This window comes from Pleurodeles waltl, unplaced genomic scaffold, assembly GCF_031143425.1.
Source record: "Pleurodeles waltl isolate 20211129_DDA unplaced genomic scaffold, aPleWal1.hap1.20221129 scaffold_37, whole genome shotgun sequence".
NCBI classification, from domain to species: Eukaryota; Metazoa; Chordata; class Amphibia; order Caudata; family Salamandridae; genus Pleurodeles; species Pleurodeles waltl.
Genome location: NW_027150076.1, coordinates 9,779,729 through 9,923,907, shown reverse-complemented (window position 1 = coordinate 9,923,907; position 144,179 = coordinate 9,779,729). Strand labels below are relative to the sequence as shown.

At 47.8% G+C, this 144,179-nt stretch overlaps 1 protein-coding gene and 1 pseudogene across 1 annotated transcript; one reads left to right on the top strand and one right to left on the bottom strand.

The window, feature by feature from the left end:
• The first annotated feature begins 28,827 nt into the window (after positions 1-28,827).
• Positions 28,828-106,665, top strand: LOC138276137 (mucin-22-like). The gene is made up of 7 exons (XM_069219175.1): positions 28,828-28,998; positions 102,731-102,865; positions 102,999-103,185; positions 103,292-103,785; positions 104,372-104,683; positions 104,730-106,242; positions 106,349-106,665. The coding sequence occupies exons 1-7, from the start codon at positions 28,828-28,830 to the stop codon at positions 106,663-106,665; spliced, it is 3,129 nt and encodes a 1,042-aa protein (XP_069075276.1).
• Positions 106,666-108,736: 2,071 nt separating this feature from the next.
• LOC138276100 (zinc finger protein 271-like) lies at positions 108,737-111,485 on the bottom strand (annotated as a pseudogene).
• Between the last annotated feature and the right edge of the window lie 32,694 nt (positions 111,486-144,179).

The window sequence follows — 144,179 nt, the reverse complement described above, 5'->3', positions numbered from 1 at the left end:
CAGGAGGGACCAGGAGGTCGCAAATTGGACCAGCAGAGAGAGGGGACGTCGAGCAAGACAAGGAGCCCTCTCTGAAGCCGGTAGCACCCGGAGAAGTGCCAGAAACAGGCAATACGAGGATGCGTGAAACGGTGCTCGCCGAAGTTGCACAAAGGAGTCCCACGTCGCCGGAGACCAACTTAAAAAGTCGTGCAATGCAGGTTAGAGTGCCGTGGACCCAGGCTTGGCTGTGCACAAAGGATTTCCGCCGGAAGTGCACAGGGGCCGGAGTAGCTGCAAAAGTCGCGGTTCCCAGCAATGCAGCCCAGCGAGGTGAGGCAAGGACTTACCTCCACCAAACTTGGACTGAAGAGTCACTGGACTGTGGGGGTCACTTGGACAGAGTCGCTGGATTCGAGGGACCTCGCTCGTCGTGCTGAGAGGAGACCCAAGGGACCGGTAATGCAGCTTTTTGGTGCCTGCGGTTGCAGGGGGAAGATTCCGTCGACCCACGGGAGATTTCTTCGGAGCTTCTAGTGCAGAGAGGAGGCAGACTACCTCCACAGCATGCACAAGCAGGAAAACAGTCGAGAAGGCGGCAGGATCAGCGTTACAGAGTTGCAGTAGTCGTCTTTGCTACTATGTTGCAGGTTTGCAGGCTTCCAGCGCGGTCAGCAGTCGATTCCTTGGCAGAAGGTGAAGAGAGAGATGCAGAGGAACTCGGATGAGCTCTTGCATTCGTTATCTAAAGTTTCCCCAGAGACAGAGACCCTAAATAGCCAGAAAAGAGGGTTTGGCTACCTAGGAGAGAGGATAGGCTAGCAACACCTGAAGGAGCCTATCACAAGGAGTCTCTGACGTCACCTGGTGGCACTGGCCACTCAGAGCAGTCCAGTGTGCCAGCAGCACCTCTGTTTCCAAGATGGCAGAGGTCTGGAGCACACTGGAGGAGCTCTGGACACCTCCCAGGGGAGGTGCAGGTCAGGGGAGTGGTCACTCCCCTTTCCTTTGTCCAGTTTCGCGCCAGAGCAGGGCTAAGGGGTCCCCTGAACTGGTGTAGACTGGCTTATGCAGAATTGGGCACATCTGTGCCCAACAAAGCATTTCCAGAGGCTGGGGGAGGCTACTCCTCCCCTGCCTTCACACCATTTTCCAAAGGGAGAGGGTGTCACACCCTCTCTCAGAGGAAGTTCTTTGTTCTGCCATCCTGGGCCAGGCCTGGCTGGACCCCAGGAGGGCAGATGCCTGTCTGAGGGGTTGGCAGCAGCAGCAGCAGTGAAACCCCAGGAAGGGCAGTTTGGCAGTACCAGGGTCTGTGCTACAGACCACTGGGATCATGGGATTGTGCCAACTATGCCAGGATGGCATAGAGGGGGCAATTCCATGATCATAGACATGTTACATGGCCATATTCGGAGTTACCATTGTGAAGCTACATATAGGTAGTGACCTATATGTAGTGCACGCGTGTAATGGTGTCCCCGCACTCACAAAGTTCAGGGAATTGGCTCTGAACAATGTGGGGGCACCTTGGCTAGTGCCAGGGTGCCCTCACACTAAGTAACTTTGCACCTAACCTTTACCAGGTAAAGGTTAGACATATAGGTGACTTATAAGTTACTTAAGTGCAGTGTAAAATGGCTGTGAAATAACGTGGACGTTATTTCACTCAGGCTGCAGTGGCAGGCCTGTGTAAGAATTGTCAGAGCTCCCTATGGGTGGCAAAAGAAATGCTGCAGCCCATAGGGATCTCCTGGAACCCCAATACCCTGGGTACCTCAGTACCATATACTAGGGAATTATAAGGGTGTTCCAGTAAGCCAATGTAAATTGGTAAAAATGGTCACTAGCCTGTTAGTGACAATTTGGAAAGAAATGAGAGAGCATAACCACTGAGGTTCTGATTAGCAGAGCCTCAGTGAGACAGTTAGTCACTACACAGGTAACACATTCAGGCACACTTATGAGCACTGGGGCCCTGGGTTACCAGGGTCCCAGTGACACATACAACTAAAACAACATATATACAGTGAAAAATGGGGGTAACATGCCAGGCAAGATGGTACTTTCCTACAGACTGCACTGCACAACTTGCAGAGCTCAAGGCTCTGGTGATGGCACTGGAACATTCAGATCCTGAACAGATGACGTTGATTGTCTGTGATCCGTACTATTGTGTCCAATCCTTCAATGAATATCTGCATTACTGGCACCAAAATGGGTTCAGAGATTCAAAAGGAAATACCATTAAACAGACTTCTGTGGGGGAAAGTAGTGGATCTGAAAGAATTGCTACCTAATGTCCATGTTGTACATTCACTAGGACATCAGCGTGTTGGAATACACGTGGAAGGCAACACCTTGGCTGATGAAGCAGTCAAATCTGCAGTAGCTTTGGCTTGTGCTACAGCAGTAACTTGTTCTAAATTGAAATTGGATGATGAAACACTAGCAGCTGTGAAAGCTTCCGCTGATGGCACGCCTTTTCCTAAAGCATATCCTGCTAAATATTCCTACCGGATGGCAGGCATGATTACAGCACAAGTTACAAAACCAGGTGTGGTAGATCGAGTGATTCCCAATAAGGACCTAAGACCTGAATTAATAAAAGCAGCGCACAAGGGAGACGGGCAGCCCTTGTCCCTGTCTCTAGCCTCCCCCCTCCAACTTCCTCCACCCAGACCCAATCTCCTGTACCCCAGCCCATCCCAAGCACACCTACAGACCAGCATGCACACAAGTCAGCACACACAAGTAGCGCAAGCAAACATAGGCACCACACACACCACAGGCACTCACGCAAGCCTCACCCACATACAGATCCAGCAACATCCACTGTCTCCACTGTGTACCCCTCCTCCTCTTCTCCCTCCTCCCTCCCAGTGTCGTTTACACACATACCTGCATGCACCACATCTACAGGCACTAGGACTCGCACCAGGACACCCAGCACCACAAGCCGCTCACCTGCACTCACCACCTCCACTGCCTTTTACACGTCCCCTGTGTCCTCTCCCAGTGTGTCTGTGATGCCCCCTCCCAAAGTACACAAACGCCGGCAATCACTCACCCAACATCCATCCACCTCACGACAGCCTCCAGTACCTGCACCTGCACCCAAAACACCTAAAGTGACACCTCCTACAACCACCTCCTCTTCCTCCACTCCCACACCCCCTCCAGCTACCCATCCCAGTGTCCGTCAGAAACTGTCCCTATGTCAAATTGACCTTTTTGCCCCCACCCCCCCCCCCTCCAATTCATCAGTCTCGTCGTAGCGCCTCAGCCAAAAAGCCTCCAGTACCAGTGGTGCGTGTTCCAGGTTTTTGGAGTGCACCGGCCACCAGGGCAGGCAGTAGGACCCGGAGCCAAGGCACTGGCAGCCCACCCCCTGTAAAGGCTCTGAAATTGGAGAGTGGACGACGGGACCGTCTTAAGACTCCTGGTGGGACAACAAGTGACATGGGATCGAAGGCGATTGCTGACTCAGCTGTAACTCCAAAAAAGGGGGGGAAGGTCCAGAGGAAGTCTGCCCAGCCTGTTGTGAGTGTCACGGCGGAGAAGTGCGCCATTATTTCTGGCGGTCGAGACACAACCGCCAGCACCGTCGTCACTGGTCCAGAGACCCCCGCCAGAGTCACATTCCAGGAGGGCACAAGTATTGTCACTGGTCCAGAGACCACAGGCCAGGAGGGCACAAGTATCGTCACTGGTCCAGAGACCACCGCCGGAGTCACAGCCCAGGAGGGCACAAGTATCGTCACTGGTCCAGAGACCACAGCCAGAGTCACAGCCCAGGAGGGCCCAAGTATCGTCACTGGTCCAGAGACCACCGCCAGAGTCACAGCCCAGGAGGGCACAAGTATCGTCACTGGTCCAGAGACCACCGCCAGAGTCACAGTCCAGGAGGGCACAAGTATCGCCACTGGTCCAGAAACCACCGCCGGAGTCACAGCCCATGAGGGGCCAGGATGCCACAGCCCCGCTGGGCAATGATGGAACGTCATGCCACACACCAATGCCCATTGTAGGGATCGTCATGCCACACACCAATGCCCAGTGTAGAGATCGTCATGCCACACACCAATGCCCAGTGTAGAGATCGTCATGCCACACACCAATGTCCGTATCAGAACCGCCATGGCAAAGCACCGCTGAACAGTCCAGAACCGCCATGTCAAAGCACCGCTGAACAGGGCAAAGACCGCCATGGCAAAGCACCGCTGAACAGGGCAAAGACCGCCATGTCAAAGCACCGCTGAACAGGGCAAAGACCGCCATGTCAATGCACCGCTGAAAAGGGCAAAGACTGCCATGGCAAAGCACTGCAGAACAGGGCAAAGACCGCCATGGCAAAGCACCGCTGAACAGTCCAGAACCGCCATGTCAAAGCACCGCTGAACAGGGCAAAGACCGCCATGTCAAAGCACCGCAGAACAGTCCAGAACCGCCATGTCAAAGCACCGCTGAACAGGGCAAAGACCGCCATGTCAAAGCACTGCTGAACAGGGCAAAGACCGCCATAGCAAAGCACCGCTGAACAGTCCAGAACCGCCATGTCAAAGCACCGCTGAACAGGGCAAAGACCGCCATGTCAAAGCACCGCTGAACAGGGCAAAGACCGCCATGGCAAAGCACCGCTGAACAGGGCATGCACCGTGTAGGAATGAATGGACCGCCACATCAGGCATCCTTATCCCATGTGCAGCTGGGACAGTCACAGGACAGGTACTTTCACGGGGAGTCTCATCCAGTCTGGGCACCAGTCCCCCTCCAGAACCAGTGAAGACCTGCATCTACTTGAGAGACTGTGGCTTTGCACTCCCCAGGATGGCACAGTGGGCAAACCATCCACTGTAGAGACTTGAGAGACTGTGGCTTTGCACTCCCCAGGATGGCACAGTGGGCAAACCACCCACTGTAGAGACTTGAGAGACTGTGGCTTTGCACTCCCCAGGATGGTACAGTGGGCAATCCACCCACTGTAGAGACTTGAGAGACTGTGGCTTTGCACTCCCCAGGATGGCACAGTGGGCAAACCACCCACTGTAGAGACTTGAGAGACTGTGACTTTGCACTCCCCTGGATGGCAAAGAGGGCAAACCACCCACTGTAGAGACTTGAGAGACTGTGGCTTTGCACTCCCCAGGATGGTACAGTCGGCAATCCACCCACTGTAGAGACTTGAGAGACTGTGGCTTTGCACTACCCAGGATGGCACAGTGGGCAAACCACCCACTGTAGAGACTTGAGAGACTGTGGCTTTGCACTCCCCAGGATGGTACAGTGGGCAATCCACCCACTGTAGAGACTTGAGAGACTGTGGCTTTGCACTCCCCAGGATGGCACAGTGGGCAAACAACCCACTGTAGAGACTTGAGAGACTGTGGCTTTGCACTCCCCAGGATACATCAATGGGCATGGAGCCCCGTCGTGGATCTGGCTTCGCATTCATCTGGCTGAGGTGCCCCCCCCTTCCCTTCCCCCTGAGGTGCCTGTAGTGTTTCTATCTGATGCCCCGGCAGTGTTCTCTCCGATTTTGGTCAGGTATCTATTGTGGGCCTCGCCCATGCATTTTTGGACTGTTGGTGCACGGACATTGTTGTGTACATATCTGCACTACTTCTCGGATTGGATGTGTAAATAAGAGTGATTTTGAGATATATGTCTGTATATTTTTGTATGACATGTATATTGGCACATTACAATGTTTGCCCGAATTTCGCATTGTCTTTGCATTCTTCCGGGGGGATTGTGGGTTGTTAGTGTGATTTTTGTGACTGCATTGGTGTGTATGTTGTATAATGCGAGGGTGGGGGTGGGGGTGTTTGGTGGGTGTCCCCCTGACTTTTGCCTCCCCCCTCCCCCGTGTCGTAGATGCAGTACTCACCGGTATCTTCTGCGCCTACGTAGCTATTGGTCGTAAAGGTGAAGAAAAACAAGGGCAGGTATGATTTGTAATTCCGGCTCCATGGTGTCCTCCTTCCTCGTGGGATGTGCTAAGGTGAGCGTTTTCCCTTTGCAGAAACTGTTTCCGCCGTGTTTTTATTAACGGTGAATCCACCCCGGAAAAGGTTGCGGATTGGCGGGTTGTAATAGTGTGGGCGGTACATTGTCTTCCGCCTGTCTGTTGGCGGTAACCGCTGCGCTGCTTGTCTGTACCGCCGTGGCGGGCGGTGTGTTAAAGTGGCTGTCTTTGTTGGCGGTTTCCGCCAGGGTCATAATTCCCTTTTTTTGTCCGCCGGCCTGTTTGCGGTATTACTGCACCTTTAACACCATCCGCCAGGGTTGTAATGACCACCTCTGTGCTTTCTCCAAGGCTACAGTCAGATAGGGTTGCTGACAAATGTGGTATGCTGTGTCTCCAACATCCACAGAAAACACGCACTCATACATCGGGGCCATTTCTTAGAATGTCAGCTGTTTTATTATAAAAACACTCCTTTGTCCTAAATACATTAGGGGAGATTCCAGCCAGATGACCACGACTGTATGCTGATTGCTTCACTACAGCTGCTTGCTTAGACTGCCAAACCCCTGATCCTCATGGGGACGGTGTCTCTCTAGACTACAGGCTTCTTTCTCCAGGTATGAGGGATGATGTCTTCCCAGGGGGGAAACCTGAAGGACGGATTAGGCTTATTATGCTGTTCTCACACATAGCGTAGGTAACTATTCTATTCACTATATTCTGACTGTTGCCTTTGCCCATGTGTGACTTTGGTAACTGAGAGAAAGGGATGAGATCTGATTTACCACAATTCCCCTGAGGAGTCTTTCTTGTCATGCGCCCCGTTGCCAGATTCATCTAGGCCAGACATGGGGCGCTGCTAGTTAGCCGGAAAACCTGGATTAGGCCGACAGGTGTCACCTGGTGTGAAATCGTACTCAGTACCCATAACCCATGTGATTCTGCCACCCGAATCCAGTAGCTTTCTTTTTATAATGAGAACCTACGCAACACTGGAAGGCATCAGTCGGAGCGGCAGAGAATATCATGCAATGCATAATATCACAGCGTGGGTGCTAGTACACATCCTTGCTTTATTCCATTGACGATTGGGAAGGCCACAATTGTTTCACCGTCATCCAGGGCACAGCCAAACATACTGCATGAAGCTGCTGTACCATTAGTATAAATCTGTCAGGAAAGCCGAATTTCGACATGATCCGCCACAGTCCCTGGCGACTGACAGAGTCAGATGCTTTTGTGAGGTCTAAAAAAGTTTTCTTTCTCTCTTCCTCAGCCCTCATAGCTTCTAACAAGATTCTCTGTCTTATTCCTTCTCTGTCCTTTGTTTTTTTTTTTTACATCTTTTAACAGATTTTACATTCCCGGATAGAATGAGAGGCAAGCAAACAAACTACGCTCACTTTAAGTGCATCAGTTACAGCCTTCTGCCTTCCACATGAGGCCACTTTAAGAAAAGAGAAGGCATTAAGACTGGAAAACCAGACAGAATCTCAGAAAAAATGAGTTCACTAAGCATTAGTTGATAATAGACGTTGATTGAAGATTGAAAATTCAATTTCTAACCAGAAAATATCTGGTTTTAAAGGCAAAATAGCCCCAGCGATGTGCTGAGATCCTACTCTCAAAGTAGGAAAAATGAACTTGGTCAGAAAGACAACTGCCAGTAGAGTGTGTTGTGAAGGTGAGTTTCTCAGCGTCTTAGAAGGACACACTTTTTTTTTCAGCTTTTCTCTCTGTGGTTAATGTAAGCAAAGAGGCTGCATTTTACCTTCATGTTTCCTTTTTAAGTAACATGTTTTTTTCTCTGCTAATGTATTCAGCAAAGCGGGTCTATGAATATGGATTAAAACGTTTTATCAGAACCTTCAGGACTAATGAACCCTTTAATGGCCGCTATCCTACAGATACCTGTGTAAGACTTATGGTCAAAGACTTTATTCCTGGAAAGAACCATATTAAATGGTATTCCAGGATTCACACATGCTGCTGGGAATTATTTGAGTGTTTATGAACATCAATGAAAATCCTACCATGCAGAAGCGTATTTTTCCGCTAATTTTGGGATAGTGATAAAGCCCATAAACTCAACGCACTCTGACTGAAGCAGGAAGCTTGTTATGGTCGTCCACACAAATACAGCTAACTTTGAGACAGTAACCTTGCAAGAAAAGCTAGTTTAACAATTACACACTGGAGAATATTCACAGCTGATTGTGGTGTTTCATCATTTTATAACACATTGATAATTCAGTGACAGCGGCCATAGAACAGATTCCAAAAGCACGAGAAGTGACAGTAGGAAACTGTGACCTGTGACTCTGTGTTAATGCTTGCAGTGCACAAAAGTTACCCCTCCAAGCACTGATGCGGGAAGTGATGCTCCTTTACATCATCACATGTATCTGTAGATGAACTCACCATAGAGGCACTTCCTCTGAAGCGCCCAACATCAAGCTGGATCCTTGGGAGATTTGCTGGCTCACCAATGACTATGTAAATGATTCTTGGTTAGATTAAATGTATGTAAACGTATCTTTGAATTTTATTTTTGTAGAACATCATTCAACCAAGTCCTTATCTGTGGCAGGTCTAAGTTGGTGCATGATGGAGAAATTATTGATTGAAGAAACAGCTATTGAAAAGGTTAGGTTTTAATAGATTTCTGAAGGCTTGATGATTAGGTATAGACTGAGGGGCTCATGATGACTTCGGCAGGCGGCAGAGACTGCCCGCCAAACTCCTGCATCGGGATGACTGCCTATGCGGCCGTCCCTCCGAGGGCGAAACAGTTTTCCACCTGCTGGCCTAGCGGGAAACTCACAACATCATTGACAGCGGCTCATAATCGAGCCGGTGGCAATGTTGCAGTGCATCGAGTGCAATAGCACCGGTCGTGTTTTTCACTGCCCGTAATTTGGGTAGCGAAATGCACAACTGGGCTGTCTACGGGGACCCCTGCACAGTCCATGCCAAGTGCATGGGCAGTGCAGGGGCCCTCATGGGGCCTCCAGCACCCTATTTCCGCCAGACTTTGCAGTGCTGCCCTGGCGGATTACGAGGACAGATACCGCCAGGCTGTCGACTGGCAGCAACCTGGCAGTGCTGGCAGTTGGACCGTGCCGTCTCCTCCACGGTCATAATATGGAGGCTGGACCGCTGCTTTCGCGGCAGTCTGACTGCCATTGCGATTCTGATGGTCCCAGAACCACCAGATTCGTAATGAAGCCCTGAGTTTTGAGCAGTAAACAATTCCAGTTCTTAGGAGCTAGACTTGAACATCGATGACCTGTTTTATGTTTTTGGAACATTAGCACTGAAAAAACAGATCTGGATTCAAAAGAGAAGGGACACAAATTAAACTGGGGCTTGTCTATGCCAAAAAAAGGAAACCACATTTCAGGACGTGAATGCATAGATAGAAAAAGAATACACTGTTTAGTGAGCACAGAGTTCACATTTAAGATGGAGTTCAGACTTCTTTAAAAATGTCTCATGTGTTAATACAATCACAAAACCAAGGGCATTCTCAAAGGCCAGTGTTACGCATAAAGCAGTCCAAAAATGTTTTTGCATTGATGGTATTTGGCTGGTGATTACATAGAAAGAGATGTTAAATGAGATTGCTTCATTAAACTATAATTTGGGCTGTCAGCAAGGAGCCTCGCATACCTGGCATCAGAGGGCCCCACTCTTGATGGTGTGGCTGACCTCTCTCCGGAAACCTTGGAATAGGTGGATTTAGAGTGGTCCAGTATCCACGGCAAGACCGTTCTCACTTGGGAACCTGATTCTAGTTTCCTTAGAAGGGTTCCAGTCTCAATAGCATGACTGCTCTCTGCAGGGTTTCTGGAACAGGTGGGTTTAGAAGCATCTTGGATGTTTGTTTCTGTACACCCGAATCTGTATTTTGATCTGGATGGGGCCTGGCACAGGTGGTATTAAGGAGGGTTTCAGTCTCAATAGTGTGACTGTTCTCACCGGGAAGAAGCATTGTCCTCATCTAGTCTGACAACTGAAATAATTAATTTCATCCATGTCTCCCCGTAGAGTTAATGGGGAACATAGATATATCTGTCACAATATGTAGTGGTTAAATTCCTACAAAACAGGTTCAGGCATATTTTGAATCTTGTTTTCAAAGTTCCATTTCTTTGTGTCAACCTACAATGCACCTTTCATAGTCCTTGTAGAGGCTGGATAGAAAAATGCCGACTTCACTAGGGACATAGCTGTCAAGAGCCCGCCATAACTGTCAAGAGCAAGCATGATATGTATTAAACCTTAAGTCAGTTATAGTGAACAACATGCATGGTGGGATCTTTAAGTCTAAACATATAATAGTAAAAAGTGAAACTACAACTCCCAGAATGCAAGCTGCTTCTGCATATACATCTAAGACTGGCAGACAAAGGGCCTGATTTAGATCTTAGGGGCGGGGTTACTTCATCAGAAACATGACAGATAACTCACCTGCCATTTTATTACGATTCCATTTTATCTTAAGGAATTCGTAATACGCAGACTCAAAGTCACATGACATGACACCTCATGTGTCTTGTGCAACTCACGCACTGAAATGATTAACTCAAGACTAATTTATAAAAATACTTCTGGTTTTTATAGAAATGTTAATACCAAGATAATCAAAATTGGTTAAGTACTTTTTGAGATATGATTGAGAAATATCCTAGCTATCGAGAAGGAAATTTTGAATTCTATTAAGGTTACGGAGATGAGAATTATGCATTTCTTTCTTCACTCTTTTTTAATAGCCACTTCAAAGTTTAACAAGAAAAAAAACATACACACTACATATCCCATTAGTCCAGTGCATCTCTGTAAGGAAATGCCTCCTTGGCATGGTTATCCCCTGACTTTTTGCCTTTGCTGATGCCAAGTTATGATTTGAAAGTGTGCTGAGGCCTGCTAACCAGGCCCCAGGACCAGTGTTCTTTCCCTAACCTGTACTGTTGTTTCCACAATTGGCACACGCTGGCATCCAGGTAAGTCCCTTGTTACTGGTACACCTGGTACCAAGGGCCCTGATGCCAGGGAAGGTCTCTAAGGGCTGCAGCATGTCTTATGCCACTGTGGAGACCCCTCACTCAGCACAGACACACTGCTTCCCATCTTGTGTGTGCTGGTGGGGATAAAATGACTAAGTCGACATGGCACTCCCCTCAGGGTGCCATGCCAACCTCACACTTCCTATAGGCATAGATAAGTCACCCCTCTAGCAGGCCTTACAGCCCTAAGGCAGGGTGCACTATACCATAGGTGAGGGCATAAGTGCATGAGCACTATGCCCCTACAGTGTCTAAGCAAAACCTTAGACATTGTAAGTGCAGGGTAGCCATAAGAGTATATGGTCTGGGAGTCTGTCATGCACGAACTCCACAGCACCATAATGGCTACACTGAAAACTGGGAAGTTTGGTATCAAACTTCTCAGCACAATAAATGCACACTGATGCCAGTGTACATGTTATTGTAAAATACACCCCAGAGGGCATCTTAGAGATGCCCCCTGAAACCATACCCGACTACCAGTGTGGGCTGACTAGTTTTAGCAGCCTGCCACACACCAGACATGTTGCTGGCCTCATGGGGAGAGTGCATTTGTCACTCTGTGGCTAGTAACAAAGCCTGTACTGGGTGGAGGTGCCTCTCACCTCCCCCTGCAGGAACTGTAACACCTGGCGGTGAGCCTCAAAGGCTCACCCCCTTTGTTACAGCACCCCAGGGCACTCCAGCTAGTGGAGTTGCCCGCCCCCTCCGGCCACGGCCCCACTTTTGGCGGCAAGGCCGGAGGAGATAATGAGAAAAACAAGGAGGAGTCACTGGCCAGTCAGGACAGCCCCTAAGGTGTCCTGAGCTGAGGAGACTGACTTTTAGAAATCCTCCATCTTGCAGATGGAGGATTCCCCCAATAGGATTAGGGATGTGCCCCCCTCCCCTCAGGGAGGAGGCACAAAGAGGGTGTAGCCTCCCTCAGGGCTAGTAGCCATTGAATACTAACCCCCCAGACCTAAACACACCCCTAAAGACAAAGAAGGACTGCTGAGCTGAAAATCCTGCAGAGGAGACGGAGCCACCAACTGCTTTCGCCCCAGCTCTACCGGCCTGTCTCCCCACTTCAAGAAAAACTGCAACAGTGACGCGTTCCACAGGGTCCAGCGACCTCTGAAGCCTCAGAGGACTACCCTGCATCTAAACGGACCAAGAACTCCAGAGGACAGCGGCTCTGCTCCAAAGAAGAAACATCTCTTACAACAAAGAAGCAACTTTGAAAGAATACACGTTTCCCACCGGAAGCGTGAGACTTTGCACTCTGCACCCGACACCCCCGGCTCGACTTGTGGAGAACCAACACTACAGGGAGGACTCCCCGGCGACTGCGAGCCCGTGAGTAGCCAGTGTTGACCCCCCTGAGCCCCCACAGCGACGCCTGAAGAGGGAATCCAGAGGATGCCCCTGACCGCGACTGCCTGCTTCTAAGAACCCGACGCCTGGTAAGGACACTGCACCCGCAGCCCCCAGGACCTGAAGGATCCGACCTCCAGTGCAGGAGCGACACCCAGGTGGCCCTCTCCCTTGCCCAGGTCGTGGCTACCCAGAGGAGCCCCCCCCTTGCCTGCCTGCTTCGCTGAAGAGACCCCTGGGTCCCCCATTGAGCTACATTGCAAACCCGACACCTGTTTGCACTCTGCACTCGGCCGCCAACCATGCCGCTGAGGGTGCACTTTTTGTGCTGACTTATGTCCCCCCCGGTGCCCTACAAAACCCCCCTGGTCTGCCCTCCAAAGATGCGGGTACTTACCTGCTGGCAGACTGGAACCGGGGCACCCCCCTTCTCCATTGAAGCCTATGTGTTTTGGGCACCACTTTGACCTCTGCACCTGACCGGCCCTGAGCTGCTGGTGTGGTAACTTTGGGGTTGCTCTGAACCCCCAACGGTGGGCTACCTTGGACCCAACTTTGAACCCTGTAGGTGGTTTACTTACCTGCAAATCTAACAAACACTTACCTCCCCTAGGAACTGTTGAAAATTGCACTGTGTCCAGTTTTAAAATAGCTTATTGCCATTTGTGTGAAAACTGTATATGCTATTTTGCTGATTCAAGGTTCCTAAAGTTCCTAAGTGAAATACCTTTCGTTTAAAGTATTGTTTGTAAATCTTGAACCTGTGGTTCTTAAAATAAACTAAGAAAATATATTTTTCTATATAAAAACCTATTGGCCTGGAATTGTCTTTGAGTGTGTATTCCCCATTTATTGCCTGTGTGTGTACAACAAATGCTTAACACTACCCTCTGATAAGCCTACTGCTCGACCACACTACCACAAAATAGAGCATTAGAATGATCTCTTTTTGCCACTATCTTACCTCTAAGGGGAACCCTTGGACTCTGTGCATGCTATTTCCTACTTTGAAATAGTACATACAGAGCCAACTTCCTACATTGGTGGATCAGCGGTGGGGTACAAGACTTTGCATTTGCTGGACTACTCAGCCAATACCAGATCACACAACTAAATTCCAAAAATTGTCATTAGAAACAGATTTTTGAAATTTGAGCTATTTTTCTAAATTTTTAAGAGTCCTGCTAGGGCCTTGTGTTAGTCCCTGTTAGCATTTCTTTTAGAGTTTAAAAGTTTTGTAAAAGTTTGAATTAAGTTCTAGAGATAGTTTTAGATTCTTAAAAAGTATTCCAACTTATAGAAACATAATGTCTGCTGCAGAAGAGATTGTGATGGAACTCAACCTCACCCCTTACCTGCATCTTAGGATGAAGATGACCTCCAGTTAGCCAGGATGGTCAAAAGATTGGCTTTGGAAAGACAGATCCTAGCCATAGAAAGGGAAAGACAAGAGATGGGCCTAGGTCCCATCAATGGTGGCAGCAACATAAATAGGGTCAGAGATTCTCCTGACATGTTGAAAATCCCAAAAGGGATTGTAACTAAATATCAAGATGGTGATGACATCACCAAATGGTTCACAGCTTTTGAGAGGGCTTGTGCAACCAGAAAAGTAAACAGATCTCACTGGGGTGCTCTCCTTTGGGTAATATTCACTGGAAAGTGTAGGGATAGACTCCTCACACTCTCTGGCAAAGATTCAGAATCCTATGACCTCATGAAGGCTACCCTGATTGAAGGCTTTGGATTCTCCACTGAGGAGTATAGAATTAGGTTCAGGGGGGCTCAAAAATCCTCGAGCTAGACCTGGGTTGATTTTGTAGACTACTCAGTAAAAACACTGGATGGTTGGGTTCAAGGCAGTGGTGTAAATGATTATGATGGGCTGTACAATTTATTTTTGAAAGAACACCTGTTAAGTAATTGTTTCAATGATAAACTGCATCAGCATCTGGTAGACCTAGGACCAATTTCTCCCCAAGAACTGGGAAAGAAGGCGGACCATTGGGTCAAGACTAAGGTGACCAAGACTTCCACAGGGGGTGACCAAAAGAAAGGGGTCACAAAGACTCCCCAGGGGAAGAGTGTTGAAACATCCAAGGGAAAAAGTAAAGAGTCTTCTATAGGGCCCCAAAAACCTGCTCAGAAGGGAGGGTCCAGAACCTCTTCACAAACCAATTTTGGGCACAAGGGTAAAAACTTTGATCCCAAAAAAGGCCTGGTGTCGTAGCTGTAATCAGCAAGGACACCAAACTGGAGACAAGGCCTGTCCCAAGAAAGGTTCCACTTCTAACTCTACTCCAGCTAACACTGGAATGGCCAGTCTCCAAGTTGGATAAACAGTGTGCCCAGAGCAAATCAGGGTCCACACTGAAGCTACATTAGTCTCTGAGGATGGGGTGGATTTAGCCACACTGGCTGCCTGGCCCCCTAATATGCAAAAATACAGGCAGCAACTCTTAATTAATGGGACAAGTGTAGAAGGCCTGAGGGATACAGGTGCCAGTGTCACCATGGTGACAGAGAAACTGGTTTCCCCTGGTCAATACCTGGCTGGACAAACTTATCCAGTCACCAACTCTGACAATCAGACTAAAGTAAATCCCATGGCTATGGTAACTTTAGAGTGGGGAGGGGTCAATGGCCTGAAACAGGTGGTGGTCTCCACAAATATCCCTGTAGACTGTTTGCTTGGAAATGACCTGGAGTCCTCAGCATGGGCTGAGGTAGAACTCAAAACCCATGTGTGAGAAAGTAAAAGGTGGTGCTGGAGCCTGAAAAAAGGGCCCAACCCTCCAAGAGAAAAGGAAAGAAGACTGGGGAACCAGCTTCAACACAACAAGAGAAAGAGAACCTCTCTTCCCAGGAAGAAGTTCTGCCCGCTGAGGGAACTGGGCCCATGGAGTTAGAACCTTATCAGGTTGAGCTCCTAAGCCCAGGGGGACCCTCAAGGGAACAGTTGTGTAAGGGGCAAGAAACATGTCCCTCTCTTGAAGGCCTTAGGCAGCAAGCTGCTAAAGAGTCCAAAGGAAAAATAACAGGAACACATAGAGTCTGTTGGGAAGATGGACTCCTCTACACTGAGGCAAGAGATCCCAAACCTGGTGCCACTAGGAGAGTGGTAGTGCCTCAGGTGTTTAGGGAGTTCATTCTAACCTTAGCTCATGATATTCCTCTTGCTGGGCATTTGGGACAGACCAAGACGTGGGAGAGATTAGTCAACCACTTCTATTGGCCCAACATGTCCCAGAAGGTCAAGGAGTTTTGCGTCTCCTGTACCACCGGTCAAGCCAGTGGTAAGACAGGTGGACACCCAAAGGCCCCCCTCATTCCACTTCCAGTGGTGGGGGTCCACTTTGAAAGAGTGGGTGTGGACATAGTGGGTCCACTTGAACATCCCACAGCTTCAGGGAACCAATACATACTAGTAGTAGTGGATCATGCTACTAGATACCCTGAAGCAATTCCCCTTAGGTTGACTACTGCCCCTGCAGTAGCCAAAGCACTCATTGGTATTTTTACCAGAGTGGGATTTCCTAAGGAGGTGTTGTCTGACAGAGGTACCAACCTCATGTCATCATACCTGACACATATGTGGAATGAGTGTGGGGTGACTTACAAATTCACCACACCATATCATCCACAAACCAGTAGTCTTATTGAGAGATTTAACAAGACATTGAAAGGCATGATCATGGGGCTCCCTGAAAAACTCAAAAGTAGATGGGATGTCCTCTTGCCATGTCTGCTTTTCGCCTACAAAGAGGTGCCTCAGAAGGGAGTAGGGTTTTCCCCCTTTGAACTTCTGTTTGGCCATCCTGTAAGGGGACCACTAGCTCTTGTAAAAGAAGGCTGGGAGAGACCTCTTCATGAGCCTAAACAAGATATAGTGGACTATGTACTAGGCCTACGTTCAAGGATGGCAGTGTACATGGAAAAGGCAAGTAAAAACCTTGAGGCCAGCCAACAACTCCAGAAGATGTGGTATGACCAAAAGGCTGCTATGGTTGTTTCAGCCAGGGCAGAAAGTCTGGGTTCTAGAGCCTGTGGCTCCCAGGGCACTTCAGGACAGATGGAGTGACCCTTACCCAGTGCTAGAGAAGAAGAGTCAGGTCACCTACCTGGTAGACCTAGGCACTAGCAGGACCCCCAAAAGGGTGATCCATGTGAACTGCCTCAAACTCTTCCATGACAGGGCAGATGTGAATCTGTTGATGGTAACAGATGAGGACCAGGAAGCTAAGAGTGAACCTCTCCCTGATCTCCTCTCCACAGACCCTAAAGATGGTTTAGTTGATGGAGTGATCTATTCAGACACCCTCGCTGGCCAACAGTAATCTGACTGTAGGAAGGTCCTGCAACAGTTTGCTGAGCTCTTTTCCCTACCCCCGGTCAGACACACCTGTGTACCCATGATGTGGACACAGGAGACAGCATGCCTGTCAAAAACATTTTCAGACAGTCTGACCAAGTTAAGGAAAGCATCAAGGTGGAAGTCCACAAGATGCTGGAATTAGGAGTCATTGAGCAATCTGACAGCCCATGGTCTAGCCCAGTGGTCTTAGTCCCCAAACCTCACACCAAAGATGGAAAGAGAGAGATGAGGTTCTGTGTGGACTACAGAGGACTTAATTCTGTCACCAAGACAGATGCCCATCCCATTCCAAGGGCAGATGAATTGATTGATAAGCTAGGTGCTGCCAGATACTTAAGTACCTTTGACTTGACAGCAGGGTACTGGCAAATCAAAATGGCACCAGGAGCAAAAGAAAAGACAGCATTCTCCACACCTGATGGGCATTATCAGTTCACTGTGATGCCCTTTGGTTTAAAGAATGCCCCTGCCACCTTCCAAAGGTTGGTGAATCAAGTCCTTGCTGGCTTGGAGTCCTTTAGTGCAGCTTATCTTGACGATATTGCTGTCTTTAGCTCCAGCTGGCAGGACCACCTGGTCCACCTGAAGAAGGTTTTGAAGGCCCTGCAAGCAGCAGGCCTCTCTATGAAGGCATCCAAATGCCAGATAGGGCAGGGAACTGTGGTTTACTTGGGATACCTCGTAGGTGGAGGCCAAGTTCAGCCACTCCAGCCCAAGATCCAGACTATTCTGGACTGGTCAGCTCCAAAAACCCAGACTCAAGTCAGGGCATTCCTTGGCTTGACTGGGTACTACAGGAGGTTTGTGAAGGGATATGGATCCATAGTAACACCCCTCACAGAACTTACCTCCAAGAAAATGCCCAAGTAGGTAAACTGGACTGTAGAATGCCAACAGGCCTTTGAAACCCTGAAACAAGCTATGTGCACAGCACCAGTTCTCAAAGCTCCAGATTACTTCAAGCAGTTCATTGTGCAGACTGATGCCTCTGAACATGGGATAGGGGCAGTTTTGTCCCAATAAATGATGATGGCCTTGACCAGCCTGTTGCTTTCATTAGCAGGTGGTTACTCCCCAGGGAGCAGCGTTGAAGTGCCATTGAGAGGGAGGCCTTTGCTGTGGTTTGGTCCCTGAAGAAGCTGAGACCATACCTCTTTGGTACTCACTCTGTATTTAAGACTGACCACAGACCTCTCAGATGGCTAATGCAAATGAAAGGTGAAAATCCCAAACTGTTGAGGTGGTCCATCTCCCTACACGGAATGGACTTTATAGTGGAACACAGACCTGGGACTGCCCATGCCAATGCAGATGGCCTTTCCAGGTTCTTCCACTTAGAAAATAAAGACTCTCTTGGGAAAGATTAGTCTCATCCTCTTTCGTTTGGTGGGGGGGGTTGTGTAAGTAAATGCCTCCTTGGCATGGTTACCCCCTGACTTTTTGCCTTTGCTGATGCCAAGTTATGATTTGAAAGTGTGCTGAGGCCTGCTAACCAGGCCCCACCACCAGTGTTCTTTCCCTAACCTGTACTGTTGTTTCCACAATTGGCACACACTGGCATCCAGGTAAGTCCCTTGTAACTGGTACCCCTGGTAGCAAGGGCCCTGATGCCAGGGAAGGTCTCTAAGGGCTGCAGCATGTCTTATGCCACCCTGGTGACCCCTCCCTCAGCACAGACACACTGCTTGCCAGCTTGTGTGTGCTGGTGGGGATAAAATGACTAAGTCGACATGGCACTCCCCTCAGGGTGCCATGCCAACCTCACACTGCCTATAGGCATAGATAAGTCACCCCTCTAGCAGGCCTTACAGCCCTAAGGCAGGGTGCACTGTACCATAGGTGAGGGCATAAGTGCATGAGCACTATGCCCCTATAATGTCTAAGCAAAACTTTAGACATTGTAAGTGCAGGGTAGCCATAAGAGTATATGGTCTGGGAGTCTGTCATGCACGAACTCCACAGCACCATAATGGCTACACTGAAAACTGTGAAGTTTGGTATCAAAATTCTCAGCACAATAAATGCACACTGATGCCAGTGTACATGTTATTGTAAAATACACCCCAGAGGGCATCTTAGAGATGCCCCCTGAAACCATACCCGACTACCAGTGTGGGCTGACTAGTTTTAGCAGCCTGCCCCACACCAGACATGTTGCTGGCCACATGGGGAGAGTGCCTTTGTCACTCTGTGGCTTTTAACAAAGACTGTACTGGGTGGAGGTGCCTCTCACCTCCCCCTGCAGGAACTGTAACACCTGGCAGTGAGCCTCAAAGGCTCACCCCCTTTGTTACAGCACCCCAGGGCACTCCAGCTAGTGGAGTTGCCCTCCCCCTCCGGCCACGGGCCCACTTTTGGCGGCAAGGCCGGAGGAGATAATGAGAAAAACAAGGAGGAGTCACTGGCCAGTCAGGACAGCCCCTAAGGTGTCCTGAGCTGAGGTGACTCTAACTTTTAGAAATCCTCCATCTTGCAGATGGAGGATTCCCCCAATAGGATTAGGGATGTGCCCCCCTCCCCTCAGGGAGGAGGCACAAAGAGGGTGTAGCCACCCTCAGGGCTAGTAGCCATTGGATACTAACCCCCCAGACCTAAACACACCCCTAAATCGAGTATTTAGGGGCTTCCAGAACCTAGGTAACGAGATTCCTGCAACCTAAGACGAAGAAGGACTGCTGAGCTGAAAATCCTGCAGAGAAGACGGAGACACCAACTGCTTTGGCCCCAGCTCTACCAGCCTGTCTCCCCACTTCAAGAACAACTGCAACAGCGACGCGTTCCACAGGGTCCAGCGACCTCTGAAGCCTCAGAGGACGATCCTGCATCTAAAAGGATTATGAACTCCCGAGGACAGCGGCTCTGCTCCAAAGAAGAAACATCTCTTGCAACAAAGAAGCAACTTTGAAAGAATACACGTTTCCCGCCGGAAGCGTGAGACTTTGCAACGCCCCCGGCATGACTTGTGGAGAACCAACACTACAGGGAGGACTCTCCGGTGACTGCGAGCCCGTGAGTAGCCAGAGTTGACCCCCCTGAGCCCCCAAAGCAACGCCTGCAGAGGGAATCCAGAGGCTCCCCCTGACCGCGACTGCCTGCTTCTAAGAACCCGACGCCTGGTAAGGACACTGCACCCGCAGCCCCCAGGACCTGAAGGATCCGACCTCCAGTGCAGGAGCGACCCCCAGGTGGCCCTCTCCCCTGCCCAGGTGGTGGCTACCCCGAGAAGCCCCCCCTCTTGCCTGCCTGCTTCGCTGAAGAGACCCCTGGGTCTCCCATTGAACTGCACTGCAAACCCAACGCCTGTTTGCACTCTGCACCCAGCCGCCCCATGCCGCTGAGGGTGTACTTTTTGTGCTGACTTGTGTCCCCCCCAGTGCCCTACAAAACCCCCCTGGTCTGCCCTTCGAAGATGTGGGTACTTACCTGCTGGCAGACTGGAATGGGGACACCCCCCTTCTCCATTGAAGCCTATGTGTTTTGGGCACCACTTTGACCTCTGCACCTGACCGGCCCTGAGCTGCTGGTGTGGTAACTCTGGGGTTGCTCTGAACCCCCAACGGTTGACTACCTTGGACCCAACTTTGATCCCTTTAGGTGGTTTACTTACCTGCAAATATATCAAACACTTACCTCCCCCAGGAACTGTTGAAAATTGCAGTGCCCAGTTTTAAAATAGCTTATTGCCATTTGTGTGAAAACTGTAGATGCTATTTTGCTAATTCAAAGTTCCTAAAGTTCCTAAGTGAAATACCTTTCATTTAAAGTATTGTTTGTAAATCTTGAATCTGTGGTTCTTAAAATAAACTAAGAAAATATATTTTTCTATATAAAAACCTATTGGCCTGGAGTAAGTCTTTGAGTGTGTGTTCCTCATTTATTGCCTGTGTGTGTACAACAAATGCTTAACACTACCCTCTTATAAGCCTACTGCTCGACCACACTACCACAAAATAGAGCATTAGAATTATCTCTTTTTGCCACTATCTTACCTCTAAGGGGAACCCTAGGACTCTGTGCATGCTATTTCTTACTTTGAAATAGTACATACAGAGCCAACTTCCTACAATCTCCATTCATGCTCTGTGTGTCCATATATATTTCCTCCGTATGCCCGGGTCCTTCCGCGACTTCACTGCGGTCAGAAGTTAAGGCATGCTCAAATCTTCATCGCCTCCAATTCTTTAAAAGCAATGCAATGTATGAGAAAAGAACCATCGCCTCTATATGAATTCTTAGTCAGAGAGAGGAAAAAACCGACTAACATCACATGTCCTAATTAGACCAAAAAAACTATTCCTGAACTGAATCAATTGAGCTTTCACAAGTAAACAATATGCACATTATCATATAACCTCTCAAAAGGTGTATTTTAAACCTGAATACTACCTCATATCAATCTTGGTTCCGATATCCAAACGGGCGGGAGACACGAGAACCGTGTTTATTGGGATAATCCTCACCTCCATGTCCTTAACGAAATTGAAACTTTCCTTCTCGTTAGCTAGGAAATTTCTCGTTCCATGTCAGGACCGGAGGCGAGGATTATGCGTGTTCAAAGCTTACTTACCACCAGCAAAGCCACCTCGTGAATTGGTTTGAAGTAGAACCTTTTGAAGGTAGACTCTGATGACCAATCGGCCACATTCATGATATCCTCCAGTCTACCACCTACCTGGATGGCCTTGCAGGTCATGGCACCTCTAGCTGAGTGTGCCCCGAAAGTTCTGACATTGATACCCGCTTCCATCATAATCCATTTTACCCAACTTGCTATAGATGGAGAAGATACTGCTTGAAAGGTTTTTTTAATCGCAATTAAAAGTTGTCTCTTCCCCGGGGAGCGATATTCTGATGTCATTTCCTCATATGTTTTTAAGCATCTGACACACAGCTTAGGGGCACTCTCAAAAGCAGGATAGGTTACTGACCTGGTATTGCACTTTGTTCCCCGGGATACTATGAAAATTTCTCCTTCAGGGGAGAAGGTCCTCACCAAGATGTCTAGGGCTCCCACATCTGATACCCTTTTACAAGATATGAGGCAAAGCAACATGGCTAAAATCGCTGACAGTTCTTTTCTTGAAAGGTACTGATTGTCTTGCCAAGATGACAGAAGGCGTAAAACTAGATTGACATCCCAAAGCTCCGAGTATCGAGGTTCTGTGGGTCTGCAAACCCTGATACCCTTAAGTAACCTGCAAACCCCAGGATGTTCCCCCACCAGAGTGTTCTTAGGCAGGGGATTCCCCGCTGAGATTGCCAATCTAAATGAATTGACCGAGCTATAGGAAAGCCTAGACTCCACCAACTCTGCGAGGATGTTTACGATATCTGTAATTTGGGCCCCCATGGGATAGATAAGCCTCTCCACACACCAATGGACCCCCCATTTCCACGCTGATCGATATTGCTTACATGTGCTGGGAGCCCAGGCCTGCCGGATGAACTTCTCAGCCTCTCTCAAATGTCTACTGTCTTCCCAACGGCTCCTGAAATTCTCTAAGCCATGAGATTGAGATGACCCTGAACTGGGTGTGGCTGGCCCCGAGGGTCTAAGAGTAACCGCGGGAAAATCGGGATGAGGATCAGGTCGTGAGAGGGTTCCAGCAGCGCTGGGAACCACACTTGTGTCCTCCACAATGGGGTTATCAACACTACTGATGTACCCTGACGACGCACCTGAGCAGAGACTCTAGGTATCAACAGGAATGGCATAAACCTCATCCATCCCCCAATCTTGCAGGAATGCATCCACTACCGACACCCCCGGGTCCGGTCACCAGCTGAAGTACCTCAGCAGTTTGGTGTTCAGTCAGGATGCAAAGAGATCTACTGAGCAAGGACCCCAGTGCTCTATGAACACCAAAAAGACTTTCCTGTCCAGTTGCCAGTCACTGGTATCCTCCAGGTACCTGGAGTTCCAGTCCGCTAGAGTATTCTGAGTGCCTGGAGGGTACTCTGCTGTCACCAAGATTTGGTGCTGGAGGCAATAATGCCAAAAATCCTTCACCAACTCCGCCAAGACCTTCGATTGAGTGACGCCCAGACGGTTTATATATCGGACCGCGGACACATTGTCCACCCTCAGGAGGATGCATCAAAAGACCTTGTCACGTGTCGGAGACTTGATCGCGAATGATCCCACCAGGAGCTCCAAGCAATTGATGTGGAGACTGAGCTCCTGCTGAGCCCATCGGCCTCCCATCTAAATCCCTCCACATCTGGCCCCTCAGCCCTGACAGCTAGCATCTTATTCTATAATCAGATCCAGCGAGGACTCGAAGATCACTCTGCCCGTTCCATGCCTCCATGTGATCCAGCCACCAGTGGGGTTCTGTCCGGGCCTCCTGAGAGAGGGAGATCGGTTTGGAGTAAGTCACACCGCACCTGAGATGTTGCGATTTCAGGCTTTGCAAAGCCCTGTAATGTAGGGGTCCTGGGAAAATGGCCTGCATTGAGGACGAGAGAAGCCCCACAATTCTGGCCAGCTGTCTGAAGGAAATCCTGTCTTGTCTCATAGCCTTCCGCAGTTCTTTTTTGATCTTGGCCACCCTCTGGGTCGGAAGACTGAGGGTTGCTGTATTGGAATCTATGAGAAAACCCAGAAAGGTCATAGTCTTTGAGGGAAGAAGTTCTGACTTCTGCCGATTTATTATGGACCCCAATTCCTGTAGCCGACCAATAGTCATGTTCGCGTGGGAATGAAGCTGAGAGCAAGACTGATCCATCAGCAGGATGTTGTCCAGATAAATTGTCAGACACACCCCTTGAGTCCTGAGGTGTTCTACCACTGGTTTGAGCAGTTTGGTGAAACACCAGGGTGCCAACGATAACCCAAATGGAAGGGAATTGAACTCGAACACCTGTTGTCTCCAAATAAACTCAAGAAACATGCAGTGGGGGGGGCGTGGCTTGGCCGTTGGGCAAGATGGCCGCCACTGTGTGAGGCTGCACCGGGCCGCAGGCCGTTTCTCCGAATATTTATTCGGACAGGCGGTGCAGACGGAGGCGGACTGTTGTGCGGGCTCATTGGACCCCCCAGCGCTGCGCTGGATTTAGCGCCGGCCCCCTGTGGGGGCTTGCTGCTGGTGCTCCCCAGTCGGGGGGGGAGGTCCGGCCGCGCTGAGCAGCCAAGTGCAACGCGCGCGCCCTAGTGGTCAGAGCACTCTGTGGCGCAGCGCTCCTGGCCGTCTGTCTGTGCCGGGGGCGGGCTGATCTGCTGGGGGGTCTGCCTCCACTGGTGGATGGGGCCCTCGGCGGTCAGATCGGACGATGGCCCTCGCGTCTCTCTCCACCCTGGGGGCGCGGGTGAGTGTTGGTGACGGCGGTGCGGAACCTGGCGATTGGGGTGCCTGTGAAGGGCTGTCTGCGGGGAGGGGCTGGGCCTGCCCTCCGGCGAGCCGGGTGATTTTGGCTGGTGCTAGTGCACGCTGCTGGTGAAAAGCTGGTGGAGGAAGAGCGTGGAGGAACGGCGCTGCACTGGGCCTCGAGGAGCGAGGCGTTGGTGAATTGCTGGGTCGGCCTGGGTGGTCTACTGATGTGTGGCGGAGCTTCCCGGGTGCGTCTGGCACTGCTCTGTGACGGGACACCAGACAGAAGGAGAAGGTGACTGCCGCGAGAGAAGACTGGGCGGGGGTGGCATTGGCCTGGCGGGAGCCTGAAGTTTGAAGGAGACGGCTCTGCGCTGCTGTGTTGGTCTTGGGCCGGGCTCCGGTGTTGGACTGCGGCTGGAGGGACTGCTGTATTGGACAGTGGAGCTGGTGCCAGGGGTGGCTGCTGTTGGTAGCTGGTGCTGCTTGGACTGACATACATGAGGCTTCGATGCTTGCCTGATGCCCCTTGTCTTGCTTGGCCGGTTGGCGAGGTGAGACCTGAGTTACTGCGGCGGGGCTCTTTGTCAGTGGAGACTCTTGGCTTGGACTTCCTCTTGCTTCGCCTCTTTGACTCGGAGTTGGCTGCAGACGGAGCTGAGATCATGGGTAAGGCTGACCAGCGTCAGGCTAAGCTCACCTTTGACGGTGGGAAAAAGAGAAGCGAAGCTCCTGTCTGGACGTCCAGTTGCGACAGAGCTGAGGAAGGGAGCTCGGAGGCGTCAGTGCGGTCCATGTTCTTAGAGCTCAAGAATAGCCTGGCCGGTATTGACGCGAAGCTGGACCATGTGACTGAACAGTTGGACCACATTAAAGCTCGGGTTGACGACCAAGATTCCAGATTTGAGGTCCTGGAGACGCAGACATCGGAGATGGAGGACGCCCGATGGGGGGACAGAGATCAGATCACGCAGATGGAGCGGATCTTGGAGGTGATCCGGAATAAGAATGAGGACTTAGAGACACGGTCGCGACGCAACAACGTTCGCATCGTTGGGCTGCCGGAGGCCACTGACATGGGTCGCATGGAGGACTTTGTGGAGGGCATGCTGTCTGACCTGTTTGCGGGCGAGCTCTTCCGGATGCTGGTGGTCGAAAGGGACCACAGGTCTTTGGGACCGCGGCCCCCGCCGGGTACTCCTCCTAAACCAATAATTGCCCGACTGCTGAACTACCAGGATCGGGACACTGTTCTACGCTTGGCACGGGAGAGAAAGCCGGTGATATATAAAAACTCTGAACTTAGCTTCTTTCCTGATTATACCCCAGGCGTGCAGGCGTTGCGACGTGCTTTCTTAACAACTAAGCGACTGTTGAATCAAGCGGGCGTCAGATGCACCCTGCTGTACCCTGCTAAGCTGAGGGTGCGGCACAAAGGAAAGGTACTGTACTTTACGGATCCAAAACAAGCTGCCAAGTTTGCTAGACTTCTGCCTCGGCGGTCGGAGGTTGCGGGCCCGGACGGTTCCGGATCTGAGAGAGCTGCCTTGAGTGACAATGATTAGTTGGCGTGTGCGACTATGCTGGTTCGCTTTTGTCCGTTGGATGGCTTTGTTGTTTAACCTGCTGTTAGGCCCTGTGTCCCTTTCCGCTAGATATTGCTGGGTGGGGAGCTGGTAGGCCGGCTATCGCTCCTAGGATGAGTCCTGTTTATTGTGCCTATGTTCTAATGGGGTGGTTTTGGGGCTCGGGAGGGTGGGTTTCTGTCATGACCCAATTGGGGGGTCTGCGTGGGAGGGGGGCAGGGTGGGCTCAGTTGTGTTGTATGTTCTCTGTCCTATATGCTATCTCTACTGTTTTTTCAGATTTTCGGCAGGTGGGGCGGCGCTTCATGGTGACGGGTTGTATGCATGCTGTGGGAGGGATTGGATTGAAAGATGTGACGACGGTTCGTTGCTTGACCTGGAATGTGCATGGGTTAAATGACAAACGGAAGGCACGTCTGGTGGCAGCGTACATTAAACGACATGACATAGATATTTGTATGCTTCAGGAGACCCACTTGGTGGCGTCCACGCTGGGTAGGTCGAAGGCTGGCTGGTTGGCGAGTCTCACTGTTTGACTTATTCGAGTTACGCTCGTGGAGTGGCGATTCTGCTGTGCAAAGGTTTACAGTGGTGCACGCGCCAGGTTGTGGCTGACCCGAATGGCAGGTATGTTTTGCTGAGTGGCACGCTGTTGGACAGGGCCTGCCGGCTCGTCGCTGTTTATGGTCCCAATGTGGACGACTCAGAGTTTTTCCGAGAGGTGTGGCGTCTGGTGGAGTCGCTGGGTGCTGGTGCAGTAATCTGGGGTGGCGACTTCAACGTGGTCCTGGATTCCAGGATGGATTGCGAAAGTGCAGCCAGGGTGCAGCATGTTGCAGCGGCGAAGGCATTGGTGGCGGTGATGCAGGGGGGGGTTTTAGCGGATTTGTGGAGGCAGAGGCACGGTTATGTACGAGAGGGTACGTGTGTGAACTACGCCCACTGTAGCTGGTCTCGTATTGATCGTTGGTTGTGTACTAGAGACGTGGAGGCTTGGATGAGCTCCGTGGATCATCTGCCTCGCACGCTGTCTGATCACTCGCCGGTTCGGTTGGTGCTGGAGATACCCTGTGAGGTGGGACGTTCGTTCATGTGGAGGCTACCTTGCCGGGCGCTTTGAGATGCGGCCTTCCGTGCGGAAGTGCGAGAGGCTATAGTGCTGTTTTTTGCTGAAAGTGGTGGTTCTGTAAGTGCGGCCAGCACCTTGTGGGAGGCATTCAAGGTGGTCATTCGGGGGATATGCCTTTCAAAATAACATGGAATGTTGCGGACCCTGTGGCGGGAACTGACTGATCTGGAGGGGAGGATTGCGGAGCTGGAGAGGCACTTGTTGGAGAGCTGGTCGGGTGAGGTACTGGCGGCGCTGCGTAGGGAGGTGACTTCATATGAGGAGGCCTCCCTTAGAGAAGTCTGCTTCATGGGTAGGAATGCTCGGGCCCATCACTATGGTGAGGGGGAGAGGGCCGAACGCACGCTTGCTGATATGTTGCGTAGGCTGTGGGCAAGCAACTACGTCACTGAGATTTTGGGCGATGAGGGTGAGCGTGTGACTGGGACGAGTGGCGTCCTGCAAGTTTTCATTCGATACTTTGCGCAGTTATATGCTGATCCGGTTGGATTGGACGCGGCGGCGCAGGCTTATTTCTCTGATATTGCGCTGGTGTGGTTCGGCGAGGCCCACCGGTCGTACTTGGATGTTCCATTCTCTGTGGAGGAGGTGACTGCGGCGATTCACAGCTTGCCTGGCGATAAAATCTCCTGGTACTGATTGTCTGACCCCTGCGTTTTATAAAGAATATGCGGATATTCTTGCTCCGCACCTCTTGGAGGTATACGCGGAGTCTTTGGAAGCTGGGATTCTCCCGGCCATGCTCCGGGAGGCACTGATAGTCACGATTCTTAAACCCGGGAAGGAGCCGGCCTGTTGTGACTCGTACCGCCCACTCTCGATGATTAATATTGACAACAAAATCTTGGCCAAAATGATAGCGCGCGTCTACAGCCGCTGCTTCCTTGACTGGTGTTGCCTGACCATTCGTGTTTTATACCTGGGAGATCCACGTGTCATAACTTACGTATGTTTTTCACAGTTGCTGGTTCGATGGAGGCAGACGAAAGCGCTGCGGCAGTGTTTCTAGATGCCACCAAGGCTTTTGATTCTTTAGCATGGGAGTACATGTTTGCGCTCCTTGCCCGAGTGGGCCTCAGCACGCGTTTTGTGAAACTGATTAGGCTGCGGGATACTAAGCCCACAGCTCGGCTGCGGTTGAACGTGTGTGTGTGTCGGCCCCGTTCTCTGTTGCTCGGGGAACGCGTCAGGGGTGGCCATTGTCCCCGTTACTTTTTGCGGTAGCAATGGAGCTGGAGCCTCTTGCGGCCGGGTTACAGCAGAGACATAACGAGGTCTGCAGTTCCGGCAGCGACCGGTTCTGGTATCCATGTATGCGGACGATATTGCGTTATATGTGCGGGATCCGCTTTGGAATTTAGATATTTTGCTGGATGAGATTGTACTCTTTGGTACTTTTTCAGGCATCGTGATCAAATGGTCCAAGTCAGTGGTTCTGCCTTTATCTCCGGGGGTGGCGATGTTCTCCTCCCGGTACCCTATAGCATGGGCGGAGGAACCGGTCCGTTATCTAGGGATCCAGCTGAGCTGCAACGTTGAAACTCTCTGGTTGGCCAATTATGGTGCAGCAATTTCGTGGTTGGAGGAGAAGGTCGAGGCTTGGCAGGCCTTACCGCTCTCGGTGATTGGGCATATTGCTATTGTGAAGATGGTGGTGCTCCCAAAATTCTTGTATCTGTTTGTCAATCTCCCGCTTCCGCTCATGAGGAGCTTCTTGTGGTGCCTTCGCTCTGTTCTGATCCAATTGGTGTGGGCGGGTAGCCAACCTAGCATTTCCTGTGAGAAGCTGACTCTGCCATTTGAGCTGGGCGGGCTTGCTGCCCCTGATTTAGAGCTATATTATAATTGTGCGCAGGTGCACTTTGCACAATATTGGTTGCGCCCGATTCGATACTTGCCGCACTTGGCGCCTGAAAGCGATGCAGTGTGGCCGGATGGTTTGGTACCTGTGCTCGGGAGCCCGTCTCGGCCTCGACCTCGGGGGTTGACACGGTGGCGTGTACGGCGAGGGCGTGGAAGGCGGTAATGCCCTTTGCTACTTCACTGCCTGTTATGGCGGTAGCTGATGCCCAGATGTTTAGTGATCGGGGACTGCATGAATTTCTTCGGGATGCCAGCCTAACGGAGCTGGGAGACTGGTTTGTGGATGGTCGTTTGATCTCCCTTGGAGAAGTGTTCGGCGATGGACGTATCACTGCATTGCAGCGAATATATGTGCTTAGGGTCTGTGCTATGCTTCGAGCTCTGTTCCCTGGCCTACCGGAGGTTCCATCGCAATGCCATGCTTTAGAGGTGTTGTGCTGCGCGCAGTCGTTACGCAAACTGGTTACCAAATTATACAATTGTATTCAGGAACAGCAGGGTGACCTTGGTGCGCTCTCTAGGGCCTGCTGGGAGAGAGATGTGGGAGAACCTATTACGGAAGAAATGTGGCAGAGTTGCTGTACGCATATGAGGGCGCTGTCCCCGAATTATAGGCTGCGGCTGAAGCACTTTAAGTTTCTGCATTGTGTATATTACACGCCTTGTGGGCTTTATTCTATGGGCCTGCGAGCGGATGCATGTTGTGAGCGCTGCCGTGCTCCGGATGACAGGTTTCTGCATCTTGCATGGGAATGTGCTGAGGTTCATGCCTTTTGGGTGGAGGTTCTGCACATAATTGCTGAACTGATTGGATCAGAGATACCCATTTCCCCCAAAGTTGCGCTGCTTGGGTATGTGAACGAGATCAGTGGGCCTTATAGAAGGTTGGTGGGTCTGCTTTTGTTGCTGGCTAAATGCAGAGTTGCTATGTGCTGGGGCAGGGGACGTGCGCCACGTGGGCCTGAATGGTTGCGGGATGCTGCCTTTTGCCAGGATCAGCTAATTATTTTTTGGGGTCTTATGTCTGAAGGCTCTCGACCAAAGGATATTTGAGCTCCTTTGCGAGCTTACCTGGTGACCTTGAATGGGCAGGAAGAATGATACGCGCTTGCTCGTGGTTTGTTGTCCATTTTCATTCCCCATGATTGGGCTCTGGTACATGCATGGCTGATGCTGATTGGTGCACCTCTGTTTGCGAGCTCTGCCTGTCTTTTGATTTTTGTTTGGCTTTTTCTCGTTTGCTATTTTCCTTCTGTTGTTATTCCTGGCCTCGACATCTGGGTAGGACATCCCTCCTGGACTTTATACGGGGACTATACTGTTTTTGGTGGCTGATGATCTGGACCGGTGCTGATAATACAGAACTTGCCATACATTGAGGCGGAACTATGTGCTTGGTTGAACAGTATCTATTTTGAGGCAGAGGAGGGCTGTATTCTTCTACAAATTGTTTCTATGAATGCGGGGCCATTCTTGTTGCTCTTTGTTCTGTATTATGCAATAATCACTAATAAAATTAAAAAAAAAGAAAAAGAAAAAGAAACCTGCAGTGCAGAGGAAAAATTGGGACTGTGATTTGCTTCATAGAGTCCCCTTGTAAAAGGAGGTCCCTGACCATGTGGATACCCTCCAACTTGAAGTGCCTATATACCACCCATTTGTTGAAGGCCTGAAGGTTGATGACTGGGCAGAAGCCTTTGTCCTTTTTCTCTACCAAGAATATATTGCTCAAGAAACCCCCGGGATGGAGGACCGTTCTGTGGATGGCCTCCTTGGTTAGAAGCTCTTGAACCTCCAGGTCTATCAGTCCAAGAAGAAAATAGATTTCTGGGGTGCCTCCTGTACTGGGGTTCCTCAAAATTCTATGTGGAAACCTTCCACTGTCTGCAAGACCCAAGCATCGGAAGTTATGTCAACCTACCTGTGAGCGAATCTCCGTAGCCTATGCCCAAGGGCACGAGAGGTAGAAGGGATAATGCATCCCGCTAGGTTCTCCTGGGAAGTTTGCTCTGCCACGGGCACTTCTGCTGGATCTGCTTTTCCCTCTTCCCCAGTTGGGGAAGAAAGTGCCTTGGCGGCCATCCCGCCAGCCATTGTTGCTCTTGGTGTAAGTGGCGTTAGGGCCTTGCTGGTTGAAGCGTCCGGAGGAGTTACCCCTGCCTCTTCCAGCCCCACCAAAAACCTTCTCTGGAAGAATCTTCTTTGTGCGCTTTGTCCATCGCAGAAAAAGTGGACACAAATTTCCCCAGCTCTTTGATGAAGGGCTCACCAAACAGGTTGCCCTAGGCGACCGCCCCTGCCTCCGAGCCGCAGAGCTCCCCCAACTTGGGGTCAATTTTAATCAACAGGGAGCGGAGCCTCTCAGCTGAGATGGCGCAGTTGGCATTCCCCAGAAAGACTGCCATCTGGGCCCAGCCTTCTACGATATCCGTAGGCAGGGGTCTGCCCGTGTGCTTTGCCTGCTCTGCCAGTCGAATGATTTGTGTCAGGGGTCCTAACACGTCCAATAGTTTGTCCTAACACGCCCTCCACCCTTCTTAGGGTCCTTGGTGTACTTTCCAAAAAAAGTACACAGTTTTGGGTCGATATCCGGATTCGCCACCACCTTGTCTGTCAGAGTAGGATGAGGAAACCCCGCCCTCAGTCTGTCCCGAACCTCTGTGTCAAGGGGTTGTCTTAGTTTACTGGCCACATAGTCAGCGACCTTCTGGTCCGGTCACCACTCTGAGGATCTGGGATGGCCTGCAAGAGGATGGCGCCCACCTCTGGTGGGAGGCAGCGCTGGGAAAAAAACGCCCTGGGAATATTGTTGGGAGCCCCCAGCACTTCTGTTACAGGTGAATAGGCTATAACCTGTGCGTGCGTTGAATGGGCTCTCCGCGCTGTTCGTGCGATATGGGGCACTGCCGGGCTGAACGCTTACGTCCAGGCGATGTTTTGTGGCGGTTTGAGGGGTGAGATATGAGCGAGAGGCTTTGCTCCCCCTAAGCACCTCTCGAAGACGGTCAAACGCCCATGGCAGCTCGTACCGCCTGATGAACGTGCTCCGGGCCTCCCTCAGGGGTGCGAAAGAGCGCCCTCTGGTGGACCCGATGTATGATCACAAGGCGAATCTGCGCTCGGGATATTTTTGCCTACTGCGCAATTGTGTCGCCAGAACAGTGCAAAATGAGTTAGGCAAATTGTATTTTGTAAGTTTGCACCGATTTTGCGTCAGAAAGTGGCACAAATGCAGCGCTAAAAAAGTATAAATATGCGCCTTCGTTTTTTCAGTGGCTTGCTCAGGATCAATACCCTGACCATAACAGAACTGCGTGTGTCAACCCTCAAAGTAAAATCGGGCTCCCCATTTGACACAGCCCCTCTAGCAATCCCGGAACACAGACTGGAGACCATTTTACCTAGTTTATCCAACCTACTTAATCAGTCACTTAATACAGGTCAACTCCCTCGGAAATGGAAACACGCAATATTAATGCTTCTGTTGAAAAAGCACAATCCGGATGCAGACAAACCAGAACATTTTAGGCCTATTTCTTTGCTCCCATTCTTCGCTAAGGTGGCGGAAAAAATATGTCAACCAACAGTTAACGTAATATATTGAGACCAAGGGCCTGCTACATGAGACTCAATCAGGGTTCTTCCCCCTGTATAGTACTGAATCCGCACTGTTGCTGGTGTCGGAATCACTGAGACTCATTGCTGACGAAAGCAAAACTGCAGCATTGATCATGCTGGATTTGAGTGCGGCCTTCGACACCATTTCCCATGGCCTTTTAGTTACAGGACCGTAGTCCTATTGCTTTGCATGCATTGCCTTAAAGTGGCTGACCTGTTTTCTTCAGAACCGCACCCATCAGGTAGTACAACAGTCATGTTCCTCGGAGGTCGTCACACTCCAACAGCGGGTCCTACAAGGCTCTAAACTGAGCCTGACTTTGTAACTCATATATGCGTCCTTTAGCTAACATGGTTGAGTGTCATGGCATAAAAATAGTGTCATACGCTGATGACACTCAATTTATTATCACCCTGACACAGGACAATAGGATCTGCGTGACCGACTTTCAAACATCTGTGGCTCACCTGGCAGAATGGATGGACCAGACCTACATAGGACTGAATTAACTGATTTGTGGAATTGTGGAGAAACAGCCATCCATCTGGTCCACAACTTGGTGGGCAGATGTTGTAGGCTCAGCGCCAACTCCAAAAACAAACAAAAAAAAAACCTGGGAATCTGGTTTGATAGCAATCTTATGTTTGACAACCAGATATCCAAACTAGCAGGGAATTATTTTGGCATACTGAAAATACTACATAAGACCTTTGATCTCCTTCCAGAAATGGCCAGGAAGATGGTAATCCAAGCCCTCCTGGTCTCCAGATTAAACTACTGTAACATACTCTATATAGGTGCTACCCAAGGTAGATTGAAAATGCTCCAGAGCAGTGGTTCCCAACCTTTTCACTTCTGTGGACCCCCACTTTATCATTACTGAAATCTGGGGACCCCCACTGAATCATTACTGGAATCTGGGGACCCTTTAGTGAGTCATACTGAAAACTGGGGACATAATCTGTTAGTATTATTCAATTTTCTAAGCAGTCGCGGTACCCCTGAAGAGGCTTTGTGGACCTCCAGGGGGTCCCCGGACCACAGGTTGGGAACCACTGCTCCAGAGAGTACAAAACGCAGCAGCCCAGCTGCTCCTGAATATCCACAGACACTCTTTTCTGGGACCAGTACTTCTGAAATTACACTGGCACCTGAAAAGAGTATCATTCAAAGCCCTTCGTTTCTGCCATAAAATCCACAACACCAAAGGCCCCAGCTACCTTCATTCTCTGATTAAGCCCTACAGGGCTGATAGGTGCCTCAGATCTTCCAGAGCCAGGCTAGTGGCGGGGCCAAGGGTGGATAGATCTTGGATGGGTGGCTGCTCCTTCAGCTTTTTGGCCCCCAAATTGTGGAACTCCCTCCCTCTTGACCTAAGGCAGGATAAGTCAGACTTAACATTCCAAAAAAAGCTCCAAACCTGGCTGTTTAAAGCATTTTAATAGTCCATTCTATGTAGTTCTAGTAGCCTGAGTTCCTACTGCGGGAACGCTCCTCCCTGGAGTAACCAATCGCTTTATAAACACTAACATGTAATATAACATCAGTTTATACATCAAAGGGAAAAATGCCAAATTGTGATGATTTTTTAATACTTTTGTTGTAATGAAACACCAGTCACAAAGGTAAAATATCATTCTGGTGCAAACCTACATGTGGATATATATATAAGTTAAGGGGGTAGGGGTCAGCTTTGTGTGACCCAGAGCCATGTCCCGTGGTCTGGCTCTATTCTTCTGTCCTTACTGAACTTTTTGTCACAGGGAGTCCCTCTGCTGCACCTTAACGTGACCTCAAGGAGGCTGCATTGGAACCTCATGGAGGTCTCTCTTTTCAATGTAGGGCTGTTACCTGATTTTACATCTCCTGAATACCATATGTCAAGAATATGTGCATCAGAGCAGGTATTACAACGTGCACAGCAGTGCTGAGGAGTGGCAGAACATCAGGGAACCTGGAATTCATATTCCTGACCAACAGAAGGCACGAGGCTTGCAGGTAAAATACTGGTCAGGTGTCAAATCTAGACATAGATGTGAGTTAAGGTTGTGATTCATCCTTCAAGAACCCCTTCAAGCAAACCAGAACTGTGATGGATGTGAGAGTTTTCTTTTTATTTATTTAATTTTTATAAGAGTAGGCATTAGTCCTTGGGACCGCAGCCTGCTCTTAAAAAATGTTTGAACCTCCATTCACAGAGGGGAAGTTGTCTCTTGGGGACCTTTTTCCATTTGCGAATGTGTTACCACCAACTTGAATTTGGTGGTAACTGCAATTGTTTTGCAACCGCATTCACAGTCACAAAACAATCATACATTTCACTGCGACTCACAATTAGGAAAGGACGCCCTTTGGCACTCCCCTTCCTAAATGTGACTCTCAAACCTGGTTTGCAATTCGGTAAATAGATTACCAAATCACAAAATAGCATTTTTACATTCCAAAATGCTTTTTCCTGTGCGCAAACAGCCTGATTCTGCGAATCGGGGTGTTTACACACTGAAAATAACTTTGTACATTTACCCGCCCATCTGTGGCCCATCCAATTAAATAAAAGTTAATTGGATTTACAGCAGACCTGGTGCGTTCCTTCTGAAGATTTCATCATCTCCAGGCAGGCAAAAGGTCTGGTTGAAAGCCAGGCAACATGAGGACTTCCCAAGGAAACAGATGCAGAATTATTTGTGCAGGTAAATCTGATTTCCAAGAATCCCTCCTGTAATTGATGGGTAACTCTGCCTCCAGATTTACCTATATTCACAATAGAATTAAATCCAGGGGGCCCATGGAGTGGTCACGGGGTCCTGCATTTACTCAAGCTGTGACATATCAGACGCCCACAAAACACTTCCTCTATTAGTTGATCAAAAAAAGGAAGCCCATTTTCTAGCAAATCAGCTTCTTAGTTTCCAAAGTCCGTCTATGACCCCCTAGTGTGAGCTTTGCATCTCGTTTCCTTAACAATCCACTCAGGAAGAGTGCAGACTGGGGTTGGGCAAGCTTGCCGGGGACATTGGGAAATGATTTCAGTTTGTGAAGGTTGCACCGCCTGTTCATCTTTTCTACCCTTTCAAGGTCCCTCCTCTGTTATGAATCAATGAGTTCAACTACAGCAGGTAGCATTGGGTCCGCAGTGATGGCACAAATTATACCCTTCTCATCCTGGGCTACTGGGCATGCCGGCTGGAACGCAGGGCAGAGATGCTCTTTGGCAATAAACTTCTCCACGGTGGAGGTACACGCAGGGAAACAAACAATATAACAACACTTGTTCCAACTACCGGACTAAACAGAAGGCATTATTAATTCAAAAGTGCACCACTGTTGGAATCATACTGTGTACCATGGGAAGAATTCGCAATGTTTCAAATGTTGTACAATTTGCAATTTTCCAACAGAACTTATGAATTCATTGAGATGACTTTGCACCTTCCTTGAGAAAATCTGGAATAGTTGCAAACCTCAGGGGCGTCAATAATTTTCATTGGATATAGATCCTTATGCATAAGATGGGACCACTGTGAGGACCAATCATAAACTATTAAACATTCCTAGTTAGGCAGAGACTTTGGCAATTTTAGTTAGTTCTTTCCGGTCTTTTGTAGGAAGCTGGCCTGGTGAGTAGTGGGTACCTGAGGTACTTACACCTTATACCAGGGCCAGGTATCCCCTATTAGTGTAGAGTAGGCAGTGTCTAGAAGCCAAACTCCCTGGAGGTAGCTATGGATGAGCAGCCAAGGCTTATCTAGGACACATGGAAAGCTCATGCAATACCACTGTAGACACACATCACTTACACACATGAAAGAAAATACTCAGGCCCATATTTATACTCGGTTTGCGCTGAATTAGCGTCATTTTTTTAACGATAATTCAGTGCAGACCAAACTCCATATTTATACTTTGGCATTAGACATGTCTAGTGCCAAAGTTATGGAGTTTACGTCGTTTTCTGGAGGGGAGAACCTACCTTGTGTCAAGAGAAGCAAGGTAGGCGTTCCTGTCCAGAGAGGATGATAGGGCCTTTGCTCCATATTTATCCCCCGTGCAGCACAGGAGGATGTGGGCCTTAAATAATGGCGCTAAGTTTACTTATCGCCATTATTTAACGCCTGGGTATGGGCAGGCGTAAATGGACCTGTAGGCAGATTTCCATGGTCAGAGACTATGGATATTGCCAAAGGTGCCCTTCCCTGTTCACAGGGACACCCCCACCCTCCCCTACCCACACCAAGAGGTCACCTACGGATGGGGGACCCATCCAAGGTGAGTCCGGGTGAGTATATATATTTTTTTGTCCAACACTGCTCGGGGGCCCTGACTTGGGGCCCCCTGTATGGCGCTGGCCCCAATGGCCATGGCTCCTGTCTTTACTAAGACAGGAGCCATCTCCATGGGGTTTGTGCGCCAGGAAATGGCGCTACACTGCCTAAGGGCAATTTGTTTGCCTCGTAACAGCATAGTGTCATCATTTGGTGCACAAGCCCCAGTTCCCCCACGGCTCCCCGGCCCTGTTAGCATCCTTTCCAAGAACGCTAACAGGGCCTTAGCGCCGGCTAGCGCGGTTCCATAAATATGGCACCTGGCTGGCGTCTAGGAATGGCGCTAGCCGGCACTATACTTTTTGGCGCAAACCTGCGTTAGCGCAGGTTTGCGCCAAAAAGTAATAATATGGGCCTCAGTGTTACAAAAATGAAGGTACTTCATCTTAGTGACACAATACCCAAAAAGTACAAGAGAGGCAGCCCTCCAATAGGAGGTAAGTAACACACTAGATATGTACACTAGTTATCAGCAATAGGCATACAAAGAGATAGAAAACAGTGCAAATGCAAATAGACAATCGTGATCCTAGGGGGAGCCCAAACAATATACTAAAAAAATGGAATGTGAACACAGGACCCCCATCTGGGTAAGTGGAATGTGTAGAGGGGAGCTGGGGGTACTAGGAAACCCCAAAGGTAAGTACCACAGTGCCTCCCTAGCAACCAGGAAGAAAGGTGTATGTTACAGCATTACATGCTGGAAGTGATGATAAGTGATCACCAGACTGATTTATTAGAGAGAAACTAATTTAAACTTTTTAGTTAAAACTTAGGTAACCCATAGGGTAGGGTGCTATGTAGGTAAAAGGCAGGACATGCACAAATGTGTTTTATATGTCCTGGTAGTGAAAAAGTCCTAAAGATCGTTTTCCATTACTGTGAGTCCTGCTCCTTTTATAGACTAGCAATAGGACTGCCCTCATATGCTTTCTGAGTGGTAGGTTCTGATCTGAAAGGGATAAACAGGTCATATTTAGTATGGCCAGGATGGTAATAGAAACCTCTGCTTACTGGTGAGGTTACATTTTATATTACTATTTTAGAAATGGCATTTTTAGTAAGTGAGCATTCCTCTGCACGTAAAACCATCTGTGTCTTACAGCCTCTCTCCAATCAACATCTTGTCTGTGCTGGTTGACAGCCCCCTTGTGCATTTCACCCAGACAACCACAAACACAAGAGACTCACTCATACCTGCCTTCCTCTGCATATTGAATGGGTCTTCCTGGGCTGGAAGAGTGGAGGGCCTGACACTTACATTATAATGGCCAGCAGCCTGCCCAATGGACTGCCAAACCCCCTACTGGGACCCTGGACTGAACTGAAAGGGGAACTTGTGCACTTCAAAACCACTCTTTGAAGTCTCCCCCCCTTTAAAGGCATTTTTGGGTATATAAATTGGGTCTCTGACCCCACCAACTCAGACACTTCTGGACCTGCACCTGAACTTTGTCAGAAGACTTGCCTGGATGCCCATAGGACTCACTGGACTTCTTTTCTGAGAAGGACTGCTGCCCTGCTGTTGCCCTGCTGCTGTGCTTGCCTCTGACTGTGGTGGAAGGACTCTGCCTTCTCCAAAAGTGCTCTCCAAGGGCTTGGATTGCGCTTCCCTCCTGTTCTGAAGTCTCAGGGACAGCAAAGATTTCACCTGCTAGCTTTTTGCTAGTACCCGACTTCAGCAATGCTAGAATGACTTCAGCGATGCCGCAGCCTGCTCCCGCTCCTTGGACCTCGCTGCACGTAACAACCGCAAGTCCGACATTGCCATACCTCCACTGAAGCCGCTCAGGGTGATCTTGACACTGCGAAGTTGACACACATGTCCTGACGGGCCAGAACCAGAAACCCCGCCCGGTCACAAGCTATCAATGCATTGCAGACGACAACACATCATTTCTCCCTGCCTATGGACAGAGCCAACACCTCTCTCTCCCCTCAGACGGCATAAGGGACTGACACCACACTATTCCAGCAATGTCTCTCTCCCACTCCGTGCGATGTGCTTGTTCTTCGTTTTCCAAAGGTACTGTGCTTTGGGGTCCGTGTGTCATCGTGACCGGCACTGGTGGTGTCGAAGTATTGGGAACGACGCTGTCAAAGATGCTGTGATAGCCCCAGTTGGAGCTATTGTGTTTTCTAGGCAGTTTAGTTGGATTTAATCTTTATAAAATCGTAACTTGACTTGTGTACATTGGATTTGCATCATTTTAATAGTACTTTATTCAGATAAATATTATCTATTTTTCTAAATGTGTGTGGTGTATTTTTGTGGTGTTTTCACTGTGTTATTGTATGACTTATTGCACAAATACTGTACACATTGGCTTCTAAGTTAAGCCTGACTGCTCAGTGCCAAGCTACCTGAGCGTGGGCACAGGATAGTTAGGATTGTGTTGTGTCTTACCTTGACTAGGATTGTGGTCCATACTTGGACAAGGGTGTATAACTCTACCAACTAGAGACCCCATTTCTAACACAAGGCAAATGTGTGTCCTTTTTTTCCAACATCCTGGGGATTCTAACGATATCCAGGGTTTGTTGATTCCTCTGGAGGGGACCGGGAAAATAGGGAAAGTATGACAACATTTTGAGTTTTTAAAAAAAAAGAATAGGGAAAAAGTGCTCCAGGTGGAAGTGCCTGATTTTTTTTCATGAAAATGGCATCTACAATGCAGTTTTCTGTACTAAAGTAAACTTAGCTTCATATTTATATTTTTACACTAGAGCCGTCAAGCGTCAAAATATTGGAGTTAAAGTAATTTTTGGGATGCGTGAAAGCACCTTGCGTCAATGAGATGCAAGGTAGGAGTTCACGTCCCAAAAATGACTCTAAGCCCCTATTGCCTCATTTATCCTCCAGGGCAAAAAAAGGTGCACGTGGGTGGGGCGGGCCTAAATATTGGCACTAAGCCTGGTTAGCGCCATTATTTCACGCCTGGGTCAGGGCAGGCGGTAGGGGACCTGCGGACCCATTTCTATGGTCAAACACCATGGAAAGTGCCCACAGGTGACCGCCCCAAGCCCCAGTAACACTCCCACCCACACCAGAGGGACACCAGAGGATTGGGGGACCCCATCCCAGTAAAGTAGGGTAAGTAGAAGTAAGTATTTTAAACATTTCCTCAAAGTGCCATTAGGGGCCCTGAAATGCCTCCCCTTCCATGGCACTGGATACAATGGCCATGCCAAGGGGACCCTTGTCCCCTGTGCTGGCCATTGAGATGGTGGGCATGACAGGAGTCATGTGGTATGGATGGTTTTGCCTCAGGAAATGACGCTAGGCTGGATAAAGGCATTGTTTTTGCCTCTAACCAGCCTAATGTCATTTTTTGGTGCAAAATCCCCTTCCCCCATATTGCCACCCTACCCGGCTAACATAATTTTCCGAGATGCTAGCCCACCCTTTGCGCAGGCTTGTAGGATTCCATAAATTTGCCACCTGGCTGGCACTCTGAAATGACACAAGCCGGCGCTATACTTTTTTAAGCAGAACTGCATTATCGCACAGTTTTGCGTCAAAAAGTATAAATATGGGCCCTAATTTTGTACCACAGTTTTGGCATTTTTCTAAGAGGTACTTTCAACCTACTTCTAGTTTGTGCTCAAAACCAGTGTGAAACCCGTGAGTGATTCAGAAAAGCTACACATTTCTGAAAAGTAGGCTCAATTCTGAATTCAGCAAGGGGTCATATGTGTCGATCTCTCAACATTCTTTCAAGGAAAATAACTGTTGAAATAAAGAAATATTGTAAATTAGTAGAAAAAAAACATGCATGTGTGACAACATTTTCATCTATTCATGTATTCCTTAATCTCTGTATCCAGCATCGTATTTATAAGACCCTATGTAAATACTCCAGTATTGACAGCACTTGGCTCGCATTTTGTAGTGCTTTTGTGGGCCGCTTTGGGAGGCGTAGATCAGTTTCTCCACACCCATACTTTGGTCAAGTCCCCTTTCCCATTCCTCTACAGGGGGCTGGGGAAGGACTGGTCACACTGCTGTCATCTCCGTGCAATGCTTCTTTGCCATGATGTACTCATGACATCACCATGGTGTACTCATGACATCACCATGGTGTACTCATGACATCGCAGTGATGTACTCATGACATCGCAGTGATGTACTCATGACATTGCAGTGATGTACTCATAACATCACCATGGTGTACTCATAACATCACCATGGTGTACTCATGACATCGCAGTGATGTACTCATGACATCGCAGTGATGTACTCATGACATCGCAGTGATGTACTCATAACATCACCATGGTGTACTCATGACATCGCAGTGATGTACTCATGACATTGCAGTGATGTACTCATGACATCACAATCGCTGTGCTGTACTCTTGACATCGCTGAGATGTATTCATGACATCTGCACAGCTTGGGTGTCTGTGGATTCAGCTTGAACCACATGGTGAATGGCACACCTGCGCCACTTGGGTGTCTGTGGATTCTGCCAGACGCACACAGTGACTTGCACACCTGCAACACTTGGGTGTCTGTGGATTCTGCCAGACGCACACAGTGACTTGCACACCTGCAACACTTGGGTGTCTGTGGATTCAGCTTGAACCACATGGTGAATGGCACACCTGCCCCTCTTTGGTGTCTGTGGATTCTGCCAGATCCACACAGTGACTTGCACACCTGCAACACTTGTGTGTCTGAGGATGCAGTCTGAACCACATGGTGACTGGCACGTCTACACCACCTGGGTATCTGTGGATTCAGCCTGCACCACATGGTGACTGGCACACCCGCTCCACTTGGGTGGATGTGGATTCCATCTGAACAACACAGTGACTAACACACCTGCACCACTTGGGTGTCGAGGATTAAGCCTGCGCCACACAGAGACTGTCACACTTACACCAGCCTTCAAATGTGTTCAAGTGCGGACTGGTGCCTCATTGGCCATTAGTATTTGCCAGTACTACAAAAGGTTAATAAAAATTGTTGAAAAAAATGACTGGACAGTGGTGGAGTCTGTTCAAGTTCAGTCATTCGTCACTGCATAGCAATCAGCACTTGTACACTTGTGCAGCTCCACTTTGTGCATACTTTCCAGCCAGCCATCCAACAGGGAGGGCTAGGTGTGACAGGGTTACAGCGGCATTAATCTACATACTGATGGTCTTCCTGGGCTAGGAGAGGCAGAGGGCGTTCACACTTTACACTTGAATAAGCTGTGTCTTGCCCTCACACAAAGGGCTCATTTACCCCCTACTGATGTCTAGAACCAGAGGAGTGGAGAAGGTACATTCTTGGAACTGATCTGATCTGGCTGGAACCTTCTCCCACCTTTTAGAAGCTGGACACCTGGAGTATAAGTACATGGGCTCTCGTCCCATGATTTTTAGAGCACTTTTGAAACTGGGATGGAACCTCTGTCAGAAGGACTGTCCTTCTGTGGTTGCCCTGCTACCTGCTGATGCTGAGTGCTTTTCTGAGTGTTGCCCTGCTGCCAGCCTGCTCCCTGACTCCAGACTGCAAAGGCACTGTTGGACTGCAGGAGAGATCACCATTGGAGATGCTGGCTTACTGCGCTGGTCTGCCTCACCACTTCTGCCTACTTTGTGCCCGTCTAAAAGTGTTCTCCCAGGGGCCCCAGCACATTGAGGGTAATGTGCACTGCCCCTCCTGGTGAGCAATGCATCTCCCCTGCCGTAACAAAGCTAGCGCATTGGCAGCACCCAACCAGCCTCATAGAAAAGGGGAGGTTGGCCACCTTCCCCCTAGTAAAGTGAGGACGTGTGGAGTGCCTCCCTACTGCCCGAAAGAGCCTGCACAGCTGTGCCCGTGTTCTCTAAATGGTCCCCCCTAGCTGAAGGGGTACCGCGACGGACCACCTGGCATGGAACAGCACTGGTGAGACGCACTTGCTCGCCCGCCTCCCAACCCACCGACCGTCGGGAGTCTCCCCAAGGGGGTCCCCCCACCACCAAGGATCCATAGCGTGGAGGAGACCCCTCCCATTTGCCACCTGCCTTCACCCCAGGACACGTGCTCTAGGCTCAAATAACTCCTGTGAAGAGGACCCGACCCACCAGGAGCAGAGAGGGTGAGTTGGGCCCTGAGAAACACTCTTCCATTCTACCGCGCTCCCCAGCGGGTGACGTGGCCATTACAGGGAGAGCTGGCATGGCCCCAGAGGAGATGCTCTGCAGCCTGGTTCCAGCTTAGTGGGAGGCCCTGTGTAGGTGAGCATGGGCTCTGGTGTTGCAGGGTAGAACCTCGGCGGAGGTCCCTGGTGGCCCCGGGGGTCGGGGACCTTCTGCCTATGTTTATTTTGAAATGTGTTGGCTGCATTTCCAATGCCATAATCTTAGCGTGTGCAACGTATCCAGCCTGAAAAACAAAGCTTGGTGACAATACATTGGATAGTAATACCTCGTGGCCCCAGGGTTTTATTGAGATTTTTAATCTTGTTTTGACCAGGATAACAAGCACGATTGTCAGGCATGGTTATGAGGCACAATACTCACTGCTCACATGCTGTACTGCTGCATTGCGTCACCTTATGTAAATACAGCGCAGTGCACAGTGCCAGCTGAGCATCACAAAAAGTGGACCTCCACTGGTGCTAGGGGCTTGTAAATATGCCCCATAACCTTTTAAGTACTCTGGAGGTCTATCTGTTATATTTCTGTCTTTCCTGTGGAAGGCAAAACATCTACATGTCTCACTAGACTTACAGTTTGAGAACTTTTTACATTTCTTTCTCCTCCAAAATCAACATCCTTCATCAACATGTAACCACGACATTTTTCAAGTTCTCTCACCAGACAATCTCCTCCTTGCTGACCCAATGCAAATCTGTGGCACTTTCACCATTCTCCATTCTCTAAAAGAACTTAGAATTGATACACACAATTGTCTTTGAACAGATCTCTAAACTGAGACAAGCCCCTCATCACTCTACCCTCCTTGACCTTCACCCAATCACCAGCCTTCCCCGCACCATTAGATATTCTTGCATCTCCCCATTCATCCTCATTACTTTTTCCACCACAACACTCACTTTTTTATCCATGAAAGCACCAACTTGGTACCCTCTCATCACTTCAAAGGGAGCATTCTGAGTGGCTCCTTTTTCAGTGGTGCGGTTCTCCCATAAAATGTTTTCCACTGATCTCTCCTCATCTTATCCACACACATTTGCCATCTGGATGAGAACTTTCACCAACTGATTTGCCCTCTCAACTATGCCATTTCCTTGCACATTATAAAGAGAGCTGCGATGTTGCGTGATACTACAAACTGATTAAAAACTCCTTCATCTCAGGCCAAATGAGTACCGTTGTCAGTTCTGAGTACCGATGGAACTCCCTCTTCCAAGAATATTTTACTAAGACTGTGAATGGCGGCTCCTGTGGTAATTTCCTTCAAAAAGTTCAGAAATAATCACTTCAAAAACATCAATGGCCACTAACGCAAACCTGCATTCATTGTGCAGTTCAGACATTGGGCCAATAAAATCCACGCACTATGCCAATCCTTACAATTTGTTCCATGTTGGACTGCACACCCACCTTGAGTATTTTCTTCTCTTCTTTACAAACAGAACAGCTTTCAACAAGAACTGAGCTTTGAGTCAGTGGCGAGTCAAACTCTGTCCCGAATGACCTCCATGAGCCAGTGCAGTGAGTTTGGTTCCCAAATTCAAAGGAGGAATAAATCTGTCACCCCTCATCAACAATTTATCCCTACACATGGACATTTAATCCACAGAATTAACGTATGGCTGCACCAATACCAACACACAACTATCCTTTCTACTTCCAGAAATCCAGATGCATTTAACATCCTTGAGAACTTCATCGACATCCATCCCGCGATACCATTCATCGACTGCAAATGCACCTTCACCCGCTCCCACTGCATCTTGAACCGAAGCCACCACATCATCACTTTCACTAGCTGAAACTGAGGGACAATCCACCATTTTCTAGTCCACATACATTCTCGACAAGCAATCAGCCCGAGTATTTCTCCAACCCTGAATGTGTTCTATTATGTTGTGAGATTCCTGGAGTTTAGCCGCTAGGCTTGCCAATCTCACCGAGCCTTTCCTAGCTCCTCCAGGAAGAAGCACTTTAACCAGTGGTTTATGATCTGACCTCAAGATAAATTGTGTACCCCACACATAAGTGTAGGAGGCTGGCCTGGTTTGTAGTGGGTACCTGTAGGAAAGTACCATCTTGCCTGGCATGTTACCCCCATTTTTCACTGTATATATGTTGTTTTAGTTGTATGTGTCACTGGGACCCTGGTAACCCAGGGCCCCAGTGCTCATAAGTGTGCCTGTATGTGTTACCTGTGTAGTGACTAACTGTCTCACTGAGGCTCTGCTAATCAGAACCTCAGTGGTTATGCTCTCTCATTTCTTTCCAAATTGTCACTGACAGGCTAGTGACCATTTTTACCAATTTACATTGGCTTACTGGAACACCCTTATAATCCCCTAGTATATGGTACTGAGGTACCCAGGGTATTGGGGTTCCAGGAGATCCCTATGGGCTGCAGCATTTCTTTTGCCACCCATAGGGAGCTCTGACAATTCTTACACAGGCCTGCCACTGCAGCCTGAGTGAAATAACGTCCACGTTATTTCACAGCCATTTTACACTGCACTTAAGTAACTTATAAGTCACCTATATGTCTAACCTTTACCTGGTAAAGGTTAGGTGCAAAGTTACTTAGTGTGAGGGCACCCTGGCACTAGCCAAGGTGCACCCACATTGTTCAGAGCCAATTCACTGAACTTTGTGAGTGCGGGGACACCATTACACGCGTGCACTACATATAGGTCACTACCTATATGTAGCTTCACCATGGTAACTCCGAATATGGCCATGTAACATGTCTATGATCATGGAATTGCCCCCTCTATGCCATCCTGGCATTGTTGGTACAATTCCATGATCCCAGTGGTCTGTAGCACAGACCCTGGTACTGCCAGACTGCCCTTCCTGGGGTTTCTCTGCAGCTGCTGCTGCTGCCAACCCCTCAGACAGGCATCTGCCCTCCTGGGGTCCAGCCAGGCCTGGCCCAGGATGGCAGAACAAAGAACTTCCTCTGAGAGAGGGTGTGACACCCTCTCCCTTTGGAAAATGGTGTGAAGGCAGGGGAGGAGTAGCCTCCCCCAGCCTCTGGAAATGCTTTGTTGGGCACAGAGGTGCCCAATTCTGCATAAGCCAGTCTACACCGGTTCAGGGACCCCTTAGCCCCTGCTCTGGCGCGAAACTGGACAAAGGAAAGGGGAGTGACCACTCCCCTGACCTGCACCTCCCCTGGGAGGTGTCCAGAGCTCCTCCAGTGTGCTCCAGACCTCTGCCATCTTGGAAACAGAGGTGCTGCTGGCACACTGGACTGCTCTGAGTGGCCAGTGCCACCAGGTGACGTCAGAGACTCCTTGTGATAGGCTCCTTCAGGTGTTAGTAGCCTTTCCTCTCTCCTAGGTAGCCAAACCCTCTTTTCTGGCTATTTAGGGTCTCTGTCTCTGGGGAAACTTTAGATAACGAATGCATGAGCTCAGCCGAGTTCCTCTGCATCTCCCTCTTCACCTTCTGATAAGGAATCGACCGCTGACCGCGCTGGAAGCCTGCAAACCTGCAACATAGTAGCAAAGACGACTACTGCAACTCTGTAACGCTGATCCTGCCGCCTTCTCGACTGTTTTCCTGCTTGTGCATGCTGTGGGGGTAGTCTGCCTCCTCTCTGCACCAGAAGCTCCGAAGAAATCTCCCGTGGGTCGACGGAATCTTCCCCCTGCAACCGCAGGCACCAAAAAGCTGCATCTCCGGTCCCTTGGGTCTCCTCTCAGCACGACGAGCGAGGTCCCTCGAATCCAGCGACACCGTCCAAGTGACCCCCACAGTCCAGTGACTCTTCAGCCCAAGTTTGGTGGAGGTAAGTCCTTGCCTCACCTCGCTGGGCTGCATTGCTGGGAACCGCGACTTTGCAAGCTTCTCCGGCCCCTGTGCACTTCCGGCGGAAATCCTGTGTGCACAGCCAAGCCTGGGTCCACGGCACTCTAACCTGCATTGCACGACTTTCTAAGTTGGTCTCCGGCGACGTGGGACTCCTTTGTGCAACTTCGGCGAGCACCGTTTCACGCATCCTCGTAGTGCCTGTTTCTGGCACTTCTCCGGGTGCTACCTGCTTCAGTGAGGGCTCTTTGTCTTGCTCGACGTCCCCTCTCTCTGCAGGTCCAATTTGCGACCTCCTGGTCCCTCCTGGGCCCCAGCAGCGTCCAAAAACGCCAAACGCACGATTTGCGTGTAGCAAGGCTTGTTGGCGTCCATCCGGCGGGAAAACACTTCTGCACGACTCTCCAAGGCGTGGGGGATCCATCCTCCAAAGGGGAAGCCTCTAGCCCTTGTCGTTCCTGCAGTATTCACAGTTCTTCAGCCTAGTAAGAGCTTCTTTGCACCAACCGCTGGCATTTCTTGGGCATCTGCCCATCTCCGAGCTGCTTGTGACTTTTGGACTTGGTCCCCTTGTTCCACAGGTACCCTCAGTCAGGAATCCATCGTTGTTGCATTGCTGATTTGTGTTTTCTTTGCATTTTCCCTCTAACACGACTATTTTGTCCTTAGGGGAACTTTGGTGCACTTTGCACTCACTTTTCAGGGTCTTGGGGAGGGTTATTTTGCTAACTCTCACTATTTTCTAATAGTCCCAGCGACCCTCTACAAGGTCACATAGGTTTGGGGTCCATTCGTGGTTCGCATTCCACTTCTGGAGTATATGGTTTGTGTTGCCCCTATCCCTATGTTTCCCCATTGCATCCTATTGTAACTATACATTGTTTGCACTGTTTTCTAAGACTATACTGCATATTTTTGCTATTGTGTATATATATCTTGTGTATATTTCCTATCCTCTCACTGAGGGTACACTCTAAGATACTTTGGCATATTGTCATAAAAATAAAGTACCTTTATTTTTAGTATAACTGTGTATTGTGTTTTCTTATGATATTGTGCATATGACACCAAGTGGTACTGTAGTAGCTTCACACGTCTCCTAGTTCAGCCTGAGCTGCTTTGCTAAGCTACCATTATCTATCAGCCTAAGCTGCTAGACACCCTATACACTAATAAGGGATAACTGGGCCTGGTGCAAGGTGCAAGTACCCCTTGGTACTCACTACAAGCCAGTCCAGCCTCCTACATTGGTTGTGCAGTGGTGGGATAAGTGCTTTGAGACTACTTACCACTCTTGTCATTGTACTTTTCATAAGAGAAAAATATACAAAACAAGGTCAGTGTATATACACATAGCCAAAAAGTTTTGCATTTCCTCTTTTCACTCTTTTCTAAGTGCTGAAAAGTACTTCAAAACTTTCAAAAAGTTCTTAAAAGTTTAAAAAGTTTTTTTCTGTCTTTCCAAAAAGTTCTGAAAACTTTTTCTCTTTGTCTATCACTTTAACTCTCTCTAAAAATGTCTGGCACAGGCCAAAAAGTTGAACTGTCCAAACTTGCATATGATCACCTTAGCTGGAAAGGAGCAAGGAGTCTCTGCATAGAGAGAGGTTTGAGTGTAGGGAAGAATCCTTCCTTAGAACTGTTAATTAATATGCTTAGAGTACAGGATAAGGCCATAAGTGCCCAATCTGTAGAAAAAGTAGCTAATGGTTCTCAATCTGATCCAGGGACTCCCCCAGGAAAAGGTTCAGGAAAGAAACTTCTCAGCCTGCCCATTACTAGACAGTCTAGCATAGTTGGTACAGAGGTTGAATCACATCATACTGATGATGTGCTCTCACATTATACTGGTAGCCAAGCTGTTAGGGTGCCCTCTGTAAGGGACAGGTCTCCTTCTGTTCATTCCCATCATACCTCTGTATCTAGAAATGTCCCTCCCACCCACCCTGATGACAGATTGTTAGAAAGGGAGCTCAATAGATTGAGAGTGGAGCAAACCAGACTGAAGCTCAAGAAGCAACAGCTGGATTTGGATAGACAGTCTTTAGAAATAGAGAGGGAAAGACAGAAAATGGGTTTAGATACCCATGGTGGCAGCAGCAGTATTCCCCATAGTCATCCTGCAAAAGAGCATGATTCCAGGAATCTGCATAAGATAGTTCCCCCTTACAAGGAGGGGGATGACATTAACAAGTGGTTTGCTGCACTTGAGAGGGCCTGTGCTGTACAGGATGTCCCTCAAAAGCAGTGGGCTGCTATCCTATGGCTATCATTTACTGGAAAAGGTAGGGATAGGCTCCTTACTGTAAAAGAAAATGATGCTAACAATTTCCAAGTTCTTAAGAATGCACTCCTGGATGGTTATGGCTTAACCACTGAACAGTACAGGATAAAGTTCAGAGATACCAAAAAGGAGTCTTCACAAGACTGGGTTGATTTCATTGACCAGGCAGTGAAGGCCTTGGAGGGGTGGTTACATGGCAGTAAAGTTACTGATTATGACAGCCTGTATAACTTGATCCTGAGAGAGCATATTCTTAATAATTGTGTGTCTGATTTGTTGCACCAGTACTTGGTGGACTCTGATCTGACCTCTCCCCAAGAATTGGGAAAGAAGGCAGACAAATGGGTCAGAACAAGAGTGAACAGAAAAGTTCATACAGGGGGTGACAAAGATGGCAACAAAAAGAAGGATGGTAAGTCTTCAGACAAGGGTGGGGACAAATCTAAAAATGAGTCTTCATCAGGCCCACAAAAACACTCTGGTGGGGGTGGTGGGCCCAAATCCTCCTTTAATCAGAACAAGGAAAAGAAACCATGGTGCTATTTATGTAAAATAAAAGGCCATTGGACAACAGATCCCAGTTGTCCAAAGAAAGGCACCACAGCTCCTACCACTACAACCCCTACTGCTACACCTAGTGTCCCTACTAATAGCAGTGGTGGTGGGAGCAAACCTACTAATAGCCAATCCAAGGGAGTAGCTGGGCTCACTTTTGGTAATTTAGTTGGGGTAGGTCTGATTAGGGAGACCACAGAGGCTACTTTAGTCTCTGAAGGGGCTATTGACTTAGCCACTTTGGTTGCTTGCCCCCATAACTTGGAGAAGTATAAGCAACTAACCCTAATAAATGGTGTTGAGGTCCAGGCCTACAGGGACACAGGTGCCAGTGTCACAATGGTGATTGAGAAACTGGTGCACCCTGAACAACACATACTTGGACACCAGTACCAAGTAACCGATGCTCACAACATAACACAAAGCCACCCCATGGCTGTTGTAAATCTCAACTGGGGGGGGGTATCTGGTCCAAAGAAAGTTGTGGTAGCTTCAGATTTACCTGTAGACTGTCTATTAGGGAACGATTTGGAGACATCAGCTTGGTCAGATGTGGAGTTGGAGGCCCATGCAGCAATGCTGGGCATCCCAGGGCATATTTTTGCTTTGACAAGGGCTCAGGCCAAAAAGCAAAAAGGACAGGGAAGCTTGGATCCTGGAACAATGGACCAAGTGCTCCCTAAAGCTAGGGCTAGTAGAAGCAAACCACTTCCTACTATCCCTCCCTCTACAGTGGATTCTACTTCTGAGGAAGAAGAATTCCCTCCCTGTGCAGAACCTACACCAGAGGAGCTGGAAGCAGACACTGCTGAGCTTTTGGGTGAAGGGGGGCCTGCCAGAGAGGAGCTGAGTGTGGCACAGCAAACCTGTCCCACATTAGAGGGTCTCAGACAGCAAGCTGTCAAACAGGCTAATGGGGATGTCAGTGACTCACACAGAGTTTACTGGGAGGACAACCTCTTGTACACTGAGAATAGGGATCCTAAACCTGGAGCTGCCAGGAGATTAGTGATTCCTCAGGAGTACAGAAAGTTCCTCCTAACACTGGCACATGACATTCCCTTAGCTGGGCACCTGGGTCAAATGAAAACTTGGGACAGATTGGTACCACTGTTTCATTGGCCTAGGATGTCTGAGGACACAAAAGAATTTTGTAAGTCCTGTGAAACCTGTCAAGCCAGTGGCAAGACAGGTGGCACTCCAAAGGCACCCCTTATCCCACTGCCTGTGGTTGGGGTTCCCTTTGAAAGGGTAGGGGTTGACATAGTTGGCCCCCTTGACCCTCCTACTGCTTCAGGCAATAGATTTATCTTGGTGGTAGTGGACCATGCCACAAGATATCCTGAAGCTATTCCTTTAAGGACCACTACAGCTCCTGCAGTGGCAAAGGCCCTCCTGGGAATATTTTCCAGGGTGGGCTTCCCAAAGGAAGTAGTATCAGACAGAGGAAGCAATTTCATGTCTGCATACTTAAAGGCCATGTGGAAGGAGTGTGGTGTAACTTACAAGTTCACAACACCCTATCATCCACAAACAAATGGACTGGGGGAGAGATTTAATAAAACTCTCAAAGGCATGATTATGGGACTCCCTGAAAAACTCCGCAGGAGATGGGATATCCTTCTACCATGCCTCCTTTTTGCCTACAGGGAGGTACCCCAGAAAGGAGTGGGCTTCAGCCCCTTTGAACTTCTTTTTGGACACCCTGTTAGGGGTCCACTCACACTTGTAAAGGAGGGTTGGGAACAACCTTTAAAAGCTCCTAAGCAGGATATTGTGGACTATGTACTTGGCCTCAGATCAAGGATGGCTGAGTACATGAAAAAGGCCAGTAAAAACCTTCAGGCCAGCCAAGAGCTCCAGAAGCAATGGCATGATCAGAAGGCTGTTTTGGTTCAGTACCAACCAGGGCAGAAAGTGTGGGTCTTGGAGCCTGTGGCCCCAAGAGCACTCCAAGATAAATGGAGTGGTCCACACACAATTGTTGAAAAGAAGGGTGAAGTCACCTACTTGGTTGACTTAGGCACTGCCAGGAGTCCCCTTAGGGTGCTCCATGTCAACCGCCTGAAACCCTACTATGACAGGGCTGATCTCACCCTGCTCATGGCAACAGATGAGGGACAGGAAGAAGACAGTGATCCTCTACCTGATCTCTTCTCTTCCACAGAACAAGATGCTCTTGTGGAAGGTGTAGTTTTGGCTGATTGTCTTACTGCTGAGCAGAAAGATAATTGCATAAATCTCCTAGGACAATTTTCAGAACTCTTCTCCATTGTGCCAGGCACCACTTCTTGGTGTGAGCACACTATAGATACTGGAGACAGTTTACCTGTCAAAAGTAAGATCTATAGGCAGCCTGACCATGTCAGGGACTGCATAAAGCAAGAAGTTCAGAAGATGTTGGAACTAGGAGTGGTTGAGCACTCTGACAGTCCATGGGCTTCTCCTGTGGTACTGGTACCAAAACCCAATTCTAAAGATGGAAAGAAGGAAATGAGGTTTTGTGTAGACTATAGAGGTCTCAACTTGGTAACCAAAACAGATGCTCACCCTATACCCAGGGCAGATGAGCTAATAGATACACTGGCATCTGCCAAGTATCTAAGCACTTTTGATTTGACTGCAGGGTATTGGCAGATCAAAATGTCAGAAGATGCTAAACCTAAGACTGCATTTTCTACCATTGGAGGACATTACCAGTTTACTGTAATGCCTTTTGGTTTGAAAAATGCACCTGCCACTTTTCAGAGGTTGGTGAACACAGTCCTGCAAGGGCTGGAAGCTTTCAGTGCAGCATATTTGGATGATATAGCTGTCTTTAGCTCCAGCTGGGATGATCACCTGGTCCACCTTTGGAAAGTTTTGGAGGCCCTGCAAAAAGCAGGCCTCACTATCAAGGCTTCAAAGTGCCAGATAGGGCAGGGTAAGGTGGTTTATCTGGGACACCTTGTTGGTGGGGAACAGATTGCACCACTTCAGGGGAAAATCCAAACTATTATTGATTGGATTCCCCCTACCACTCAGACTCAGGTGAGAGCCTTCCTAGGCCTCACTGGGTATTACAGGAGGTTCATTAAGAACTATGGCTCCATTGCAGCCCCTCTTAATGACCTCACATCCAAGAAAATGCCTAAAAAGGTATTATGGACAGCAAACTGTCAGAAAGCTTTTGAGGAGCTGAAGCAGGCCATGTGCTCTGCACCTGTCCTGAAAAGCCCTTGTTACTCTAAAAAATTCTATGTCCAAACTGATGCATCTGAATTAGGAGTAGGGGCAGTCCTATCACAACTTAATTCTGAGGGCCAGGATCAACCTGTTGCTTTTATTAGTAGAAGGTTGACCCCTAGAGAAAAGCGTTGGTCTGCCATTGAGAGGGAGGCCTTTGCTGTGGTCTGGGCTCTGAAGAAGTTGAGGCCATACCTGTTTGGCACTCACTTCATTGTTCAGACAGACCACAAACCTCTACTTTGGCTAAAACAAATGAAAGGTGAAAATCCTAAATTGTTGAGGTGGTCCATATCCCTACAGGGAATGGACTATACAGTGGAACATAGACCTGGGAGTAGCCACTCCAATGCAGATGGACTCTCCAGATATTTCCACTTAGACAATGAAGACTCATCAGGTAATGGCTAGTCTTATTGTCCTTCGTTTGGGGGGGGGTTGTGTAGGAAAGTATCATCTTGCCTGGCATGTTACCCCCATTTTTCACTGTATATATGTTGTTTTAGTTGTATGTGTCACTGGGACCCTGGTAACCCAGGGCCCCAGTGCTCATAAGTGTGCCTGTATGTGTTACCTGTGTAGTGACTAACTGTCTCACTGAGGCTCTGCTAATCAGAACCTCAGTGGTTATGCTCTCTCATTTCTTTCCAAATTGTCACTGACAGGCTAGTGACCATTTTTACCAATTTACATTGGCTTACTGGAACACCCTTATAATCCCCTAGTATATGGTACTGAGGTACCCAGGGTATTGGGGTTCCAGGAGATCCCTATGGGCTGCAGCATTTCTTTTGCCACCCATAGGGAGCTCTGACAATTCTTACACAGGCCTGCCACTGCAGCCTGAGTGAAATAACGTCCACGTTATTTCACAGCCATTTTACACTGCACTTAAGTAACTTATAAGTCACCTATATGTCTAACCTTTACCTGGTAAAGGTTAGGTGCAAAGTTACTTAGTGTGAGGGCACCCTGGCACTAGCCAAGGTGCACCCACATTGTTCAGAGCCAATTCACTGAACTTTGTGAGTGCGGGGACACCATTACACGCGTGCACTACATATAGGTCACTACCTATATGTAGCTTCACCATGGTAACTCCGAATATGGCCATGTAACATGTCTATGATCATGGAATTGCCCCCTCTATGCCATCCTGGCATTGTTGGTACAATTCCATGATCCCAGTGGTCTGTAGCACAGACCCTGGTACTGCCAGACTGCCCTTCCTGGGGTTTCTCTGCAGCTGCTGCTGCTGCCAACCCCTCAGACAGGCATCTGCCCTCCTGGGGTCCAGCCAGGCCTGGCCCAGGATGGCAGAACAAAGAACTTCCTCTGAGAGAGGGTGTGACACCCTCTCCCTTTGGAAAATGGTGTGAAGGCAGGGGAGGAGTAGCCTCCCCCAGCCTCTGGAAATGCTTTGTTGGGCACAGAGGTGCCCAATTCTGCATAAGCCAGTCTACACCGGTTCAGGGACCCCTTAGCCCCTGCTCTGGCGCGAAACTGGACAAAGGAAAGGGGAGTGACCACTCCCCTGACCTGCACCTCCCCTGGGAGGTGTCCAGAGCTCCTCCAGTGTGCTCCAGACCTCTGCCATCTTGGAAACAGAGGTGCTGCTGGCACACTGGACTGCTCTGAGTGGCCAGTGCCACCAGGTGACGTCAGAGACTCCTTGTGATAGGCTCCTTCAGGTGTTAGTAGCCTTTCCTCTCTCCTAGGTAGCCAAACCCTCTTTTCTGGCTATTTAGGGTCTCTGTCTCTGGGGAAACTTTAGATAACGAATGCATGAGCTCAGCCGAGTTCCTCTGCATCTCCCTCTTCACCTTCTGATAAGGAATCGACCGCTGACCGCGCTGGAAGCCTGCAAACCTGCAACATAGTAGCAAAGACGACTACTGCAACTCTGTAACGCTGATCCTGCCGCCTTCTCGACTGTTTTCCTGCTTGTGCATGCTGTGGGGGTAGTCTGCCTCCTCTCTGCACCAGAAGCTCCGAAGAAATCTCCCGTGGGTCGACGGAATCTTCCCCCTGCAACCGCAGGCACCAAAAAGCTGCATCTCCGGTCCCTTGGGTCTCCTCTCAGCACGACGAGCGAGGTCCCTCGAATCCAGCGACACCGTCCAAGTGACCCCCACAGTCCAGTGACTCTTCAGCCCAAGTTTGGTGGAGGTAAGTCCTTGCCTCACCTCGCTGGGCTGCATTGCTGGGAACCGCGACTTTGCAAGCTTCTCCGGCCCCTGTGCACTTCCGGCGGAAATCCTGTGTGCACAGCCAAGCCTGGGTCCACAGCACTCTAACCTGCATTGCACGACTTTCTAAGTTGGTCTCCGGCGACGTGGGACTCCTTTGTGCAACTTCGGCGAGCACCGTTTCACGCATCCTCGTAGTGCCTGTTTCTGGCACTTCTCCGGGTGCTACCTGCTTCAGTGAGGGCTCTTTGTCTTGCTCGACGTCCCCTCTCTCTGCAGGTCCAATTTGCGACCTCCTGGTCCCTCCTGGGCCCCAGCAGCGTCCAAAAACGCCAAACGCACGATTTGCGTGTAGCAAGGCTTGTTGGCATCCATCCGGCGGGAAAACACTTCTGCACGACTCTCCAAGGCGTGGGGGATCCATCCTCCAAAGGGGAAGCCTCTAGCCCTTGTCGTTCCTGCAGTATTCACAGTTCTTCAGCCTAGTAAGAGCTTCTTTGCACCAACCGCTGGCATTTCTTGGGCATCTGCCCATCTCCGAGCTGCTTGTGACTTTTGGACTTGGTCCCCTTGTTCCACAGGTACCCTCAGTCAGGAATCCATCGTTGTTGCATTGCTGATTTGTGTTTTCTTTGCATTTTCCCTCTAACACGACTATTTTGTCCTTAGGGGAACTTTGGTGCACTTTGCACTCACTTTTCAGGGTCTTGGGGAGGGTTATTTTGCTAACTCTCACTATTTTCTAATAGTCTCAGCGACCCTCTACAAGGTCACATAGGTTTGGGGTCCATTCGTGGTTCGCATTCCACTTCTGGAGTATATGGTTTGTGTTGCCCCTATCCCTATGTTTCCCCATTGCATCCTATTGTAACTATACATTGTTTGCACTGTTTTCTAAGACTATACTGCATATTTTTGCTATTGTGTATATATATCTTGTGTATATTTCCTATCCTCTCACTGAGGGTACACTCTAAGATACTTTGGCATATTGTCATAAAAATAAAGTACCTTTATTTTTAGTATAACTGTGTATTGTGTTTTCTTATGATATTGTGCATATGACACCAAGTGGTACTGTAGTAGCTTCACACGTCTCCTAGTTCAGCCTGAGCTGCTTTGCTAAGCTACCATTATCTATCAGCCTAAGCTGCTAGACACCCTATACACTAATAAGGGATAACTGGGCCTGGTGCAAGGTGCAAGTACCCCTTGGTACTCACTACAAGCCAGTCCAGCCTCCTACAGTACCTATGGTAGTTACACCTTATACCAGCTCCAGTTTATCCTTAATAGTGCAATGTAGGGGGAAACATCCTGAACAACTAGGTCTAAACCACTACTTGCCTGAACCACTACTGCTAAACAACTAAAACGTCTCTACAACTAAGTACTAAACAACTGGCTAAACAACAATTGTGCCTGAATAACAATTGCCTGAACAACTAATTTTAAGGTAAGATTTTCTTTTTGTTTTTTATGGTTTATTACTTGTTTAGAACATATATATATATATATTAGTTGTTCAGGCAATTGATATTCAGGCACAATTTTTGTTTAGACAGTAGTTGTTCAGTACTAGTTGTAGAGACTTTTTAGTTGTTTAGCAGTAGTGGTTTAGGCTATAGTTGTTTAGGACCTAGTTGTTATGTCACATATTCCAATGTAGGCCGTGTCTAGAAGTCAGGCTCGCTAGGGGTAGTGTGGACGAGAAACCAAAGCCTAACTAGGAGACATGCAGAGCTCATGCAATACCACTGTAGTCACACAGTACTCACACATATAAAAGAAAATACTCAGTGTTACAAAAAAAAGGGTACTTCATTTGGTGACACAAATACCAAAAATACCATAGAGTATACTTCCTTAGGAGGTAAGCAATACACAAATGATATACTAGTATGCAGAAATAGCTGTAAAAACAGTTAGAAAACAGTGCAATTAGTGAAAATCACAATAGTTAGAAATGAGCTTAGGGGGAACACAAACCATATAGTAAGAAAGTGGAATGCGAAAGTCGGTTTCCCACCTAGGCAAGTGTAGTGTGTAGAGGGGCACTGGGAGTATTAGAATATACCAAAGGTAAGTAATAGAACCCACCCCAGAGCCCAGGAAAACAGAAATAAATCAAAGTAACTTTCCTAGAACACACAAGAACACAAGAAATAAGATTATGCAAAAGCCAGAAGAGACTGCAAGAGACCAACAATGGATTCCTGGACCTGAACACCTGTGGAAGAAGGGGACCAAGTATAAGAAGCACTGAAGAGTCCAGGGAGAACTGGAGCCCCTGCTAACTCAGATGAAGGTGCAAAAGAAGAACCACCGGTAAAGAACAACAGTCAGTACTCCACCCAAGAAGATGGATGAGGGTTCCTGGTTGGTGCAAATGATGTCCCACACCGGATGGATAATTGCAGTCTGGTTTGCATCGTTGGATTCTGCCAACAAGCCTTGGCACACGCAAAGCTCGCGGGTATTGGAAAATGGTGCTGCCCGTGACCAGGAAGGACCTGGTGGACTTTACCCAGGAGGGGGAGACAGTGGGGGCTCTCAGCAACTCATAGAGCCCTCAGAAGACTACGCAGCACACACAGGAGTCCCACAGCACAGGGACAAAGAAGGTGCTAAAGGAGGCCCACACAGCACTACACAAAGGGATCCCACGCAGCCGGAGAACCGTGCAGGAGGCTGTGCATCGCGGGAAGGAGTACTGGAGGCCGGAGCTGCACGGTGCATGAAAAACTTCGTGGAAAGAAGCCAACAAGCCTTGGCAACTGCAAAACATATGGTGCATGGGGGTACGGTCTTGCATGGGGGAGCAAGCTCTTACCTCCACCAAAGTTGGACAGTTGGACATCTGGACAGTCGGGACCACTTCATTCCACCACCTGTGTTGCTGGGTCCACACCCTTCTCTCAGGAATGGGGACCCAAGCCACCAGTTGTTGCTGCAGTGGGGTGCCTGCTGAAGCAGGGAATTGACTCCTTCACTTCAAGGGAGATTCCTTTGTTCTTCTGGTGCAGGCTGAAGACTGGCTGTCCTCTGAGGATGCACGACCAGTAAACAGTTGCAATTGCTGACAGGAGCTGAAGATACATTGTTGCAAAAGTCATCTTTGCTTCATTGTTGCAGTTTGTAGAGTTCCTGGAGGTTCCAGATGCAGTTTCTTCGGTAAGAAGATGAAGTAAAGGATGCAGAGGATTCCTGCTGGAAGCTTTCAATCCGAATCTGAAGAGCCACCCAAGAGAGAGACCCTAAATAGCCCTGAAAGGGGGATTGGTCAGCTACACAGGTAAGCACCTACCAGGGGAGGGCTCTGACATCACCTGCTAGCACTGGCTACTCAGATGCTCCCAGAGTTCCGTGCAACCTTGGAATCCAAGATGGCAAAACCCAGGGACCATCTGGAGGAGCTCTGAGCACCACCCCTGGGGTGGTGATGGACAGGGGAGTGGTCACTCCCCTTTCCTTTGTCCAGTTTCAAGCCAGAGCAGGCAGTCCCTGAACTGGTGTAGACTGGATTATGCAAGGAGGGCACCATTGGTGCCCTTCAAAGCATTTCCAGAGGCTCTGGGGGGCTACCCCTCCCATGCCTGTAACACCTATTTCCAAGGGGAGAGGGTGTAACATCCCTCTCCCAAAGGAAATCCTTTGTCCTGCCTTTTTGGGCTTCACCTGCTCAAGCAACAGGAGGGCAGAAACCTGTCTGTGAAGTAGCAGCAGCTGGGGCTGCCTGGGGAACCTCAGAAGGCTGTAATGGCAGTACTGAGGGTCCTCCAAGGAGTGAATGGAATCAGACAACCAATGCTTGCAAAAGCCTTGGGGAATGATTCCAACATGTTTGATACCAAACATGCCTATGTTCGGAGTTACCATTATGCAGCTGGGCATAGGTAATGACCTATGTCCAGTACACATGTAAAATGAAATGGCGTCCCCGCACTCACAAAGTCCAGGAAAATGGTCCTGGAGGTCGTGGGGCACCTCTGCTAGTGCAGGGGTGCCCTCACTTATAGGTACTTTGCACCCAGTCTTCAGGGTTGGAAGGCCTGACATATAGGTGACTTATAAGTGACCTGGTGCAGTGTACATGGCAGTAAAAGGGTACATGCACAATGTCACACAGGCTGCAATGGCAGTCCTGTAGAAGCCTCTGCATGGGTTCCCTATGGGCGACACAAAAAATGATGCAGCCCATAGGGATCCCCTGGAACCCCAATGCTCTGGGTACCTAGGTACCATATACTAGCGACTTATAAGGGGGGACCATTATGCTAATTTCAGGTGAAATACTGGGTTAGCAGTATGCAGTGACAAAATATAGAGTAGCGAGAGCATAATCACAGGGGTCCTGGTTAGCAGGATCCCAGTGAACACAGTCAAACACACTGACAACAGGCAAAAATTGAGGGTAACATGCCAAAAAGAAGTTACTTTCCTACAATAAGACTTTTCTAGCACCGCATTTGCGTCATTTTGTGACGCAAGAATAGCACAAACTTGCAATATATAAATATACCCCATCCTTAGGTGTCCTCCAGGTGTGGGAACGGGTGGGTGGGGTGTCCCTGGGGGCAGGGAAGGGCACCTGTGGGCTGTTTCCATGGTCTGTGACCATGGAAAAAGGCCTACAGGTCCCCTAACGCCTGCCCAGACCCAGGTGGTAAATAGTAGTGCTAAGGAGGCTTAGTGCCATTATTTAAGACCCTTCTTCTCCGTGCATGATTTTTGAACGGGAGGATACAAGGAAACAAGCATCCTGGGACCGGTTTCAGGGTTTCACCCTTCATCAGCCAGGCTAGCTTGAATCCAGTGGCACAGTGAACAAGGGACCCACGTCTGGGCATACCCTTCCCACTTGGGGCAACTTTAGCAACACAAAAGGATGATGGATGGAGTGCTGACAATGCAAACACTCACCCCCAGTCACAGGGAGGACCTGGCTTGGCAGTTCAGGCTGGACTGTTCCCATGAGGAACAGGGTCAAGACTGATTTGCATATGACTGGGTCCAAACTGGGGTGGCATGGTGAGCAAAAGAACGATGGATTAAACCCCGATCTGTGACTGGGGGTGAGTGTTTGCATTGTCAGCACTCCGTCCATCATCCTTTTGTGTTGCTAAAGTTGAGGTTCAGGCCTACAGGGACACAGGAGCCAGTGTAACTATGGTCATAGAGAAACTGGTCCACCCTCAACAACACCTACTTGGTCAGCAGTACCAAGTGAAAGACGCTCATAACAACACTCGTAGCCACCCCATGGCTGTTGTGATTCTCAACTGGGTGGGGGTTACTTGTCCAAAGAAAGTTGTGGTTGCCTCAGATTTACCTGTAGACTGTCTACTAGGGAATTATTTAGAGACATCAGCTTGGGCAGAAGTGGAGTTGGAGGCTTATGCAGCAATGCTGGGTATTCCTGGGCATATTTTTGCTTTAACCAGGGCTCAGGCCAAAAAGCAAAAAGGACAGGGTAACTTGGATCCTGGAACAATGGACCAAGTGTTCCCTAAAGCTAGGGGTAGCAAGGGTAAATCTCTACCCACTATCCCTCCCTCTAAAGATGATTCCCCTTCTGAGGAAGAGGAATTTCCTCCCTGTGCAGAACCTTCACCAGATGAGCTGGCAGCAGACACTGCTGAGCTTTTGGGTGGAGGGGGGTCTGCCAAGGAAGAGCTAAGTGTGGCACAGCAAACCTGTCCCACATTAGAGGGTCTCAGACAGCAAGCTGTCAAACAGCAAAATGGGGATGTCAGTGACAGCTATAGAGTTTACTGCGAGGATAACCTCTTGTACACAGAGGCAAGGGACCCAAAACCTGGAGCAGCCAGGAGATTAGTCATTCCCCTGCAGTACAGAGAGTTTATCGTAACTCGTGCACATGACATTCCGTTGGCTGGGCATTTGGGCCAGATAAAAACTTGGGAAAGACTTGTCCCCTTGTTTCACTGGCCTAGGATGTCACTAAAGATTTTTGCAAGTCTTGTGTGACCTGCCAAGCCAGTTGCAAGACTGGTGGCACTTCAAAGGCCCCTCTAATTCCACTTCCTGTGGTTGGGGTGCCCTTTGAAAGGGTAGGGGTTGACATAGTTGGCCCCCTTGACCCTCCTACTGCTTCAGGCAATAGGTTTATCTTGGTGGTTGTGGACCATGCCACAAGATATCCTGAAGCAATTCCTCTAAGAACCACTACAGCTCCTGCAGTGGCAAAGGCCCTCCTGGGAATCTTTTCCAGGGTGGGTTTTCCTAAAGAGGTAGTATCAGACAGAGGTAGCAACTTCATGTCTGCATACTTGAAAGCAATGTGGAAGGAGTGTGGTGTTACCTACAAGTTCACCACCCCTTACCATCCACAGACTAACGGACTGGTAGAGAGATTTAATAAAACTCTCAAAGGTAGGATAATTGGACTCCCTGAAAAACTCAGGAGGAGATGGGATGTCCTGTTACCTTGCCTCTTTTTTTCTTACAGGGAGGTACCCCAGAAAGGAGTGGGCTTCAGCCCCTTTGAACTCCTCTTTGGGCACCCTGTAGGAGGTCCACTCACTCTTGTGAAGGAGGGTTGGGAACAACCCTTAAAAGCTCCTAAACAGAACATAGTGGATTATGTACTTGGCCTAAGATCCAGAATGGCTGAGTACATGAAAAAGGCCAGTAAAAACCTTCAGGCCAGCAAGGAGCTGCAAAACCAATGGCATGACCAGAAGGCTCTTCTGATCCAGTACCAACCAGGACAGAAGGTGTGGGTATTGGAGCCTGTGGCCCCAAGAGCACTCCAAGACAAATGGAGTGGACCCCATCTAATTGTTGAGAAAAAGGGTGAGGTTACCTATTTGGTAGACCTGGGCACTGCCAGGAGTCCCTTAGGGTGATTCATGTCAACCGCCTGAAACCCTACTATGACAGGGCTGATCTCACCCTGCTCATGGCAACAGATGAGGGACAGGAAGAAGAGAGTGACCCCCTCCCTGATCGCTTCTCCACCACTGAAGCAGATGCCTTAGTGGAGGGAGTAGTTTTGGCAGATTGTCTGACTGCAGAACAGAAAGACAACTGTATCAATCTCCTAGGACAATTTTCTGACCTCTTTACAATTGTACCAGGTACAACATCCTGGTGTGAACACACAATTGACACTGGAGACAGCCTGCCTGTCAAAAGTAACATTTATAGGCAGACTGACCATGTCAATCAATCAATCAATCAATCACAGACATTTATAGAGCGCGCTACTCACCCGTTAGGGTTCCAAGGCGCTGAGGGGGGGAGGGGAGGGTGGAGACTGCTACTGCTCGAAGAGCCAGGTCTTGAGGAGTCTTCTGAAGGCGAGTAGGTCTTGAGTCTGTCGGAGGTAGGTAGGGAGCATGTTCCAGGTCTTGGCGGTGAGGTCAGAGAAGGATCTGCCGCCGGAGTTGGTTCATTGGATGCGGGGGACGGTGGCGAGGGCGAGGCTCGCGGAACGCAGTTGGCGGGTCGGTGTGTAGAAATTGAGTCTGTCGTTGAGGTAGGTGGGGCCGGCGTTGTGGAGTGCTTTGTGTGCGTGGGTGAGGAGCTTGAAGGTGACCCTTTTGTCGACGGGAAGCCAGTGGAGCTCTTTGAGGTGAGGGGTGATGTGGCTTTGGTGGGGTGCGTTGGTGATGAGTCGGGCTGAGGCGTTTTGGATGCGTTGGAGCCGTTGGAGGTGTTTTGCTGGGATTCCTGCATAGAATACGTTGCCGTAGTCCAATCTGCTGCTGACGAGGGGGTGGGTCACCGTCTTCCTGGTGTCGGTCGGGATCCACTTGTAGATCCTGTGGAGGGTATTGTAGCAGGAGGAGGTGACGGCGCTGACTTGTCTGTCCATGGAGAGTGCGGAGTCGAGGATGAATCCCAAGTTGTGGGCGTGGTCGGTGGGCGTCGGAGCCGTTCCAAGGGTGGTGGGCCACCACGAGTTGTCCCAGGCGGAGTGGGATGTCCCGAGGATGAGGATTTCTGTCTTTTCGGATTTGAGTTTCAGGCAGCTATTTCTCATCCAGTCGGTTACTGCTTTCATTCCTTCGTGGAGGTTGGCTTTGGCGGTGGCGGGGTCGTTGGTGAGGGAGAGGATGAGCTGGGTGTCGTCGGCGTAGGTGATGATGTTGAGGTGGTGACAGCGGGCCACTTGTGCGAGGGGGGCCATGTAAATGTTGAACAGCGTTGGGCTCAGGGAGGAGCCCTGGGGGACGCCGCAGATGATGTTGTTGGCTTCTGAGCGGAAGGGTGGGAGGCGGATGGTCTGTGTTCTGCCGGAGAGGAAGGATGAGGTCCAGGCTAGGGCTTTTTCCTGGATGCCGGCTTCTTGGAGGCGTGATAGTAGGGTGCGGTGGCAGACCGCGTCGAAGGCCGCTGAGAGGTCTAGGAGGATGATGGCAGAGGTCTCGCCGTGGTCGAGTTGGCGTCTGATGTCATCTGTGGCGGCGATGAGGGCGGTCTCGGTGCTGTGGTTGCATCTAAACCCAGTTTGTGAGGGGTCGAGGACGTTGTTGTCTTCGATGTGGCGTGACAGTTGAAGGTTGATGATCTTTTCTGCGACTTTTGCTGGGTAGGGGAGGAGGGAGATGGGGCGGAAGTTCTTGAGGTCCTTGGTGTCGGCTTTGGGTTTCTTGAGGAGGGGGTTGATGTTTGCGTGCTTCCAGGTTTCCGGGAAGGTGCCTGTTTCGAAGGAGGCGTTGATGATCTGAAACTGCATTAAAGAAGAGGTGCAGAAAATGTTGGATCTGGGAGTGATTGAACCTTCTGAAAGCCCATGGGCTAGCCCAGTGGTGCTTGTACCAAAACCTCATACCAAAGATGGAAAGAGGGAGATGAGGTTTTGTGTAGACTACAGAGGTCTCAATCAGGTAACAAAAACTGAAACTCACCCTATACCCAGGGCAGATGAGCTCATTGATACACTGGCTTCTGCCAAGTATCTTAGCACTTTTGATTTGACTGCAGGGTACTGGCAGAAGATTCTAAACCAAAGACTGCATTTGCTACTATAGGAGGGCACTACCAATTCACAGTAATGCCCTTTGGTTTGAAAAATGCACCTGACACTTATCAGAGGTTGGTGAACACAGTCCTGCAAGGGTTGGAGTCTTTCAGTGCAGCATATCTTGATGATATTGCTGTCAATAGCTCAACCTGGGATGAGCACCTGGTCCACCTTTGGAAAGTTTTGGAGGCCCTGCAAAAGGCAGGCCTCACTATCAAGGCCTCAAAGTGCCAGATAGGTCAGGGGAAAGTGCTTTATCTGGGCCACATGGTAGATGGAGAACAGATTGCACCACTTGAGGGGAAAATCCAGACAATCATGGATTGGGTTCCCCCTACAACCCAGACCCAGATGAGAGCCTTTTTAGGCATCACAGGGTATTACAGGAGATTCATTAAAAATTATGGCACTATAGAAGCCCCTCTTAATGATCTCACAAGTAAGAAAATGCCTAAGAAAGTGTTATGGACAGCTAGCTGTCAGAAAGGTTTTGAGGAGCTCAAACAGGCCATGTGCTCTGCACCTGTCCTAAAAAGCCCATGTTACGCCAAGAAATTCATTGTTCAAACTGATGCATCTGAATTAGGGGTAGGGCAGTCTTATTACAACTGAATTCTGAGGGCCAGGATTAACCAGTTGCTTTTATCAGCAGAAGTTTGACCCCTAGAGAAAAGCATTGGTCTGCCATAGAGAGGGAGGCCTTTGCTGTGGTCTGGGCACTGAAGAAGTTGAGGCCATACCTGTTTGGCACTCACTTTATTGTTCAGAGAGACCACAAACCTCTACTTTGGCTAAAACAAATGAAAGGTGAAAACCATAAATTGTTGAGGTGGTCCATATCTCTACAGGGAATGGACTATACAGTAGAACATAGACCTGGGAGTACCCACTCCAATGCAGATGGACTCTCCAGATATTTCCACTTAGACAATGAAGACTCATCAGGTCATGGCTAGTCTTATTGTCCTTCATTTGGGAGGGGGGGATTGTGTAGGAAAGTACCATCTTGCCTGACATGTTACCCCCATATTTCACTGTATGAATGTTGCACTCATAGTATGTGCCCTGTATGTATTCCCTTTGTGGTGCCTAACTGTATCTCTGAGGCTCTGCTAACCAGAACCTCAGTGTTTATGCTCTCTCTGCTTTCCAAATTTGTCACTGCAGGCTAGTGACTAAATTTACAAATTCACATTGGCATACTGGTACACCCATATAATTCCCTTGTATATGGTACTGAGGTACCCAGGGTATTGGGGTTCCAGGAGATCCCTATGGGCTGCAGCATTTCTTTTGCCACCCATAGGGAGCTCTGACAATTATTACACAGGCCTGCCACTGCAGCCTGAGTGAAATAACATCCACGTTATTTCACAGCCATTTACCACTGCACATAAGTGACTTATAAGTCACCCATATGTCTAACCTTCACTTAGTAAAGGTTGTGTGCCAAGTTACTTAGTGTGTGGGCACCCTGGCACTAGCCAAGGTGCCCCCACATAGTTCAGGGCAAATTCCCCGGACTTTGTGAGTGCGGGGACACCATTACACGCATGCACTATACATAGGTCACTACCTATGTATGGCTTCACAATGGTAACTCCGAACATGGCCATGTAACATGTCTAAGATCATGGAATTGTCCCCCCAATACCATTCTGGTATTGGGGGGACAATTCCATGATCCCCCGGGTCTCTAGCACAGAACCCGAGTACTGCCAAACTGCCTTTCCGGGGTTTCCACTGCAGCTGCGGCTGCTGCCAACCTCCCAGGCAGGTTTCTGCCCTCCTGGGGTCCAGGCAGCCCTGGCCCAGGAAGGCAGAACAAAGGATTTTGGAAATAGGTGTGAAGGGCTGGGAAGGAGTAGCCTCCCTCAGCCTCTGGAAATGCTTTGATGGGCACAGATGGTGCCCATCTCTGCATAAGCCAGTCTACACCGGTTCAGGGATCCCCCAGCCCTGCTCTGGCGCGTAACTGGACAAAGGAAAGGGGAGTGACCACTCCCCTGACCAGTACCTCCCAGGGGAGGTGCCCAGAGCTCCTCCAGTGTGTCCCAGACCTCAGCCATCTTGGAAACAGTGGTGTTGGGGGCACACTGGACTGCTCTGAGTGGCCAGTGCCAGCAGGTGACATCAGAGACTCCCTCTGATAGGCTCTTACTTCTCTTGGTAGCCGATCCTCCTTTCTTGGTAGCCAAACATCCTTTTCTGGCTATTTAGGGTCTGTGCTTTGGGGAATTCTTCAGATAACGAATGCAGGAGCTCACCATAGTTCCCCTGCATCTCCCTCTTCGACTTCTACCAAGGATCGACCGCTGACTGCTCCAGGACGTCTGCAAAACCGCAACAAAGTAGCAAGACGACTACCAGCAACATTGTAGTGCCTCATCCTGCCGGCTTTCTCGACTGTTTCCAGGTGGTGCATGCTCTGGGGGTAGCCTGCCTTCACCCTGCACCAGAAGCTCTGAAGATATCTCCAGTGGGTCGACGGAATCTTCCCCCTGCTAACGCAGGCACCAAAAGACTGCATCACCGGTCCTCTGGGTCCCCTCTCATACTGATGAGCGTGGTCCCTGGAACACAGCAACTCAGTCCAAGTGACTCCCACAGTCCAGTGACTCTTCAGTCCAAGTTTTGTGGAGGTAAGTCCTTGCCTCCCCACGCTAGACTGCAAAGCTGTGTGCTGCGTGATTTGCAGCTGCTCCGGCTCCTGTGCACTCTTCCAGGATTTCCTCCGTGCACAGCCTTGCCTGGGTCCCCAGCACTCCGTCCTGCAGTGTCCAACCTGCTGAGTTGGCCTCCGACGTCGTGGGACCCTCTTTTGTAACTTCGCGTGGACTCCATCTTCTAAATGTCTGTTGGGGTACTTCTGCGGGTGCTGCCTGCTTCTGTGAGGGCTCTCTGAGTTGCTGAGCACCCCCTCTGTCTCCTCCTCCAAAAGGCGACATCCTGGTCCTTCCTGGTCCTCAGCAGCACCCAAAAACCTCTACTGCGACCCTTGCAGCTAGCAAGACTTGTTTGCAGTATTTCTGCGTGGGAACACCCCTGCAAGCTTTATCGCGACGTGGGACATCTTCCCTCCAAAGGAGAAGTTCCTAGTCCTCTTCTTTCTTGCAGAACTCCAAGCTTCTTCCATCTGGAGGCAGCTTCCCTGTACCTTCATCCAAGGTTTCCTGGGCTCCTGCCCCCCCGGACACTGTTGCGACTATTGGACTTGGTCCCCTTACCTTGCAAGTCCTCAGGTCTGGAAATCTGTTGTCAGTGCACTGCTGGTGTTTGTTGTTCTTGCAGAATCCCCCTATCCCGACTATTGTGCTCTTTTGGGTTAGTAGGTGTACTTTACTCCTACTTTTAAGGGTCTTGGGGTGGGGTATCTTGGATACTGTAACTGTTTTCTTACAGTCCCAGTGACCCTCTACAAGCTCCCATAGGTCTGGGGTCCATTCCTGATTCGCATTCCACTTTTGGAGTCTATGGTTTGTGTTGCCCCTAGACCTATGTTCTCCTATTGCAACCTATTGTAATTCTACAGTGTTTGCATTACTTTTCTGGCTCTTACTTACCTGATTTTGGTTTGTTTACATATAACTTGTTTATATTACTTACCTTCTTACTGAGGGTACTCACTGAGATACTTGTGGCATATTGTCATAAAAATAAAGTACCTTTATTTTTAGTAACTGTGTATTGTGTTTTCTTATGATATTGTGCATATGATATAAGTGGTATAGTAGGAGCTTTGCATGTTGTTATAAAGTCGAATACAACGCACAGTTCTCAGAAGTCAGACTTTATTTTCATCTCCACCGCTTCAATTCTTCCTGCCCTCTCCACAGCTCCTTGTTCACCTTCCTCTCACAGCCTCACCAACATTCTAATGCACCCTCCTGTCCTCAACATTCCGAAGCTACCATTCCAGAAGTAGGGGAGAAGGATCTACCATTATTAATAAACTATAATTTCTAACTATTACTACATATCCTCTAAATTATAGGTTACCCATAATTTACAACTATATTACAACACATCTTCCCTTCTAACAATTGATCAATGAGAAGATATAACAAATTGCATTGTTAAACACCTATACAAAATGTTTTCCCACAAAACATGAAAACATTTTCCGAAGGTTTACCAGAAATAACATTTTTGTGATAGTGTTTTCAAGTGGCAATGTTATAATCCCTATGCCATGTAGGAGGTCTGACTTGACGGCGACTTGATCTTCTTTGGATATCCCCTCGTAATGAGTCTTGTAATTTCTTTTCCCATGAAGATTCCTCTTCACGATTTTCATTCTTCTTTTCGTCATATATTGGTTTTTTGAGAATACTATCCATGCTCCAACATTGGCCATTTTCCAACACCACCACATTGTTTTTTACCATGTGAACCCGAAGCGGACCCATGAATTTAGTGTCTTTCATACCTGCCCTCACCCCATACCATGGTTTCTTTACATACACATGATCACCCACTTTCCACTATTGCTGTTTAACGCCATGTTTGTTATTATATCTATTCTTATACTTCTTTTGGTGTGCGGAAACTCTGAGTTTACTGCCTGAACTAGCATATTCACTCCTTCCTCCCCCACCTAACCAGGAGGGAAAAAATTTAGTGCATGGTTTTCTACCCTTCAATGCTGCAAATGGGGATACTTTTTTGTCTGAATTAGGGGTAGTATGGTATTCCCATAACATATCTCTGATCGCATCCCCTATATTTAAATGGTTGATACTAGCTAACTGAATACATTCTTTGAGCATGCGATTAGCTCTTTCTGCTAAACCATTCGCCCTAGGGCAATATAGAGCTATACTAAGATGTTTTACCCCAATAGAATTCAGAAAGTTCCTCATCACCGAGGAGGTTAACTGGACTCCATTGTCCGTGATGAGAGTTTCTGGAATGCCTTCCATAGCAAATATGTTTTTAAGGAAATTAACAACTGAATCAGTAGTTATTTGATTGACTAATTTGGTGGTTATCCAATGTGAATGGTAGTCAATCAAAACTAATGCAAATCGTTTAGGTACTCCAGTGAAGTTAATAGGACCAATAATGTCTAGTGCCAATTTTATCCAAGGTTTATCAGGGACCTCAACTGGTGATATAGGGGCTTTATGAACTATTCTACTCTTGTCACTGTGCGCACAGATGGAGCATCTTTTAACTTCCTGCGCAATCATGGAGTCCATGTTAGGGAACCAATATCTTTCTCTTACTCTAGATTTTGTACGACACCTGCCTAGGTGACCTTCATGGGCCAATGTAATGATTTTGTGTATTAGACTTTGAGGTGGTATGATTTTATCATTTCTAAACACAAAATTCTCATCCTTATTGATTACATATCTTACTTCCCAGTAGTTACTAATGATTTCTACGACATCCTTTTTATATGCTGGCCAACCTTCTTTGGCCTTTGCTTTGAGTAGTGATAGTGTATCATCTAATTGGCATGCAGATATCCATTCCTCCTTGCTGATTGAGGGTAAGTTAACCATCATTATAGGATGTTCGGTAATTTCATATCTAACGGAACTCTGGACAAAAAGTCAGTTGTGGTAATTTTAATTCCAGGTAGATAATCAATTTTGAAACAAAAGTTTTCTAAACCTAAAATCCATCTAGCAATTCTAGGAATGCTGTTGAAGGAACCTTTAGTGGAAAAGACATAAACCAGAGGTTTATGATCAGTACGAAAATCAATCTGTGTACCCCACAAGAAGAATTTGAAATGTTTAATAGCCCAGAAACATGCCAACGCCTCCCTTTATATGACCGAATAATTGGTTTCTGCTTTGCTTAAAGCTTGTGACGCAAATGCCACAATTCTTTCTTTACCATCTATTACTTGTGATAATGTCGCACCCAAACCTAATTTGCTAGCACCTGTGGTAAGAATAGTTTTCCTTTTATGGTCAAAATTACATAGATAAGGTGCTGTTAATATGGCTTTTTTATTTCTTTAAATGTGCAATCATGGTGTTCTGTCCATTTGTAGGGTATGTGATTTTTTAGTAATTCCCTGAGGTCGAACGATATTGTAGAAAAGTTCCTAACATACTTTGCCATAACCTCAGCAAGACTAAGGAAAGACCTCAGTTTATCTTTATTCTTGGGGCCTTCTGCTTTCTTTATAGCATCCACTTGTGAAGTTTTGGGTTTGAACCCATCTTTGGATATTATGGGGGTCATTACAACATTGGCGGTAAAAGCCTCTTACCGCTGTGCAGAAGACCCCCAACACACCGCCTCGGCCGCTGAATTCGGCCACAGCTATTATGACCCACATCTCGAAAGCCGACAAAATTCAGACACCCACACAAGTCAGCCACACCAAAGGTCAGTGATAAACTGGCGAAAACAAAACCTCCACCGTCATGCCAACAGAAATACGCCCACGCTATCACGACCCACGAATCCACGCAGCTGTCTTTCAACCGCAGTATTCCATTGGCGGTACACACCGCCGCGCTCAAAATACACACACTTATACAAAACACCGCCACATTGGACAATTCCAAATACACACACCTGCTACACATACACACACCACACCCACACACCCAATACAATATAAAACACACACCAACATCACCCACAAACCCCTACTACCAAAAATTCCGAAAGAAGGCCAGAGAGAGACACCACCATCCACAAACTAGCAGCCACAGGCACTCAACACCATCACCCACACAACTTCCACGCACAAAACACCACACACCACTACATATCACCACACTTATCACCACACACACCACCCCACACATCACCCCCACCACCCCATGGCACAGCAAAGACACCCCAGGTTCTCGTAGGAGGAGCTCAGGGTTATGGTGGAGGAAATGGTCCCGGTAGAGCCACAGCTATTCGGATCACAGGTGCAGCACACCTCCATAGCTATGAAGATGGAGCTATGGCGAAAAATAGTCGACAGGGTCAATGCAGTGGGACAGCACCCAAGAAATCGGGACGACATCAGGAAGAGGTGGAATGACCGACGGAGGAAGGTGCGTTCCATGGTCTCAAGACACCACCTGGCGGTACAGCGGACTGGCGGCGGACCCCCACCTCCTCCCCCACAACTAACAACATGGGAGGAGCAGGTCTTGGCGATTCTGCATCCTGAGGGCCTCGCAGAAGTCGGTGGAGGAATGAACTCTGGTAAGTCAAAACTTTAACTATCATATCCCCCGCCCTACCTGCATGCTATTACAGACCCCCACCCTCGCCCCCTCCCCTATCACTCCAACTCCTCACAAATGTACTAATAACACAAACCACACATCCCAACACCAAGCCCTGCATGACACAGCAAAGCATGGACATCCATCACTAAAGCATGCCCACTGCACATACCCATAACACCCCCCTCAACCATCACCACACAAACCCCCACACAGGAATACTAGCACTGGGGTACACGGTCACCCACCCATTGCACACCATGACACACACAGATGCAATAATCATGCTTTTACACCCCTGCAGGACCACTACCCAACGTCACCAGACAGGAGGGTCCAGACATCTCCACCCCACCCACAGAAGAGGCCCACAGTGATGACAGCAGCTATGTCCAACTGGATCCAGATGACCAGCCCGGACCATCGTGGGCCTCGGGACAGTCGGTTCTCCTCACACAGGCACAGCCCACCACAGACCTTCCACCCTCTGGTAACACCAGCACAGCACCCACCCAGCGGGCCCATACCTCCGTGCCCAGGACACGTCAATCAGCTGTGTGTCCACCACTACAGGGAACCCAGGATAACCCACCACCCCAACAACAACAGGGACCTGGGGGCAGTGGCAGTGGGCACACGGTCCAGGGGATGGAGGCACAGGAACACAGGGCAACTGGGAGGGCTGCCGTGCGACAGGGGGCGGACAGGCCAAGGGAACCCACTCTCCACGAGGCCCTCTCCTCCATCATGGGAGCCTACCACCATTCCCAGGAGACGATGGCAACGGTCCTGGCCAAGTTTCAGGAGACCCAGCGCATGCAGGAGGAACAGTATTTGGGGTTCAGGGAGGAACTCAGAACCATCAGCTCCGCCCTGGGCACCATTGTTGGGGTGCTGAAGGAAATATTTAACACCAGGAGGCACTACAAGGGGCCCCTGACACTAGCATGGACGATGAACTGACCACCACCTCTGCAGGCGCTAGTGGACAGGAGGCACCGCCACAGGACCACCACACCAGCACCCCACCCCCTGCAGATGGAGAACCACCCCGCAAGCAGTCCCTTAGATCCAAGCACTAGACAGAGCACGATGCCAAGACCCCCGCCAAGAAATGAGACCACCCTGATTGTCAAACCACTGTCCCACTTTGTAACCCTGTCTATATTGGAACTGCCCCAGCTCCACTTCCTATGCCCATATGGGCAATGCACCTGTGAGACTAATAGACTGGACTCTGCCATGGACATTCCTCCACCATCCCCCCTCACCATTTTACAACCCCCTCCAATATTGAGTACTTTAATAAACACCCTTGAAGCACAAAACAATCTGGAGTCAGTCTGTGATTTCGAAATTGTGTATTAGCAATGACAGTGACAAAATGCTTTTTCTAATGTAATGTCAACATACCTATGTCACACAGCTCAAGTCCATGAGGAATCTAAGCAGATGACACACGTTGGAAACCACACCTGTGAAACCGTAAGGGAAAATGACAACTCAGTGACCATACACTAGTTGAAATCGACAGACAGGATAGAGGTAGAAGTGTTAAAGTACTTGTAGTAGGCAGGAATGTTTTCTCACCTGTGTGTCACTGGAAATATTGCTGGATGACTTAGTCCCTGTTGTCAATGTCTTCTTCCTCTTCTTCCTCCTCATCACTGTCCACAGGCTCCATAGCTGCCACAACACCGCCATCTGGACCATCCTCCTGCAGAAAAGGCACCTGTTGTCGCAAAGCCAAGTTGTGAAGCATACAGCAGGCCACGATGATCTGGCACACCTTCTTTGGTGAGTAGAATAGGGAACCACCTGTCATGGAGGCACCTGAACCTGGCGTTCAGGAGGCCTAAGGTGCGTTCGATCACCCTCAAAGTCCGCCAATGGGCCTCATTGTAGCGTTCCTCTGCCCTGGTCCTGGGATTCCTCACTGGGGTCAGCAGCCATGACAGGTTGGGGTAACCAGAGTCCCCTAATAGCCACACCCGGTGCCTCCGGAGTTGCCCCATCACATAAGGGATGCTGCTATTCCGCAGGATGTAGGCGTCATGGACAGAGCCAGGGAACATAGCATTTACCTGGGAGATGTACTGGTCTGCCAAACATACCATCTGTACATTCATGGAATGATAACTCATCCGGTTCCTGTACACCTGTTCACTCCTGGTGGGGGGGGGGCAAAGCTACATGGGTCCAATCAATGGCACCTATGATGTTGGGGATATGTCCTATGGCATAGAAGTCACCTTTCACTGTAGGCAAGTCCTCCACCTGAGGGAAAACGATATAGCTCCGCATGTGTTTCAGAAGGGCAGACAACACTCTGGACAACACGTTGGAAAACATAGGCTGGGTCATCCCTGATGCCATGGCCACTGTTGTCTGAAATGACCCACTTGCAAGGAAATGGAGCACTGATAGCACCTGCACTTGAGGGGGGATTCCTGTGGGATGGCGGATTGCTGACATCAGGTCAGGCTCCAACTGGGTACACAGTTCCTGGATTGTGGCACGGTCAAACCTGTAGGTGATGATCAAACTTCTTTCCTCCATTGTCGACAGGTCCACCAGCGGTCGGTACATCGGAGGATGCGGCCATCTCCTCACATGTCCCAGCGGACGGTGCCTATGAAGGACAACAGCGACCACAGAGTCAAACAACTCAGAGGTATGTACCCACAGTCTACAGAGAACACCATTCATACACAAAATGTGGCCTGTATTTGTGTTGTGAGACAAGGCCTAGGTATGTGTGACGCAGTTGGTAATTAGGCCATGTGGGCCCCTGAAATGGCGGCTGCCTGACCTCTAAACTGGGACAATGGGATGTGAGGTAACTGCGCTGGCGTTGTACATCGTCGTGGTAGGCGGTCGAAGACCGCAGCGCAATGGTGCATTGGTTAACATTGGACCCTATGGGTACCAGGAGACAATGACGATGTAGGCCGGCGGTGATGGTACGCACCGCCGCGGACGTGACCGCCATTTTCTATCTGTTGAATTATTCGATACTTGATCTTCGACAGGAGAGGACCTACACTGTAAGTGCTGCTGTAACCTCGGTCTGGAAGAGACAATGGCTCGTGCGTCTGGGGAAAGGGCCCCTGCCTTCACTGCAGAGGAGTTGGAGAAGCTCGTTGAAGGGGTCCTCCCCCAGTACACACTACTCTACGGTTCTCCAGACCAACAGGTAAGTACACAGGGAGCATGTTGTATGGGCTATACCTGTGTGGAGAGGGCTGGTTGTAAGAAGGAAGGGGGCACAGTTCTGCGTGCATGAAGGACTGTGAATGCATGTGCCACATGGCAAGTGTAGGGATGTGGGCCACTCACTTTGATGGTGCAGTTGGTAATGACTTCTCGTCTTCCACTGTATATGTCATGTAGGTCAGCGCCCACCAGAAGGATATTTGGCGTGCCATCGCCAAGGACGTCCGGACCCTGGGGGTCCACCACAGACGGATCATCCACTGCCGTAAAAGATGGGAGGACATTCGCCGCTGGAGCAAGAAGACGGCGGAGGCTCAGCTGGGGATGGCCTCCCAACGTGGGAGGGGTGCCCGTCGAACTATGACCCCCCTGATGTTCAGGATTCTGATGGTGGCCTACCCTGAGTTGGATGGGCGCTTGAGGGCATCACAGCAGACACAAGGGGGTGAGTACACTATCATTCAGCAGACTTTGCGCGCAGTGAAGGTGTCTGGGTGGGGGAGGAGGGCTGTGGGTTTCCCTAGGCCAGGGCGAGTTCCGTAGGCAAGGCCATGCCGTAAGGCAGGCCATGTGGCACCCCACCCCACCTCTGTAGAGGGGCAAGTACAGGTGTTCATGCCCGTGTGTCATCTATGTGTGTGGATGTCGTCCATAGCCTTGTAGGCCATTTCCCAGGAATTGCATCTGTAGAGCCCAACAGCGCGACGTAGTGCAGGGGGCTGCTGTGTCTGTATTGTCCGCCAACGGTTGCGGTAAGCCATGCACTCAACCTGTCTTTCTTCTGTCGCCCCCCACTTTTTGTGGTCTCCCTGTTGTTGTGTGCATTAGCATCATCAGGCTGAGATACAGTGGCACCAGTGCACGAGGGAGCTGCATCCCACATGGCCATGGAGGGCCACACTACGGACTCAGAATACACCAGTGGGACGGAGGGTGAAGGGAGCACCACGGCGGTCACAGGATCTGCAACCAGCGACACGGACTCATCCTCCGATGGGAGCTCCCTTGTGGTGGCGGCAACATCTGTGCCCCCCACTTCAACATGTACAGCCGCCACCCCCCTACCAGCACTGCCCTCCCAGTAGCTCCTCAGCCTCTGCCCCGTGCCCGCTCACCCAGGAGGGTGGGCATCACCTTCGCCCCAGGCACCTCAGCCCCTATCCCTGTCACCTCTGCTGCCCTCAGTGAGGAGGCCATTGACCTCCTCAGGTCCCTCACTGTTGGGCAGTCTACCATTTTGAATGCCACACACAAATGCATTCCTGGAGGGCATTCATTCTGGTCAGGCTGCCCTTCATCGAACCGTTCAGACTCTGGCCTCAGCACTGATGGCAGCCATTGTCCCTGTGTCTAGCCTCCCCCCTCCAACTTCCTCCACCCAGACCCAATCCCCTGTACCTCTGCCTATCCCAAGCACACCATCAGACCAGCCTGCACACACCTCAACACACAAGGGTAGCTCAGGCAAACATAAGCACCACACATCCCACAGGCACTCACGTAAGCATCACACACATACAGACACACCAACATTCACTGCCTTCACTGTGTCCCCCTCCTCGTCGTCTCCCTCCTCCCTCCCAGTCTCGTCTACACTCACACCTGCATGCACTACCACTACAGCCACTACATCCTGCACCAGCACACCCACCACCCCGCTCCCGTGCACTCACCACCCCACTACCATTTCCACGTTCCCTGTGTCCTCTCCCAGTGTGTCTGTGACGCCCCCTCCGAAGATACACAAACGCAGGCACACACCCACCCAACAGCCATCCACCTCACAACAGCCTCCAGCCCATGCACCTGCACCCAAATCCACAAAAGTTACACCTCTTACAACCAGCACCTCTTCCTCCACTCCCAAACCCCCTCCAGCTACCCGTCCCAGTGTCTCAAAAAACCTTCTCCTGTCCACCCTTAACCTATTTCCCACCACCCCCCATCCAACTCATAGGTCCAGTACTAGCACCTCAAGCAAAAAATCTCCGGGACCAGTGGTGCCTGTTGTGAAAAGTATGTGGAGTGCGACGGCCACCAGGCCAGCCAGTGTGGCACGGAGCCACAGCACAGCCAGTCCCCCCTTGTGAAGCAACAGAAGTTGGACAGTGCCCGGCGGGAAAGGGGGAAGACTCCAGCCAGGCAAGCCGCTCACAGGGGTCCCGGGGGGAGTTTCTACTCAGCTGTGACTCCTCCCAAGTTGGGGAAGGGGCAGAAGAAATCTCCAAAGTCTGGGAGGAGCAGCACAACGGAGAAGACCGCCATCATCCCCGCTGCCCAGGAGGCCTCCGCCAGCCCCATCCGCACTGCCCAGGAGGCCACCGCCAGACCCATCGTCACTGCCCAGGAGGCCACCGCCAGAGTCACTGCCCAGGAGGCCTCCACCAGCCCCATCGTCACTGCCCAGGAGGCCACCGCCAGCCCCATTGTCACTGCCCAGGAGGCCACCGCCAGAGTCACTGCCCTGGAGGCAACCGCCAGAGTCTCTGCCCAGGAGGCCACCGCCAGCCCCCTCGTCACTGCCCAGGAGGCCACTGCCAGAGTCACTGCCCAGGAGGCCACCACCATAGTCACTGCCCAGGAGGCGACCGCCAGCCCCATCATCACTGCCCAGGAGGCCACTGCCAGAGTCACTGCCCAGGAGGCCACCACCAGAGTCACTGCCCAGGAGGCCACCGCCAGCCCCATCGTCACTGCCCAGGAGCCCACCCCCAGAGTCACTGCACAGGAGGCCACCGCCAGCCCCATCATCACTGCCCAGGAGGCCACCGCCAGCCCCATCGTCACTGCCCAGGAGCCACCGCCAGCCACAGCCCAGCTGGCCAGGAGGGCCCCGCAAGCCACAGCCCAGCTGACCCATGAAGGACCGCCAGCCACAGCCCTGCTGGGCAATGAAGGACCGCCTTGGCAAGGACTGCTGAACAGGGCAAAGACCGCCATGGCAAGGACAGCTGAACAGGGCAAAGACCGCCATGGAAAGCACCGCTGAACAGGTCTGACACTGGCAACTCAAGCACCGCTGTACAGACCAAGGACCGCTGAACAGGGCAAAGACCGCCATGAAAAGCACAGCTGAACAGGTCTGACACTGGCAACTCAAGCACCGCTGAACAGGCCAAGGACCACTGAACAGGGCAAAGACCGCCATGGCAAGGACCGCTAAACAGGGCAAAGACCGCCATGGCAAGCACCGCTAGCCCATTTGCGGCAGGGGCAGTGACGCAACTGGGACCGTCACGGGGTGAGTGATGCACTCTGGGCACCAGTCTCCCTCCAGAACCAGTGGAGACATGCATCCACTCCGTCTGTCCTGCACAGGATGAAGCACTCTGGGCACCAGTCGCCCTCCAGAACCAGTGGAGACATGCATCCACTACCTCTGTCCTGCACAGGATGAAGCACTCAGGGCCCCAGTCCCCCTCCAGAATCAGTGGAGACCTGCATCCACTTGAGAGACTGTGGCTTTGCACTCCTCAGGATGGAACAGTGGGCAATCCACCCACTGTAGAGACTTGAGAGACTGTGGCTTTGCACTCCCCAGGATTGAACAGTGAGCAACCCACCCACCGGTCTTCGCTGCCGGCGTTAATGATCCTCGTAGAGGAGCAGGAAGACTAGCACTGGCAGAATATGAAGTTCCGGCTCCATGGTGCCCTCCTTCCTCGTGGAGTGTGTAGAGGTGAGCGTTTTCCCTTTGAAATGGCTGTTTCCGCCGTGTTTTTATCTGTGGTGAATCCGCCCCGGAAAAGGTGGCGGATTGGTAGGTTGTGATACTGTGGGCGGTACATTGTCTTCCGCCTGTCTGTTGCCGGTGACCGCTGCGCTGTTTGTTTGTACCGCCGTGGCGATCGGAGTGTTAAAGTGGCTGTCTTTGTTGGGGGTTTCCGCCACTGTCATAATTCCAATTTGTTTACCGTTGGCCTGTTGGCGGTCTTACCGCCGCTTTAACACCGTCCGCCAGGGTTGTAATGACCACCTATGTGTCCTAGATATTCCACTGAGCTTACACCAAAGCGGCATTTCTCTTTTTTCAGAGTGAGACCTGCTGTCCTCAATTTGTTTGGAACATTTCTTAGATTTTTACTGTGTTCTTCCTCTGTGGCTCCATAAATTAGGATATCGTCCTGGAAGCAGAGAGTTTTGCTAGTCTCCCCCAGAATATGCTGCATGATCTTCTGGAATACAGCAGCTGCTGACGCAAGCCCAAAAGGCATTCTATTAAACATAAACGAGCCCAGACGAGTAGTAAATGCTGTAAGCAGTTTAGACTCTGGATGCAATTCTGAAAAACAAAACTCCAATAATGGAGAGGGTCCAAAGTCACTATTCTCCTGTGTAAAGTGCCTTATTCATAAGGTGGGGGACTTGACCAGAGGACAGGGACCCAACGTCCTCTAAAAAGGGTGTGCAATGCAGAAAAAAGGTAAAGTCCCACTCAGAGAAATCTTGGGGTTATCAAGTTCGAAGTTTATTGCATTGCTATACAGACGTTCTACTTCCAAATGTTCAAAAGAGTCACTTTTTTTCCATAGCAAAGGCAACATCCAAAGTAATGACACGAGAAAAGAGAATCAGCCAACACGTGTTTCGCCCCCTCTGGCTATATAAGCCGGGGCTTCCTCAAGGCGTAGAAGTTAACAAGCATTTATAATTTGAATATTAAGTCAGTCATATTCTCAAGAATGCATAGAAGTCGGAGACGCCGACTGTCAACGGCACAGAGCCGTAAAAACGGAACAGGCTCATAAGCGTCGCGATCACAGTAACTCGGTTACACGGTTATTACTTTGGATGTTGCCTTTGCTATGGAAAAAAAGCGACTCTTTTGAACATCTGGATGCAATTCTACCTGGTGATATGCACTTGAAAGATCAAGCACTGAGAAGTATGCAGCTTCCCCCATTGTGCTTAATAATTCATGGATTCTAGGGAGAGGATGTCTCTCCACCCAAATATTTTTATTTAGGTCTCTTAAGTCTACACAGATCCTAATGTCATTGCAACCACTTTTTTTAGCAACAACAATGGGGGCCAACCACTCTGAGCATTCAATCGGCTGTATGATCCCTAACATTTCTAATCTTTCAAGTTCCTTCTTAATTGCATCCTTGAGTAGGTGCGGAATGGGTCTGGTTTTGTGTATTTCAGGTTTGAATTTGGGTTTCAATGTAATCTTATGTTGGAATTTTTTTTGCAGACCTAGTTTTTCACAAAAAACCTCAGGAAATACCTGGACCACCTGTTCGCCTAAAATAGATTTGTCTACTCTTAATACCTGTTCTGGGTTGTTTGGGTCTAGTTTTATACCTAATTTTCTTTGATGCTGCCATCCTAGTAAACTAGACCCTTCTTCTACTACATAGACCTTTCCTACTGTACTACGGCCCTTAAAAGATATGAGAGCTTTAAACATGCCTTTAAGGTGAATAGGATCCTTATTGTATCCTTTAGGGTTGTTGTCAGGACTTACCAAATTCATTTTATTATCACTCTCCACATAGCTGAAATCTGAAGCATTTATGATAGTAAATGGTGAGCAAGAATCTGCATATACTTTTGTCAATTTGTCATTAATAGAAATTGTGCATTCAGGGTATTGTGACGGATAATCTGTTTTCACCTGGAGTACAATTTTCTTAATTGATTGAGAACCGTCCTCTGACCTCTTATTGTCAGAACCTTTTTCATATCTGGGAATATCCTTGCACACCCTAGCAAAGTGGCCTCTTTTATTACACTTCCTGCAAATTGCCGATTTGGCTTGACACAACATTGATTTGGCCAAATGGTTGTTACTTCTACAATGGAAGCATGTTAAATTTGCTCTAGGATTAGTATGCTTTGAATCGACTTATCACCAGTTTTGACTTTAAGGGCTTTTTCATCCATTGTGTTATCTAGAACTTCATTTACCTGCTCATTTGCAGGTAAAGATCTGATTTCTTGTAGGCATAAAGCTGTGTGTTCAATGGATTTTGCTATCTCGAAAGCTTCCTGTAATTCAGGTTGCCTTTGAAGTAGTTTCTCCTGTATTTTGACATTATTAGTGCACCGAACCAATTGGTCTCTTATAAGGGAATCATTAAGATCCCCAAAATCACATAGAGAACTTAGACCCCTTAAAGCAGCAATATAATTAGTTACACTTTCTTGTTTCCCTTGGCTACGAGAGAAGAACTTGTGTCGTTCAAGTACTACATTAGTTCTATCGCCAAATAGTTTTTCCAGCTTTAAATAAGTGGTGACATATTCATCTTGTGCTTGACCTTCAGGCACATACGGGTCTGGTAGGGATTCATACATTTTCCTGCCATGTTTCACCAGATTGTGTAGTAAAATATGCTGTTTTCTGACAGGATTGAATTTATACCCCCCAATGGCAATTAGATATGACTCAAAAAAATGTATTCACTCCTTCCACGGGACATTAGGTTCCCCCACTTCATTTAAGAAGGGAATTGGTTGGGACATGCCTGCAGCTGCCATAGTATTTGTAAAAGCTGACAAGATATAAATTAATTGTAAACTATATGAATACAATTCCAGACAATAATGTCCTTGTATATTGGTTGCACAATATATACAGTAACACTGTTATAAAATTCCAGTTGCAATATGTGAATTAACTACTCTTACCTCCTGCTTTAGTATAAATAACAATCATGCTTACAAGAGTACATATATTCATACAGGATTACAGAACTTTAACCTTAGAACTCTCTTTCCCTCATTAGTACATAATATATGATAATTACAGTATTATTACCAGTTTTCTACCATGCCTCTTATGTAACATAAACGCCTTTTTTTCCAAATCACATGTATTTATTTTCCAGTTTCTTATAATTATTTTTAAATTGTCTGTCAGCGTACTGTCAATATTTGTATATTGCTTCTTACACTTAGCTGCACAATATGGTAAGCTGTGCCTGTCAGCGCGATCGTTGACAGGCCTCCATCCAAGTTCTCAAAGACTGAAAGTTTGGTTAGAGCTTTACCAGGTTTTCCAAATCTCTTGCTTCAAATCTCCCCAAGGTTAATTACACCGAGGGAGGTTCCCGAAACGTGGAATGAGCTGATATTTATCAGCGCGAGTGTTGACTGGAATCTCACCTCAGTAAAGCAAGCGCTTGTCTTTCCACCAGTTTTCAGAACGCTGACGTATTTTCACTGAGAGGTACACGTTGTTTTAGTCAGCACTTATTTTTATTTTGAAAATAATTCACTGTTAATATTACGGTGTGCCCATCAGCGAAGTTCACGACAGGCCAGAAGTCGGAATTATGGAATTTACAAATGCGCGCGTCTCTTTCTATACAGCAGATTTTGAAGGCTGCCAAGCCCGTCAGAGAGGTTACCGACAGGTCAGGAGTCGGATTTTATGAAGTTTACACATGCGCGCGTCTCTTTCTACACAGCTGAATTTGAAAGCTGCTACGTCAGCTAGGTTAACAGCAGGTCAGAATTTGGAATTTATGACTTGCACACGTCTCCTTCCTGATTTTGACAAGTGCTGTTTTTCACTGTGGGAGCATGCTGCAAGCTTTTTAAATAACTTAATTGAATGCGCGCTCTGCTCTCCTCTGTATAATAGGATGTATTGGAACACGTTCATATGAACAATCACATCGCGTAGCATTGAATACTGCCGCTGCTGTTTACATTTTATGTTTTGAGTCAGGTAATTCACAAACTGCGCATGCGTTTAAATCGGTAATGAAGACAAGGTAACCGCTACAGACTGGTATTAGATTTAGTTAATATCAGCAAGGAAGGTTATGCAGAGATTCTCCATATATTGTAGAGGATACTAGGACGATAATTGAAGCAATACCTTCAAAGGGGTAGAGATGAAAGTGCCCCCTTACGCACCAACTCGTCGCCAGTGTTATAAAGTCGCATACAACGCATAGTTCTCAGAAGTCAGACTTTATTTTCATCTCCACTGCTTCAATTCTTCCTGCCCTCTCCACAGCTCCTTGTTCACCTTCCTCTCACAGCCGCACCAACATTCTAATGCACCCTCCTGTCCTCAACATTCCAAAGCTACCATTCCAGAAGTAGGGGAGAAGGATCTACCTTCATTATTAATAAACTATCATTTCTAACTATTACTACATATCCTCTAAATTATAGGTTCCCCATAATTTACAACTATATTACAACACATGTCTCCTAGTTCAGACCTAAGCTGCTTTGCCATAGCTACCTTCTATCAGTCTTAGCTGCTAGAGACACCTCTATTCTACTAATAAGGGATAACTGGACCTGGCACAAGGTGTACGTACCTTTGGTACCCACTACAAGCCAGGCCAGCCTCCTACAAGCTCATCACCAAAATGTGTTGTAAAGTAGATTACAAGTATCATATATGTAATTTGAATAATACATATTTATTCTTCAGAAACACTGCAGAGCAGACACTCCCTTGCTGGCCAGGGTCAGAGTTAGCACCAAAGAATGTTTGTCCTTTCAACAAACACATGGAATCCCACAGCAGTGAAATTCCATCACACAAACTGTGCGGCCCATTGTAACAAGAACTGACAGTTGGTTCCTTGGGTCTGGATGGTTGATTCTAAGGTGCCAACATGTCGGTGGAAACTAAATTGTCACAATTGGATCATGTGATTTGACAAATGAGTCCTGGGACCAGATGGTGGGAGGGAGCTGAGGTCCAGCTGGTGGACGCTGAGGTTTACCTACAATGCACTGAGGCCCAGGGGCAGGATTTTGGTGTCCATAGGTGGGTCATGACATTTAGCTGGTTTGTCCAGCTAGTGGGCAATCAGGTCCTTTGACTCACTTTGTAGGTCCTAGGTTCTAGATATTTAGTCCTTATCTTGAAATAAGGACAGGGAGAAATCTCAGAACAGAATAAGTTGTCCCAATATGTATCAATATTAAATATACAGTTCTAGTAGGAGTCCTGGGTGATGTATTAAATACCCAGAACCAACTAGTCAATGGAAGCATAAGTTAATTGGAATACAAGCTCTCATCATCCGGCCATGCTCCTCGTTGAGCTGGTGCTGCAGTAGTCAACGGGCCCTTCTAGGGAGTGATTTGCTGGAGATATTTTTAATGTCAGCTGGGTTGCAAAACTGTAACTTGGGTGCCTCCGATGTTGAAAGGTACTTGCAACTGAATGGGAAGGTTTGTGGATAGTGGACAAAACTATAGACACCTAATAATCTCATTTAATCATTATCAGAGTCTATGTTAAGGGTAAAGACAGATCTGAGAATACACTGGAAGTAACGTCCCATGTGTTCTCCCTAAGTGATTATTGATGGTAGATTGTCTAATGAGATTTGGTCAAGAAAATGGTCAACATGTTTCACACCTTCTATGTCTCGCAGAATCAACACCAGTTCATGAGGACCTAACATCAGCTACCTAATCTTCTCTTTTGGGCGGAGTTCCTACATTAATCACCAGACAAGTGAACCCCACCTCTGTGACGAACAGCAGTGACGGTTGTCCCCAAGACTTACATCCCCTGTACATGGATTGTAGTCATATTGATAATGACCTAGTGATTATAAACAGAAAACACAGACATGAAAAACAAACCATTATAAATGAAATATATGGAGTAAGCAATATTTTGCTGAAATCTCCAAAACTATCCTTAAATCAGGCTTGTGGGTCAAGAAGTTAGGCTGGTGGGTCCTGGGGTTTGGCCGGTGGATCCTATGATTAGGTAAATCAATCGTAAGTCCCATGTGGTGGCAGCTGAGGTCCGCCCAGAGGAGAAATTGGGGGAGTGAAGGTTTGATGCGGAGGCGAAGGTCTGGCTGGTAAGTTGTGAGGCCTGGCTGGTAAATCCTGAGGTGCTGTTTGTGGTTTCTGAGTAGAGGGCCCTAGGCTCTGACTGGTGGGTGCCAAGGTCCTGCTAGAAGGTCCCAAGATCCAGATATTTCTGAGTTTAGAGGTCCTGAGGTCAGTCTAGGAGGCCATGAGGTTTGAGCTGGCGGGTCCCGACATCAGGCAATGGATCACTGTAGGAAAGTACCATCTTGCCTGGCATGTTACCCCCATTTTTCACTGTATATATGTTGTTTTAGTTGTATGTGTCACTGGGACCCTGGTAACCCAGGGCCCCAGTGCTCATAAGTGTGCCTGAATGTGTTACCTGTGTAGTGACTAACTGTCTCACTGAGGCTCTGCTAATCAGAACCTCAGTGGTTATGCTCTCTCATTTCTTTCTAAATTGTCACTAACAGGCTAGTGACCAATTTTACCAATTTACATTGGCTTACCGGAACACCCTTATAATTCCCTAGTATATGGTACTGAGGTACCCAGGGTATTGGGGTTCCAGGAGATCCCTATGGGCTGCAGCATTTCTTTTGCCACCCATAGGGAGCTCTGACAATTCTTACACAGGCCTGCCACTGCAGCCTGAGTGAAATAACGTCCACGTTATTTCACAGCCATTTTACACTGCACTTAAGTAACTTATAAGTCACCTATATGTCTAACCTTTACCTGGTAAAGGTTAGGTGCAAAGTTACTTAGTGTGAGGGCACCCTGGCACTAGCCAAGGTGCCCCCACATTGTTCAGAGCCAATTCACTGAACTTTGTGAGTGCGGGGACACCATTACACGCGTGCACTACATATAGGTCACTACCTATATGTAGCTTCACCATGGTAACTCCGAATATGGCCATGTAACATGTCTATGATCATGGAATTGCCCCCTCTATGCCATCCTGGCATTGTTGGTACAATTCCATGATCCCAGTGGTCTGTAGCACAGACCCTGGTATTGCCAGACTGCCCTTCCTGGGGTTTCACTGCAGCTGCTGCTGCTGCCAACCCCTCAGACAGGCAGCTGCCCTCCTGGGGTCCAGCCAGGCCTGGCCCAGGATGGCAGAACAAATAACTTCCTCTGAGAGAGGGTGTGACACCCTCTCCCTTTGGAAAATGGTGTGAAGGCAGGGGAGGAGTAGCCTCCCCCAGCCTCTGGAAATGCTTTGTTGGGCACAGATGTGCCCAATTCTGCATAAGCCAGTCTACACCGGTTCAGGGACCCCTTAGCCCCTGCTCGGCGCGAAACTGGACAAAGGAAAGGGGAGTGACCACTCCCCTGACCTGCACCTCCCCTGGGAGGTGTCCAGAGCTCCTCCAGTATGCTCCAGACCTCTGCCATCTTGGAAACAGAGGTGCTGCTGGCACACTGGACTGCTCTGAGTGGCCAGTGCCACCAGGTGACATCAGAGACTCCTTGTGATAGGCTCCTTCAGGTGTTAGTAGCCTTTCCTCTCTCCTAGGTAGCCAAACCCTCTTTTCTGGCTATTTAGGGTCTCTGTCTCTGGGGAAACTTTAGATAACGAATGCATGAGCTCAGCCGAGTTCCTCTGCATCTCCCTCTTCACCTTCTGATAAGGAATCGACCGCTGACCGCGCTGGAAGCCTGCAAACCTGCAACATAGTAGCAAAGACGACTACTGCAACTCTGTAACGCTGATCCTGCCGCCTTCTCGACTGTTTTCCTGCTTGTGCATGCTGTGGGGGTAGTCTGCCTCCTCTCTGCACCAGAAGCTCCGAAGAAATCTCCCGTGGGTCGACGGAATCTTCCCCCTGCAACCGCAGGCACCAAAAAGCTGCATTACCGGTCCCTTGGGTCTCCTCTCAGCACGACAAGCGAGGTCCCTCGAATCCAGCGACGCTGTCCAAGTGACCCCCACAGTCCAGTGACTCTTCAGCCCAAGTTTGGTGGAGGTAAGTCCTTGCCTCACCTCGCTGGGCTGCATTGCTGGGAACCGCGACTTTGCAGCTACTCCGGCCCCTGTGCACTTCCGGCGGAAATCCTTTGTGCACAGCCAAGCCTGGGTCCACAGCACTCTAACCTGCATTGCACGACTTTCTAAGTTGGTCTCCGGCGACGTGGGACTTCTTTGTGCAACTTCGGCAAGCACCGTTTCACGCATCCTTGTAGTGCCTGTTTCTGGCACTTCTCCGGGTGCTACCTGCTTCAGTGAGGGCTCTTTGTCTTGCTCGACGTCCCCTCTCTCTGCAGGTCCAATTTGCGACCTCCTGGTCCCTCCTGGGCCCCAGCAGCGTCCAAAAACGCCAAACGCACGATTTGCGTGTAGCAAGGCTTGTTGGCGTCCTTCCGGCGGGAAAACACTTCTGCACGACTCTCCAAGGCGAGAGGGAAACCAAAGGGGAAGTCTCTAGCCCTTTTCGTTCCTGCAGAAACCTCAGCTTCTTCCGTCCAGTCGAAGCTTCTTTGCACCCGCAGCTGGCATTTCCTGGGCATCTGCCCATCTCCGACTTGCTTGTGACTTTTGGACTTGGTCCCCTTGTTCCACAGGTACCCTAGATTGGAAATCCACAGTTGTTGCATTGCTGGTTTGTGTCTTTCCTGCATTATTCCTCTAACACGACTATTTTGTCCTTAGGGGAACTTTAGTGCACTTTGCACTCACTTTTCAGGGTCTTGGGGAGGGTTATTTTTCTAACTCTCACTATTTTCTAATAGTCCCAGCGACCCTCTACAAGGTCACATAGGTTTGGGGTCCATTCGTGGTTCGCATTCCACTTTTGGAGTATATGGTTTGTGTTGCCCCTATCCCTATGTTTCCCCATTGCATCCTATTGTAACTATACATTGTTTGCACTGTTTTCTAAGACTATACTGCATATTTTTGCTATTGTGTATATATATCTTGTGTATATTTCCTATCCTCTCACTGAGGGTACACTCTAAGATACTTTGGCATATTGTCATAAAAATAAAGTACCTTTATTTTTAGTATAACTGTGTATTGTGTTTTCTTATGATATTGTGCATATGACACTAAGTGGTACTGTGGTAGCTTCACACGTCTCCTAGTTCAGCCTAAGCTGCTCTGCTAAGCTACCATTATCTATCAGCCTAAGCTGCTAGACACCCTATACACTAATAAGGGATAACTGGGCCTGGTGCAAGGTGCAAGTACCCCTTGGTACTCACTACAAGCCAGTCCAGCCTCCTACAATCACAAGGTCCATTTGGTCAGAGCTGATGACTGCCTGGTGGGAACAAGGTCTGGAAGGTAGAAGTAAGGGTCTGGCACGTGAGTCTGTGGTCTAATTGGTGGGATGTGAAGTCAAGGTGAAGTCTGGTCCAGGGCTTGGTGCTTGGGTCCAGAGGGCAGGGTTGTGTTTCTCGACATCTGGCTGTTGGGTCCTGACATCAGGCTATGGATCATGAGGTCTACATGGTGGCAGCTATCATCCAGCTGATGCAAACAGTGGACCAGTTGGTGGGAGCACGGGTGCAGAAGGTCAGAATGAAGTTTAAATGGGGATTTATGAGCGCTGAATGGTTATTTTCAAGATTCAGCTGGTGGATCAGTAGATCCAGCTTGTGTGTCTCCAGGCCTGCTTAGGGTCTGGGCTTTAAAATTCGTTTTTTGGAAGCCAAGATCCAGATTAGGAGTTTTTGATAAGCAGGTTTTGGTCCCAAGGCCAGGCTATATTGTGCCAATACAACAGAAGTTTGTCCAAGAGTCAGACTGCTTATCACGTTTTGCTGGTAGATGCTAATGTCTGGCTGGTGTGTGTAGAGGTTTCACTCTGTTGCACTGATGTCTAGCTGGTGGATCATGAAGTCTGTCTTTTGGAATACGAGGTCTCACTGGCAGATTGTGAAGTCTGGCCACTGGAGCTCAAGGTCTGGCTGGTTGGCTATTAGGACTGGCTAGTGGGATATAAGGTCCATCTGGTGGGACATGAGGTCCACTTGGTTGGAGGTGAAGTCTGCCTTGTAAATGCTGATAGCCTGCTAGAAGGAGCTGAGATCCAGGTAGTGGTTTTGAGATCTGGCAGGTGTGTCACAGGGTCTGGTACCTGGGGCATGGCCAATGGCTGATGGAAGCCATAGTCTGGATGGTGGAAGATGAGGTCTGGCTATCAGAAGATTAAGGGGCATATTTATACTTTTTTGTGATGAATTTGTGTTATTTCTTTTTTCGGAAAGTCAGTGCAAAACAAACTCCATATTTATACTTTGGTGCTAGACCTGTCTAGTGCCAAAGTTATGGAGTTAAAGTCATTTTTTGGATATGGAAACCTACCTCAAGTCAACGAGATGCAAGGTAGGCGTTCCCGTGCACAAAATAACTCTATGGCCTTAGCTTCATATTTATCCCCCATGCTAAAATCACGCACAGGGGGGAGAAGGGGGTGAAACAATGGTGCAAAGCTTGCTTTGGGCTGGTGTTAGGGGACCTGTGGGCATATGTCAATGGCGGAACACCATGGAATAAGCCCACAGGTGCCCTCCCCAGGCCCCAGGGACACCCCATCCACACCAGCGGGACAGCAGAGGATGGGGGCCCCTATCCCAGGTAAGTATAGGTAGGTACAGGTAAGTATTAGTTTTTTAAATGCCATTGGGGGCCCTGAAATGGGCCCCCCTACATGTCACTGGGTGCAATAACCATGCCCAGGGGACCCTGGTCCCCTGTGCTGGCCATTGGGGTGGTGGGCACAACTCCTGTCTTTTTCTAAGACAGGATTCATGTGGTATGGATGGTTTTGGGTCAGAAAATGATGCAGGGCAGGTTAGAGTAATTTCTTTTTACTCTGACCTGCCTAACATCATTTTTGGGTGTAAACCCCCTTTCTCCCATTACACTAGCAAACCCTTTTCGCCGGCTTGCACCATTCCATAAATATGGTGCCCATCTGGTGCTCAAGAATGGTGCAAGCCAGTGCAAAACGTTTTGATGCAAAACTGTGTTTGCGCAGTTTTGCACCAAAAAGTATAAATATGCCCCTAAGTCTGGCCAGCATTTGCTGAGGGCTGGAAGGTAGGTCGCTAGGTTTTCCGGGTGGGCCATATTCTATCCAATGTGTTCCAATATCAGGATGTTAAATGTTGATGCCTGGTTGTTGTGTCCTGAGGCCTGGATGCTGAGGGGAAGGTCTGGGTGGGACAGAGCAATCTCTGGCTGGTGTGGCTGGTATGGAACAAGGACTGGTTGATGGAAAAAAGGTTTGGTTATGGGATGATGAGGTCTCATTGGCTGATGAGTTTGGTTAGTGGTAAAAGGGTCTGATTGGTGGGTGAGATCTAAATGATGGGGTTAGAGTGCATTGAGTAGGGGCAGTTCAACTGGAGGTGTAGAGGGTTTGAACACATTAGGTACAGGTATTTGTTTCTGATGATGTTAATCTAGTTAAAATTGACTGGGCTGAGCTACTTCTGATGGGTGTTATTTGGACTAGAATGAACCATATAGTTAGGCTAGTAATTCTCATTGGTCAAACAGTGGTAACTTCTGATATTCAGCTCTTCATATGGACTTCATTGGTTGCTTTTACTCACGAGACGTGTCACACATTAGGTATCAGAATGCATAAGCGCACTGAAACCATGCGATCTGAAAACTTGGGAGCTATGTATCACAGTGATTGGAAGAGGGGCAGGTGGCGGGCTGTATTGTTTAGTAACTAAACAACATTCCTACAAATTATGTTCAGTGGGCAAGCTACGAGGTGATAAATTAATTGGCCTGAAGCCGGGTCTATCAACAACTGTCGGAAAGGAAGGGTGGAGCCTGTGCGCTTATATTTATGGTGCACAGCGCTGATGAAATCGAAGTGGGTAGGACTCCTGCTGTGTGAGTGAGGGGGCTCGCAGAATAACTGTGTAATAAAAACGTAGCTGTACCCAGGCACTCGCCATAGCAACTCTCACGACCTGGGCCCAGCTGTGTTTTGCCTGAGGCAGGAGTGCCTAGCATGTGCTGCTGGCTGAATAATGTATTATTCCACAGAGCTGCCTGTAGCACTTCGTCATGCAGCTAGGAGATACCAATTGTGCATGGCTAAGCATTTTAGTGTGTTGATGCGGACAACAGCACTAAAATGCGTTAGTCTAACCCCTTTAGCGTGTTCCTGAACAGGGCTGCCACTTGAGAATCTCAGATGTGAGTTTGACGTTTCTGTTAGACCTGTCTCCTCTTGGCATGGTTTCCCCTGTACTATTTGCTTCTGACCTCCTGTTTCTGATCCCGTGCTGATTTTTTTTTGTTTGCTGGCCTTAGTACTCTGGGCACTTTACCAGTGCTAAAGTGAAGTGCTCACTGTCTAAATTGGACTGGTTTCTCCATGATTGGCCTATTTGATTTACTAGTAAGTCCCTAGTAAAGTGCACTAGAGGGACTGTAAATCAAATACTTCTAATGGGCCTGCAGCACTGATTGTGCCACCCACATGAGTAGCCCTATAAACATGTCTCAGACCTGCCACTGCAGTGTTTGTGTGTACAGTTTTGAATTGCCATGGCCAAACCTTCCATTTTACTACATGTAAGTCACCCCTAAAGTAGGCCCAAGGCAGCCCCATTGGCAGGAAAAGTGTACTTAAAGGGTAGGACATGTACTAGTGTGTTTTGCATGTCCTGAATTCTGCTAAATGTGTGTTTCACTATTGCAAGGCCTATCTCTACCATAGGATAACATGGGGATTGCCTTACAAGTGTAATTTCACATTGATAGTAGATAGAGATATGACGTTTGGAGTCTCTGAACTCACAATTTAAAAATACTTTTAATAAAGGTGTTTTTTGGATTGTAAGTTTGAAAATACCACTTTTAGAAAGTGGGCATTTTCCTGCTTCACCATTCTGTGCCTCCGCTTGGCTGCTGAATCCACATCTGGGTTAGAGTGACAGTTGGGTTGTTTATAAATCCACTCTATATAATCACACAAAGGGAGCCGAGGTGTTTCCTGCATATCCTGGTGGGTCTTCTGGGGCTAGAGTGATGGGAGGAGCTGACACCTGTGCTTGAATAGGGATGTACCTGTCCTCACACAAACCAGTCTCCAACACCCTAGAGTGTGTCTGGGGCTAGGACAGGGAGAGGCAGGGTCTTGTGGCCTGAGGACATTCTGCCGGGGAGAACAGCTGGATGCTGAAGAAGGACCTGCCGCTCTGCCTGCTGCTGCTGCTGCTTCTGCCCTGGGAGTCAAAGGCCTGGACTTTGCTTTCTGCATCCTGCTTTCCAAGGTTCTTCAAGGGTCTGAACTGAGCTTGCCTGCTGAAGACTCGGGTATATCAAAGACTTCATCTGCCAGTCCCTGGTCTCTTTTGCTGAGAGTCCTGACTTGCCAAGTGGTGCCAAATCCAGATCCTGGGCCCTTGGAAGTGGAAGCTGGTCACCTGAAGTAAAATGTACACACCGAGCCTGCAGTGGCAGAAGAATCGAGGCGGCGCCTGTTCTGCGGCTAAAAAAATTGAAGCAGCGCCTGTCTCGCAGCTGCAAAATCGATGCATCGCCCGCTTCAGCGCAGATTCATCGTTGTTGTGCTTCTAGATTTTCCACTCATCATCCCTGGGTGTCATTTTCTGCATCAACGCTGCACCGCCATAAGGAATTGACACATCGCCAGCCCGGCGGGAGAAGAATCCATGCATCGCCAGCCGGGTGGGAAAAGAACCAGCACATTGCCAACCAGGTGGGTAAAGAATCCACACGTTGCTTGCTTTTCCGACACATCACCTTCTTTGCGGCCGGCATCATCTTTGTTTTTGACGCATCCAAGGTACTGTGTGTTATAAGGATACAACCACTGATTCTTCAGGATTGAGACTCTTTTATATCTTTATAAAGTGCTATCTCTACTTTTAGATTTTTGTTGTTTTTGTCTTGTTTTACTCATATAAATATTGGCTATTTTTCTAAACTGGTGTTGAGTATTTTTGTGATGTTTTCACTGTGTTACTGTGTTGTGTACAAATACTTACACATGGCCTATGAGACAAGCATGACTGCTTGAACCAAGCTACAAAGTGGGTGAGCAGGGTTTTTCTTAGGTATGTGACTCCCTTGTTTTGACTACAGTGAGGCTTCCTACTTGGACAGGTTGCAAACTAGTTGCCAACTACAGACCTCATTTCTAACATCGGTGATCAGCGGTGTGGATAGGACTTCTATTTGTACTTTGTATACAGTGATTGGTGTACACTACTGTCTTGTTGCAGACTATAATGCAACCACATACAGTTTTTTTCTCGCCATCAGAAGTTGCTGCAAATGTGGTGTTTGAGGTGGAGAAGTTGGAGACATACCCAGTGGCTCTGCTCAGGAAATGTGGTAAAGAGCTCCAGTGTCTATTAAAAGGCCTCACCAAAAAGGAGGAGCTGCAGAAGGCGCTGAGGGCCTGGTTTGCAGCAAGGGAGGCTGGTGGGCCCGCAGAGGAGGTTTTCTGTAGATAAATTGAGACAGTCCTACTGCATCAACCACATACTACAAGACTGCAAGAGTTGATGCTACAACTACTGCTCCAAGGATTCATTCAACCACTCTACCTGGGCATCGCCTGGCAAATGCCAACTAGTGAATAAAGGCACTGGCTGTACCAGCACAGTGCAGAAAGCCTTTACAGAATCTCGAAGTACATTGGGCTCTTCTATCCTTTGTAACTGACAATGGTAATCCATGTCATCTTTGAACAAGGTCCTTCATTTTGCCACTAGAATCATATTCAGCCTTCCCAGTAACACACCATCAAGTCAGTGTCGCATGAAGCTGGGTGGCTGGGAGGACCTCTATAAATTGCTGACATTTGCTCACACAATTCGGACAGCCGTGTCAACACACTGACACACTACACACCCGCCAGGCATTACTAATCCATCTACTAGAACTTGCTGTTCTATTCCAGACTCCAATCTTTCAAACCATCTACCAGCATCCACAATCAAATCTTTCATCCTTCGATGTTCCCATCATCAGAACTCCTGGTCCTTGGGATTGGTGGATGCTCCACACTCAGTGAGCTCAGAGTTATCATGTAACGCCATCTCATGAGACAGGAAGACAAGTGTAGTGATCAAGACTACAAGTGTAGGTAAAGTAAATATCTTTTAATCTGTAAATAGACCGCTGCGATGTCGCAGCTACCGCCTCAACCGTCCTCTTGACTCCGAGTGTCTCGAGCTCTCTCTAACACGAGCTCGAGACGTAGAACAGGAGTCACGAGGACGCGGCAATACTACATTATCTTCTTCCCTTACAAACGAGGAAATAACAATTTAACCATTACTCAATAAGACAACAGTCTACAGAAAAACAATAACAACAAAAGAAATAAAAATAAATTTAAAGATACAAATTATAAAGAAAGATGAAATCAAAATCATAACTCAAATACATGACACAGAATTAACGGTATCTCAAAGGTTTCACTCTTTGTCTGCCACTCCTGCGTACATAATGTTCAAAAACAACTTTATCAACATCCGCAGGATTCATTTCATCAGTAACTGGTTCACTGTGAGAAGGTTTGTTGAGACATTCCATAGAAAGATCAGACTTACACATTTTGTTAGGAATTTCCTTAACTTTAACTACCCTGTCAACATTCCACCAATTCCGCAAATTAACCCTAACAGCATTACCACATACTTTGTCAATTATCAAGGGTTCTGAAAATCTCTTTTCTCCTTTCTTCCTGTGAACAGGAAGTTTGATTCTAATCTTGTCCCCTACTTCAAATTCATGGGAGTAGACCCTCTTTGATAAGTCAAAGTATTCCTTCTGCTTAGTTTGTGCCCTCCGGACATTATTTCTGACAGTATCATCAATTACACTCCAATCACTTTGTTTCACCCACTTAGACATCCAACCGGGACAGATCCTTGAAGATGGTTTCCTTCCACGCAACAGTTCAAATGGAGAAACACCTGTAGAAGAATGGGGGGTTGTGCGATAAAACCAAAGCATAGTACGTACAGAAATGTGAACATTTGACTTGTTAGCAATAGCCCATTGTACACAATTTCCCAACACTCGATTCATGCGCTCTACAAGGCCATTGGTTTGAGGATGATATAGTGAACTCCTTATGTGTTTAACATCACCTTCTAGTAAAAATTCTTTAAATTCCTGACTAACAAATTGCACACCATTGTCAGAAACAATGGCCGAAGGGAACCCCTCCCGTAGAAATACATCTCTCAAGAATTCAATCACATTTTTTGATGAAGGTTCGCCTATAAACTTGATTTCAGGCCACTTAGAATAGTAGTCAATTAAGACTACAGCAAATCTACATGGACTTGGCAAAGCATAGAAAGGACCAATAAGATCAATTCCCAGCTTTTCCCACGGCCTAGTGGGTAGTTCAATAGGTTGTAACGGTGGAGTCCTCACCTTGAGCCCCTTTTCACAACTGTTGCAAATCACACATTCATCCACACAGACATCAACACATTGGTCCATTCCAGGCCACCAAAACGTTTCACGTAATCTGCGCTTGGTAAGTGTCCTACCCAAGTGTCCCTCATGCGCAGCAGCAACTATTCTTTTCCTCAGGCTCTCCGGGGGAACAAATCTCTCACCCCTCATCAGAACGCCATCCTCAACTGACATTTCACCTGACACCTTGACAAAAGTTTGAAATTGAATAGGTACATTTCTTTCTCTGGGCCACCCTTCTTTTATAAATTTCACAATTTGAGCCAACACCAAGTCTTTCGCCAATTCCCTTTTCCACTCACATTCACTTATTGCGCACATATCTTCCAGATCAACAGCTGCTATAAAACAATTATCAACATCATCTTCATCTTCATCCTCACCAACACCCGCACCCTCAACCAGAGGAAATCCGGATAGAAAATCTGCTCTAACATTCTTGTTACCTGGAACATAACGGACTTCAAAATCATATTGCAATAATTTTGTGACCAATCTACAAATGCGAGGTGTTGATTCTCTGATTTTGTCTCCAGTCAGAATAGGAATAAGAGGACTATGATCTGTGCACAACACAAACTTGTTTCCCCAGACATACGGATGAAACTTCCTTATAGCCCACCAACATGCCAACAATTCTTTCTCAATAACAGAAAAATTAAATTCAGACCCTCTCAAAACTCTTGAGGCATATCCCAAAGTTTTTTCCGTACCTTCTTTCACCTGAGTCAACACAGCACCCACACCGAAACTGCTTGCATCAACAGTTATGATACACTGCACGTCTGGATCAAAAGGTTTCAGGATTTTAGGCCCAACTAGTTGCGACTTAATCCACTCAAACGCTTCCTGACAATCCTTACTCCAAACAAAAACAACATTTTTCTTTAACAAATTCGTTAAGGGTTTAGTTTTAGTAGCGTAATCACTCATGAACCGTGAATAAAATTCACACAAACCAATAAAAGACTTCAATCCTGTTTTGTCTGATGGTGGAGAAGCATTCATAATCGCTTTGACCAACCCTGGTTTGGGTTCAATCCCTTGTTCAGAAACAACATGTCCTAAATATTCGACTCTATTACGCAAAAATTGGCATTTATCACTTTTTAGGACCGCTCCTTTCTCCTGCATGATTCTTAACACTTTCCTTACAATGTGATCATGTTCCTCTTTGGACGCTGCATGGATCAACACATCATCTTGAAATACAGCTACCCCTTTTATGTCCTTTAATATCTGAGACATTACTCGCTGAAAAACAGCTGCTGCTGAGGCTAACCCAAAAGGCATCCTGCAATACTGAAATGTGCCTAAAGGTGAAACAAAAGCAGTAAGATGCCTTGAGGCCGGGTCTAGAACAATCTGATGATATGCTGTAGCTAGATCCAACTTCCAAAACCATCTTGATTCACCAATAGTAGCCAGCATTTCCGTAATATTAGGTAAAGGATGCGAGTCTACCCAAATATGTTTATTCAAACTGCGCAAATCCACACATACCCTCAAATCGCCATTTTTCTTCCTTGCAATAACCAAGGGAGACAACCACAAAGAGGAATCTATAGGTTCAATGATACCTTTCATACACAAGTCCTTCAACTCCTTTTCCAATTTGTCCCTCACACTGAATGGTACACTCCTAAATTTGTGTTTCACTGGAATGGCTCCCTCTTTTACTTTTATCACATGAGCAAATCCTTCAATGGTGCCCAACGTTTCAGAAAACACCAAAGGAAAATCCTTTATCAGACTGGCTGCATAATCGTCTGATTCTACAACAGATACCTGTTCCTTAGTGCCTGGCCTCAAAACCATTTGGAATAAACCTTGATGGAACCAACCTAAAATGTTTAGTCCCTTTATCGCCACATAAACCTTGCCAAAAATTCTTCTTCCCTTGAACTCAAGTACATCTTCGAAATAACCAGCCAATTCAATCTTTCTCCCTTCATAAGAGACAGGTGCTCTGTCAGGTGCACAGAGCGTTCTCTCTCCCCAAACCTCCTTGCACAGCTCTTGAGTAATCATTGTGATTCGAGCTCCAGAATCCACCAAAAGTTTGATCACTTTGTCACCAACACCAATTTCAACATAAGGATCCACACACCTAGTAGGATCTCCAGTTACTATGTGATCCTCAGTGACAATCATCACCATGTCTCTGAATTCTTCTTGGATTCTATCTACATCATTATCATCTACTTCTGTAACATACGCCACCCCTGAACTATTTGAAAACCTCCCTGAACCCTGTTGATAACCAACACTCATTGTGCCACTCTGACACACTTTGGCAAAGTGTCCAACTTTGTTGCACTTCCTGCATGTGGCATTCTTAGCAGGACATCCTCTGCCACTCTTAATATGGTTCTGATTACCACACCGAAAACAGATGTTGCTTTGCTTAAAAAATGGTTTGGAAAAAGTCTTAGTTGATTTTAAAAATTTTCCATCCTGAGAATTCACTAATCCTATATTTTCTGTCGTTCTGGATTCCAGTTCCTTCACAGACACTTTAGACGTCTCAATACTCTTTGCCAATCGTAATGTCTCATCCAGTGACGGATTGCTCAAAGAAAGAAGTTTTTGTTGGATAGTCTTGTCCGTGCATTTAGCAATAAATTGGTCTCTGACCAGCTGGTCACTAAACGCCTGAAATTGGCAATCAGCTGCAAGTTTTCTCAGTGCTGATACAAAGGTATCCACGTCTTCACCAGGATTTTGTTCTCTTTTGAAAAACTTGTGCCTAATAACGACTAAACTGGGTTGTATGTCAAACCTCAGTTCCAATTTTTTTACTGTTTCGGCATACTCATCAATCTCTTCTCCTTCTTCCAATACCAAGGCAGGAAGATATTTAAAAACAGATCTCCCTTCAAATCCCAGGGAATGGAGTAAAAGACATTTTTTTCTTTCAGGACGGAAGCGTGCTGCACCAATTGCTCCTAAGTACATCTCAGATGCATCATAACAATTTTTCCATGGAATTGGAGGGTTACCCGGTGTTTCCAAAAAAAATGGAGGTGGATTCACAGACTGCATTCTTAAAACAGTACAAGTGCAGAAGGTAAGTAATATCACAGGGTGTGTGACGCAGAGGACAATGAAAGCTGAAGAAACCCAGTCAGAATTTTTACTTAACTTCCTTTACTTTTACGCCAATATCAATATAAGATCCACAGCAGATCACAGTTAAAAAAAAACGCTGAAGTTTCCTTGTAATATAAGCAGCAAACAAAAAAACGAACTGTCAAAATTAATTTCCTTCATAAAATCAAAGTGCAGTACCTCTTAAATCCATGAGATGGCAGAGTTGGACCAAAAATTCAAACTAACTGCTTCAGTTCTTCGTGAAAACAGAAAATAAGTAACCAATCATGAACCTAGATTGACGTTATTATTAGCTGTACTTCCTGCTTTGTTTTGACGAGGAAAATGGGTCCGATGCAGCGGTCTCCTCGTCGCCATAAATACTTGTAGTGATCAAGACTACAAGTGTAGGTAAAGTAAATATCTTTTAATCTGTAAATAGACCGCTGCGATGTCGCAGCTACCGCCTCAACCGTCCTCTTGACTCCGAGTGTCTCGAGCTCTCTCTAACACGAGCTCGAGACGTAGAACAGGAGTCACGAGGACGCGGCAATACTACAACAAGAACAGTGACACACTGCACAAAACTATATATATATATTGCCAGGTTAACATAGTACGTATCGTTGCCTTACTGCTGTTATTTCAACTGATGTTTTCTTGTGTTTTCATCGTAAAAGCTTCTTCATTTAAAGTCTTACTGCGTTTTCCATCATAGCTACTTACTTTTCTGACCTTAATTAAGACACCTCTGGTAGAAATGTCATGCTGCCTGTCACTACATTTCAGAACCCCTTTCAGAGGGCCACAGAGTAAGCAGAGGTTTCTGGGACCAAATGTGGTGACTGAGAACTTTTGCTCCTGATGTCTCAGAGCTTGCCCTACTTCTGCTTGCTCTGGAAGAGCGCACCTCCTGCATGGTTGGTGCATTCCTTCCTTCTCTCAGGAGGCAGGTCTGGGACATCAAGACAGGGAGACAGCAATTCCTTCCAGGTCAGTATCCAGCTAATGTGCCTTCTGCTCTGGGAAACTGGCTGTTCAGTACCCACCAGCTGTGGTTGCACAATGGTCCTCTGAGTACTTTGCAGAATACTCTCTTCCAGCGAGTGGATCAGTAGCTCCCATTCTCATACATTTAAAGCAAGCAAGGAATGTGGAATCTCTGTCTGCACTCTCAGGAACAGTTTGGGTTGGTTCTTCTCTCGTGTCCTTTCCAGGCTGTGTGCTGGACACCGCTTTGTGTACAGTGATTCTCCTCACAGCAGGACTCTCTCCTGTTTGGACTACCTACAAGAGGGGCACAAAGAGATGTGAGTTTTCTGCATCTAGCTAACAGTAGCCACACAGAACAGTGATCAGGAAACAAAGGATGGCCTTACCTGAAGGATCTGGAGCGGGGAATTCTATAAACTATATTTTGGACTATCTATAAGTTAATCCATTTGCAAATGTATGACTAGATTGTAGGAAAGTACCATCTTGCCTGGCATGTTACCCCCAATTTTACTGTTTGTATGTTTGTTTTTTGCCTATGTGTCACTGGGATCCTGCTAACCAGGACCCCAGTGCTCATAAAGTATGCCCTGTATGTGTTCCCTATGTGGTGCCTAACTGTATCACTGAGGCTCTGACTACTCCAGGAAGCCTGCATAACCGCAACAAAGTAGCAAGAAGCCTACCAGCAACATTGTAGCGCCTCATCCTGACGGCTTTCTCGACTGTTTCCTGGTGGTGCATGCTCTGAGGGCTGTCTGCCTTCACCCTGCACTGGAAGCCAAGAAGAATTCTCCCGTGGGTCGACTGAATCTTTCCGCTGCTAACGCAAGCACCAAACTTCTGCATCACTGGTCCTCTGGGTCCCCTCTCATCCTGACGAGCTGGGTCCAAGTGTCTTCAACAGTCCAGTGGCCCTTCTGTTCAAATTTGGTGGAGGTAAGTCCTTGCCTCCCCACGCCAGACAGTAATCCTGTGTACTGCGTGAACTGCAGCTGCTCGGGCTGCTGTGCACTTATGCAAGACTTCCTTTGTGCTCAGCCTAGCCCAGGTCCCCAGCACTCCGTCCTGCATTGCCCAATTCGCTGAGTTGGACTCCGACGTCGTGGGACACTCCTTTGTTGCTCTGAGTCGACCGTCATCCTCAGATCTTCTAAGTGCCTGTTCAGGTGCTTCTGCGGGTGCTGCCTGCTTCTGCCTGGGCTCTTCATGTTGCTGAGTGCCCCCTCTGTCTCCTCCTCCAAGGGGTGACCTCCTGGTCCTTCCTGGGCCCTGGCAGCATCCAAAATCCTCAACCGCGACTCTTGCAGTAAGCAAGGATTGTTTGCGGTCTTTCTGTGTGGAAACAACTCTGCATCCTCCAGCACGCCGTGGGACATCTTCTGACCAAAGGAGAAGTTCCTGGCACCTTCCATTGTTGCAGAATCTTCGGCTTCTTCCACCCAGAGGCAGCCCTTTTGCACCTTCATCTGGGGTTTAGTGGGCTCCTGCCCCCGGACACTTGCGTGACTCTTGGACTGGGTCCCCTTCCTTTACAGTCCTGAGGTCCAGGAATCCGTCTTCAGTGTTTTGCAGTCAGTTGTTGTCCTTGCAGAATCCCCTATCTCGACTTTACTGTCTTTCTGGGGTAGTAGGGTAACTTTACTCCTATTTTTCAGGGTCTTGGGGTGGGGAATCTTGGACACCCTTAGTGTTTTCTTACACTCCCAGCGACCCTCAAAACACTACACTAGGCCTGGGGACCATTTGTGGTTCGCATTCCACTTTTGGAGTATATGGTTTGTGTTGCCCCTAGGCCTATTTCTCCCTATTGCATTCTATTGTGTCGTACAGTGTTTGCACTACTTTTCTAACTGTTACTTACCTGATTTTTGGTTTGTGTGTATATATTTTGTGTATATTACTTACCTTCTAAGGGAATATATCCCCTGAGATACATTTTGCTTATTGTCACCAAAATAAAGTACCTTTATTTTTTAGTAACTCTGAGTATTGTGTTTCTTATGATATAGTGCTAAGTGATATAAGTGGTATATTAGGAGCTTTGCATGTCTCCTAGTTCAGTCTAAGCTGTTCTGCTATAGCTACCTCTATCAGCCTACTAATAAGGGATAACTGGACCTGGCACAAGGTGTAAGTACCACAAGGTACCCACTATAAGCCAGGCCAGCCTCCTACATAGATACGTATAAAGAAGCTGCAATTTGTGAACTAATGACTATCCTCGATTATACAATGTATTCACGTTTAACCAAATATATTTTGTTAAGTTAGCCTCAGTAAAAGAAGGCCTCAAATGCTTTTCCATGATTAAGTGTTGTTTGTATTTGCTTACACGTTTTCCTTCTTGTTTCCGGAGTGATAACGTGCTAGTAACAGGAGTGGGTCATTGTTTGCTTTTAGAGAACCTTAGAGGAGATTAGAGTTAATTGGCAGTTAGTTGTGATTTGCAGCATGTGTGGGGATGAGAAGACCACTCCTGTACCATGCTGTCCGGACCAGTGATACACTCAACGTTGTGCAGCTGGTGCACCTCTGTTCAACAATGGGAAACAAGGGAGTCAGACTGCCCCAGAAAGATTTTGTATTTGGTTTGTCTCCATCTCTGGGGTGTTGGTGGGAAGACATTGTGGGTGAAATGGAATGTAATAACTGTGTGTTCTTAGAATATGCAGATCTGATCCCTTCCTGACTCTCCTGAAAGAAGACCCATCCCTGAGTCTGCTGTAGATCTCTCCTACCTGGGAGTTTATGTTTCTTGACCTTGAGTTAACTTTTGAATGAATATGCCTTCCCTGCTCTGAACCTTCATTGGGTTCAACTTTAGAATTACACAGACTGACGCCTATTACTTAGAATCTCCCCATTCCAGACACTTCTAGCTGAGTTTTTGGAAACTGGCTCAAATGCTGCATGCTTTCCGCTGTTCATTTATACTCTGTTGAATTTATTTCTTTGTTGAACTCTGAAGACTGACTGAAAAACTGAAAATATTAAGGGGCAGATTTAAGAGAAGTGCAGATGCAGCGCCGCTTCCCTTGCACAGGTACGGTTGTTATAGATGCCACGCGCCCTGGTACCCAGCAGATAGAGCAGCACCATATGAACCTTACAAAACATCAAATCATTTTTTAATTTAAGCCTCTTGTGGCAGAATCATTTCATGTGTGAGTAGTAAAGAGTAGGATCAGCACTCGAATGTCGCCCTCGTTGGTACTTATGACTCGCTCTCTGACAGTGGACAGCAGGTGGTATTTATAAGGATTATGAACAAGAGGCATGCCACAACATGTGTTAGTAGTAAAGATTAGGATCAGCACTCGAATGTCACCTTGTTGGTACTTCTGACTCGCTCTCTGACAGTGTGCAGCAGGTGGTATTCATAAGGATTATGAACAAGAGGCGTGCCACAACATGTGTTAGTAGTAAAGATTAGGATCAGCACTCGAATGTCACCTTGTTGGTACTTCTGACTCGCTCTCTGACAGTGTGCAGCAGGTGGTATTCATAAGGATTATGAACAAGAGGCGTGCCAGGACATGTGTTAGTAGTAAAGAGTAGGATCAGCACTCGAATGTCGCCCTCGTTGGTACTTGTGACTCGCTCTCTGACATCCACAGCGGGTGGTATTTATAAGGATTATGAACAAGAGACGTGCCAGGACATGTGTGAGTAGTAAAGTGTAGGATAAAGAGTCGAATGTCGCCCTCGTTGGTACTTGTGACTCGCTCTCTGCCCCCTGCAGCAGGTGGTATTTATAAGGATTATGAACAAGGGGCGTGCCAGGACACAAATAGGCATTTCTGAGCTTTCCGACATAAATCAGGTTTTGATTGGATAAAAATGAATGAATGAATGAAATTCACTCATAGGAGTGAAACTCAGATCCAAGGATTACTTTTTGCAAGTTCTAGGGTATGTGATCTAGGCCCGGAACTTTACCTACTCACAGGCGTTAGTGCACGAAGTCACCGTGGTTTGCTAACTAACACCCACCTTGATTATTATACGTTTATTCAAAGTGGCTGTGCTGCTTCGTAGCACTCCTCCCTCCATCATCCTAGAAAGAGAGTGAATACCATCTGGAGCAAAAAACCTGTTTTCATTCCTAGAAACATCTAAAGAGGGGTCCTTCTCAGAGCAGTCAAGCTATGCACACTGCACACCTCTAATGTAACTTATAACTGACTGCCTGCTGCTGGAATTCAAGCTATCGAAAATTGACCCCCTCAACGCCTCCTGTTCTAGGCTTCTCCTGAGGGGTTTGAGCTACACAGACTCAACCCTTCTGCTTCACCACTTTCAAACACCAGAAACAAGTACCCACAACTAGCTCCAGCTAAGCGCTGTCACTCCATTGAGACTGGACAAGGCCTCTCCCTGGTGAGAACAGTAACATTATCGAGACTGCACCCCTTTCTAACGCCGCCTACGCCAGTTCGCAGCCCCGTCAAAATACTGACTTCAGGTGTACAGAAACAAACATTCATGACACTTCTGAACTCACCTGTTCCAGAATTACAGAGAACAGTCGTGCTATTGCGGCTGGAACCCTTCTAATGCCACCTGGACCACGCTCGCAAGTGAGAACGGGCACGCTGGCGACACTGGACCCTCTAATGCCACCTGGACCAGGCTCGCAAGTGAGAACGGGCACGCTGGCGACACTGGACCCTCTAATGCCACCAGTACCAGGCTCCCAAGTGAGAACGGTCACGCTGTCGACACTGGACCCTCTAATGCCACCAGTACCAGGCTCCCAAGTGAGAACGGTCACGCTGTCGACACTGGACCCTCTAATGCCACCAGTACCAGGCTCGCAAGTGAGAACGGGCACGCTGGCGACACTGGACCCTCTAATCCCACCAGTACCAGGCTCGCAAGTGAGAACGGTCACGCTGATGGCACTGGTCCCTCTAATGCCACCAGCACCACGCTCGCAAGTGAGAACGGTCACGCTGATGGCACTGGACCCTCTAATGCCACCAGCACCAGGCTCCCAAGTGAGAACGGTCACGCAGGCGACACTGGACCCTCTAATGCCACCAGCACCAGGCTCCCAAGTGAGAACGGTCACGCAGGCGACACTGGACCCTCTAATGCCACCAGTACCAGGCTCCCAAGTGAGAACGGTCACGCTGGCGACACTGGACCCTCTAATGCCACCAATACCAGGCTCGCAAGTGAGAACGGGCACGCTGGCGACACTGGACCCTCTAATGCCACCAGTACCAGGCTCGCAAGTGAGAACGGGCACGCTGTCGACACTGGACCCTCTAATGCCACCAGTACCAGGCTCGCAAGTGAGAACGGTCACGCTGATGGCACTGGACCCTCTAATGCCACCAGTACCAGGCTCCCAAGTGAGAACGGTCACGCTCTCGACACTGGACCCTCTAATGCCACCAGTACAAGGCTCGCAAGTGAGAACGGTCACGCTGGCGACACTGGACCCTCTAATGCCACCAGTACCAGGCTCGCAAGTGAGAACGGTCACGCTGTCGACACTGGACCCTCTAATGCCACCAGTACCAGGCCCCCAAGTGAGAACGGTCACGCTGTCAACACTGGACCCTCTAATGCCACCAGTACCAGGCTCGCAAGTGAGAACGGGCACGCAGGCGACACTGGACCCTCTAATGCCACCAGTACCAGGCCCGCAAGTGAGAACGGTCACGCAGGCGACACTGGACCCTCTAATGCCACCAGTACCAGGCTCGCAAGTGAGAACGGTCACGCAGGCGACACTGGACCCTCTAATGCCACCAGTACCAGGCTCGCAAGTGAGAACGGTCACGCTGGCGACACTGGACCCTCTAATGCCACCAGTACCAGGCTCGCAAGTGAGAACGGGCACGCTGGCGACACTGGACCCTCTAATGCCACCAGACCAGGCTCCCAAGTGAGAACGGGCACGCTGGCGACACTGGACCCTCTAATGCCACCAGTACCAGGCTCGCAAGTGAGAACGGGCACGCTGGCGACACTGGACCCTCTAATGCCACCAGTACCAGGCTCGCAAGTGAGAACGGGCACGCTGGCGACACTGGACCCTCTAATGCCACCAGTACCAGGCTCGCAAGTGAGAACGGTCACGCTGGCGACACTGGACCCTCTAATGCCACCAGTACCAGGCTCGCAAGTGAGAACGGGCACGCTGGCGACACTGGACCCTCTAATGCCACCAGACCAGGCTCGCAAGTGAGAACGGGCACGCTGGCGACACTGGACCCTCTAATGCCACCAGACCAGGCTCGCAAGTGAGAACGGGCACGCTGGCGACACTGGACCATCTAATGCCACCAGTACCAGGCTCCCAAGTGAGAACGGGCACGCTGGCGACACTGGAGCCTCTAATGCCACCAGTACCAGGCTCCCAAGTGAGAACGGGCACGCTGGCGGCACTGGACCCTCTAATGCCACCAGTACCAGGCTCGCAAGTGAGAACGGGCACGCTGGCGACACTGGACCCTCTAATCCCACCAGTACCAGGCTCGCAAGTGAGAACGGGCACGCTGATGGCACTGGACCCTCTAATGCCACCAGCACCAGGCTCGCAAGTGAGAACGGGCACGCTGGCGACACTGGACCCTCTAATGCCACCAGTACCAGGCTTGCAAGTGAGAACGGGCACGCTGGCGACACTGGACCCTCTAATCCCACCAGTACCAGGCTCGCAAGTGAGAACGGTCACGCTGATGGCACTGGACCCTCTAATGCCACCAGTACCAGGCTCCCAAGTGAGAACGGTCACGCTGGCGACACTGGACCCTCTAATGCCACCAGCACCAGGCTCGCAAGTGAGAACGGTCACGCTGATGGCACTGGACCCTCTAATGCCACCAGCACCAGGCTCGCAAGTGAGAACGGGCACGCTGATGGCACTGGACCCTCTAATGCCACCAGCACCAGGCTCGCAAGTGAGAACGGGCACGCTGGCGACACTGGACCCTCTAATGCCACCAGTACCAGGCTCGCAAGTGAGAACAGTCACTCTGGCGACACTGGACCCTCTAATGCCACCAGTACCAGGCTCGCAAGTGAGAACGGTCACGCTGGCGACACTGGACCCTCTAATGCCACCAGTACCAGGCTTGCAAGTGAGAACGGGCACGCTGTCGACACTGGACCCTCTAATGCCACCAGTACCAGGCTCCCAAGTGAGAACGGTCACGCTGTCGACACTGGACCCTCTAATGCCACCAGTACCAGGCTCGCAAGTGAGAACAGGCACGCTGGCGACACTGGACCCTCTAATCCCACCAGTACCAGGCTCGCAAGTGAGAACGGTCACGCTGATGGCACTGGTCCCTCTAATGCCACCAGCACCACGCTCGCAAGTGAGAACGGTCACGCTGATGGCACTGGACCCTCTAATGCCACCAGTACCAGGCTCGCAAGTGAGAACGGGCATTCTGGTGACACTGGACCCTCTAATGCCACCAGCACCAGGCTCCCAAGTGAGAACGGTCACGCAGGCGACACTGGACCCTCTAATGCCACCAGTACCAGGCTCCCAAGTGAGAACGGGCACGCTGGCGACACTGGACCCTCTAATGCCACCAATACCAGGCTCGCAAGTGAGAACGGGCACGCTGGCGACACTGGACCCTCTAATCCCACCAGTACCAGGCTCGCTAGTGAGACCGGGCACGCTGTCGACACTGGACCCTCTAATGCCACCAGTACCAGGCTCGCAAGTGAGAACGGGCACGCTGATGGCACTGGACCCTCTAATGCCACCAGTACCAGGCTCGCAAGTGAGAACGGTCACGCTGTCGACACTGGACCCTCTAATGCCACCAGTACCAGGCCCCCAAGTGAGAACGGTCACGCTGTCGACACTGGACCCTCTAATGCCACCAGTACCAGGCTCGCAAGTGAGAACGGGCACGCAGGCGACACTGGACCCTCTAATGCCACCAGTACCAGGCTCGCAAGTGAGAACGGTCACGCAGGCGACACTGGACCCTCTAATGCCACCAGTACCAGGCTCGCAAGTGAGAACGGGCACGCAGGCGACACTGGACCCTCTAATGCCACCAGTACCAGGCTCGCAAGTGAGAACGGGCACGCTGGCGACACTGGACCCTCTAATGCCACCAGTACCAGGCTCGCAAGTGAGAACGGGCACGCTGGCGACACTGGACCCTCTAATGCCACCAGACCAGGCTCGCAAGTGAGAACGGGCACGCTGGCGACACTGGACCCTCTAATGCCACCAGACCAGGCTCGCAAGTGAGAACGGGCACGCTGGCGACACTGGACCCTCTAATGCCACCAGTACCAGGCTCCCAAGTGAGAACGGGCACGCTGGCGACACTGGAGCCTCTAATGCCACCAGTACCAGGCTCCCAAGTGAGAACGGGAACGCTGATGGCACTGGACCCTCTAATGCCACCAGTACCAGGCTCGCAAGTGAGAACGGGCACGCTGGCGACACTGGACCCTCTAATCCCATCAATTCCAGGGTTTCTGCAGAGAGCGGCCACATCATCAAGACTGGAGCCCTCCGGTGCCAGGATGCCAGATTCCTACTGACAGCACAAATTATCCTGATAGTTTAGGGGGCAATTTCATTTAACATCACTTTCTATGTAATCACCAGCCAAATACCATCAATTCAAATCTGTTTTTATTGTATTACATTTCTTATTAACATGTACATTCTAATCATTATTTTGTACATTTTATATCATGATTGGTTCTAACTGTATCATATTTTAGAAATTATCAATCTCTTTTCCTCATTTCTTATGTTGAACAAGCATTTCAAAATTGGACTGTGTGAGCCATCTGCCCTCTATAATCCAGGATTTGTAAAGTGCAGCTAATCACCTGTGAGGGTCTCACGGCGCTGAATTGTGGACACGGGAGATTAAGTGATATGCCCAGAGTCACAGGCTGTTGACCCGCTGAGGTTCGAACCTGGTACCCTCATCTCTGAAGTCAGCAGATTTAGTTTGCTTTGTGCTTGGCCTGGCTATCATTCAGTGTGCGGGTCAATGACCTCTATTAATGATCCCTCACTCTTCTGGAGAGAAGCCTTGTCCTAGGCCTGGTTATCACACAGTGTGTGGGTCATAATGATCCCTCACTCTACTGAACAGTAGCCTTGTCCTAGGCCTGATTATCATAGTGTGGGTCACTGTCTTCCATTAATGATCCCTCACTCTTCTGGAGAGAAGCCTTGTCCTATCACTGATTATCACACAGTGTGTGGGTCAATGACTTCCATTAATGATCACTCACTCTTCTGAAGAGAAGCCTTGTCCCAGGGCTGGTTATCACACAATGTGTGGGTTAGTGACTTCCATTACTGATCCCTCACTCACATTTGCGGTACCACCAATGGTCACACAAATCACATGTCCACAGATATGAAATGTGCTGTTAAGAACTGGTTTGTGTTTGTTTAAAAGTCAAAGGAATTTAATTCTCCCAAAGTTTTGTGTGTTGTTTTATGTATAAGGATGTGTCTGTGGAAGACCAGTCTGTTTGCTGGTTCTCACCGGCTGGGTGGTGGTGGTTAATGGTAGGGAGAACTTGCAGGACTCAGCACTTGAATAAAATTAACCCATGGAATGGATTGCACTGTTTCGTACCAAAGTCACAAGGTGACACTTCCAGCGGGATGAATCTGGTCCTTTATCCGGCCCATGTTCCATCGTGGTCAGCCTGAACGTGTGACTTTGTTGTGATGTGCTGCAATAAGATACCCACAACTGATGCTTCGCACCTTTTGCTGCTATTTTAGACAAGAACTGTAAAAACATATAACATCAATTCTACTGATTTGATTTTTGTTGTTACGATACCAGTTTAGTTATTAAAATATCTTCTCTTTTTCTAAATTGGTTTAGGATTCTTATTTTTCTTGTGTTGTGTTTTCACCTTATTACTCTTAGATTGCTACATGAGTACTTAACACATTGCCCATAAATTAAGCCCGACTGCTTACCAGGGGGTTACCTTGACAAGGACTGTGATTATTATTAGACATGGTACTCACTCCGTACCAACGATAATCCAATTTTGTACAGGCACTTTTAAAATCCTACAAATATGTCTTCTTTTCTTCATTACAAATAGACAGTTTTTCCACCATCTGGTATTCAACATCTGGTATTTGAATGTTCCACATATTTGTAATTTTATCATTTTCTGTAATTCCTTCATCTTAGAATAACTGCACATTTTAACTCCTGAGTATATCCACATATGGGTCAATATTATTGTTGATGTACTTAAATTCTTGCCAAGTTTGCTGGATCTCCATAAATTATTTCTATGTCTGTTCAGTGATATTGTGAGTTCGCTGATGTTTTTGTAGGATTGATAATTGACTAATGCTGTTCAGACATTAACTGCAATGGTAGGTTTATTACTCTGTGTTTTAGCTGATTCCTTAATGCTGAAGAGTCAACAAAACTTTCCCACATTCACTGCAATGGTAGGTTTATTACTCTGTGTGTTCACTGATTCCTTAATGCTGAAGAGTCAATAAAACTCTCCCACATTCACTGCAATTCTATGTTTTTTCCTCTGTGTGTTAGCTTATGTTTTCGGAGAGATGATACAAAACTGAAGCTTTTCACACATTCGCTACATTTGAATGGTTTTTCTCCTGTGTGTATTATTTGATGTGACCTCAATGTTGCGGAACAATTAAAACTACTCTTGCATTCACTGCAATGGTACGGTTTTTCCCCTGTGTGTGTTCGCTGATGTTGTTTTAGGCTTGATAATAAACTAAAGCTCTTCTCACATTCGCTACATTTGAATGGCTTTTCCCCTGTGTGTGTTCGCTGATGATTCCTTAATGCTGAAGATTCACTAAAGCTACTTTCACATTCACTGCAATGGTGTGGTTTTTCCCCTGTGTGTTTTCGTTGATGGCTTTGTAAGTGTGATAACTGACTAAAGCTCTTCACACATTCACTGCACTTGAACGGCTTTTCCCCTGTGTGCGTTCGCTGATGAATCTTTAATGCTGAAAGGTGATTAAACTACTTTCACATTCACTGCATTTGAATGGCTTTTCCCCTGTGTGGGTTCGTTGATGGGTTTGTAAGTTTGATAACCGACTAAAGCTCTTCCCACACTCACTGCACTTGAACGGCTTTTCCCCTGTGTGCGTTCGCTGATGAATCTTTAATGCTGAAATGTGATTAAAACTACTTTCACATTCACTGCACTTGAATGGCTTTTCCCCTGTGTGTGTTTGCTGATGGCTTCGTAGGCCTGGTAACTGACTAAAGCTCTTCAGACATTCACTGCACTTGAATGGCTTTTGCCCTCTGTGTGTTTGCTGATGCTTTTTTAGGAGTGATAATCGACTAAAGCTCTTCACGCATTCAGTGCAATGGTATGGTTTTTCCCCTGTGTGTGTTTGCTGATGTCTTTGGAGATCTAAGAACCTAATAAAGCTCTTCACACATTCACTGCACCTAAATGGTTTTTCCCCTGTGTGTATTTGCAGATGACTTTGTAGGTTTGACAAATGCCTAAAGCTCTTCACACATTCACTGCACTTGAATGGCTTTTCCGCTGTGTGTGTTCGATGATGCTGTTTTAGGTGTGTTGAGTAACTAAAGCTACTTCCACATTCACTGCACTTGAATGGCTTTTCCACTGTGTGTGTTCGCTGATGGCCCTTTAGGTGTGTTGAGTGTCTAAAGCTACTTTCACATTCACTGCACTTGAATGGCCTTTCCCCTGTGTGTGTTCGCTGATGCTGTTTTAGGTATTTTGAGTGACTAAAGCTACTTCCACATTCACTGCACTTGAATGGCTTTTCCCCTGTGTGTGTTCACAGATGGTTTCGTAGGTTTTCTAATCGACTAAAGCTCTTCAAACATTCATTGCACCTGAATGGCTTTTCCCCTGTGTGTGTTCGCTGATGGCGTTTTAGCTGTGTTGAGTAACTAAAGCTACTTCCACATTCACTGCACTTGAATGGCTTTTCCCCTGTGTGGGTTTGTTGATGTTTTTTTTGGAATGATAATTCCCTAAAGCTTTTCACACATTCACCGCAATGGTATGTTTTTTCCCCAGTGTGTGTTTGTTTATGATCTTTTAGGAGTGCTGATTGACTGACGCTATTAACACATTCAGTGTAGTTTAATTTTTTTTCACATGTGTGCGTTTGCTGAGGGTGCTTTAGTTCTGATGACAAACAAAAGTTCTCGCTGCATGTGAATGTTTTTTCTTTCTTGGTTAGTGTCTCAGGATCTGTTATATATTTATATACATTCCATGTCTGTGTTTCCTGATGGGCCGACATGGCTGATAAAGCCCTCGTGTAATTCTCACATTGTCTGTATGTGTGTAGTATTTTGGACATTTGATTTCCTATTTAAATAAAGTAGAATAATTATTAAATTCTTATCATACGCAAAATATGTGTGAGGCTTCTTTGGGGGTGATTTTGACTTTAGTTTGGATAATGGTTTAGCACACTTGCGGGAAACATTCACCCCCCTTTTGGTCAGTGTAAATTGGGACAGCACTCTGTATTTTAGACAGCACAATTTTTCTTTCCTTTGCCCTTCAGTTGTCTGGCTCCATTGTGCCTTTCTCTGGTTTCTGTGGTTTTGACAGAAAGAGTTTAAAATACACGTAGAGGACTGAATAGTGGTGTATTGTCATTTTAGGAAACAGGGCACTGCTGTGAACACATCATACTGATCTCAAGATCAAACCTAGTATTGCACACGTGTTTACACATGAGGAAGTCTGTCAGAGTAGTTGCCTTAGTTTTCTAGAGGTCATTTCTTAGTCTTGTGGCATGGAGGTGCACAGCTCAGACTCACATTCACTGAAAGGCTCTTGACTGCTTCTTCCAGGATCCCTCAGTATTGTTCAGGTTCCTCTCTCGCCGACAGCACTGATGTTTTCCTGACATTATTTATGACACTTTTTTCAGATTTACAATATTATCTTCATTATTCCTTATCATTTTCTGCAATCAAGGCTTGTTTCCTGTTGATGTAAAGAGATTGAAAATCGCTAAATGGAAACGTAATGGAATGTGAATACACAGTGTTTATCTGGTTGTAAAAGTAATCTCTTCTTCATTATTTCTGAGACTTATCAAGGGACGTTTCACCGTACACAAATATTTAACTAAAAGTTCTGTTGAACACGTCACATCTTCTTTAGTTCAAAAAAGTGGACATTCACCAGTGTTCACAGAGTAACGTAGTAAAGAAAGGGCACTCACGACCACCCACATGCTTTGGGAAAATCTTTAGGAATATCACGTGGACAAGATTTCATTTAAACAAGAACAGATTGTGGAAACAGAGATGGATCAGGACAGGATGCTGTTTAGTTTGAGGAAGCATAGAAGAAAGGTAACTCTTGAGGAAGTATAAAATAAAGGAAACTCTTGAGGAAGTATTTAATAAGGGTATCTCTTCAGTGAGTACATAACAAAGGTAACTCTTCAGGATATATATAACAAAGGAAACTCTACAGAAATGATATAATAAAGATAATTCTTCTGAAAGTATATGACAAAGGGAACTCTTCAGGATGTATATAATGAAGGGCTCTCCAGGAAGTATATAACAAAGGAAACTCTTCAGGATGTATATAATAAAGGGCTCTTCAGGAAGTATATAACAAAGGTAACTCTTTAGGACATATATAATAAAGGGCTCTTCAGGACGTATATAACAAAGGTAACTCTTTCACACTCTTCTTTACAATCCTTTCCTGTTCACATTGGATCAGCTGGTGTGCCAACTCCTGTCTTTAAACTGTTGTTTGTTATCTTTGCTACTTTCCCAGTCACCCTAGGGTGGGTCATGCATTTCTGCTTTCTGCAAACCTGAAAGACTGGTGCATTTTTGTGAGTTAAGGTGGATTATCTATCGCAATAATATCCGTCCATCTGGCCCTGACACTAGGCAGCTTACACAGCCTAGCTCTGGCCCTGACACTTTACACAAACAAGACATTCTTTAGTTCTTCCTAAAGCAGATAGAGTTTGGATCCTGTTGCACCTTAAGCTTCAGCACCTTTCAGAATGAGGGATTCATTAAAATACCTACCTTTACATAATGGATGCAGACAAGGCACACACACAACAGCAATATCAGTCATTTAGCTCTTAATAGAGGGAATTAATCACAATCAATAATTGACCTGACATATCCCCGCAGCCAACAGTGGTGGTCATACTGAGGGCCTGATTTTGAGTTTGGAAGGCAGGTTACTCTGTCACAAATGCGACAGATATCCTGTCCGCCATAATACAATTCCCGTAGGGTATAGTGGGATATCTGTCATGTTTGTAACGGAGTAACCCCATCCACGAAGCTCATAATGTTGTCAGTTTAGTGCTGAGGAGGCTGCTCTGTGGCTGGAAGGGCATTTGGTAGAGCAGGAGGAAGGGTCCATTGTCCAAAGGTGATTGCAGCATTTCTACCCTTAGGCATTTCTTATAGCCAGGTTTACCTAATTTCCTTTATATCCCCTCACTCTCCCCACACACACACACACACTCTCCCATATCTGCATACTTACTCTACAGGGCTCACTGTTAGCCAAAGCAGAGGAACAACTCGATGCCTGCACAGAGCAAAAACCAGGTAATAGTCTGAAAGTCAAATGGCCATGGTTGGCAGTACGGTGATCACAAGCTTCTTTTTTAGAAGCTCGCCTGGAAGGTACGAATATAAAAGGTGTACAGGTAGGTGCTTATGAGATATAAACATAGGAGTTGCAAAGGGCGGTGCTTATGGGGTACAAACAGAGGAGGTGCACAGGTAAGTGCTTATAAGATACAATCAGAGGTGCACAGGTAGGTGCCTATGAGGTATCACCGGGAACAGTGCACAGGTAGGTGCTTGTGAGGTACAAACAGACTGGGTGCACAGGTAGATGCTGTCCTGCCATTTGATAAAGTGTTGTTTTGACCAATGACTTTGTGTTTCACCACTGCGCATATTAGTTGCTCAATGTTCACCAGTAGCACATGGTATGTTTTGTTCAGTTGAGCCGCCTATTGGCTTTGACATGGCATTAGCCATTACTTTCTGTATTCAGTTTAGCCGCCTATGGGCTTTGACATTGCATTAGTCAGTTGAGCCGCCTATGGGCTTTGACATTGCATTAGCCATTACATTCTGTATTCTGCCTATTGGCTTTGACATGCTGTATCCAGTCTAGCCGCCTATTGGCTTTGACATTGCATGCCTATTGACTTTGACATGATGTATTCAATTTAGCTGCCTATTGACTTTGACATGCTATTAGATATTCTGCCTATGGGCTTTGACATGATATTATATATTGCATTTTGTATTCAGCTTAACTGCCTAATGGCTTTGACATGATATTCAGCTCCGCTGCCTATTGGCTTTGACATGATATTATACATTGCATTTTGTATTCAGCTCAGCTGCCTATTGGCTTTGACATGATATTATACATTGCATTTTATATTCAGCTCAGCTGCCTATGGGCTTTGACATGATATAAGACATTGCATTTTGTATTCAGCTTAGATGCCTATTGGCTTTGACATGACACTAGACATTGCATTTGATATTTAGGTTAGCTGCCCATTGCCTTTAACGTGGAGTTAGACATTGCAGTTGAGAATAGTTCTGTATTTTTCCAAGCTGTGTTTTTGCACCAGAGAACCAAAATGTTTTGCTCTCACAGTAGACTAGACCTGATAAGAGAGAGTACATGGGCGTCGTTTCTCTTCCCTTGAGCTTGGGAACAGGAGTAGTCTTGGAGACCTGGCCAGTCTCCAAAAGGCTTGCTCAGTTTCCCAGGTCTGAGAGGAGGGGGCACACCTTTGTAACGAATGTAACAGGCTGCAGAGAGTCAGATTTGAATCTGCCGGACCTCGTGCTGGAGCTTGGCGCAGGCTGCCAGCAATCCCGTGTGGGTAGATGAATCTCTCTTTCTCGCGGCTGACAGGGATCCTCAGCTTGCAGACCTTAGAAAGATGAAGCTGTGAATAGTTCCCACACGGTGAAGTATTTGTTTTGCTTTGCATTCAATATCTTATAAATATAACCTGCTGTGTATATTGCAAACTGATATATTTTGTTTGATTAACGCGGACTGGAAAGCTACTAATTCGTCATTCATATAACAACAATAAAAGTCTTCTTTGACCTCAGAAGTGCATTTCTGTTGTGTTATGTTAGTGCTTAGAAACTAAATAAGAGGAAAGCACTACAGATGCGTATGAGGTACCAACAGAAGAAGTGCACAAGTAGTGTGCCATGACAGCACAACCGGTTTAGTCTTCTGTAGTGATAAATTCCAATGGGTTCTAGGACTTGCAATCTTTTATTACTATATTTAACTTGGGTGCTGTACAGACAAACCATGGAAAGTAACACATAATGCTCACTTGTGTCTTTAATCAAATTGAGAAATAGCAACACTGAAAACTTGAGAAAATCTGAATTCTGAGCATTCACGCAATGTGTGTCATGGGAAGTTCATCCTGGGTCGAGAACATAATCAGACTACAGAAAAGAAAGTGAGAAGAGAAAAGGGGGGAAGGGAGTCAAAGGAGAAAAGAAGCCCAGCATCTCCTAGGGTGCAGTCTTAAAAAAAAAGATCAAATACAGAAGTTAGTCAAGAGGCGTTGTTTGAACTCTGATTTTAACACTTTCAGGAGAAACTGGGTCGGAAATGAACCGTTAGTGGGTCCCAAATACTCGGAGCAGTATCAGCAAGGGATCTTTTGATGTTGCGGGGACACTTAACATATTAAAAACAGGACTCCTCTTGGCAAGGCAAGAGCAGGTTTACTGTTGCAGCAGAAAGAGTAGCTATCCCCACACAGGTAGACAGCTAATCTCAAATGGCTGCTCACAGGCAGCTGCTTATATAGTTACATGGACAACGGCTTCTCGCAGGCAGCCACTTATATAGTTACATGAACAATGCGTCCTACAGAAGGTTAATAATAGATTACTGAAGAGTCACATATTTGTTACAAAAACATCACATCACCTGTGTCCTCAAAGTCCTAGCCTTTTCTCTACACATTCTTCATTGTAATTCTAACAATGCTTAACAAACCATTTATTTGCTTCTTTCATGTGCACGCGTGTTTGTGTTTTATTGTTCTGCTACCAAGACTTCTTATCAGATTCGGTGTACTCTTGGCTTACTCTATCTCCTGCTCTTTTTCCTTCAGTCACGTTTCCAATTTACCAAAAACAAAGAATACATGCCTGTATGCTGTGACCATAAATTCCTCAAAGCTTGCAAACAGGTTTCCTTTAACTAAGACCTTGCTGATCATCCACTCTGTTTTCCAGTGAACTCTTCACCTGTCTTGCATCATTGTGGAACTTAGGCCTGCACTGTTCTTTCACCACGTATAGCTCTGTAACGCTCTCTACTAATGTCTGTGATGGCGCACCTTCTTCACACACATTTTGTTTCCTCTCTAACACTGGGTACATGTCTGTCAAATAAGGGAACGTGAAAAAGAGATTTACAACTTGAGTTCTAATCTTGTTGGACAGCTCAGGCCTTCATGAAGAGATGGCGGTGAGTTTATTTACAGAGACAGTGAGGGAGACAATATGCTGATCACCCACGTTGCACAAGGCATCCATGACCTGGGAGAGGACTGTGGTTGGAGAATGTTACCTGTTAGATTCAAAGCAACAAATTCAAAGAGAGCAGCCGAATGCCAAAAATTCAACCCCGGAAAGCATTTTCACGAGTCGGGGCACAAGAGTGGGTATGTTTACATTTTGGCTCTATGCTTTTCACAACTGATTCCAGGATACTGCCTTTCCTATACATCTAGTTGTGCACGTTATGAAGTGCAACTACTAGGAGGGAGGTTATGTTAAGAGTAGAAAATATAAAACGAGCAAGTAGGGAAAGTGAGAAATCCCCAGAAATGAATAAAATACAGAAGTGAGTAGGACATAGGAAGTCAGAGCACGTGATCAAGAAACAGAAATCAAAAGGAAAAATATAAGAGAACAGGAAATTAATTTGGACGATATTCATAAGAATCTTGGAACAGGAAGATTTTCCGTTCTTTTTTTAATGTTACTGGACAGAATGTGTTCACTGAGCTGGTAAAAGGGAGTTTCAGAATCTTGTGTTGCCAAGAAATTCTGAGTCATTGACTGCTCTTTCGCCGTGATACATTTTCAACTACTGTGTATGATAAATGGGCGCAGCTTTGTGCAGTTTTGTGGATGTTCTAAGCTGTCACTAATTTGGCTCCAGCTTCATTAAATTCCTCTTTACAACCATACAGTCGTACCCCATGGCAAGGATAAGGATCAAGGAGATTTGTTTGCACCCGTTAAGATTTGACTGTATGGGGGGCGTGGCCAAGCAAAATGGCTAGCGGGATACGCTTCTAGGAAGCTCTGCGCCACCACGGACTAATCCTGCGGAATCCAGCCATGTCTGCCTTGCAAAGGCCCAAACTGGGGTGGCATGGTGGGCAAAAAAAACGATGGATTAAACCTAGAACTTTGTGACTGGGGGTGAATGCTTGCATTGTTCAGCATTCCGTCCATCATCAGTTTTTTTATTTTTTTGCTTTTCTCACCCTAAGTGGGAAGGGTATACCCACACGTGGGTCCCATGCTCACTGCGCCACTGTATTCAAGCCAGCCTAGCTGATGAAGGGTCATACCCTGAAACTGGTCCCAGGATGCTTGTTTCTGGGCCAGGGAAGACCTGGCCTGGCAGTTCGGGCTGGACTGTTCCCATGGGGAACAGGATCAAGACTAATTTGCATATAGCTGGATCCAAATTTGGTTGGCATGGTGGGCAAACAAATGATGGATTAAACACAGATCGTTGTGACTGGGGGTGAATGTTTGCATTGTTCAGCATTTCGTCCACCATCTGTTTTTTTTTTTTGCTTCTGCCTTGCGAGGGGTACTTCTTGCGTGTGCCCTCATACACGGCCTTTCCATCTGGGTCATTGTCGGCCCCTGAGTGGTGCCCTGCGGTCCAGCGACATAGCTGGGTCTGCAGCGGTCGCCAGGTGGTCCCCGACATGGAGGGTGGTCACCCCGGGCACTGTTGGGGGCAGTGCAGTGCCTACCAGATGGGTGGAGTCTAGACGAGGTGGCCTGTGAGCTCAGAGGCCCGATATTGTAGATTGTGCCCCTCCTCACCTATTAAGATGCCGGTGCTGCGTTGGGCCAGTCTTGGTGGGTAGGCGGGCCTTGCGGGAGGTGAGTGAGGGTGTTGCTGTGGCTGATGCATGCTACGAGCAGGAGCGAGTGGAGGTGCTGAGGGGCGGGTGTCGTGGCAGTGGTCCATCCGCCTTGGAGTGGTGCTCTGCTGGGTTGGAGCTGCCAGAGGGGTGGCCTGGACTGCTTGTGCCCTGCTGGAGAGAGACCGTGGGCCTATGGAGGCACCCAGTGAGTGGTAGAACAGAGGACTGGGGGCCGCTTGGTTTGAACTGAGACATCTCAGAGGGGTCCACCCCCCCCCCCCTTATGCATATGGGACGAAGCGAGGAGCATTGGCCCAACTTGGCAAGGCAGCAAATTAATGGACACTGGTGAGTGACTGATGGGTGCCTGGGCCCCAGGGGATACTACTGAATAAATACTACAGTGATCTCAATATTTAGCTTTGTGGGTGACGTGTGGTTTGCGGTGAGGCCCAGGGACTGTGGGGCCACTCTGCAGGAACCACTGGAGGAGACTTACTTGTGGCTGAGTGGGGGGTGGCTCCTGGCCATCCTGCTCCCCCCCCCCCAATTGGTACTGATGGGCCAAAAGAAGCAGGTGGCCCCTTTACATGGGAACACCATGGAACATTATACCACCTCTGCCCCTCTCTCACAGCGCTAAACAGGAAATGCTGGGCAGAGGGAGGAAGATGATGCAGGGTGCCTGTGAAGGAGCCATCCCAGGCTGAACTCCTTGCCACCATACAGGGCTCCAGGGTGGCTCTGAAGGGGAAAATATCCGTGCCCTTGGAGGTGAATCACCTTCAGGAAGACCTTAGAAAGGTGGAGAAGGGCTCAAATTGTGGAGCTGCAGACAGAGGTGGCCATGTTGTGCAAGCAACTGGCGCAGGTTACATTGAGATCCGGAAAGCTGGAGGCCAGGGTTGAGGATGCTGAAGGCAGATTGAGACGGAATAATGTCCGCCTTCTCAGGTTCCCGAAGAGAGAGGAGGGCTGTACTGAGCAGGCCTTTGTGGATCGATGGATCAGGGATGTGCTGTGACCTGTGGGGTTATCCTCTGTGTTCATCATAGAACATACCCACATGGCACTGGTTGTCCCTATAAAAGCCTGGGGTGCCTCCCCGGGCAGTCATTTTTCAGATCCTAAACTCCTGAGATTGAGACTGTGTCATAAGGGCAGCCTGTGAAACCAATAATGCTGTTTTTGAAAATCACAAGCTTTCTATCTGGACTACACTAATTAAGCACAAAACTCGAGGAAGAGCTTCTTGGGAGGTGAAAGCCAAGCTTATATCCATGGGCGTGAGGTATATGTTGCTGTACCCTGCATGCCTGTGGGTCTTTTCTGGGGGCAAGTCCCACTTTTTTGACCATCCAGAAGAGGTCTGGAGGTGGCTTGAACTGTGGGATAAGGCACCACCTAGGGTTCCGGGTCGGGCCTCCTTGGGATCCGAGCAGGTGTACAACATTAACAAGATGGGAACTTCGCTGACCTCGGCCGGGGAGGACCATCTCAGGATTGAGGTACAAAAGGATGGAACAATGGCTGTGGTCTGTCTGAATCCTGCTCTGGAACTGGTGAGAGTGGTACGGGAGCCAGAATCGGGGACGCCCATGTGTGAAGATGCTGGATGAGGCCTGCATTGCGGACAATTTTTCTACTGTTATTGACGCTGGGCAGGGGTTGACGCAGACTGGGCACTTGTTGCCTAGCCCTATTACCTCAATGAGTGTACTCATTGTGTTCCTAGATTCAGGAATTACTACAATGCAGACACTGTGTAATCCGCATCCGGGGTCGGGGATGCTACCTCCATGGTTGTGGTAGGTTTAGTTTATGGGGGTTGGGGATATAGGCTGTTAGTCCTGGCAGCATATCTACACATGGATCTACAGTATGTATTGTTCTTTTTGTTATACTGTCTATCCGGGGTGAGCAGGGGTGTTGGGTTGTTTATAACTGTGCATGCTTACTTTTATTGCAGTTCAAAGGACAATGGAAAACCTCGGTCATGGGAGAATTACTCCTACCCCATAAACAGGAGAGGCTTACAGGGGGGATACACAATGGTCCTATGCCTAGGCTGGTAAATATAGTGTTGTGGAATGTCAGGGGGTTAAATAATTATTTCAGGCACTACAGGGTGCACTCCTTTATTCAATGTCATAAGACACAGATAGCATGCTTACAGGAAACACATATACTGGATGACAAAGCTCAGAAACTAGCTAAGAAGTGGCAGGGACAGTTGTACACCACATCATATTCCTCCTATGCATGGGGAGTGGCAGTGTGGGTGGCACTGGGGGTCCCATTCCACACATCTTATAGTGAGGCTGATGTGGAGTGTAGGTATTTGTTACTTCAGAGGACACTGGATGTGGAGCCTATCACACAATTAAACACCTATGCTCCCAACAGAGATGATTGTTCGTTTTTTGACAATATTTTGGAGATGTTTGGAGCTAGTTTAAGCTCTCCTGTTATTTGAGTGGGTGATTTTAACTGCATCATAGATGGGGCGAAGGACCGACATCCTCCACGCTGGGGCGCTAAGTCAATGATGGTACGTTCACTTACTTCTGTTTTGAACAATTTTGGCTTATGGGATGGCTGGAGGTGGTTGCATCCAGAGGGTAAGGAATATACATACCACCCAAAGACGCACAAAACATATGGACCAATGTTTACTGGGAGACCTGAACTATTCTCGGTTGGTGGGGGTGACACACTTATTTCGCCCCGGTCTTCTTCCCATCCAACACCTCCTTCACAAAACTCAAGTGATCTCTCAGTTCAAGACCTTGAAGATATCGGCCTGTTAAGAAATCTATCCAACACTGACAAACCTGACTTACCCCTCTCCTTGATAGCACAAGATCTAGATTTATACATTAACAAATACCATCCTTCTGACCTGCGACCTAAATCTACCTTTACCCCTATTCTTCTGGCAGGCAATTCTATTGACCTCTTTTCAACAGCTGTCTTGAGGGACCTGGACCGAGAGTATAAACACTATAGTGACAAACGAAAATATTCCCGTCCCAATATTACCAAAAACCAAGCACAAGCCCTCAAATTACTGAGTAAAAATAATCAAATCATCATTAAAGAGGCTGACAAGAGCGGAAATATAGTAGTCCTCAACACCTATGACTACTTGCAGGAAGCCTATCGGCATCTTCAGGATAAGAAATGCTACAAACCTCTTTCACACAACCCAACAGCTGAAATCCAACATAGGCTATTTGATCTTTTGGAGCACTGGCATTCTCTCCATATTCTTTCTAGTAGAGAAAAAAGTGCCTTATACTTACAATTTCCAACTATCCCTACCCTATATCTTCTACCAAAAATACACAAAAAAGGTCACCCACCCAAAGGTCGACCAATAATATCAGGCATCAACTCTATCTGTTCACAACTGGGCACCCTAATCGATAAGGAACTGCAGCCTTTATGACAAATTTACCCTCCTTTGTTAGAGATACCAAAGATATTTTACAAAAGCTACAAAACATCGATTGGCAATCTGACTCCTTTCTGGTTACCATTGACGTTGTCAGCCTCTATACTTCTATAAAACATAGTGGCGGCCTAGAAGCTGTTAGAAGATGCCTTTCCACAAAATCAGTGAAGTATCTGGAACGTAATTTGATGATTATGGAAATGTTGCAATTTTGTTTAGAAAATAACTATTTTCTATTTGACGGCAAGTTCTACTTACAACTCCAAGGGACTGCGATGGGGCAAAATGTGCCCCACCATACGCCTGCATTCTGATGGTGCAGTAGAAAACCACTCGCTACGGGATGATCTAACTGAACATCTTTCTCAACATATCATCTTTTGGGGTCGTTACATTGACGACATCTTGTTAATTTGGCAAGGTCCAAAGGGTCTCCTTAATCAATTCTTACAGTCATTAGTGCCCAACAAATGGGGCATCGACATCACTTATCACATCTCTAACTCATCAGTAGAATACCTGGACCTTCTGATCTTTATAAAAGATGACAAGTTACAGACAAAATTATTTCGGAAAACAACAGCAGCAAATTCAATTCTTCATGCTACCAGCTGTCACCCCTCAAGTACCATCCGGAATATTACTCAGGGTGAATATAAAAGAGCCAGATTGAATTGCACTACCAAAACAGATTACAACAACATCTCCACCCAAATGACTGAGAGACTAACTTCCAGGGGGTACAATCACCAATCACTTAACGCTACTAAGGATAAACTACGTGACATGGACCGCATCAAGCTACTAAACAAATCCCATACAGTCAATACAAAGCCTGCTATCCAGTTTATTACTGAATTTCACAATGGCCATCATTTGATTCGGAAACTCCTTCGCAAACATTGGTACCTTCTACAAAATAACCCCTCCATTAATCAACACATAACACATTTTCCACAAATAGGCTTCGACGGGCTCCCAATCTAAGAGACACACTCTGCTCATCATTTTTTCAAAATCAGTCTCCAACATCTTTGTTACCTCCAAAACCAAAGGGCTTTTACACATGCAGCAAATGTTCAATCTGTAAGTGGGGTCTCTCAAAAACCACAACAATTACTATCAATGACCAATGTTTCCATATCAATGACTTCATAAATTGTGAAATCTCGAATGTTGTCTATATAATATGGTGCCCATGCCACCAAGCCTATATAGGCAGTACCATCCGCCCTCTCAAAATAAGAATCCAAGAACACTACCGCAATATTCCAAACTGGACATGAAAGCACCACTTGTTGAACATTTCACAGAATTTCATTCCCATGAACGCAATTTCACATTCTGTGGTCTTCGACGAATCAGATTAACCCCTCGAGGTGGCATTACTCCATTACGCCTGCGCAAGGAGGAAAGCAGACTTATAATCCGATACGATACAGTTAATCATGGACTTAACAAAGACTATGAGTGGCACTATTGGCTATTGTAAAACTGAGACACCCAGTAACATTGTCATCTGGAGTGCTTTGTAATAATGTACCAAGTTTGTTTTAAAATTTGTGTAATGTTCTTTCTTTCTGTCGACGTACCATTGGTTTCTCACATGGTTACTATATTTATTCTGTTCTTATCTCTCATGTCTCACCTTCCTTAGGTTGTTAGGGCAATACCATAATTCACAGTATCAACATTCATTTTCTTTTACTTGTATTCATTTTTCTTCTTTTTCTTCTTCTCTTTATTTCTTAATCTTTTTATTCACCAAACCGGATCAATAATTATAAAATAGACCTTTGATTTATTAGGTCTTAGTAACTCATTCAACATTCCCTGTCCTTTTCTTTGGACGTAATACACATTTATTGTTTGTGCAAAGATGGCGCCGTCCTTGGTTACTACCAAGATGGCGCCACCGACGTCGCATGTGCCGGAAGAATTGAAGTCCCTTCTCTTTGTCCATACCCGATAGTCTATATCGAGGTAGGACAACCCAATACATCATACCGGTCGCGTATAAAGACGCGAGCTGAAATCGGCGCGCTGCCATTTTTCGAGATATTTTTCAGGCGACGGACGTAAATATGTGGTATTGAATAGAAACATAAAAAATAAACGGGTGAGTCTTTACCGCAAGGGTCTTTCTTTATGAGAAAACGTTTGGCATTTTTTCACTTAACGATCCAATAGATGTTTACCTTTCCGACGTAAACAGCATTCTTTAGTTCTGAAATCTATTGCGGATATAAAATGGGTGGCTGTTCATTATTCTGGTCTCCTCCGGGCAAAACTATTGGTACTTATCTTTATCTATTTCTCTTTGACAATTTTTTTAACTCTGATTCTTTTGCCTTTTTCTTTCTTTTTTTTTCTCCTTTTTTCCTTTTCTCTTGAGCCTAGATTGCAATCTTTATTGTGCTGTACTCCCTATTTAAACAGATATCATTACTTTTTATATATATCTTTAATATTAGACATAACTCAGCCAAAAAGGTTTTTTCTTTGATTGTTTACTCATGCTTAACCTAATTATATCAGTCACATGATGTTACATGCATATACTTATATTTCAGGCTAAACTGCTGCATTATTACTCATATTATCGACTGTTTTTTGGCTATCTGAACACCAAATTACTTAGAATGGTATGGTTTTTCTCCTTCTTTTTCTTTTCTTTTGTGTACAGTAACATTTTCTGTTCTCAATCACAATTCTTCCTTGGGTGCAATGTAATAATATCTCTCTTCGAAAGCATGTGCTCTTTCTCACAAATTAGCCAATTCAGGTAATTTAAAAACTGACCCTTGATCATCTCTATTTTTCCTAAAGGATATTCGAATTGGTCGCCACTAATTTATACTCAATCTTTTGGTTACCCCTATTCTATCCCTAGTTCTTCTATCACCCGGCACAGGCCTCCTCTTTTTGGCTTTTTTTGACTTTGAGAAGCATGATTTTGGACAGCATGACCTCTTTTCACGGGTTCATCAGGGCCTTTATTCTTAGGAATCTTTCGGGATTTCTCTGGCACAGTCCTTTGGCTTCCCTTCACCGTTTTCAATATAACTACACTCGTTTTCACTATTGTCTTTAGTCTTATGACATTTTTTTCTTTTCCCCAGCCTTGAGAAAGCCCTGGCCTACGCACCTGTGGGGCGAAACACGTGTTGGCTGGCCTAATTCATATATTCTCTTGGACCTTTGAGTGTCTGCGTTTCTACCGCGAGTTGAATGTCTTCCTAAAATAAAATTGAAATTGGAGCAACATTGGTATTGACTATAGCCTTGTTGATGAATGCTACATGTCCCTAGACATTTTGATTCTGAGAAATAATAACTGTATCCACACAGTGGGACCTCACCACCTTTTTGAATTGTGCTTTCCCATGGAGGACTAGGGTCCAAGGTCCTCTGGTGAAGTTCCTACGCTTTACAATACTAATCGGCATTTGTATACAGGGAGTTTTGTGTTTTTTTGGACCCCCCTTCCCTCTATTGGAATAAATGGAGTAATTTGGGGGCTGGTCCATGAAGACCAATGTGGTTTCATACCGGGCTGCAGTACGTCCTTTAACTTTCAACGATTAACTCATGTTTTGCATGAAACCATGGACGAGGCGCAAGATCTGGCGTTGGTGTCATTAGACCTTGAAAAGGCTTTCGATATTGTGGAGTGGGAATTTCTGATGGCTGTATTACAAGGAATGGGGTTTGGCCCCAAGTTTTGCCCCTGGGTGCGTTTGCTTTACACCAAGCCCATTGTGCGTGTTTGAGTGGGGATTGAACTTTTGGATTCCCGGGTGGTGGGTAGGGGCACCCAACAGAGGTGTCCCCCATTGCCCCTTCTTTTTGCCTTGGCAGTGGAGTCATCACCCTGCTGCTTTGTAGGGAGACGGATGCCTGGGGGATTTGGGTGAGCTGCTCTACCCTAATAATTTTGCTCTACACGGATGATGCACTGGTATACCTCAGGTCACTGGATAAATCTGTGCCCTGTTACTGCAAATGTTGACAGAGTTTGGGGTCACCTCGGGCCTTCGGGTGAATACACAGAAATCACTTTTGTTTCCCCCAGGTTAACTTAGCAGTAAATCACTGGACAGCCAGCCAGAGGTGGGACTTCGTTGTGAGCTTGAGAGCTTCTGGTATTTAGGAATCGGGGTCACTGACACTGAGGCGGCACATGTGATTCAGAACATAGAGAAGGTTGTGACCTTTTTGAGGGGATGCTTGGCACTGACCCACTAGCCAGGTTAAGAGGGTACTTTGTCGAGCCCCATTTGACAGGCAGTTGAAGCAATAGAAGATCATATGTCCATGGAACAATGGAGAGCGGGGGGTTGCTTGGTGGTAGGGGATTTATATCCCAATGAGTCTTTCTTTTCATTTCAGGAAGCGTGGGAGGCATTTGCACTGGGCCAGGGTCATGTTTTACATTATGCAACACTTGAGAGTGTTGTGAGGGAGGTGTGGCGGAATTACCCGGCAGCTCCAAAGACATCCAGAGCATTAAGTGGGCTGGGGAGAGGGGGGGCATTCAATTACTTTATTCTATAGGGCTTTCCGGGAGGATGCAAGAAGGAAGCCCTGTGTTGCACGTCAAGCATGTGAGTGGGAACTTGGGAGGATGCTGACTGGACTACAACATTGTCATTGGTATGCACTGTATCCTGCAATAACAGAAACAACTCCCGCATTGTAACTTTGTGCATCGGACATATGTAACACCATATCGCCTGATCAAGATTGATCCCACCAGGGGAGCTAGCTGCACCCGCTGTGGTACACAGGATGCTTCCATTCTTCATTTGGCATGGTTCTGTGAGGGGGTGCAGCGTTTCTGAAGAGGGGTGGTCCATAAGATTGTGGAGACTACGGGCATAGAGATTGCACTGACACCACTGGCTTGCATACTTGGAGTAGTGGGTACACCTAAAGGGTGGAAGATTCTGCATACATCGGCACAGCTGGCTCTTTTGTTAGTGAAACGTAGGGTGGCCATAGGCTGGATGAGCGCCAGGATACCTCTGGTCGATCAATGGTTATGGGATCTCCTGGAGTGGGGAGTAGCGGAGGAACAACATATGCGGTCAGCACATGCAGACAGTAGGGCCAAAATGGACTTGGAGGCCTGCTGTCAATTACTTGATCAATTTACGCAGGGTGAAGCTTTGAGTTCTACAGCCAACACTGACATAGAGGATTGATGGTGGTGGGTAGGCTGCTAACTGTTATGAATAAGACAACCAACTGTGTTTAGCATGAATTCTGCAGGAAGCTGGCATAGTGTTAGTGTGTGGTGGGTACCTATGGTACTTATACCAGGTCCAGGTATCCCCTATTAGTGAAGTGTAGGCAGTGTCTAGAAAACAGGCTCTCTAGAGGTAGCTGTGGATGAGCAGCCAAGGATTATCCAGAAGACATGCAAAGCTCATGCAAAACCACTGTAGTCACACAGCACTTACACACAAGAAAGAAAACACTCAGTTGTAAAAAAATAAAGGTACTTTATTTTTGGAACACAATACCACAAATTACTAGAATGGCAACCCTCCAATAGGAGTTAAGTAATACACTAAATATATACACTAGTCCTAACAATCAGAAATTGGCATAGAAAAGGTAGGAAAACAGTACAAATAGCAGTAACCAATAGTGACCCTAGGGAGAGCACAAACCATATACTAAAAAATGTAATGCGAACACAGGACTCTTACCTAGGTCAGTGGAATGTGTAGAGGGGAGCAGGGAGTATTAGAAAACCACAGAGGTAAGTAACACAGTACCCCCCAGCGACCAGGAAAGCACGAGTAAATCACTGGAACTCCAACAAACCACCCAAAAGAAGGAAAAGAAGACACCCAGACAAGACTGCAAGAAAACCAGCAGTGGATTCCTGAAGAGAGAAGACCTGTGGAGAGAGGGGACCAAGTCCAAGATTCACAGTGGAGTCCAGGAGGAGTAGGAGATACTACCCACCCAGCTGTACTTGCTGGAGTTAGTCGACGGTGATGAAGATGTATTGCTACATACACTACGTGCATGTGGCAGCACTACGTGCAATGTAAACAGTGGTGCAGAGTGTGGACCATTGGCCTCTGCTTTCATTGGCCTTCGCTTCCATTTTGGTTCACGACTCCATTTTGTCGAGTCTGGTTCGATGCGTAAGGCACTGTTCTGTGTTTTTCCACAAGCTTCGGCAAGCTGAAGGGTGGGGTGTTTTTCTGCTCAACTTCGCTCCATCTGCCTGGTACGAAGGGCGCTATTTACATTCCACGAGCTATCAGTTAGAACAACAGGGGGATGCGCCTGTACACAAGGAGGAATGCAAGCTTCACCTTGGAGTCCTCTCCTGGGAACTTGGCCCGTTCTGAGGCGACGTCTCGAAGGGTGAACAAGGTACTGCCGATTGCACAATTTGTAAAGGAGGGGGTCTTTTTCTAGAAAAGACTCCTGGGCGTTAGTAAATACTATAAAAGTTGGGGGCCTGGATGGGCTGGTTTAGGAACTCTCTTCTGGGTTGGACGCAACACCAGGAGGACTGATTGTCTCGAACAGAGGCTCCCTGTGCCAGCTGATTTGGGTTCCCCAGCTTTGTGTACGGCGGAGGGATGCAGACGCTCTTTTCGGTGAAGCTTTTCAATTTATTAAGTGTATTGTGTGTGCGCGCGTAATATGTACTTATTCTTGCAGTCATTTTCATGCTATTGAGCATTGAAGTATATTGTGTGTGCGCGCGTAATATGCACTTATTCTTGCAGTCATTTTCATGCTATTGAGCATTGAGGTATATTGTGTGTGCTTGTATTATATGCACTTACTCTTGCAATTCACAGAGTGCTTATATCTTTATCATTATTCTCATGTTATTCTCCTGGTGTATATATATATATATATATTAGTGTGGTTTAGTTTTGCTAGCTGAGAACTTGCCCCTTAAATAAACTTGATTATTCTACTTACGAAGGTGTTTGAGAGTGATTGCTTTACATTGTGCCTTAAAATATCCTGAAGTGCATGGTTTTGATATTCTGAAGAGTAAAGCAGCACAAATTGGCGTAGTCGGCAGGATTCGAAAAAAAAAAAAAAGGGAAAATGCTTAATAAGATCAAAGCGAGCTCAAAAGCAGGTTCTCAAGTAGCAAATCCAGACATAGAAATACCGGGGTGGGAAACTGCTCCGTATAAACTTTTAGCTCAGGAATGGTCACGTTGTGCTGGTTTGTGTGAAAATTGGAATGCGTGTATGTTGAATGTGGAACCTGAAGATCTTCTTATATGTTTACGGAAAGTTTCAATTGACAAGGGAAGGGAGGTTTGTGCGTTGGGGAGGCGAGGCTGGATCTTGCTTTCTGCGTACCGAAAGTTGTATGAAAAATGTTTACAGTTACAAAAAGACCACGAGCAGCTGGAGAAGGAGTTAGTAGAAGCCCGAAATTCCTCTACCATGCTAGCTTGTCAAAATAAATTATTAAGTGATAAGTTGGAAATGTACCAACTGGTTGCGGAGAGAACGGCTGTTAGCGTAGCTAAATATAAACACAAGAAACGAAGAGGGAAAGTTAATAAAAAGAAGGTGCATTTAGCTATCTCTCAGGCAGGATTAGCCTTTGACCCTGAATTTTGGGATGGAAACATCTGGGATACATCTGATTTTTCAGATGGGTCCGGGGGCGATGACTGCCAAGATGTTAGACAGGAGAAGACAGAGCGCAGGAATGTTGTCCGTGCGCAGCCCATATATCGGCGAAAGTTACAGCATAGCCCAGCTAATCCTGGAGGGGTGATGTTGGATGCCCTGGAGGATTATACACAGCAAGAACTAAGTGATGTGATAGACAGATTTCGACAGAGGTCTGGGGAAACATTGTTTACGTGGTTGGTGCGGGTGCACGATATGGGGGGCCAGGGGGTCCAATTGGATCACGGCGACGCCCCGAGGCCTTGTATGTTAAGTACAGACCCGGTTATTCAAAATGAGTTTAGAACCTATCCAGGGAATGGTCCCATGACCAATTTGTTAGAGCTAGCTGCGCAAGGGTGTGCTCAGAAGTATCCGACAGAGTCAGACTGGCCGCCTAATGATAAACCTTGGTATACTTTGAGAGATGCAGTACAGAGATTGAAGGAAGAAGGGATGAAAACAGCTATCTTTATGGGTAATGCCCATGATTTGATGAATGGAATTTTAAGTGTGTCTGTGCGAAACCGGCTGATTAGGGCCGCTCCTCCTGCATATAAGCATGTCATCATGACTTTGTTAATTAATCAGACGGGTAACCCATTGTCTCAGGTGGTAGAAGCGGTGCGTGAGTTAAGTGATTTAGGAGAATGGGCTAAGCCAGAGAGGAATTCACGGTCTGAGAATCGTACTGATAACAACAGGGTGACAAGGCGAGACATGTTTCAGGCCTTGATGCGAGATGGGGTGACCAGGAATGAAATCGATGGGATAAGCACCAAGGACCTGTGGGAAATGTACCGCAAACGTGGTTTGGATAAAAAGGAGGGGAGTAGGAAAGGGAACAAGAAGGATAACAAAGTGGTGAACTAGAGGAAGGCAGGAGGGGAGGAGCGTGAGGGTGAAAAGGGAGAGAGAGGGAGAAAACCCCACAGTAGAGAGAGATCCCCAGAGGACGGAAATTGGGAGGAAGAGCACCGAAGCGCAGAGGGAACCCGGAGCAGGGAGAGAGACCGGGAACTGACAGGTTCTGGGAAAACTCGAGGAAGAGAGTGGGAGAGGGAGCTGGTAAGCTCAGAGAGGTTGCGAAGCAGAGACAGGGAGGAGGAGTTCCCTGAGAATTACCGCAAACTGTATCCAGATTTGACTTGGGCAGACTCTGATGTGCGCAGAGTGAAAATAGATTAGGAAACAGGCCAAACTCCAGTGCAGGGATGGGCTCGCAAAGATAACAGACCTCATGTCAAAGTAGAAATTTATTGGAAACGTGGAAATGTTCAAAAAGTTCGAGCCCTCGTTGACACCGGAGCGGAGGCCACTTTGATTCATGGCAATCCAAGAAAATTCAGGGGACAGTACTTTACCATTACGGGATTGGGCGGAAAAGAAACCCCGGCAGTGCAGATAGTGGTTCCCATGAAAATAGGGGCACTTCCAAAGAGAGAATATACTGTCCTGATTGTGCCCATTCCCGAATACATTATTGGAATTGACATTTTGAAAGGGATGACCCTACATTTGGAAGATGGATGTTATCAATTTGGTTCCAAAAGATTTATATCAATAGCCGCCGCAAGGGTGGGGCTGTTGAAGATTCCTCCGGTAACACTTCCCCAAGCTACTAAGGTGATTCAAATGAAACAGTACAGAATACCGGGAGGACATGAGGAGATTAGCCAGACTATACATGATTTACTAGAGGCCGGGGTAATAGTTCCCATCACCACTGCGTGGAATAATGCCCTCTGGCCTGTTCGTAAAAGTGATAACAGTTGGAGGATTTGCATTGATTATCGCCAATTGAATAAACATACACCTCCTCTGACTGCAGCGGTCCCAGACACCATTACCTTGATTGAGAACATACAGAAACACAGTGGGATTTGGTATGCAACCATTGACATTGCCAATGCCTTCTTTACGATACCAATAGCTACTGAGAGCCAGCCTCAGCTGGCATTCCAGTGGGCGGGGCGTCAGTACACCTTCTGTAGATTACCCATGGGGTATTTACATAGCCCCACTATCTGCCACCGGCTGGTGGCAGAGCATTTGGATGAAGTACCAGTGGTTCCTGGAGTGCAAATTTCTCACTATATAGATGACGTGATGATGCAGGGAGAGACGCAAGAACAGGTGCAAATTCAGCTAGACAGGGTGGTGGAACATTTGCAGAATCAAGGGTGGGAGATTAACCCCGAGAAAGTGCAGGGACCGTCTCAGAGCGTGAAATTTTTGGGCATTCAGTGGAATCAGGGACACAGAGAAGTGTTGCCAAAAGTGAAACAAAAGATTAAGGAATTCGCAGTACCGCGAAATCGGAAGGAAGCCCAGAGTTTTATTGGACTATTCGGGTATTGGAGACAGCATATACCCCATTTGTCTCAGATTTTGGCCCCATTGTACAAAGTTACACGAAAGAAAAATGCGTTTGAATGGGGAGAGCAGGAGCAGCGCGCGTTTGAATTGGCGAAAGACGCCATTCAGCATGCTTTGGATTTGTGGCCGATTCGAGAGGGAGACATTGAGTTGAATGTGACAGTCCAGGGGCAGTATGCCAATTGGAGTTTATGGCAAAAACAAGGAAGAAAGAGGGTGCCCCTGGGATTTTGGACAAAGAAGTTACCTGAGGCAGGAGAGCGGTATACTCCCTTTGAGAAGCAGCTGCTGGCCTGCTATTGGGCCCTGGTTGATACTGAGCAAATTACACTGGGACACAATGTGATTTTAAGGCCTGAAATTCCCATCATGCAGTGGGTGATGAGTTCCCCAAAAACTCATAGAATTGGACATGCGCAAGAAGCCAGCATTATAAAATGGAAATGGTATGTCCAGGACAGGGCACGAGCGGGTCCAAAAGGGACCGCCGTTTTGCATGAGCAGGTAGCGCAGGCTCCAGTGGAGAATTCCGAAATGTTGCATGATGTACCTTCAGTGTGTGAATCCCCAGTAGGGTGGGGCCAGCCGTTCGCAGACTTGTCTGCAGATGACAAAAAACATGTGTGGTTCACAGATGGTTCAGCAAAATATGTTGGAGCGAAAAGGCACTGGAAGGCAGTGTCCTATAATCCTGTTACCAAGAAGCTTTTGACAACTACAGGACAGGGAAAAAGTAGCCAGTATGCAGAGCTTTATGCCGTGTATCAGGCTTTAAAACAGGAGCTACCCGGAAAATGTCACATTTATACAGATTCCTGGTCTACCGCCAATGGGTTAGCTACTTGGCTTCCCACGTGGCATGCACATCAGTACAAAATCCATAACAAAGAGGTATGGGGGAAGGAGTTATGGCAGGAGATCTGGGAAATGTTACCTCAAAGCACCGTGACTGTCTATCATGTGGACGCTCACTGTCCCACTGATTCATTAGACCGATGGTTCAATTGTCTTGCAGACGATCGAGCCAAGATTCAAGAGGCTGAAGTGGAGGCGCAGAGTTCTGATTTGGTGGGAATGGCTAAATGGGCACACCAGAAATGCGGACATCTTGGAGAAAAGGCTACTCACAGGTGGGCTGAGATTAGAGGGATGCATCTTCCCCTAGATTTGATTAAAACAGCGATCATTGAATGTCCCATTTGTCAGCATGCACAGCACAGACCGGTCCCACAGGTGGTGAGAGGACAGCTAGGCAGAGGTAAATTGACAGGACAGATTTGGCAGATTGATTACATTGGACCAATGCCAGTGAGCAGACGGTGTCAGTATGCCTGCACTGTGGTAGACACTTACTCTGGTTATCTCATAGCCTTTCCCTGCAAGCGCGCAACTCAGCAGAGCACCCTGAAAACACTAGATCTGTTGATTCTGTACTATGGAGTGCCACTCCAGATTCAAAGTGATAACGCCAGCCACTTCAAGGGCAGACTAGTGCAGGACTATTGTGCACAACGCAATATTGAGTGGATTTTTCACATACCTTACTACCCACAAGCAGCGGGACTGATTGAGAGAATGAATGGGTTGCGCAAAAGAACAATTGCGTAAACTGAATGATGGGACACTGAAGGGGTGGAGGGATAATTTGTATGATGCTTTGCAAATTTTGAACAACCGACCCCTTACAAATGCCGAGACACCTCTCATGAGAATGCTGACACCTGCTTTACAGATTAATCCGTTTACAACGAGTAATACCATTATGTATTGGGAAACAGCTCCAGGAGCTTTGGCCCCATATCGAGCTACACCAGAATCTGCAGGACTTGACTTACATGCTTTACACATGCATCGATTGAAACCTAGAGACATCACTCTGATTGAAACTGGGTGGGAATTCAGATTCCCCCTGAGCATTACGGTCTGATCGCCCCTCGATCTGGGCTTGCCTTGAGGGGCATCCAAGTTTTAGGAGGCGTGATAGATGCAGACTACCAAGGCGAATTGAAAGTCATTCTCTTGAACAGTGGTGACACAGACCTAGTGGTGCAACCTGGTGATCGCATTGCCCAAATTGTCATCATGCCGGTTTATGGAGGTGTTGTTAAGAAGGGGAGCGCCCCAGCTCTTCTCACTGTGAGAGGCAAAGGAGGGTTTGGATCTACTGACAAGAACCCAGGGGCCAAAGTGTGGATTGAATCCCCAAATAACCCTCCTCAACCCGCTGATGTCATCGCCACTGGACCAGACAATGTCCTGGTAGTTATGCGACCTGGTCAAGACAAATGGGAACATGTTCCCGCTGACAAATGCTATCTGCGAGAATGATAATACGTGTTTTGTCCTTTGTTCTTTTCAGATCATCCTGTGGAGTGCCTGTGCCATGAGTGTGGTGTATGGAGCCCGTTCGGGAGACTCCACCGGGGAGCGGGAGGGGCTCATAGCCCAAAAATTCAACCGTCAGCCGCAGATGCCAACGCTGCTGCATCAACCGAACAATGTTTGGATTCATCTAGCGCAGGAAGTGCTGAATATATCTCACTTCTGTATGAGTAACATGCAAAGCGTTCAAGATTTGATTACCACTTGTCTAGTGGCAGTGCCCACTCCTGCTGCTGTATTATTACACATCTTTAACAATACAAACCAGGATGGAATGGTGGATGTGAGTGACGTTCGCTCCCATCTGTCACTCTATGAGTACTGCCGTCATTGCCCGGAGGTGGGCAGGCGGTTGTGGAGGAACATGACATCTATACTCACGTTTAACATCTCAAATGGGGATGTGTGCTATTCATTGACCTGTGATCCTATGAAAATAGGTCAATGTGCTCAGCTCAAATTGGAGAAAAGAGACAAAAACTTAACTGCTGCACAACGGACATTGTGCCACTCACGGACTGACCTAACCTGTTTGAATGTAAATAATTCGATGTTTTGCCAACATGTGGTGCCTGCAGCCAGCCACATTCAAAATGTTAAGTTGCTTAAAGGTTGGCTCTTTTCTTGTGGTAATCTTTCTTTTACTTATATTCCAGCCAATCTAACCGGAGGGCCTTGTGCCTGGTCACGCTTAGGCTTTCTCATGTTTCCTATGGATACCGCTCTACACCCTCGCTATACCAGAGACACTATTCAATTACCTACGGACTGTGATTCTGAAATTTCATTGCTGTCCAAAACAGAATATGTTAGTTTAGCTGGTTCTATCGTAGGGGTGCCAGGACTTGCAGTATATAATACCAGAGTTATTAATAAACTTGCATGTTTAGTAGTCAAGAATATTAACTATACATCAGCTGCCTTAGCTGAGCTGTTATTAGATGTACAGGGAATTAGAAGAGCTGCTTTGCAGAATCGCGCTGCTATTGATTATTTACTGCTTAAACACAACCATGGCTGCAGTGATTTTGAAGGATTATGTTGCTTCAATTTATCCGACCACTCCATATCAATCAACTCCCACATAGAGGCCCTGCATAAGTTGTTGAAGGGGGTGCAGCAGGATGTTGACAAGGGGTGGTGGGATTGGGCTTTTGGATGGCTGCCTAATTTAGGCCAACTGCGTTATATCTTTGGTGTAATCATTATCATAACAGTTATTTTAATTTCATTATGTTGTTGTATTCAGTGTGTGCCTAATCTTCTATCTCAGTTTCGCCCAAGAGCATTGCCATTTCAGCTTATAGGATATACTTAGTTGTAAGTTGGCCAAATGGTCCAAGGGTGGAATGTATTGCTACATACACTACGTGCAAGGTAAACAGTGGTGCAAAGTGTGGACCATTGGCCTCTGCTTTCATTGGCCTTCGCTTCCATTTTGGTTCACGACTCCATTTTGTCGAGTCTGGTTCGGTGCGTAAGGCACTGTTCTGTGTTTTTCCACAAGCTTCGGCAAGCTGAAGGGTGGGGTGTTTTTCTGCTCAACTTCGCTCCATCTGCCTGGTACGAAGGGCGCTATTTACATTCCACGAGCTATCAGTTAGAACAACAGGGGGATGCGCCTGTACACAAGGAGGAATGCAAGCTTCACCTTGGAGTCCTCTCCTGGGAACTTGGTCCGTTCTGAGGAGACGTCTCGAAGGGTGAACAAGGTACCGCCGATTGCACAATTTGTAAAGGAGGGGGTCTTTTTCTAGAAAAGACTCCTGGGCGTTAGTAAATACTATAAAAGTTGGGGGCCTGGATGGGCAGGTTTAGGAACTCTCTTCTGGGTTGGACGCAACGCCAGGAGGACTGATTGTCCCGAACAGAGGCTCCCTGTGCCAGCTGATTTGGGTTCCCCAGCTTTGTGTACGGCGGAGGGATGCAGACGCTCTTTTCGGTGAAGCTTTTCAATTTATTAAGTGTATTGTGTGTGCGCGCGTAATGTGTACTTATTCTTGCAGTCATTTTCATGCTATTGAGCATTGAAGTATATTGTGTGTGCGCGCGTAATATGCACTTATTCTTGCAGTCATTTTCATGCTATTGAGCATTGAGGTATATTGTGTGTGCTTGTATTATATGCACTTACTCTTGCAATTATTCACAGAGTGCTTATATCTTTATCATTATTCTCATGTTATTCTCCTGATGTATATATATATATATTAGTGTGGTTTAGTTTTGCTAGCTGAGAACTTGCCCCTTAAATAAACTTGATTATTCTACTTACGAAGGTGTTTGAGAGTGATTGCTTTACATTGTGCCTTAAAATATCCTGAAGTGCATAGTTTTGATATTCTGAAGAGTAAAGCAGCACACACCGACCGACCACGCTCGCAACCTGGGCTTCATCCTCGACTCCTCCCTCACCTTGTCTAAACAGGTCAACTCAGTTTCCTCCTCCTGCTACAACACACTCCGCATGCTCTGCAGAATCTACAAGTGGATCCCGACGGAAACAAGAAGAACAGTGACACAGGCCTTCGTCAGCAGCAGGCTGGATTATGGCAACGCACTCGACACAGGCATCCCAGCGATAGACCTACTACGCCTCCAACGCATCCAAAACGCCTCTGCCCGACTGATCCTCAACGTACCCCGCCACAGCCACATCTCCCACCACCTGAGAAACCTTCACTGGCTCCCCGTGGACAAAAGGATCACTTTCAAGCTTCTTACCCACGCTCACAAAGTGCTCCATGACACCAGACCAGCCTACCTAAACAACAGACTCAGCTTCTACACCCCCACCCGTCAGCTCCGCTCCCCTAACCTCGCCCTCGCCGTCGTCCCTCGCATCTGAAGAAAGACCTCCGGCGGCAGATCCTTCTCATACCTCGCCGCCAAAACCTGGAACACCCTCCCCACCAACCTATGACAGACTCAAGACCTACTCCCCTTCAGAAGACTCCTCAAGACCTGGCTCTTCGACCAGTAACACCAGCTCCTCCACCACCCCAGCGCCTTGAAACCCTCACGGGTACATAGTGCGCTTTATAAATCCAATGATTGATTGATTGGTATCTAGGTACTCAGGGCATTCGGATTCCAGGGGATTCCTATGGGCTGCAGCAGTTATTCCGCCACCCATAGGGAGCCCATGCAAAGGGTACTGCAGGTCTGCCATTGCAGACTGCGTGAACCGGGTGCATGCACCCATTTTCACTATAGGTCACTACACCAGGTCACTATAAGTCGCCCCTGTAGTGGGTACCAAAGGTACTTACACCCTGTGCCATGTCCAGTTTTCCCTTATTAGTAGAATACAGGTGTTTCTAGCAGCTTAGGCTGATAGAAGGTAGCTATGGCAAAGCAGCTTAGGCTGAACTAGGAGACATGCAAAGCTCCTACTATACCACTGGTGTCATATGCACAATATCATAAAAAAACACAATACACAGATATACTAAAAATAAAGGTACTTTATTTTTATGACAATATGCCACAAGTATCTCAGTGAGTACCCTCAGTAAGAAGGTAAGTAATATACACAAGTTATATGTACACAAACCCAAAACAGGTAAGTAAGAGTAAGAAAAGCAATGCAAACAGTGTCCAATTACAATAGGACGCAATAGGTGAACATAGGTCTAGGGGCAACACAAACCATATACTCCAAAAGTGGAATGCGAATCACGAATGGACCCCAGATCTATGGGAGCTTGTAGAGGGTCGCTGGGACTGTAAGAAAACAGTCAGGGTGTCCACGATACCCCATCCCAAGACCCTGAAAAGTAGGATTAAAGTACACCTACTACCCCAAAAGGACACAATTGTTGTGATAGGGGTATTCTGCAGGAACAACAAACACCAGCAAAGCACTGAAGATGGATTCCTGGATCTGAGGACCTGCAAGGCAAGGGGACCAAGTCCAAGAGTTGCGATAGTGTCCAGGGGGGGCAGGAGACAGGAAACCCCGGATGAAGGGGCAAGTAAGCTGCCTCCGGATGGAAGAAGCTTGGATTCTGCAACAACGAAGAGGACTAGGAACTTCTCCTTTGGATTGAAGATATCCCATGTCGCGGTGAAGGTTGCAGAAGTGTTCCCACGCAGAAATACCGCAAACAAGCCTTGCTAGCTGCAAGGGTTGCAGTAGAGGTTTTTGGGTGCTGCTGGGGACCAGGAAGGACCAGGATGTCGCCCCTTGGAGGAGAGACACAGGAGGCACTCAGCAACTCAGAGAGTCCTCACAGAAGCAATCAGAACCCACAGAAGTACTGGAGCAGGCACTTAGAAGATTTGTGAACTAGAGCTGGCTCAGAGTCACAAAGGAGGGTCCCAAGATGTCGGAGGCCAACTCAGCGGGTTGAGCACTGCAGGACGGAGTGCTGGGGACCCAGGCTAGGCTGTGCATGAAGGAAATCCTGGAAGAGTGCACAGGAGCCGGAGTAGCTGCATATCACGCAGTACATAGGTTTACAGTCTAGCGTGGGGAGGCAAGGACTTAACTCCACCAAACTTAGACTGAAGGATCACTGGACTGTGGGAGTTACTTGGATACAGTTCCTGTGTTCCAGGGACCACGCTCGTCAGGATGAGAGGGGACCCAGAGCACTGGTGATGCAGTCTTTTGGTACCTTCGTTAGCAGGGGGAAGATTCCGTTGACCCACGGGAGATTTCTTCTTGGCTTCCAGTGCAGGGTGAAGGCGGATGACCCCCAGAGCATGCACCACCAGGAAACAGTCGAGAAGCCGGCAGGATGAGGTGCTACAATGTTGCTGGTAGTTGTCTTGCTACTTTGTTGTGGTTTCGCGGGCGTTCTGGAGCAGTAAGCGGTCGATCCTTTGCAGAAGTCGAAGAGGGAGATGCAGAGGAACTCTGGTGAGCTCTTGCATTCGTTATCTGAAGAATTCCCCAGAGGAGAGACCCTAAATAGCCAGAAAAGGAGGTTTGGCTACCAAGAAAGGAGGATCGGCTACCAAGAGAGGTAAGAGCCTATCAGAGGGGGGTCTCTGACATCACCTGCTGGCACTGGCCACTCTGAGTAGTCCAGTGTGCCCCCAACACCTCTGTTTCCAAGATGGCAGAGGTCTGGGACACACTGGAGGAGCTCTGGGCACCTCCCCTGGGAGGTACTGGTCAGGGGAGTGGTCACTCCCCTTTCCTTTGTTCAGTATCGTGCCAGAGCAGGGCTGGGGGATCCCTGAACCAGTGTAGACTGGCTTATGCAGAGATGGGCACCATCTGTGCCCATCAAAGCATTTCCAGAGGCTGGGGGAGGCAACTCCTCCCCAGCACTTCACACCTATTTCCAAAGGAAGAGGGTGTAACACCCTATCTAAGAGGAAATCATTTGTTCTTCCTTCCTGGGCCAGGGCTGCCTGGACCCCAGGAGGGCGGAATCCTGTCTGAGGGTTTGGCAGCAGCAGCAGCTGCAGTGGAAACCCCGGAAAGGCAGTTTGGCAGTACCCGGGTTCTGTGCTAGAGACCCGGGGGATCATGGAATTGTCCCCCCAATACCAGAATGGTATTGGGATGACAATTCCATGATCTTAGACATGTTACATGGCCATGTCCGGGGTTAGCATTGTGATGCTATACATAGGTAGTAACCTATGTATAGTGCACGCGTGTAATGGTGTCCCCGCACTCACAAAGTCCGGGGAATTTGCCATGAACAATGTGGGGGCACCTTGGCTAGTGCCAGGGTGCACACACTAAGGAACTTGGCACCCAACCTTAACTAAGTGATTGATTGGTTGATTGAAGTGAAGGTTAGACATATAGGTGACTTATAAGTTACTTATGTGCAGTCAAAAATGGCTGTGAAATAACATGGACGTTATTTCACTCAGGCTGCAGTGGCAGGCCTGTGTAAGAATTGTCTGAGCTCCCTATGGCTGGCAAAAGAAATGCTGCAGCCCATAGGGATCTCCTGGAACCCCAATACCCTGGGTACCTCAGTACCATAAACAAGGGGATTATATGGGTGTACCAGTGTGCCAATGAGAATTGGTAAATTTAGTCACTAGCCTGCAGTGACAAATTTAGAAAGCAGAGAGAGCATAAACACTGAGGTTCTGGTTATCAGAGCCTCAGTGATACAGTTAGGCACCACACAGGGAACACATACAGGGCACATACTATGAGAACTGGGGTCCTGCCTGGCAGGATCCCAGTGACACAAGGGCTAAAAACAACATACATACAGTGAAAATGGGGGTAACATGCCAGGCAAGATGGTACTTTCCCACACAACCCCCCCCCACCCCCAAACGAAGGACAATAAGACTAGCCATGTCCTGATGAGTCTTTATTGTCTAAGTGGAAATATCTGGAGAGTCCATCTGCATTGGAGTGGATACTCCCAGGTCTATGTTCCAATGTATAGTCCATTCCCTGTAGAGATATAGACCACCTCAACAATTTAGGGTTTTCACCTTTCATTTGTTTTAGCCAAAGTAGTGGTCTGTCTGAACAATAAAGTGAGTGCCAAACAGGTATGGCCTCAACTTTTTCAGTGCCCAGACCACAGCAAAGGCCTCCCTCTCGATGGCAGACCAACACTTTTCTCTAGGGGTCAACCTTCTGCTGATAAAAAGCAACTGGTTGATCCTGGCCCTCAGAATTCAGTTGTGATAAGCCTGCCCCTACCCCTAATTCAGATGCATCAGTTTGAACAATGAATTTCTTGGAGTAACATGGGCTTTTTAGGACAGGTGCAGAGCACATGGCCTGTTTGAGCTCCTCAAAAGCTCTCTGACAGCTAGCTGTCCATAACACCTTTTTAGGCATTTTCTTGCTTGTGAGATCATTAAGAGGGGCTGCTATGGAGCCATAATTCTTGATGAATCTCCTGTAGTACCCTGTGAGGCATAAAAAGGCTCTCACTTGGGTCTGAGTTGTAGGGGGAAACCAATCCATGATTGTCTGGATTTTCCCCTGTAGTGGTGCAATCAGTTCTCCACCTACCAGGTGGCCCAGATAAACCACTTTTGCCTGCCCTATCTGGCACTTTGAGGCCTTGACAGTGAGGCCTGCCTTTTGCAGGACCTCCAAAACTTTCCAAAGGTGGACCAGGTGCTCATCCCAGGTTGAGCTAAAGACAGCAATATCATCAAGATATGCTGCACTGAAAGCTTCCAACCCTTGCAGGACTGTGTTCACCAACCTCTGAAAAGTGGCAGGTGCATTTTTCAAACCAAAGGGCATTACTGTGAATTGGTAGTGCCCTCCTATGGTGGAAAATGCAGTCTTTGGTTTAGCATCTTCTGCCAATACCCTGCAGTCAGATCAAAAGTGCTAAGATACTTGGCAGAAGCCAGTGTATCAATGAGCTCATCTGCCCTGGGTATAGGGTGAGCATCAGTTTTTGTTACCTGATTGAGCCCTCTGTAATCTACACAAAACCTCATCTCTCTCTTTCCATCTTTGGTGTGAGGTTTTGGTACAAGCACCACTGGGCTAGCCTATGGGCTTTCAGAAGGTTCAATTACCCCTAAATCCAACATTTTCTGCACCTCTTGTTTAATGCAGTCTCTCTGACATGGTCAGGCTGCCTATACATTTTACTTTTGACAGGCAGGCTGTCTCCAGTGTCAATTGTGTGTTCACACCAGGATGTTGTACCTGGTACAAGTGAAAAGAGGTCTGAAAATTGGCTTAGGAGATTGATGCAGTTGTGTTTCTGTTCTGCAGTCAGACAATCTGCTAAAACTACTCCCTCCACTAAGGCATCTGCTTTAGTGGTGGAGAAGAGATGAGGGAGAGGGTCAATCTCTTATTCCTGCCCCTCATCTGTTGCCATGAGCAGGGTGAGATCAGCCCTGTCACAGTAGGGTTTCAGGTGGTTGACATGAATCACCCTAAGGGGACTCCTGGCAGTGACCAGGTCTACCAAATAGGAACCTCACCCTTCTTCTCAACAATTAGATGGGGTCCATTCCATTTGTCTTGGAGTGCTCTTGGGGCCACAGGCTCCAATACCCACACCTTCTGTCCTGGTTGGTACTGGATCAGAACAGCCTTCTGGTCATGCCATTGCTTTTGAAGCTCCTGGCTGGCCTGAAGGTTTTTACTGGCCTTTTTCATGTACTCAGCCATTCTGGATCTTAGGCCAAGTACATAATCCACTATGTTCTGTTTAGGAGCTTTTAAATGTTGTTCCCAACCCTCCTTCACAAGAGTAAGTGGACCTCTTACAGGGTGCCCAAAGAGGAGTTCAAAGGGGCTGAAGGCCACTCCTTTCTGGGGAACCTCCTTGTAAGCAAAAAGGAGGCAAGGTAACAGGACATCCCATCTCCTCCTGTGTGTTTCAGGAAATCCCATTATCATTCCTTTGAGAGTTTTATTAAACCTCTCAACCAGACCATTTGTTTGTGGATGGTAAGGGGTGGTGAACTTGTAGGTAACACCACACTCCTTTCACATTGCTTTCAAGTATGCAGACATGAAGTTGCTACCTCTGTCTGATACTACCTCTTTAGGAAAACCCACCCTGGAAAAGATTCCCAGGAGGGCCTTTGCCACTGCAGGAGCTGTAGTGGTCCTTAAAGGTATGGCTTCAGGGTATCTTGTGGCACCAAGATAAATCTATTGCCTGAAGCAGTAGGAGGGTCAAGGGGGCCAACTATGTCAACCCCTACCCTTTCAAACGGCACCCCAACCACTGGAAGTGGAATTAGAGGGGCTTTTGGAGTGCCACCAGTCTTACCACTGGCTTGGCAGGTCAAAGAAGGCTTGCAAAAATCTTTGGTGTTCTCTGACATGTGAGGCCAGTGAAACAAGGGGACGAGTCATTACCAAGTTTTTGTCTGGCCCAAATGCCCAGCCAAAGGAATGTCATGTGCTAGAGTGAGAAGAAACTCTCTGTACTGCAGGGGAATGACCAATCTCCTGGCTGCTCCAGGTTTTGGGTCCCTTGACTCTGTGTACAAAAGGTTATCTTCCCAGTATACTCTATGACTGTCAGTGACATCCCCATTTTGCTGCTTAACAGCTTGCTGTCTGAGACCCTCTAATGTGGGACAGGTTTGCTGTGCCACACTCAGCTCTTCCCTGGCAGGCCCCCCTCCACCCAAAAGCTCAGCAGTGTCTGCTGGCAGCTCCTCTGGTGTAGGTTCTGCACAAGGAGGAAATTCCTCTTCCTCAGAAGGGGAATCATCTGTAGAGGGAGGGATAGTGGGTACGGATGTACCCTTTCTACCCCTAGCTTTAGGGAGCACTTGGTCCATTGTTCCAGGATCCAAGTTGCCCTGTCCTTTTTGCATTTTGGCCTGAGCCCTGGTTAAAGCAAAAATATGCCCAGGAATGCCCAGCATTGCTGCAAGGGCCTCCAACTCCACTTCTGCCCAAGCTGATGTCTCTAAATCATTCGTTAGTAGACAGTCTACAGGTAAATCTGAGGCAACCACAACTTTATTTGGACCAGTAACCCCCCCAGTTGAGATTCACAACAGCCATGGGGTGGCTAAGAGTGTTGTTATGAACGTCTGTCACTTGGTACTGCTGACCAAGTAGATGTAGTTCAGGGTGGACCAGTCTTTCTATCACCATAGTTACACTGGCTCCTGTGTCCCTGTAGGCCTGGACCTCAACACCATTTATTAGGGGAAGTTGCTTGTAGTTATCCATATTAAGGGGACAGGCAACCAAGGTGGCAAAATCAATGCCACCATCAGAGACTAAAACTGCCTCTGTGGTCTCCCTAACAAGACCAAACCCAACTACATTGCCAATAGTGAGCCCAGCTACGCCCTTGGATTGGCTATTAGTAGTAGATTTACCACCACCACTGCTATTACTAGGGGCACTAGAATTTGCAGCAGGGGTTGTGGTGGTGGGAGGTTTGGTGTTTTTCTTTGGGCAGCTGGAATCAGTTGCCCAATGGCCTTTGACTTTACACAAATAACACCAAGGCTTTTTAGGTTGATTATTAGAAGAGGATTTGGACCCACCACCCCCAGAGGATTTTTGTGGGCCTGATGAAGACTCAGAATGCTTACTTTTGTCTACACCCTTCTCAGAAGACTTACCATCCTTCTTCTTGCCATCCTTGTCACCCTCTGTATGAACTTTTCTGTTCACCCTTCTTCTGACCCACTTATCTGCCTTCTTTCCCAATTCTTGGGGAGAGGTCAGATCCGAGTCCACTAGGTATTGGTGCAACAAGCCAGACACACAGTTGTTCAGAATATGCTCTCTCAGAATAAGATTTTACAGACTTTCATAGTCAGATACCTTCCTGCCATGTAACCACCCTTCCAAGGCCTTCACTGAACAGTCCACAAAATCTGTCTAGTCTTCGGAAGACTCTTTTCTGGTGTCTCTGAACTTAATCCTGTATTGTTCAGTGGTTAAGCCAAATCCATCCAAGATTGCATCTTTCAAAACTGTGCAGTTGTTGGCTTCACTTTCTCTAACAGTAAGGAGCCTATCCCTACCCTTTCCAGTGAAAGATAGCCACAAAATAGCAGCACACTGCCTTTGAGGGACCAACTGTACCATACAGGCCCTCTCAAGTGCAGCAAACCACTTATTAATGTCATCCCCCTCCTTGTAAGGGGGGACTATCTTGTGCAGATTCCTGGAGTCTTGCTCTCTAACAGGATTGCTATCAGGA

Excerpts from the sequence above, each read along its gene's own strand:
- LOC138276137 (XM_069219175.1), top strand. The coding sequence starts at position 28,828 with ATGGCGGTAGCTGATGCCCAGATGTTTAGTGATCGGGGACTGCATGAA. Across the intron at positions 103,786-104,371 it reads CACCAGTACCAGGCTCGCAA|ACCAGGCTCCCAAGTGAGAA; the intron begins GTGAGAACGGTC and ends TAATGCCACCAG. Across the intron at positions 106,243-106,348 it reads CACCAGTACCAGGCTCGCAA|TACCAGGCTCGCAAGTGAGA; the intron begins GTGAGAACGGTC and ends TAATGCCACCAG.